The 121,896-nt window shown below is 44.0% G+C and overlaps 7 protein-coding genes across 15 annotated transcripts; 3 read left to right on the top strand and 4 right to left on the bottom strand.

Annotated features, from left to right (window-relative positions):
• Positions 1 to 2,078: 2,078 nt before the first annotated feature.
• glcci1a (glucocorticoid induced 1a) lies at positions 2,079 to 15,391 on the bottom strand. Of its 4 annotated transcripts, none has more exons than XM_037474361.2 (7): positions 14,908 to 15,391; positions 7,601 to 7,703; positions 4,355 to 4,439; positions 3,892 to 4,041; positions 3,570 to 3,780; positions 2,861 to 2,981; positions 2,079 to 2,789 (listed from the first exon to the last, which is right to left on the bottom strand). In XM_037474361.2, exons 4-7 carry the CDS (start codon positions 4,033 to 4,035, stop codon positions 2,528 to 2,530), a joined length of 738 nt encoding a protein of 245 aa, XP_037330258.1. In that variant the 5' UTR covers positions 4,036 to 4,041; positions 4,355 to 4,439; positions 7,601 to 7,703; positions 14,908 to 15,391; the 3' UTR covers positions 2,079 to 2,527. The 4 variants fall into 4 exon arrangements, with proteins under 4 accessions (XP_037330258.1, XP_037330260.1, XP_037330261.1 ...); XM_037474363.2 differs by lacking the exon at positions 14,908 to 15,391 and adding an exon at positions 14,347 to 14,430; XM_037474364.2 differs by lacking the exon at positions 14,908 to 15,391 and adding an exon at positions 10,470 to 10,489.
• A 1,238-nt stretch (positions 15,392 to 16,629) lies between these two features.
• Positions 16,630 to 20,650, bottom strand: umad1 (UBAP1-MVB12-associated (UMA) domain containing 1). Of its 3 annotated transcripts, none has more exons than XM_037474863.2 (4): positions 20,496 to 20,650; positions 20,216 to 20,303; positions 18,889 to 18,974; positions 16,630 to 18,186 (listed from the first exon to the last, which is right to left on the bottom strand). In XM_037474863.2, exons 2-4 carry the CDS (start codon positions 20,295 to 20,297, stop codon positions 17,941 to 17,943), a joined length of 414 nt encoding a protein of 137 aa, XP_037330760.2. In that variant the 5' UTR covers positions 20,298 to 20,303; positions 20,496 to 20,650; the 3' UTR covers positions 16,630 to 17,940. The 3 variants fall into 3 exon arrangements, with proteins under 3 accessions (XP_037330760.2, XP_037330759.2, XP_037330758.2); XM_037474862.2 differs by lacking the exons at positions 20,216 to 20,303; positions 20,496 to 20,650 and adding exons at positions 19,119 to 19,159; positions 19,278 to 19,764; XM_037474861.2 differs by lacking the exons at positions 20,216 to 20,303; positions 20,496 to 20,650 and adding an exon at positions 19,119 to 19,764.
• Positions 20,651 to 20,794: 144 nt separating this feature from the next.
• Positions 20,795 to 22,417, top strand: rpa3 (replication protein A3). Its single transcript, XM_037474865.2, has 4 exons — positions 20,795 to 20,950; positions 21,044 to 21,118; positions 22,020 to 22,131; positions 22,214 to 22,417. Exons 1-4 carry the CDS (start codon positions 20,852 to 20,854, stop codon positions 22,294 to 22,296), a joined length of 369 nt encoding a protein of 122 aa, XP_037330762.2. The 5' UTR covers positions 20,795 to 20,851; the 3' UTR covers positions 22,297 to 22,417.
• Positions 22,418 to 31,132: 8,715 nt separating this feature from the next.
• On the top strand, positions 31,133 to 63,252 carry col28a1a (collagen, type XXVIII, alpha 1a). The gene is made up of 33 exons (XM_037474846.2): positions 31,133 to 31,259; positions 31,695 to 32,335; positions 33,560 to 33,619; positions 35,949 to 36,002; positions 36,100 to 36,144; positions 36,385 to 36,411; positions 36,508 to 36,552; positions 36,645 to 36,689; positions 39,384 to 39,437; positions 39,562 to 39,630; positions 39,748 to 39,816; positions 40,358 to 40,426; positions 40,614 to 40,682; positions 40,791 to 40,859; positions 40,938 to 41,006; positions 41,978 to 42,046; positions 42,139 to 42,210; positions 43,376 to 43,444; positions 47,350 to 47,421; positions 49,383 to 49,451; positions 51,710 to 51,778; positions 51,891 to 51,959; positions 52,164 to 52,232; positions 52,415 to 52,483; positions 52,620 to 52,688; positions 52,922 to 52,990; positions 53,095 to 53,175; positions 59,137 to 59,172; positions 59,254 to 59,290; positions 59,742 to 60,296; positions 60,814 to 60,962; positions 61,967 to 62,225; positions 62,680 to 63,252. Exons 1-33 carry the CDS (start codon positions 31,133 to 31,135, stop codon positions 62,850 to 62,852), a joined length of 3,567 nt encoding a protein of 1,188 aa, XP_037330743.2. The 3' UTR covers positions 62,853 to 63,252.
• A 2,981-nt stretch (positions 63,253 to 66,233) lies between these two features.
• On the bottom strand, positions 66,234 to 72,402 carry c1galt1a (core 1 synthase, glycoprotein-N-acetylgalactosamine 3-beta-galactosyltransferase 1a). The gene is made up of 3 exons (XM_037474607.2): positions 72,081 to 72,402; positions 68,193 to 68,857; positions 66,234 to 67,018 (listed from the first exon to the last, which is right to left on the bottom strand). Exons 1-3 carry the CDS (start codon positions 72,256 to 72,258, stop codon positions 66,857 to 66,859), a joined length of 1,005 nt encoding a protein of 334 aa, XP_037330504.2. The 5' UTR covers positions 72,259 to 72,402; the 3' UTR covers positions 66,234 to 66,856.
• A 413-nt stretch (positions 72,403 to 72,815) lies between these two features.
• Positions 72,816 to 88,642, bottom strand: LOC134107180 (uncharacterized). 4 transcript variants are annotated; one of them, XR_009942668.1, is made up of 8 exons: positions 85,702 to 88,642; positions 84,107 to 84,218; positions 80,672 to 83,951; positions 79,077 to 79,188; positions 78,769 to 78,921; positions 75,642 to 77,721; positions 74,047 to 74,158; positions 72,816 to 73,891 (listed from the first exon to the last, which is right to left on the bottom strand). XR_009942668.1 is itself a non-coding variant. In XM_062558684.1 (3 exons), the coding sequence occupies exons 1-2, from the start codon at positions 76,275 to 76,277 to the stop codon at positions 74,129 to 74,131; spliced, it is 666 nt and encodes a 221-aa protein (XP_062414668.1). In that variant the 5' UTR covers positions 76,278 to 76,467; the 3' UTR covers positions 72,816 to 73,891; positions 74,047 to 74,128. The 4 variants fall into 4 exon arrangements, 1 of the variants encoding a protein (XP_062414668.1); XR_009942669.1 differs by having other exon boundaries at positions 75,642 to 78,921; positions 80,672 to 82,751; positions 83,799 to 83,951; XR_009942667.1 differs by having other exon boundaries at positions 75,642 to 78,921.
• A 2,949-nt stretch (positions 88,643 to 91,591) lies between these two features.
• On the top strand, positions 91,592 to 101,086 carry sdhaf3 (succinate dehydrogenase complex assembly factor 3). Its single transcript, XM_037474926.2, has 2 exons — positions 91,592 to 91,867; positions 96,054 to 101,086. Exons 1-2 carry the CDS (start codon positions 91,691 to 91,693, stop codon positions 96,246 to 96,248), a joined length of 372 nt encoding a protein of 123 aa, XP_037330823.1. The 5' UTR covers positions 91,592 to 91,690; the 3' UTR covers positions 96,249 to 101,086.
• The last annotated feature ends 20,810 nt before the right edge of the window (positions 101,087 to 121,896 follow it).

Genomic DNA, 121,896 nt, shown 5'->3' with positions numbered 1-121,896 from the left:
CGTGAAGTGTGAAGAAATATCTAGAGCAAAACGCGTTTCTGAGAGTAGTCCAGTGCCTGAGACAATAGATATTTTTTGCTATTGACAATCTGTACGGATTCTCCCCATCTCTCACCTTACACACACACACCAAACTGAGGACAAAACACATTTGTGATTGATTGATTTATTGCCATTGTGCATTAACTCTGCAGGGTACACAAGGACACTGAGTGGAGCGGATGGACACGCTGACCTGCATGGGAATGTGTCAGTGCTGGTTTTCTATCAGCGTGGGACTGCAAGATGAGATGCTTGTTTTTCTTTTCAGTACTAGTTAGTTGACGTGGGACACTAGAAAAGCAATAGCTCTCAGCAAGGTGCTGAAACGCCATGAGAAACCACAACACTGCATCAGGCCTTAAAAGTCCCGTACACAGGAATATGAAAGGGGGACCCGAGGAGCACCACACATCCAGAGATGCAGGTGAAAGCGGTGGAACGCGGCGCTAGGGCTTCACACACACGGGGGGGGGCTCCTTTTATCTGTGTCTCCAAACACTAGTTCGTCTCTGACTGCAGAAAAGAGATATTTTCGGAATGGATCAACATGAATCTATTTATGTCTTGCATTCCAATGGAATAAAAGGGATGTGGAGGGTTGAAACAGTTTGGCTCTGCAGATTGGAGTTGAGACTTGTGCAAACACTATCTTTTATGGCTTTATTGGTTTTAGTTTGTGCAAACCGTGCAGCTACATCCCGTTCTTCCTTCCTTTAACGGAGTAAAAAATGTCTGTTGAACCAATCATTTAAAACGCTTGCACTACTCTTAACACGTGATTATTTTATTAGCGGTTTCTGATTTAAAGACATATACACATATTGTTCACCTTTACCTCATCAAACAAAGGCTCATTGCTACAGGGCGAAGACATCTGGGGTCGGGATTGTTTCTACCTAAAGAAGTCCGCTATTGGCTCTCCCTTCAGGCTGGAGTTTGGTCACCACCTTGAACTCATCGGACCTTTTTAGCTTCTGGATGATCCACTGAGTCAATGTGTGGAGTTGGGCCGTGCCAAGAGAGTTCATGGCCCGTCCAACGGAAACCTAAGAGAGGCTCAAAGGGCTCCGTGGCTAAGAGAAGCGCTGCAGAGTACGCTGTATTCCTTGTGACTTCATCACTGAAAAGGTCTTCGAAAGTGCATCTTAAAATCATTATGTTGATACTTGCTACCAGTTAACAATTTCAGCCTCTATCAAATGAAAAGAAAAGAAGTTAATATCAAAAGTAAGGTGCGGAATGAAATAAGTTAATATATACAAATGTCTTTATTTACTCCAGTTGATGGACATACATGAATAAAGAAAGGAATGTTTCCAGACTTTTCAAAATGCAACGGCTACCATGACGACATACAAGAGTAAGACTTTAGCTTAATGGTGGGGAAGGGGGGGGGGGGTCTCACTTGATCTTGTCCGTTCCCAGTCCTCCTTTTAAAACCAGTTACACACCCTCAAGAAGAATGAGATAAAGGATTAAGGCTAAGAAAGTTTGCTGATGGAGCACTACATTTTTAAGATGGAAAACATCCTTTAGAATTCTTTAATAATTGCAAATTGCACCGATTCTCATCAAACAATGTAATGTTGCCGCTTGTTAATTACTCACACGCTGAAATGAATTTGATCTCAGAATAAACGTTCGTACAACTCCACCTCCAATCTGCGCCTCGACAGAACCAACTGCATCTCTGTGGGACTGCACGCTCCCTGCTGAGGTCGAGTCTCACACTACACTCTGCAACAGAAAGCAATGATTGGTTTGGAATCGAGAGAAAATCAATGACGGTGGACGTGATCTGCTTCGTCGGGCTGCAGATATTCGTATGGACCTATATTCCAAATGTACCTGAGTATAGACTCTGATTGGGAAATACCTGAAGCCAGGCCAGATGCAGACAATGTGCAACCAATTTGAGGCCTTTTTCTTCCTTTGCCCAAATGATTTTGCATTCTTTTAAACAGGGTTTGACAATGTGACCTGGATAGTGTAAACATAATCCTGAATAGTACAGCTACTTAAACACAGCAATACACAGTCGGGGATTTTTTTTTCTTTCTTACACAAGCATTTCTTTCTTTTCATAGAGATATATGTGTATATAGTATATGTTTAGAAGAGCTTATTCATACTGTGAACGTTGAAACAGAACACAACACATAATTTAATCAGAAATATACTACCAGTTTTAAAATGCATGCCCTCCCCCCCCCCCCCTCACCCCACCCTGTGTCTTCCCTCCCCGCCTGCAGATTGTCACCTTTAACCTCGGACAGAATGCAGGAACGCAGAGAGCCGTGGTGGCGGCGGCGGCGGTGCTTCATTTGGGACATTGTGGCTACGTCATGCAGAGATAGAAGAGGGGGGGGGATCAGCACAGAGAGATGGAGCCCCTCCCCCCCACCTGGCAGAGCATAGGGGGAGGGTTTTATGGGTGGTGGTGGTGGTGGGTGATCCGGAGGGCGGAGGCCAGCTCTGCTCCGGTCTAGCTGATGGCCAAGCTGTCTGTCGGGGGGTCTGCAGTCTCTGAGGGCGAGCCGGGCGGGGCGGTGTCTGTGCTGGTGGAGACCTGAGTGGGGGCTCCGTGGAGCGATGCGGCGCCCTGGGGAGCCTCGTCCTGCGGCATGAGGTGCAGAGAGCCGGGGAGCTTGACGGGGCAGAACGCCGAGCCCGTCGAGATGAAGTTCACCTTGTTCTTGTCGGGGCAGGAAAAGAGGGGGGCCGACGCCGACGTGGACTGCCTGGAACTGTGGAGGAACACATGCAGTCAATTCACATGTCCCTTAGAAAGCAAGCAGGGGTTTCAGTTTGTCTGTACCTCATCTCCTCAAAGGCTTTAATCTTCTCACAGCCCTCTGGCGGCTCCCGCTTGAACATGTAGCTGTTGTTGGGTTTGGGGGAGGAGGCAAACTTGGGCAGCGGGGAGCTGCTTCCACTGTCTGTCAACACAGAGCCGCGCGGCGCGGACACACAGCGAGTCACACCTCACAAGGGATCTTAATCTTGGATCTACGGTGTGTACGGTCTCACTATGAGCTGGTGTGCACACCGATGTGATAATTAGATCATGGGAAACGGTCACCTGGCTAGACGGAAGATCTGAACGGAGTGAATTTCTTTTATCAAATATTGTCCTCTGGGAAAAGTTTGTTCGCCTTTTATTCCTTTTAACTAAATCCAATGGGTATTGCGGTCGCTTGGTTCTCATTTAAAAATATACCTGCCATTTTTATGTGTTATTTCTTTATTTTGATTGTCCAGAAACCTAAAACTTAACTAAATATATTTCCCTCATAATTTAGTGAGGTTTTTTTTTCTTGACATGTTTCATACTTCTGTTGAATATAATCCAGTTGATCACATTTCCATATATGTATTTGGATTATATCATTAGAACTTGGTTCTACCAGAGCACAGACTTATTATTGAGTGGAGAAGAGATGGGAAACACACGAATGTTTAGCGTGCCCTTGATTTGTGTAGGCGTTTACCTTTCTAGGATCCTCCCTTCATTTCTTTCTCGTTACCTTTGTCCCGGTCGTACAGCAGGTCCTCTGTGGAGTAAGGACTGCCCTCGTGGGAGCCGGGCAGGCAGGCGGGCGAGGGGCAGGGCGACAGGCTGGAGCAGCTGCTGGAGCGCCCGGGGGCCAGCGGGGTCTGGGTGTCCACACTGTGGGTGCTGCTGCTGCGCTGCTGGGGAGGGAAGGGCGCCCGCCGCCCATCGGGAACCTCCAGGGACTACCGGGTCCGACAGGAGGGAGAAGCAACGGAAAAACACTAATCAGAGCCGAGCCCACTTGGCAGTCGGTGTCAATTAGAGCGTAGATTGAAAATGAGGCGGAGCCTCACTTTGAGCTCCTCCTTCTCTCCGTTATCTTTGATGAAGACCTTCTCCAGCTCGTGGTTGATGCCCTCCATGCTGCTGGGCACCCTGGAGATGGAAGGCTTTGGCACTGTGATGTTGGACAGCGGCATCTGGGCCGACTTCGACATGGAGAACTGTTGCAGAACACACATGGAGAGCCAGAATTCGATTAGGAAACGTGTGTCCTCTTCTTCCAGCTGTGGACAACTGTTCCCAAGGGGTTGTTTTTAGCGGTGATAGAGCAGCATTGGCAAACACCGGAGTTTGCGCTGACAAAATTGTAATCTTAGTTTTCTTTTTGTGACCCAAGTGGACCCTGGGAACACTTGAACAGATTTGGACTGTGATGGAGGGTGCAGTTACAGCTGATGGCTACACCATACTTACTGACGGTGCAGGAGACAATATAGCAGGCTTCACTTCTACTCTGAATTTGAATAAGACTACCTGGGTGTGGAGGTGTGGTTAGAAGTGCTAGTGGTGTTGTAGGTGGGGATGCTGCAATGCAGGGGGCCAGTCTGTCCTTCCAAAGCTGGGGAAGACAGAGAGGAACACATTTAGAAATGGAGGTGGTCCAGAAAGTCGTTATTATTATAACTCTAACTTTGATAAACGTACACCTGTGTGTCCGTACAGAGCTCTGATAATGTCTCAGCTACTGTGGTGGGGAGCTGCTGCTCCACGTATGAAGAAATTTAGCCATATCATTATGCTGAATATCAATAAGGCTTAGACTCCTCGAGACATAACACATTTATGTGGAAACTTCTGCTGTGATCTGGCACTATATAGAAAACCGTCAAAACGTTCATGAGGGGTGGACAGTATGGCCAAACATTCATATCATACGGTATTTTGTAAGTTTCCGGCGTTTTCACAGTATTTCTTTTTCAGAGTAAACACGTTCATTCACTGATGCAGAAAAGGACAGCGGTTTGTGTGGCGTGTCCTCCATTCTGGCTCTTTCAGCTGCTACAACTCAGTTGAGGAGAACAGTGGCTTGTAGGTTCCTCACTGCATTTGCACTAAGGAGTGATTGAGCAATTCACTCCATTTGTTTAATGGTAAGCTGAATAGAAATGTTAATAACATGCATGAATGCAGGCCAAAGTCCAGAGAGAAGGAGAGATGGGCATGATGACTGGGTAAGATTAACCGGACCCTTATCATACAAATATATAAACTGAATTACTTATCTACTTGGTTTGATTCTCCTCAGGTCCGGTGTAAAAAAAGCTGTCTCTGGTTTCACTGCTTCTGTACAAGGAAAGCACCCCCAGAGCAAGACTTCTGCTGTCCAGCATGTTGTCTTCATTTTTTATTTAAATTATTGGGTCATTTATTGTATGTTGCACACTGCGCATATGAAAATATATTAAAGAACGTTTTTTCGCTATAGTTCCATCTTTCTTTCTTATGAATAAACTTGTTGGCAACCACATGATAATCTTCAGAATCCTAAATGCATTTGGCCTCTTGCTAACAGCTTCCAACCATGTGTAGTGAAATGCTGATGTGGAAACTTGTATGAATGGCAAAGTATCTATTTGTGTTCCACTTACATAGAGTGCTGCTATGTAAGATATTGAGCCTACACTCGACACACTACTGTTGGATGTCACTTCTAACAGTGCGTGGCACACAATCACTTTCCACTGGCTCTTGTGGAAAACCTGTGAGGTGCAGGACCTGAGTGAAAGCTCTGAGGAAACGAGAACGTGTAGGACTGCACTGTGTAGCTGGTTGATTGGCCCACACAAAGGGATCACATGACAGCTATTTCACACAGAGCCTGCATTGATTGGGAGTACTGCATGGGTTGTGTTTCTGTAGTGAAGAGGGCCAGTGTTGGAGCTGTGTGAGATAACGTGTTTAGACATGTCCTGGAGTAGGCCCACTGGTGCAGAGTGGCAGGCTGGGAATTCCTTCATGTCTTTGATAAACTCACACAGCAGGCTTATACAAATAAGCAGATTTACCAGGACTAGTATTGGCTCATTTCTATCATTGTCTACACAATAGCAACATTGTGTTGTTTTAGTTTGAATTTCATAGGGACTAAAAACATGTACAGTCAATCAAACTTGCATAGGATGGCTGAATAGTTATCAAGCTAGCTTCAGTATCCCCAGAGCAGTCTAGTGAGCAGTCTAGTGAGCTGCCTAGTGAGCAGTCTAGTGAGCAGTCTAGTGAGCTGCCTAGTGAGCAGTCTAGTGAGCAGTCTAGTAAGCAGTCTAGTGAGCTGTCTAGTGAGCTGTCTAGTGAGCAGTCTAGTGAGCAGTCTAGTGAGCTGTCTAGTGAGCAGTCTAGTGAGCAGTCTAGTGAGCAGTCTAGTGAGCAGTCTAGTGAGCAGTCTAGTGAGCAGTCTAGTGAGCTGTCTAGTGAGCAGTCTAGTGAGCTTGGTGGAATTGTTACGGTAGCTAGCTAACCAGCGAGCCACTGAATTAGTAACTTTTAAGAACATAATACTTTATTGGCACATCGTAGGAAAGCACTTGTCTATTGTCAAGTATGTGACAACTTGGCTCATTTTCGGGAAACCAGTATCGCACGGTGCAATTAGCAAACTAGCTAAGTGGCTAACCATCCGCATGCCACACTGGCTGCAGAAAAGAAAGTCCAAATGTGGGCCTGCCAAAAACCGTAACATTTGCTTTGAATATAAACTCTCGAAGATATACTCAAACGCTGATGATTCAGAAATTCAGAGAAATGTCCATTGTCCTCAACATGGCAATTTTTGAATCAGAGGCTAGAAGCTAACAGCGAATAGTGAAAACAGTGCTGACAGAGATAGCCGGTGTGCGCTACACCGCATGTTGTTTGATGCTGTATAATAAGAATGACATGGCATGTGTATCCACTTCTTGGCTTAGAAAGGACTGGCATTATTGTTTAGAGAACTTTAGCATACATTACACCTGACATATAGTCATGATGAGACTCATAATGTACACTAAAATCAGTTCTTTGCAGCATTATCACTGCTCAGGTCCATGCAATCACCTCCTGCCTGTAGCGTGTCCATTGATATTGGTAGAATACATGTCCGCATAATATTCTTCACCTACATATATTTTGTAATATTCGCGGTGTTATCTTTTGCGGTTTCAGATTTTATATTTTCAGATTCACATCTCAAATTTCAAGTTTCAGATCATTCATTCAATATCAGATTGGTTTCAGATTCAGACTTTTGGCCATGATCTGGCGTAGGAGGCGGGGCATCAACTGAGAGGGGCGTTGCATCACGGGTGACAGCAGAACTTATTATTGTACAGTGTTTGTCATTAACAAGAAACAACCACGTTCTCTCCCCAAACAGACTCAACACAACTCCGCTCCCCCTACAGCTTCTTGAGCTTCTTCCTCCACTTTATCTGAATGTCATCTGCATGGAAGTCCATTTGGTGGATTCCTGTCTCTGAAAGGCTGTCTACTTTGCTGCAGAACCATAGTAAGACGGCTCCAATAAGGAATCCACAGAACCAACTCCCATAATAAGATCAGTGTCTGTACTGACAATTCTCAAAATGTTCCTGCATCTTTAGAATACACCTCCCGCCATTAACTCTTAATCATTAATAAGCTAGAATTTGAACAATCAATAACCCCCTGCATTATTATCTTTGTCTTTGCAGGGGACATGATCTAGAATATGTGGGGTAGACAGGTGTGATGTTGGTCACTCACCCGTGTGGATTTATCTTTCAGACAAGAAGGGTTGTGCACGTGATCGTTCCCAGGACCTTCGACCCAAATGGTCCTCAAGCTCCGCACCTGCTGGGATTTTGTCCTAAACACACAAAGAGACAAGATAAGAGACACTAGTAGAGCCACAGGGTTAGAACAGTACAGATAAGATATTTTGTATGTTTTTTTTGGTTTTGGGGTCCATTTAAAACTGGTAAAAAGCTTCCTGTACTAATAATAATAATCGCCTGTACAACAGCAGACTTTCTGTCAGGTGGAAAATCGGCAAAGTTTCCCTACAATGAATTAAATCTCAAATGAAAACAAATGTCAGGCCACTGACATCCCAAAAAAGTCACCCTTTGATCATCACACATTCAGACCCGATTTACTTATGTGAAATCAGAAAGGTTCACACATGCAAGGAACTTGTCTTAGTGGTGACTGACAATAAACAGGGCAAGATATAATTAAACAAAAAAAAGATAGAAATTTACAAACCATATAACAAACAATCTTGTTTTTTGATGTAAAAACACGTTTTCACATCATATGGCATATGATATAGTACAGTATCTTTCCACTGCACTTCCAGAATAAGCCTGTGAGGACGCTCGCAGCAGCAGGGCAGAGAACACAGTGACCCCCCCCCCCCAGAGGGAAACACTGACCACGAGTCTAACTGAACTTGATGTCTATATTTCTTCCATCCAATAAAGAGGAGTAAAGCTCCAATCACTGACGAGACGGCATGTTGGTCAGAAACACACTACATAAGAGCCTGACTACCTCGCATGCTCCCACACGGGGCCACATCGGGTCCCAGCTCCAGGTCACTGGCTATAACTCCACATGCTTAAGTACACTAAGAGAACTAAATTAGACATTACCATGATCTTCCAAACAAGTTAAGTAGCTCAACGAAAGGTTGCTCTTTTCTAGAGAGGTACTTACAGTTCATCTAATAAGCCTATAACGAGTCAGCACAGAGCTCATGGACTCCTGAGTAGGAGGCACACACGGATCTTCCAGGCCAATTATTGGCAGCAATATTCAACATTTTTAAAACCTGAATTGCTATTTGGATATTATAATATAAACAAATGGTCCATTTGAAGTAGCTATCTTAGTTATTCACTCAAAGTGAGCAGAGAGGACACAGCTGCTCCCATCGCTCTCTGATGCAAACTGAAACCGAGTCACACTGCTGAAGTTGATCTTGTGCGCCCTGTGGCTTTATCAGCACCATGTTGGTAAATCAATCACAGCAGCTCCATCGCTTTGGAAATCGTTGTTGGGACAGAGTCGCTGAAGGCAAGAACTACTTTTAAAATAAAAGATTTCTTTCTAGAAATACCAGCTTTCAAAATAATGCAGGTATTGGTCATGTGATATGGAGGCTGCAATGTGTGAACTATATTAGACTTATTTTAGGTTCAGCCAGCTACAGTTCTCCAAAATCTACACATCTAAACCAACAGCTGGTTAAATCAGCTCAACACACCAAATATGGACTCATCTGATGAATAATCCTGCTGCAAGTCACATTTATACTAAAAATAAACCATTGTGAATTATGTTTGTTCAGATAAGTAGCTAAAAACTACTTCCTGTCAGGTGAGGTGTGCTTACACAACCCCAGTGAGTGGCTATAAGAAAAACAGCCCAGAATCAGATTAAAAAAAAAATCTAAATCATTTTAGGTAACCATACATATACATTTGACACTTAAACTATTCAACAATGGTATCTTTCAATTTAACTTTTGTTGTTTTGCTCGATTTGGGCACGCTATCATGTTTTGTCATTGTCTATTATAAGCTCCTCAGAAACAACCTTCATTAATATGTGAGTGTTTAAATGCATGTTAATTAAATGTGTTGTGCTAAAGTATGACCATAGGTTTTTAGAAGATTCTAAAGCCTGGATATTAATGAATGTTGGTGTTTCAGGGACATACAAACTACATAGAATTATTCTGAGCCCTATTAATGGGACCCATAATATATTCATATTCATATAATGAATGACTTTTTTGGCTTCAGTCTTTGTTTGATGATTTTTATATGATCTAGCCCAAATCGTGGCAGTGGCAACTCGCTGAGGCACTTCCTGTTGCAGGTTGCGGTGCTGTGGCGAGTCATGGCAACTGCCTCGAGTTTACGGCAACTGCCTCGTGTGTTTACTCGGTCAAGAGAGGTACCTCAAGCGGTACCTCGGTAGAGGGAGCTACCTGGACCGGTGCCTCGAGTTAAAGGAGCGTTGCTACAACCTAAGGGAGCAGTGCCTCAGCTGTTAGAGGTACTAGGAGTTTAAGGCAGAGGTGCCACGGCTGTTAAGGGAGCCTTAGCCTCAGCTGTTAGAGGTACCAGGAGTTAAAGGGAGAGGTGCCACGGCTGTTAAGGGAGCCTTATTCTCAGCTGGTAGAGGTACCTGGAGTTGAATGGAGAGGGGCCACGGCTGCTAAGGGAGCCTTAGCCTCGGTCGAGGGAGGTAGCTTGAGTTGCCGCGTCGGGTCGTGCCAGCTGCCACGACTTTGTGACAGCTGCGTCGACTTTGCGGTAATGGTGCTTGGACTGTTCCCGTTTTCTTTTCATATTTTGACAATACTATACAGTCGTTGAGAGTATTAGTATTGTTAGTTGTAATTGGTTTAGTCATAAAACGCAGATAAGTGAAACAATGTCTTCCTGAGAGAAGATAATATGGGAAAACATTGTATCACTTATCGGCGTTTTATTAGTAAAACAATTACAACACTAGTACTGGTAAAGGGTGTTTTGTATTGTCACATGTTGGCCAATTATAAAACATAAATGTCACATATTTGGAAAACAAAAACGGCAAGTGTCGAGACACCACAACTCACCGCGGATAGCTGTGTCAGGGTCGAGGCAGTTGCCACGACTCACCGCAGCACCACAACCTGCAACAGGAAGTGCCTCAACGAGTTGCCAGTGCCACAATTTGCGCTAGCTCCTACTGTATATGGGGGTGCCACAAGTGATGATATATGTAAGCTCGTATTAGCTTGGCTAAATCATCCACAGAAACCAACCATAACTTACGTGTTGTCAGCGAAATATACAAGAGGAATTACATGGTGTTGGTGATGGTTGCGTTGAGCTACTTAAAGTAGTTCCCTTCAGTTCCCTAGCGCAGTGTACAACAAAGACGATCATAGCACATTTAGAAGTGGGCATATGTACGCAATGCTGACCGAAAAAATGAGAACCATGACCTGAAGTCCATTCGCCACACCAAGGCTGAGATGACAAGCTAAATGTCCCCTAAAACTAGCAACACCGTAATGTGGGGGTGTCTAGAGACTGCATTATTCCCATAACCAACCAATAAACGGCCATTTGGATTTTGGACAGTCTTGCTTGCAGTGTGAACTTAGGCTTAGGGGCGGCAGGTCCTGACTGTACACATGGGTCATTAACCAATTACTGGTTTCATAATCCGTACGGATCCCCCTGGCCGTTCGGCACCGATGTGATTATTGGATTACTACAAGCAGTTTAACACTAACCGCCATCATCGGGCAGTGCTTTTAGCGGTCTCTAACAACATTTCAATGTAAACAGCTACTCCGGGTTCAACAGCAGTCTCGCTAACGGCTAACCAACCAGCGTTCTGCTCTGTTAGATTGCGATGCGCTAAGGCTGTTTTGTGAAAAAAAGTACGGGGTAAAGGTAAAGTTATTATGTCTTTCCCAAAAATGTATTGTTGTTTGACAACAACAAAACTAATGGTTTGATTCTTACTTTCTATAAAAAGCCCACTACAAATACCTTTAACAAAGTAGTTTGAATTTCTTACAACGTGGAATGGATTATAGGATGATTTTATAGCAGCACTATCTGCGATCTCTAAAGTTATATTAGCTCCTTTTTTGTTGTGGTCCTGATCTGATCCACAACAATCCGTGACACAAACCAAGCCAATGGACAAAGGTTCCCAGCTATTAGATTAGATTCAACTTTATTGTCATTGCACAGTACAGATACTGAGACTGCAAAATGCAGTTTAGCATCTAACCAAAAGTGCAAGAAAGCAGATAATGGGCCGAGTACATCCATGTGGTATGTATAAATAAGAAGAAAATGTACAGTATGAAACATGGAGCAGTATATATATATATATATATATATATATATATATATATATATATATATATATATAAAGCAGCAAGGTAGTAAATATTAATTCCATGATAGTGCAACTGTGGTATAATTATGCAAATATGGCAGAATGTTCAGTGGTTGGAAGGTCATGTTTCTTTGGAGGGATCACATGTTCCTGGGTTCAGATCATACTTGGGGACTTTCAATGGCACTCCAGAAGACCTTTGAGGTTTGAGCAATACATTTGGACTTCCTGTAACTGTTGGACAGAGACTTGAGGCCGTCCGAGACATTAGAACGGAGTGTACCATTCTCTGCTGATTACAGGAACAACATTCCTGTCCTCCTGAAGCAAATGAGCCAAAGGCCTCGCATGATTTATGCGTTGCATCAGGAATTCCTTTTCATGTTTGGTTCATGCTGAATAGATTTAGGGATGACAAGGTCATCCAGTGTGACTCGGGAGTCAACCGACCATCTCAAACCGGAGAGACACAAAGCCCACTGGGGGGGGGGGGGGGTCATACGTTATTTAGAAGGCACTATTTAAAGGACTGTTTCACAGGTCTGGCATCTCGTTTCTGTACGCAGAATGTGTCACTTTATGTGATTCAATATTACACTGTGGGTCTCTGGCTTTTCTCACAGATACACCACCAATGGCAGTGGAAGGTTTATAGTAAGGTAGGTGGAGTAAAATGACATCAAACACACAACTTCAATTAGCATGAAGCTTCCACAACCAGTTCAATTTTATAAAACTCAAATTTGGGGGGATTTTAATTCTGCAGATTATCTTCTACATTTAGTGTTGCCCCTGCCATTTTAACAGGGGGACGCCCCCCTGGAAAAAGTCTTTGAACAAATAAAGCAGTCCCTAAGCACCAACACGTGCGTGAATATTTCTGTATGCGCGCACCAGGAGAAAGGGCACCAGCGGACTGACTACTACCCCCTACTATTATCTGCTAGAGTGCATCAAATGGTGACATTTATATCTGAACACAGTCATCAATCTTTTAAATAAGATAAATATAAATATATCTTGTGAGAAAAAGAATGACAATACATTCAAACTCCAGAATACAAAAACTGTTTTACACATCCAAGCAGCCATAAAAAAAGACATGAAATGAATGAGTTTTTTTGTATTTGGTAAATAAGTTAAAATCCCATATTGCGACTCTCATTGACCTGAGAAAAATATCAGGTTCAGTAGCGATGTTCACAAGCCTGTCATGATCCTGATCGGTGCGGTCCCACTAGTTTGCTAAAGGAACCGGAAATCTTTTGTCCACGCAGGGTTTCCTGGGTGATTGGACCCAGCAGGTCAGAGCCCTCTCCCTGCATCCGGCTGGTCCTCGTAGGGCACATCTGCTCTAGATGCGCATGGAAAGGTCCGGGGTGAAGGTCGGACAGAACACAACCCTGTGCACCCCTCTTAACTGAGGCATCAGATGTTAGCAACTGACCCAGCTCTTCTGACCGTGCTTTGTGGTCATCCCCATTCATACCTATACAAGCCATGTGTACAACAAATTGTTGCCTCTTCATTTTGCTCTCAAAGTGCACCATGTCAATATATTTAACCCTGGTCGTATACACCAGTCTGTATGAAAATATTGTTTTGACCTCCTGCATAAAAGAACGACATGACTGATGGCCACAAGTGTAAGAGCGATAACTGCAACCATGAAATGAGAAAAGGATGTCACCCCATCGACCTGTGCGACAGTGAGAGCTTAGCAGCCTTCCCTGCATTTACTAGTTGTTGACAGGTGTCCAAAACGCCATCCTCGGTGCCAGCCTGGCTTTAACTCATGCCCCACCTTGGCCACCATGCATCAAAGGGCCCTAAACGCGGCACTGCTACCAGCCATGACGCAAGGGTAGAAAACATGCAAAGTCAAGTGCATAGAACCACCCAGAACAAGCGTCACAGCTGGTCACATCTGTGCCTGGTGACGATGTCACAGCTAGGATCACACATCCTGTAGGTTGGCTAGATTGCAAGATCACCAGATAATTGTCTGCATATACAACAAGACAGGATTCTTTTTGTTGACAGCGGCGTCTTGCTTTTGCTTTGCCAAGTAGTCCTCCTCCATGCAGTTACACAGGCTGGCCTGCTGGCCCAGAGGGCTCTGTTTACGTCTCACAGGCTGCTAGGCCCCAATGTTGCCAAAGAGATACCTGCTGACGACATCTTTCTCCCGTTTCAATGATGGTAAACAACCGAAATCTAAGAGCTTAATGAGAAGCTTTCGGTGCCCACGTCAAATTGTAAAAAAATAAATAAAAAAAAACCTGGCCAATCATCCGCGTAATGTGGATCAGTGATCTTTGTTTATCTCCGACAGAGTCGCTGCATCATCCCCAGCACAGACATCCACAGCCTCCCCCTACCCACCGGGATAATGCAATAACTACAGCTGGGATAATATCGCGTACCAGAAACAGCAATGTGCTAAATATATGAACGAAATAGCGATCGGAGTTGCAACATGTTTGCAGGAGGTGCTGTGCAAATGTAGGTTAACGTTATGTTTTGAGAGCACCATCATCTCGATGTGTACAGCGTTAATGAAGCATTTCGATCCAACTAGAAAGCCAAACCTGAGATTCTCCATCACGGCGACATGTAGCAGACAGCCGCTCCTAATTCAACCATCCTAAGGAAAACCTGACATTTTTGATGGTCGGGCTTATTACCAAAGTTATACGAGTAAAACAATAGAATGTCAGCCTCGGTCCAATTAATGACTGTCAGAGTCAAAATTCGGTGCATATTTCATAAACAAAAGTGCTTGGATTAAAAATGTTATCATATTTAGCTGCTTTGCCTTTGACTTCTACTAACTTCTCTCACCAAAACACAACGTGGCGCTAATGGCGAAGGGTAGGAACAATTATTTAAAAATTACATTTTTATTCATATGTGATGTTAGATGGTGAACTGTGAACGGGCCGAACATAAGAATGGTGTGTAATCGTTTGAATACACTCTTGGTTCTCATTTTAAAATTCAAGAATCAGAATGATAAATCGCCCAAAACCTGCAAATCATCATGTTTTTAACGGTACTTTAGCGTGACGGATAAGTTAGCACCCGGCTACCACTACGATAACGGCTGTGCTACACGACCAACTCAAACGCACTTCCAAAGACGGGCTCACCTTTGGGGGAGCGCTCCGGGGGGGTGAAAGCCTCTGTCTGGGCACCAGCCTGCCGTCCGAGCCGCTTCCAGCCGGGTTGGCGGGACCGGAGCAACGGGACGACGGTCCTGTGTTGCTCCCAGCTGCTGACGAGGAGCAGGAAGCAGCGCGGGTTGGGCCGTGCGGCTGGTGGGGCACCGGGGGGGCGGAGAGGCGGCTGCAGCCGGGCCGCGGCGGGGACCCCGCTGACGTTACGGGCACAGCTGGAGGTCGTTGGGGAGCCGCTGCGTGTGACCAGTGACATGCACGAGTCGGCTGCTGTTGGGGATGCTGACATGTGAATGTGACGCCATGTGTTGCTAAACCACTCAGAAATAGAACTTCACGTTAGTTTTGTCCCGGGCGAGACCGGTAAACTGTCCCATCTGGATGAAGTCCCTCAGCTAAAGTAGTGGACATCCTGGAGGTTGGCCGAAACATTGTTTTTATTGCGTTTACGTGGTAAGGTTGACAGAGATGTTGACGGTGGGAGGGGTCAAGTCTTTACGAGCGCTCTGATAGGTGCTGGATTACTTCCTGGTTGTGATCGTCGGTTGCTCATTGGAGGGATGGAAGCTTTCACCCATGTCGATGAGGGTCGAAGACTTTATAAATGTCTATGGAAGAGATGACTTTATGTTCTATAAGTTGGTGAGCACTGCCATAAGGTCAGAAGGTCATATATTACTATATAGTCATATATTATATATTTTGCACAATAGTAACAGATATCTAAATAGTATACAATATTCAAATTGTGAAAAATCATGCTTTAAGGCAACGTTTGAAGTGCTTTTTTCATTATGTAGTACTTTAAAAACATGATTTATATGACCATGATCTTTTTAAGTATACTACTATAAGGTGTTGGAAACATTCCTAAGACCTTTGTCCATATTGACATCATAGCATCACGCCATTGCTGCAGATTTGTCAGCTGCACATCTATGACGCAAATCTCCCGTTGCACCACATCCCAAAAGTGCTCTATCTCCATCTCCATTGAGATGTGGTGACTCATTGTCATGTTCAACTAATCAGTTTGAGATGATATGAGCTTTGTGACATGGTCCATCATCCTGCTGGGAGTAGCCATCAGAAAATGGTACACTGTGGTCATGAAGGGATGGACATGGTCAGCAACAATACTAGTAATAGGCCACTGCATTTAAACAATGCTTAATTGGTACTAAGGGGCTCAAAGTGAGCCAAGGAAATATCTCCCACACCATTACAGCACCAAACTGTGTTTTACACCACTACAGCAGCAGCCTGGAGCGTTGATACAAGGCAGGATGGATCCATGCTTTCATTTTGTCTACACCACATTCTGACCCGCCCTGAAATGGAGACTCATCAGACCAGGCAACCTGTTTCTAATCTTCCATTGTCCCTTTGTTCTGAGCCGGTGTGATTTGTAGTCTCAGTTTCATGTTCATAGCTGACAGGAGTCAGCTGACACTTGGTGTGTCCTCCCGTCAGCTACGAACATGCCTCAGAGACCAAAATATCTGTGGAATGTTTCCAACACCTTGTTGAAAGTATGTCACCAAGAATTAAGGCAGTTGTGAAGGCAAAAGGGGGCCCAACCTTTTTCTGGCAAGGTGGACCCAATAAAGTGGCCAGTCCGTGTATATCTACACACACACACACACACACACACGTGTTTTTCATTAAGATATATAATAAAATATTTAATGCATGTGATATAATGGAATTTATTTTTAGAGACAGTTATTGGTAAAGCAGGTTACAACAGAATAGGTGAGCCACACACTGTAGCTCAAGGAGGTGATTAACACAGGGCTGAGTGCGTCCATTTAAACACTGTGCATTAAAAGGCACAGCAGGTTTGAAGATTGGACCGTGTACAAACAATTAAGAGGTACAAATACAGTATTTCCTGATGTCGTCAAAAGTTTGTTTCAAGAGCTCATATTTACAAAGTAAGTAATTAGAAAAGCAGCCCAGTAGAATCAATCAAGAACTTTCAATTTCAATAGAAAAGCAAACTTTTTCAAAATAAAAGCCTACCAGGAACGGGATGACTTTAAATGGAAACAAATGATTGTGAAATGATTGTGAAAGGATTTCTTTGTTCTTCTTTGCAAGGACGACCACAGCCCTCTTCAGCCTAATTGAAAACACTGACCAATGTTTCACTGTAAAAATGAACAATACAGCTTCATATCTTAGTCATAGACAGAGTACACCAGATGCTGCCATGTCCCTAAACCCTTTCAGCAGAAGTAAACCTTGTAAAAACTCTGACCACATTTGACTGCTTTCTACCATAAAATATGTTCCATGAACACAAGAAAGCAAAAACTGATGAAAGTACAGAAACAATGAATAATACAATAACAAGTCGAGCAGAAATTTATACAAAATTGCGGCTTTGACGGGTCAAGGAACATGAGCGGAGCGCAAACGTGAAACTGAGACGTGACCCCAGACCCGACCCCCCCACCAGGCACCGGAAACTCTACCCGTGCTTGCAAATGGACGCCTACAGACCCACCCGAAGACTGAGAGCTAAAACCTGAGACCCTCGCACCACATGATCAGAAGGTTACCAAAGGGACGGAATTTCAAGAGACAACAGAGGCCATCTGTGACATCACTTTGTCAAACATCCACCAGTTTATTGAGCAGCATCTCAGTTCAATTTTGACTTTACAGGCTCCACCCCTTTGACCTTTTAGTCACATGTTCCTAGATCTCAGCAACTTTTCTGAGTGTCAAGGTCGACAATGACCACTGCAATGGACCACAGTCGTCTTTATGAAGCCTCTGTGTAACACGACGGAACCAGTAAAGCACCTGTCCACCCGGGTCTTCCACAGCTCCACCCACCATCACTAGTACAGCCAGTCAAGAGCCGTGGCTTCTTTTCCAAAGTTCAGTCCGGTGATTTCACAGCCACCACATTAAGAATGCACAGGAGCCAACAACAGAGAGTATTCTATGTTTCAAAAGGTTTCATAATGCTGCAAGATCACATGGACCATCAGACTAGGCGCTGTGGAGCACCGAGTTCTCTAAGGTGAAGTCGTACTGGAAGTTTGCCAGGTTGTAGTTCACGTCCCGGGACAGCAGCACGTCGGGGGCGCGGGGGAGCCCCGCCTGCACGGACAGGACGTGGGGAGCCAAAGTGAAGGGGACGTCCCCGAGGAGGTCCGGGAGAGCCGAGGCCTCCACCGGCGTGGCGGGGCACGGCGCAGGGTGCCTGGAGGCGGGCGGCGGAGCGGGACAGGATGACTGTGGGGACACAGAGACACGGAAGAGTTAATGCCGGTATGCAGGGAACGGACACACTACTCCCACATGCACACGGTGGCTCTAAAATGAAACAGCTCTTGTATTTTAGGCCTTAGAGACACTGCAGTACCTCGGCCAGTGACCACAGCTGGACTCATTGGAAGTTCAGTTCAGACCGTACAGCCATCCTTGGGATGTGACTTGTCCTCAGTTGTGTTTTAGTTGTATTGTGCTTACAGTGCTGCACTGAGATGCACATACCAGCATGCTGATCCTACTTAGAGCAGCCTGCTGAAGAACAGACGCTCATTGGGGCTGGACAGGAGCACAGGGAAGCACTTTCCCTCGAGTAGGGTTCATAACCCTGCTGCCGGGGTCGAATCCGCCAACTTCTCCTCATTCAAATGAGGGGGGGCTGTGAGTCACCATGCTGCAGAGTAAAAGCCGCCTCCATTGTTATCAAACTCTAATGTCTTGGGTTCAACTGGTTTCACCTTAGCTTAGTATTCGGTCCAAAGACGGCTCTTTGATCAAGCCCTACCGAGGTCCATCCCATCATGCACAGCTCTACCAGAGTGAATGTAGCAGGGTGCTGGTGTGAATCACACTTCAGATTCAGAGAGCTTCACAAATCATAATCGGTTGAATTTGACTTTTGATGCATGAGAAACCCCCGCCAAGTGAAATCCGCAGCGCACTCACCCTAGACGGCTGCACAACCACGTTTGTCGACGGGTGCACAATGTTGGTGTTCTGCGTCTTCGTCCTCAGCTCCTCAGCCGTCTCTCCTGTAGGACGCACAGGCACAAAGCAGATTATTCAAAATAAGTATGGAGAGTATAAGGGCCTTCGAGACGCGGCAGAGCTGGACACAACAATCCTTGGGATGTGATATTGTGTCCTTGTTTTGCCTTTTAGAGACACATACCAACCTGCTGACTCAGATTGCTGTGCTGCAGTGAGTTGAACTGTACTGAGGGAGTAAATCAGGAAAGAAGTAGCATCATCATAAACAATGAAAATGAGCAAATGCAGATCTTTGAGCAACATTGAGCCGCTGTCCCTCAAAACCATTAATCGGTTTCCCCTACCATGTCAGGAGGGGGAGCCCCAACCCCCTGAAGGCAATGACTGAACTCATTCACACTGACGTCATTGTCTCCGCCTCCAGATGGAAGAAAGGTGCTTTCCTCTGGGACTCAAAACTCCAAAGGCCTCTCTGTGTGCACATAGACGGTATCTCCAACCCTCTGATCCCCATCAGCTGAGATCATGTTCCTCTTGTTATTGCTGCATGCTTGGGGTTTGTATTGCCACATGAAATCAATGAATACGGTTAAAATGCTCACTTTTTGCTTTAAAAAGGTCTTCGGGGATGTTGCCCTTCATTTGTGGTTAATTAATTTGCTTTTACCCATAGGTGTAAAAATAAAAAAGACAACAGTTTGTATATGACGCATGTCATGGGGACGTACACTGGAACAAATTTAACCTAAAAAATAGAAAATGAATAACTTCCGATCTAATCATATTGTAAATGTTTTTCCCCCATTTATAAATAGGTGTCGACACCTGTACCTCGCAGTTATAGCTCGGTTGTCATGTGACCGAAGCATCGACTGTCTGTCATGTGATGACAGGTGGACTTGATGTAACATCCATCTGTACCTTCATGAGGAGAAACATGAGATGATCCAATTAGGTTTTTTAACTGTATAGAATATTTGAGCAGACGAAAATAGTGTTCCTTGAACAAAGAGCACTCTTTAGGCCCTACCTTGACCAAAAGATTAACAAACTGTAGCAATAACAAATTGTAGCACTTAAATTGCACTTATAATGACATCTTTCTATAACAGGTTTTGAAACTGCTTATTTGACGAATATTTCACTTTCTTGTTACTTGATCTTCTGAGTTTGTATCTCTATGTTGAAATGCACTTATTGTAAGTCGCTTTGGATAAAAGCGTCAGCTAAATGATGTGTAATTTAATGGAAATAGCAAATTACACAAGATTGTGTTTCTCACCGATGACAACGAAGCCCCCCTCTGCTTCCTTCTCGGGGGGGAACTTCTTTGCGTCTTTGCGGAGTCCGAGGAAGCTGAACATGACGTCCTGTGTGAAGAAGAAGACATTAGCGGGTTTAACTTTGAGAGGTCTTAGTGTCGTTGTGTCTTCTCGTCTTTAGGTCAATCAGTTCATGTGTTTTAATGTACGTTAGTTCCGCTTCTTTCGCTCCGCGTTAGCTTAGAGGAGCCGCTAACTATCGTAAAACACACGGTACAACCCAAAAATCTCGGTACTAACCGTGCAATATCACCCGTGTTGTTATGACGCTGACGTCACCGGCCATAATATGGACCGTGTAGAAACTACAACACTGCTTACAGTTCCTACACACGTGACGTTGTCGGCAACAATTAGCACAACTCCGGCGGGTTTTGTGCGGGGAAAGAAATGCCAGAACACAGCGGATATGTCGTCATAAAATAGAGGGGCGCTGGATTTGATCTCCTGCGTTTGCCGTTATTACAAACCCATGTGGTTTTCAACGTGAATTTAGAAACCCCGCCCGCGAGAGCGTTATGTGACACAATGTATAACAAAATATTTCCCGCGCTGTATTACTTTGAGTGACTCCACAAACAGCAAAAAGCGCAAAGATGGCAGGCATACTGGATGTCCCCAAACCAAGAGTGACCTGCTCCATGTTGACGCAGTACATAAGCAGACCGGTCTGTTTCGTTGGGCGCGTGGAAAAGGTCCGTATCGCTTCGTCGATGATAATATCTTAGTTGCTTGCATGGTCATCGAGACACGGCTAAACACGAAGCGCTTCTCTCCCGCTCCGCCAGGTCCACCCCACCGGGAAAACGTTCACTGTCGCGGATGGAGAAGGAAAGGTCGCAACAGTTGAACTTAACGATCCTGTGAGTAAATCCACTTTCAGATCTCTGCTAGCTTAATTTATTTGTATTGGGCTACTTTTTCTGCACACACTTCATACAGAGGGAGCATGTGTGACGTCATAGATCCTTCATGTCTGCAGTGTGTTCACAAAGCGCTGGTTTCATTCCGTCCACACTGTTCATTCAGAAATATGAACCATTTATTACTAAAGAGGAAAGGTCTGCCATGTGTTATTGTCATTACTGTTATCTTCTTCTTGGGGATTTGTATAATTGTAAAGTAGGTTATAAAAAGAGGAATAGATATTTCAGTATGTGCACACCCGCTGAGTGTGGAGCTGTCTGCTGGCGTCCTTCACACGACTGAGGCCGGATGAATCAAGTTCTGTCTGCACGTTAAATATCAGCCACACTCACAGTGGACTTCCATACCTTCTGCCACCTTGTTGTTACCGGTTTTTACCTGTAAAATGTGGAGAAAAGGATGAAGCCGAGTCCAGTTCCATGTATGTGAAATCTCTCTTTCAGCCCCCTCTGCCTGCAGTGGGATGTGTGTTATGTGTGTTTGGTAAAGATGAGGAAAATTAGAATATTATTAACAAACCAAACATGTGTCACAATGGATTGTTGCAGATTTAAAACAGGAGACCAAATGATTCAAATTAGTTCAGCATCAACCACATGTGTTTGTTAATATATATAATGCAATATTAATGCATACATAATGAGTATTTTTTACTGAATTTGCAGTTCAGTATATGCTTTTCTTCCTTTTTTAGTCTGTCTTTTTATTCAAAAGTAAAAATGTAATTCGTTCCAATTCCAATGTAAACCCTTATTACAATAACTATCACAAAGAGTAGCGCTTTCTTTTCTTCAATCAATAAAGTTTCCAGATGACATGAAAACCTTTTTTTCCCAGCTTGAGGAAGAGCTGAGCGGCATCGTGGAGGTGATTGGCATGGTCTCAAACAAAGGCGCCATAATGGCCACCACATACAACGTGCTGCGGGAGGACAAGGGCATTCTCTTTGGTAGGTCTGCTTTATTTGTGGAGTAACGGCCGTGGTCCTCCGTGGAGGTTTGTAACCCGTGTTCTGTCCTCTCATCCCGCAGACTTGGAACTCTACACCGAAGCCCTGAAGGTCATCCATGACTTCCCACAGCACTACCCCTTTGTGGTGGCTGCAAGCGGATGAACAGGTTGTGTGGTGGAGGATTGGTTCCCGTGCCTAGTGTTTCTTGGGTAGAAATGGATTTGTACAAAGGTGTGTTTGTAATGTTAAGTAAATAAAAAAAATAAAGACCAAATAGAATGAACATTTTTTTTCTTTTCAATATAAACTTGAAGTTTACATTCTTGACCTTGGAATCAGGAAAAGAGTCGCGATTTTAAAAAGAGACGTGTCTTAGTCCGGCTTTATAAGAGAAGGACAGCGGCAAATAAAGTCTGTCAAACTTCATTTAGTGGAAGTGTTCGTTGCTGTTTTCAGTGTACAAAGTTTACCTGAAGCATGCGTGACCTTTCACAAGTTGATCAAGCAGTATAAGTATTCACCACCTTTCTACATTTTGCCATGTTGTTACCACACATTCAAATTTACTTCATTGGGATTTTATGTGATCGACCAACATAAAAGTCTGGGAGAAAGTGATTTATACAAAAAATGTTAAAGTGTGCACATGTATTCACCGCCTTAACTGTAAAACCCCCACAACATCTGGTGAGGAGAGACAGTGAGATCCTCCTGCTGGTAGTAACGGTGTATCTGGCCACAAAAGTCACCCGTTCTCTTAGAGCAGAGGTGTCTCCCCCAGGAGTGAAATTGGTGCAGTCACAGTGTGACCCCTGGTGGACTGATTAGGGAAAGCAGCTATACAATATACCAATATGCCAGCTGTAATAGGAATGTAATATTAACCTGCAGGCCAAGTTTGATTTTGCTGGTTTTGCAATAAAAGGGAACATATATCCCTATAATTACTTGTATAGACATTTACAATCAACATTTTTCCAATCTGATAAAAGAATGAAAAATGAATTCTCCATTATCTTTAAAAACACTTCACTGCGGATCACCTTCCGTCAGTCGCACAACCATGAGGGGGAACTACGGGGCCTCTGGGCAATGTTTAAATGCAAAAGTCTCCTTCTGCAGTCTGTTGGGTTTTTCCCTTCCGGGCCACTGTTGGTCACGAGGGACACTGTGTCCCCAAATTCTGCTCACTGTCCCTTTAGATTTAGTCAGACATGGCAACCGTGCCGATATTTCCGGGAGACTCCCGAATTTCAAAGCCCCTCCCGAAAATCTCCCGGACCGACCTTTCTCCCGAATTTCTGCCGATTTCCACCCGGACAACAATATTGCTGCACCACCCGTCACTGGGCGCGCCGTTTCAGACCGAACAATAATAAAGGTTACACCTTGAAGTCGAGCGCGGTAATTAGAACGGGAAAAAAAAGCAGAAGAAGAAGGGGAAAAGAAAAAGAAGAGACCATGGCGAATAAAAAGAAAATATGCCTGCAAATTCCTAACTGAATGGAAAAATGAATTCACGTTCATCCAGGACAGCTCGAAGTTGTTATTGTACAAATTAGAGTCTAACCTCCTGAGGAGAACCCTTAAGGAATTACATTTCTGAAATAAATTAATTACATTTTTCTTTGCGCTTGTGTGTGTGATATACTGTATATGACGATACCCCCCCCCCCCCCCACTGGTTCTTTCGATATCTCCCTAATTTAGTGTGTTTGCATTATTCAAATCAATATATTTCTACTTTATTATAGCAATACTGCACCTAAAAAAAACAAAGTTCTCTATTCCAGAGATAAAATAAAAGCTATATTTTTACATGTTCCATAAACTACAGATTTGATGATCTGAATCTGCAATTTAAGTAAAAGCAGCTTTCTGATAAGCATACTGTAAAATGTCGAATATTCGTCTCAATGAAAGAAGCGTTACAATTGAAACACATTTTTGCTGTACTGAGGCAGGTTGGGTTTTCTAGCTTTGCAACCATTCAACAGATGTACACTTGGCTGCACAAGTTGTCATTTTTGTGAGTCATTAGAGCTTGTCGTGAATTAGTGTTCCTTTTGGTCCACAGTCGTGTGTCTAAATGTCCGTTGACAGGAGTTTAAAGTGTAATCGTCATCTTTTAGCGGGATGATGAATACAACCACCCTGAACTTTAAAATATATCTCTGAGAGATTTTATCTTTATGGCAAACTGATGTATGGCTGTTTATACCCTCATAAGAGGCCCGGTCAGGGCAACATGGAGTCTGCTGATGGGTGGGAGAGGCGTAGCCTGGAGGGGGCCAGCTGCCACGTTCAAGCAAGTCCAGACACCGCTGGTGACGGAGCAGCATCTGCTCCACCTGCCTCCGTCCACGAGCACTATCGCTTCTATCTCACACACTTTGTCATGGAAACGTCTCCACTATCTGCCTTATCCCTGTCAGACGCTGCACCCACACACACACACACACACACACACACACGCACACAAGCACATTCATTTGTCAATTCCTTGGTTTAATTTTGGTTGTTGAAATCAAAAGCTTGAGATTTTGACATAATTCGTTCTTTAGTGTTCGATTTGCATCACTTGAGGAAACGGATGGGAAACATTTGTGTTGCAACGATTTGCTGTTATTTGGCATTTCAAATCCATGTGAAAACTTATTAGTGCATTGCCAAGTTTAAATTCGGTTTGAGTTTGTCATAAAGTTTAGATTTCTACATAATGAGTTCCAGTGTGCTTTTGTTCAGTGAAGCAGCGTAACGCCACCTCCTGGAACGCTGAGGCCATTAAATGTCTGTGGTTTGAAATCACACGAGTTGATGGATTTGCTTTCTACTGCATTCTGGTTGTAAAATGGCAAATAAATGTAATAAAATAAATACGTAAAAAATAAAAATAAAAAGATTTACTTTTATTTTTAATCTTAGAGATTCTAGCTCTGACTCACACATATGAGCCAATTAATCAATGATTAAATGTAAACAAATTAAATCAATCATTGATTACTGCAGCTCAAAGTTTAACCCTTTTTAGAATGACTGTTTTTTAATGCTTAGGATTTTTCTAATTTGATATTTCAGATTTGTCCTTGGTGGGAAAATAAAGCTAAAATGATTTGACAGAATGAGGTACGTTGGACTGACGGACATCCCTGAAACTGTCAAACGAAACTCTCCTCTCCATCCTGTTTGCACGCAGTGATGATTATCTCTTATCGACCCACTACATCATCACACTAACACATTATCGTAGCCCCGAGTCGGTTTGCTTTTATCCCCCCAGTGTAAATCACTAATGATAATGTGAATGACCCTGATGGTTAGGCTCTCCATGGGGGGGCCGGGTGTTTATGGGGCCGTTGTGCTGAGCTGTGGATCTTGTGAAACTATTCTGCATACCAAGGAGGACACTTTGATTCTTTTCGTTCAGTCGCTGCACCGTGATCCAATGTGAGCCGACATGTCTGAGACACGTGCACATCGATCACACGCCTCCCAGGACCCCAGAGCGGGGGCTCCTGGGCCGACCGCACCAAGCTGTCAGAGCTGCCAAAGTGCCACAGGGAGCTTTAACAAATGATCCAAGCATGGCGAGTTCAGGAACACGCCATTCCTGAACACGCCTCGTGTAGCGTTCATGGGCCCTGTGCGGCAGGTAATATGCAGCACTCTGTGCCACTTTGAAGTCCCATTTAAACAATGAGTCACGTCTCTTTGCGTTTTCTGCCTCTAGAACAGTAGCTTAAGTGAGCCTGATAACTACTTACTAACCGTACCCCTCATAAGACACAGCCAAGGTGGAGATGGTGGAGGAGGACACCAGCCAATCGAGAGTGGGGGCGGCGGGCGGGGGGGTGAAGACAATACTGTCAATATATACTCTGTAAAAAACTTGTATTGTTTAGACCTCCGAACCATCTTTGGGGAAAGAGAGCTCTATCAATTCAGCTGAATTTCAACCCTTACGTCTGTTTAACAAAATGCTTTAAGACATTTACGACTTTTGCATCATGTTTATTTCCAAAGGAGAGGTTACATAAAACAATTTACATTGCAGTATTCACTTCAAAAAGTATCACTATATACAATACTTCTATATGCTTTACTTCAGTATTCAGCGTGCTTCACTTGTTATATTACTGTCAGGTGTGGGTGCTGGAGCAGGTCGCAGGCGGAAGGAGGCAGGACTTAAACGCAGGCTGCTCAAAAACTGTGCTCTTTAGTCAAACCAAAAAGGACAGGACGTGCTCCAACGACGGGTAACATCGACAATGACGCGACGAGGGACTGCGACGAGGGACAACAGGCACAGGGGGCTTAAATACACAAGGGAGGTGCAGGTGATTGGACACAGGTGGGAACACTCAGGCAATCACAGGACAGGACAGGAAGTGAAGCTCACCCAGAGACACGAGAGACAGGAAAACTACAAAATAAGACAGGAAGAGGACCCAAACCGTGACAATTACAGCCTTATTCCAAAATGGAAGAATCGACCTGTCTAAGACATTCAGAGTTGTCCTTTGTTGGCTTGGCTGTTGGTTGTTGGAGGTCCAGAGCGCTCGGCAGCAGGTTTTCATCCATGATGTCTCTGCTGCATTCATCTTTCTCTAAATGTGGACTGGTCTCCCAGTTCCTCCGGCTGAAGAACCGCCACATTGAATTGGAACTGCCCCTCCGAGCCCCCCCACAGAGCGGCACAGCACAGCCATGTCAGCGAGACCCAACAAAGGCAAGACTATTATTCAAAGAAAGCCGGAGTCTGAACTAAGTTGTGCCTATTCCGGCAGGCTTGAATCCCATTCAACAGGATTTGCCCAAACTCCCAGCAGAGAGAAAGAAACCTTGTTGGTTTTATTTGAATTTTGAAGAAGAAAAAAAGCTCCTCTCGTCAGCCTGTGAAAGGCAGTTGGAAACATACTGGTCAGTTTCAGGCAATTCTGGCAAATACCAAGCAGAAGAAATGATTGGAACATCAATATTAATACAGGGTTTCCCTAAATTGTCAAATTTCCAGGACAGAATTTGGTTCCCACTGGGCCCCTGGCAGCATTACACGGGGCCATGCTTGTGTACAGTATGCGTCTGGCCGTGCAGCCGTGTTCTGTAAAAAAGCCCGTTGGTCTTATGAAAATATGTTGAACGGCGCCAGGAAGCTTCCGTCCAAACTCGCGGCCCAGTGGGGCTGCTGTGTTGTCTTAGTGCAGAGCTGTCTGCAGACAGAGGGGGACCAGGCAGCCTTACCAGCAGTCTCTTCCCACACAGCCGCCAGCACCAGGCACGCGGCCCGACTCCTCTCACACGTCCACATCCAATGGTATGTTCGTCAAGGTGGTGGATTCAGGGCCATCAGAATGGAAAGTTACATCTGATGGAGGTTGTATCTGATGTAGGTTGTATCTGATGGAGGTTGTATCTGATGGAGGTTATATCCAGCATCTGATGGTGCCACAGCTTTTGGGATGTATGATGTCACATGTGTACAAACTCTAAAGCCCTCTAAGGTAAATTGGGCTTGAGCATTTTTTAAATGTCATTATTTGTCACTCATACCATCTCCCCTCCATACAGCCCCTGCTCTGGGCTGCACCCTTCACATGAACCCCCCGAGTCCTTCTTCTTCTTGTCGTGGTCATGGACCACAATTAAGCATACATGGACATCAATGTACCAACACACATTTGTAACTAATACGACCAGTCACATTAACAGCAGCTCGTCTGCCCGCATAGTTATTAGTGAAAAGTCCTTAACTTTCACACTTTATAGGCTGACTAATATCTTACTACTTACTAACTGTGACGGTTTTATATATAGTTTATACTTAATATTACGAATAGAAATGGATTAAATTGAGTTATGAACCCAAAATATCGCTTTCTAAGTCAGTAACAAAAACAAATAAACTGAACGAACTTTGAGTTTTTTGTGTTGTGGTGTGATTATAAACTCACTATGATTGTGTTTTGTTTCATGGAACCAGGCGAAAGCAGCATCGAGCTGAAGAAGAACGATGTGTGTGGTGACATTCAGCTACTGTAAACTTGACATTTTGTGTAATATCTTGTTGAATAGTCTGTGCATTTAAATTAATTAATTGTTTTGGTCATATTTGTTTTCTTCTGCTATTTTCAATCCTCTGCCATAAGATTGCAATTTATACTTTTACGATTTTAATTTATTAAAAATGATGGACAATATTCTTCTCCCTGCTTGACTTCTGTTGGTTGTTGATTCCATAGGTGAAGCATTTCATCCAGAAGTAAATAAAATTAGAAGAAGATCACTTTCTTTATCTTCATCCTCAAGTTTTTAGAGTTATAACACTTTCACTGTCAAGTGCAGCAGGTTGCTAGGCAACGGGATGTGGAAGCAAATGTTGATGACGCAATCCCGCGTAGGCCAGACGTCTCATTTGAGAGGCGGCTTGGTTCAGCCTGTGCGGCCATTGAAGGACGCACGCCACATTGACTGTGAAGGCCGTGTCCTGTGGAGGATGCAGCAGCCCGAAATGAGACACAGCCCCTGAGTCAGTGCAGCCAGGGACCCGCTGTGTAATTAACACATGTGGTGTACGCCTGCTAACACGCTTCAACATGACACCCGTAGCGTGTCTCTACTCCCTTCCTTTGCCATCACGGTTAATTTAGGTGCCTAAGATCAGCACTGGATCCAATGTAGACCCACTAGACCTGCAGTGCTTTCATATTCACCAGGGATCCAATGATTATGGCTAATGTCATGGCGATCCCACGGATTGTTATGATCAAACTCTGCAACCCCCCCTTTGAGGACTTGCATCAGAAAGCAGCTTGGGATTTTGACCAGAATATCATCTCAGCTTATTTGCAAAAACAAAAGAGGACTTTATTCTGAAGGTTTTGCCCAGATATCCTGAATGTCACCTCATGTTAGCCTACAAGCCTTTGATCACTTTTAACGTAATTGTGCACCAATCCACTTCAGAGCACTGTTTATTGGTAGCAGTAGCAAAGTGATGTGTTATAAACGTAGAGGATCTATGGAAGGAATGTTTTCTCCGAGGTTGCAGGCAACATTCAGTCAATCTGTGATTTATGTGAGGAATGGGGCATGATGCCTCATCCCGGCCTGTCTGTATGAGTTATTGCAGCAGCTAATTGAGGTTTCTCACATCCTCCAGGTCTCTTGCCGTCACTCAACCTTCTCAGGTTTCCACTCAGCATTCAGCTCCATAAAGATTAGGTAGAAAACATCCCTTTTTCTCTCCCCCACCCTGGTAGAGCCATATTTCAGTACAACCTCAGACTACATGTCCTGTCTTCTTTACCCTATAACACACCCTTTTATTGGGTTGGACTATTTAGACTTTCCTTGCAGTGAGAGATGGCTGATAGATGCAATAACTTTTTTTCTCATAGTTTTACAGGTGATTTGAAAAACATGTATCATTTTGATAGAAATAGACTTCAATGTCAAGTACTTTAAGCTGCTTTTGTCCATCATTTTACAACAGTGAAGTGAAATAGTTATGTTTTATGTAAAAAGTGATGACCATTAACTCATTTACCTGGTGTCCAACAGCAGCAGGAAGATCCTGTCCAAAAAGACAAGCTCTGACAAACCTACAACAATCTTTAGCGCATTTACCTGCTAAAGAGAAGAAGATGATGTTTTTTTCTCATGAGGAGTTGGCGGAGTAAACCTAACATCACAACATGTTTCATTTCACAATGTCCATCACGGTCTGGATGCAGAGCCATCTCCAGCAACATATCAGACAGGCTGCAACCCCCCTACCCTCCTCACAAGCTACAGCTTCAAGATACTCCTTCACAGTTAGATAACCATGTTCCTGTGACTGCAGAAGTTTTACTTCTAAAGCATTCATTTCTTATTTAAACTGAGTGCTTGATTAGTGAAAAAAGACTTCAAGCTGTCAGTTTGTCAGAACAAGAAGACTTCAAAATAAAAGCAGCTGGCTGTTTGAAGAACTAAGAACAGCATTTTGAAATATACTCCTTAATTCATGTTGAAATCATAAAATGATTATCATATGTAAAGCTCTAGGTTCAAAACCATTTTAGAAAATGACAAAAGATGCTTCGTATTCGTGTGGAGCTTTACTTTGAAGGGGGCCAACAGGAAGTCTTAGTCTTTTTAATGTGGAAGACTCCCCTGTGAGTTGGGACCATCAGAAAGAGGCATTGCAGCGTGTGCTGGTCCCACTGATGGATTAACCTGCAGCTCTTATTCTCCCAACACACAGGTACGGCTCCTTTAAGCTTGGGGAACTTTTATGAATTATACCATTATACTCTTTTTATGTATTATTTTACTTTTAGGGTAATTATGGTACCAGATTTTGTTGAAATGGAAGTTTAGTTTTGTGGCACTAGTAACAGCAGCAAAGGAAGTTTACTCACATTTCATGAACAGGTTTGAATCAAACTAAACCACCAAAAGGTAGAAGTATTATCTGAATAAACAGCAATATGTAGGCATGGTAATTGACTGCAGTGGAAGTATTTCTGAGGCAGCACTCCAGCAGTATTCATAAAACAATATAATTATGAATAAAACAATAGCAAGAAGGGTAAATAAAAGTAGAAGAGTTTAACATAATGATATTATTAGTAGTAATTGCATTAGTGGTGTTGATACGGGTGGGTGATATTAATAAAATCCCATTCACGAAATCCTTTTAGATATTTCAAATGGCTAAAGTAACCACATAGGTACCAAAAACCTTCAGAATAAGATAGTGACACAAATCAGCCGTTTTCCATATATTGACCTTATACCCCAGTGTGATCGCCCTATTGCCCAACCATACTAGATGCCATAGCAGCAGTATTAGTATCATTACAAAAAGCACCAAAATGTAGTCCTGGCAGTCGGTGTCTAAGAAGCATTCAAAATACAAACACTAGTATTATTTTTATTTCTGCAATAAGTCTCTCTGCACCAGTGCTGCTTTAACCGTCTCTATTTTTCTCCAGGCTATCGGCTGGACTGAACAATGACCATGCAGTGGCTCCAAAAGGTTCTGATCCTTGCCTTGGCCCTATCAAGTCCAACTACATGCCAAAAAAGAAAGGGGAAAGGACAAAGAGATGATTACCAGGTCATCATTAATGAGGCCAAAAGTAAGTGTTTTGAATAGAAATGAACCATATCACTTTTTCCAAAGACATAGTGCATCCCTTGGTCATCCTAGAGTCACAGATGAATGCACAAGTCAAATTACAATAGGTCTTACAGTATGTGAAAGCAACGAGCTGTGATTCTTTACACAGGGGACTGAAATACGACACATCATACTTTTTTTAGGTTATATACAACTTATATACTTATATACAACATACAATCAGATTTCATTCGGTAGGTTCTATTGAAAATCCACTTATTAGTGTCAGAAATGTTTTAGAAATGGCAGAGTTATGGTTAGGTTATAATAGTTTTGAATGGGTGAAATTATCTTCATGGAAGAATTGAGCCCACTGCTCTCTGAAACATCCATGTGAATCTGTAAGAGTTTTAACATGTTGCTGCTTGGCACTTCTCTAACCTGTTGCACTTAGAGTCTAAGCCTACTGTGTTGTTGCTCTACCCTCATCCCTCAGCCCTCATCTGCCCAGTGGAGATCATGTTCATCGTGGACAGCTCAGAGAGGGCCAAATCGCTGCTCTTTGAGCGGCAGAAAGACTTTGTCCTGCGCTTCAGCACGAAGCTCCTGCAGCTGCAGTCTGCCGGCTGGCGGCTGCGTCTGCGCCTGGCCGCCCTGCAGTACAGCAGCACCGTGTCCGTGGAGCACAACTTCAGGGACTGGCAGGACCTGGACGTCTTCCAGAGCCGCGTGGCCTCCATGGCCTTCATCGGCCACGGCACTTTCACCGCCTACGCCATCACCAACTCCACCCGGGTGTTTGGCCGCGAGACGTCCTCCAGCAGCCTGAGGGTGGCGCTGTTGATGACGGATGGAGCGGACCATCCACGCAGCCCCAGCGCTGTGACAGCTGCCTCCGAGGCCAAGCGGCTCAACATCAGGGTGTTTGCCATCGGGCTGTCGGACCCCCAGAGCGACAGCTCCCTGAGTACGAGGCTAAGATCCATAGCCAGCGGCCCCCCCCAGCAGCACGTCCTCAGCCTCGCTGACAGCCAGCTGGATGACACACTCTTCAATGAACTGGTCAGTTGTGTCTGTGTCAGGGCTGACACAGTAGTCTTCAGCGTCATCTGGAGTTTAACAGATGATGTCACGTGCCTGCAAATCTACTTCTATAATTTAGGAGAAAACTAGATAGTGCTTTAGATAGAACACATAGATGAACTTTGAAAGCTGCGATGCTGAAAATAAGATCATACAGTATATGCATATAGCGCAGTGCCTGTTGGGAACGGGACGAATGCTCAGCTTCACACTCAACACCACACTTCCTGTTGAACCTCAGCCAAACACTAGCCATCTGCGCCACCAGGTGACTGTGGGTGAGTGAGGAGCGCGGTCATTCTCCAATCAGAGGGTTGGCGGTTTGATCCCAGGCCCGGCTGACCCGCATGTCCATGTGTCCTTGGGCAAAACACTTAACCACAGCATAGCAGTAACTAATATTCACAGTGTGTGATTGTTAGTTACTGATGGGCAGGTGCCACTGTGTATGGTCATCAGTGTGGGAATGAGTGAAGGATGACATGAATTGTTAATGCGCTTTGAGTGGCCAGAAGACTAGAAAAGCACTGTACAATCCATTTACCATTACAGGTTGTATCACACGCCAAGATTGCAAGAAGAAGAAAAATATAGAATCATTCTGCTGAGTTATAAGTGGCCTTTTACTGCACATTTCCAATAGTTGATTTAAAACTTTTTTCTGCCTATACCAACATTCCCAGTTAGAGAAAGGGGGTACCAGGTAAAGCCTGAGGTTATTTCCTGAGGTTACATTGCCGTAGTGGTTTGTTTTGGCATAACTACATTTATTTAGGGTTTAAGGTAGGTTCAAAACATTAAGTAGGACTGTTATATGAGGAGATTGTAAGACATGACGTGAACAAATGAAAAAAAAATGTTTACAATCAAATATGAGACTTCCTTTGAATATAGAATAATGTGACACATCCGTACCTCTAATGTTAAATGTCAATTTCTGCAGAATTGTTCTCTGAGTGACTGATGCTGCTTGTATTTTTCAGAACTCAATTGTCAAAATGGGGGTAAGTAATCTATGGTGTTTAACTCATAAAACTGTATTACTGTTGTTACAAGTGCATGAAACTAATCTCTAAATGAGATGAACGGCTAAAAAACTTTTGAAACCGTTAACATTAGCCTTGAAAAAAATTGGAAAAAAATAACAGGTCAGCTTTTCATTTTTGTTCTTTGTATCTAAAGCACATGATAGATTTGGTTTATATTTTTGCTTTCTACCCTGTTACTTTATTTCAGTGCCCTCCGCCAAAGAACTGTCTGTGTGAGCGGGGGGACAGGGGTCACCCTGGAAGCACGGTAAGTGTGTTATAGTTTTCTCTTTGCTTTAAATGATCATTATGATGGGCTTACATGTGTAAAACAGAATAAAATCTATGTTTGTTTTTTCCTACATTTTAAATGTGTATATCAAAATTTATGATCAGTTATTGTTGTTTTAATCCACATGGCGTAGATGGCGAGATGGAAGGATGACCTAAGTTTACATGTACCGAAATTCTTCATGCATGTTTTTAAAACAACCAATGAGCTATAACTGTATACTTTTACCCAACGAATTAGGTGACTAACTGATCGTATTGTAATTTAACAGGATAAACAACAAAGAGATGTGAGCCACTATAAAAATTGCACATAACTTCTCTATATCAAAACATTATAAACCTGATCTGATTCATTTGATCGTACAAATGTATTTTGAACCTTTGAAAAAGCCCTTTCACATTCGTGAAGTTCGCCCTGCATTCTAAACAAATACAGCTCTGTCATTTACACGGTATGTTACCGTAAATTGGATACATTTTGCTTAACAAATATGCTTTTTCTGCTTGTTTCAATAATACCATTAACTCAACTGGTTGTGCTGTCAACTAGCAGTTGGTCACGGCTTCTCGCTCAAAAATGACTAAAATGAACAGTTTGAATACTAAAAATATGACATGGTCATTACAAACACATTAACCTGCAATTTACAGTAGATGTAGTTGGATTGTGATTCATTGAACTTGTACAAAGATGTGTATTTTCACCAACAGAAAAAATGTTTCATGATGGTAAATTACGGTAGTCTGCTGTTAATTAGCGTCATTATTTGTTTATTTAATGCATTGCCTTTTCATTTACATGGAAGGAATAATCATTAACTCTATTTTTAAGTTATTATGAAATACTGTGAGATACTGTTAAGAATCAGTGAAATTTACAGGAATTTGTTAACGTGTAAGCTTTCAAAAAAAAAATCACAAAACACAAATAGGGCCAATTAAGACAGTGTAAAATGTTTTTTATCATAGTTATACAACCAATCCCTACTTTTCTGGATCTTAACCTCCTGTGGCATGATCTTCGTGACTCAACTGAGATGGGTCTGTTGATAGGTGAGCTTATTAGCCCTTATGAATATATATATATATATATATATATATATATATATATATATATATATATATATATATATATAAACATCTTTGTGCCTTAATACAACTATGTGTATATAGATTTAGATCCTAGTGCCGCACCCGAGTACAGCCCCCGCCCCACCACCACATAGCTGTTTTGTATCAGAGTGTTGGACAGACCAAGAGAGTCCCCCACATATCTGGGGTGTACTTCAAGGTGATCTATTCCCCTGGAGTGGGAAGGAGCTTCTGACATCCTGCAGACTTTTAGGCATTGTGACAATATTTCCATGCCGCTGGAAAAATGTTGGCATTGAATATGTACTACGAACCTCAAACAATTTGAAGGACTACTTTCAACATGCAGTCAAAGCAAGTGAAGGGAACTGAGCAATCACAATTTAGTGAATGTTTAAATAATGAGTAGGCTACAACGAGCAGGACGTCCATTGTTTGTGAAGGTCTAACAAACACAGGACATGTGTCCCATGTTGAACCAAAGTTAAAGATGTTTGTTATCTATTCACTCTACACTGTTACATTTTTACTTTAACACAAGCCACAATCTTTTATCCAACCTTAACAGAGTAGTTTGGTGGCCCAAATGTAATCCTTTCACAACATTTTGCGTCTCTTCTAGCGGGATACAAGATGGACATCAAACATATTTTTGGTTCCCAAGATTTTGGATCTCAACACATCCCATAGTTTTTCAGAAATAACCAATTGCCATCTTGGCACCAGGATACTGCCCCGCTGTGGTAGTGTCTGCTGGCTTCAGGTTGAAAATCACTTCCTCAGCCACACAGAGACCATTAAGCCTCTCACAGAGGCTTCTTGATCCTGCATAGAGAGGGTTGGCTGGCGGGCATCTGGCCCCCATTCAAAGATTTACATGGAAAAGATGTGACAGAGCAGCAAATACTTCCCACAACGTAAGTGTAGCAGGTGGTGGCGGGGCCCGGGTGGCTGAAGGGGCTGTTTTTTCACCGGTAGAGAAGCACGGGAAAAAAAGTAAACGATGGAAGATTAAACATGAGCAAACACCCGGCTGAGAAGGTCTGAGAACCTGCTGCACCGAGGTGGACGTTTGTATTGGGCGGGGGTTACAGACAGGTCGCACTGAGCATGCTTCGTTTCACCTTTGCCTATACATACACAGAGTGATACCTAAAAAGGGGGCCATCCATTCTCATTGGGAAAAAACTGCTCCCTTTTCTTTGATCTAGGGGAAACCAGGCGAGCCGGGGTTTGATCGAGCTTCGGGTCCAAAGGGATCTCGTGTAAGTCCCTATTGTCTACCATGATCCAGCCTGGATACTGAGAGAGTACATGACATGTTGTTTGATGTGATGCTTTGTCTGCGCTCGGTCACTGCAGGGGGAACCTGGCATTAACGGACGTCCAGGAATAAAGGGCCTTGAGGTAATCATCCAGTCTCTTTCTCTACTTTCTCTGCACACATATTCATATTGAAACACAATACAAAGGACAAAAAACAGGCAGAACCGGTAAAGGTATCCTTTACGTAAATGTTTCTGCTGTGACTCCGGCAACCTCTTTGTGATGACAAGACTGGGAAATGTTACTGAGAAGAAATTCTCTTTTTCCAGTCAGGAACTATGCTAAGCTAGGCTAACAAAATGAAAACCTTTTTTTCCATAGGGTCGCCCGGGCAGCAAAGGGGAAAAGGTACGTATTATTCTTAATTTTGAGAACCTTTTTACCATACTATGATTACGGCTGTGATTTAGAGATCCCATTCATACAGACATTGTCTTTGTTCAGGGAGAACAGGGGGAATGTGGTGCCACTGGTAAACAGGGAGAACAGGTAGGTTTCAATATTTAGTTAGTTTGAATCAACGCTGACTTTTCCTAGTGGGTATGGACATATAGTGATGCTGCATTGATGTCTTTCTTCAGGGTAAAGATGGACCCCCTGGCCCTAGAGGCCCTAGAGGAGAGCAGGTGAAGATTTCTTTTGTCGTACTTTCTATCTTGTTGACCACGACTATTTGCATTTATGAATGGCTAGGCAGTACATTGGTGTTCCATTGTTCACAGAGTCTCAGCACTACGACAGATTTTCACATTGGACAATAATATGATGCTTTAGACAAAAGTCTAAAAATCTATTTTGGTACACAGTGCGACGAACACATAATGTTTCTAAAATATGGATCCTAAGTCCCAAAAATATTATGGAATGCGACAAAATGTATTTGTCTTTAGGAAAGACATTGATATTCAACATTGAAAATATATATATATATATCAGGGGGTATATTGAGAGGAAATATATATACATGTGTTTATACATTTATATATGTGTCCTTTCAATACACCCCCTGAAATAATTACAAATGAAAATCAATTACGTTTTTTTTATTAGGTTTATGCAAACAGGTCTACTGATTCATATATATTTTTTATTCATTTTTTCATTTATTTATTTCATGTATTTACTTTTACTAAATATAATAATGACTTAAGTTACATTCAACATTGTATGGGTTTGATTAAGTAAATCGAATATAAGGGATTGCACTCATACAAATGTACAATATTTGCATGGAAGGCATTCAACTGTAGAAAAGAAACCTGTTCTTCAGTGAACCTTGAAGATATGACAGCAGATGTTTCATTTAAAGCATGATATTACCATATGTAATACAAGCAACTGAGATTTGTTATAATTCTAAAAACCTGAAGTGAACTTGATGCATATGACTCTCCATCCTCACACCTCAATGTCTGTGTGGCAAAATTGAACGATTCCACACGGAAACAGTGTGCACTGCAGTGAAAGCCACACACTGCAGGTCCATCTCCTGCTCTGCACTTGTGGAATGTGAGCTGTGGATTAGGTCTTATCCCCCTCCTAATGTAGCCTTTCCAAAGCGGGGATTCTAAGCTTGCAATGTTTGGTTGTAGTCTGTGAGCAGTCGTTGTCCCAGAGGATTAGGATTTGGGCACGTTATCCATTCCTTGTTTCCTTAAAGGCTCACGCCCCCTTGAGCGTGGATGGATCAACAGCAGCCAATTGTCAGATTACCTTTAGGATTCACGTCCTCCTGGTTCCCATGGAACCTACCTCCACATACTGTCAGAGGTGAATTCCGAAAACCTCGGGCACCAGAGCAAGCACCATCCCAGTATCACTACCCACCAGTGCTTCATGGAAAGGTTACTTCGCAATGACATTATCTCAACTTAAGGGACTTCAAAGGATTACTTCTGTATGAAGCTGTGTTTTTCCCCTCCAGTACAGATTAGGTCATACAGAAATCAGTTTGAAGAGTCCTGTGGCTTCATGGAGTCTAGACTTTCTGAGAAGATCGTGAAGGCAGGATCTCCATGGCAAAAGAAATGTGCCCTCCAGCTACTACACATGACGTGATGGGAGGGGCATCTTAGTCCACCCTAATGTTTAGAGACTGACCGACCAACATTTTAACTCGAGCCATGATACTTCCTTAAACCATCCGTTTTAGTACCTAAATGTGAAACTTTAACCATAGTCAATCATCGGTCAGCGGGGATTTGGATCAGGCCAGAAAGACTCACACTTGTGGACCCCTCAAACAGAATCGGCCTCCATCTACGCATAGCTACAAAAACACAGTATAACAAGGAATATACAAAAGAAATAGGGATTACACCTGGCTTGCTACTTGCAATATTTGATCCATTTCTGTCATAGGAATTGAAAGTACTGTACATATTTTACATTGTTCATTCTGTACATCCTGTGCATGTTGAAGCATTTTATTCAAGCTTTGGACTTTTGAGAGAACAACTTACAGTATTACGAGTTTACGATCAGGTAAATCTACCTCAGTCAACATGCAGGTCTGTTGCTAAACCTGAAGGAGAAGTTTCTTCTCAAGATGGAAGTTGACCTGCGTTGATGTCTTACGTTACAAAGTACACAGAAAATGACATTTCATAAGAAATCGTACCAACTCTTGTATATCATACGTTCTTTTCTGAGAACATCAATAAAAAAACATCAACAATATTTAAATTGGGAGAAAAATCTAATCACAAATCATCAAAATTCTGAATTAACAAAGCGTCCACGATGAAGGATAAATACTTGGCTCTAAAGATCAGTGACCATCTGTTAAAAGAGTTGATATTTTAGATATATGATTCACAGCCATGCCTTGCTGACTTCATGATGCAGTGTTGTAATGTTATGGGATTGCTTTGCTTGGAGGACAGCCAGTGTGACAGAGACCTTCTTCTAGACCACATGTCCATCTAGTCCAGTCCAACTGCTCTTAGACACCAGTAGATGGCGCTCACAGCTAGCAGGCCACTTTACTTGTTGAATATATTTAAAATGTTTGAATAAAAGTTGCATACAAACATTTTCTGCCCTTGTTTCAACTGGTCATATAAGGTTGGAGACTCCAGGTTTCAATCAATCTAACCACTTGGGTGGTGCAATCAAACACAGTCAGAAAGCATCACACGGACCCGAGGTCCATGGACCTCCCAGAGACCACACTGTGGAACTGAAAAATACAAAAACATTGTTGTACCTTTACCTTTTAACTCTGAACTAAATGGAAGGGTTTTGTTCTTTTTGTAAAATTTAAATACTTTAAATTCATTTATGTTTTTGGTATCCTTCCTGTTTTGTTCCTGTCTCAGGGAGCCAGGGGAGGACCTGGAGATCAAGGTCCTGAAGGGACATCTGGACCTAAAGTAGGAACACTGGCAGTCAAATCGATCCAATACTTTTTGACAATTTGAAAAAATCAATTTGGTCATAGGTGGAAGCTTCGCTTCGTTCAAGCCCCACTTTGTAAATTCTTCCCCGTCCTAACAGGGTGAACGAGGACTGAGAGGTGCATCTGGACCTCCAGGAGATAGCGGCATTGGGTTCCCTGGTCCCAAGGTACACTTGGGTTTGGTTTAGATTTCAATAAAAACATTATCCCACCTGTCTATCTGGAGGAAGGTGCATGTTTGTCCTGTTTACTTTTATCTCTGATATGTCAACTATATCTTTCAGGGTGACAGGGGGAACCAAGGAAGACCAGGTCCTCCTGGACCAATGGGTATTGGGGAACCAGGAGCAGCAGTGAGTTCACAAAACTAAGTGGAACAACAGAAATATTCATTTATATTCATGTGGGCTATGATATCTTAAATAGTGTCACTGAATGTCCTGTCAATTTGATTTGTGCATTGGAGAGTAGTTTTTCTATTGGGGGACCTGAATTCAGTTTTTAGATTTGAATTTGACAAATCCTTTTGAACAACTTTCCATTTTGTATTTATGAAGCAAAGGAAATCTGAAAGGAAGATTTTGACATCTGAATTCTTAAATCAAACATGTTCAAACTGTGTAAATCCAGTTTCACCCTTTTCCAAGGGAAATATTTCACTGCTATACATTCATGGGGAACATTTAGCATTTGTTAGTAGTTAAAATGTAATGTCTTTTAAAATTCAAATTATTATGGTCTTTCTCTGTTTGAATAAAAAATATATTTAAAGGGCAGGCCCACTCAAATCTCATGAAATCATTTTGTCGCTAACTGAAACCCTACGGACCTCGTATAGTTGTGTGATGATTATTATCCTGCTTCCAGTAGTATTCAGTTACTATATGTGTTTAGGGTCCAGCAGGGCCACCAGGGATGCAAGGATCACCAGGGTTTCCAGGTGAGGGTGTTCCAGGATCCAAGGTAGGTTCCAGGATATGTTGGTTTAGTAAAACTAATATGTGTTATTTCATCAATGCTTTATTTAAGAGAGTGCACAATGGGCAGCGAGAAACCTTTCAAAAACATTGAGTTTTAAAATTTGAGAGGTGACATATTGGTGTTTTAAAACCAGTTGAAAGGTTCTATTAACCCTTATATTCTTTTGCAGGGTGACCGGGGGTATGAGGGTCCAAAGGGCGGCCGTGGACCTCCAGGACTTGGGAACAAAGGTGATAAGGTATGGGTAAACTGTACAAAATGGTTGGAATTGCTGACATTTATTGACTGAAAAGCTGTGATCCTGTAAAGGACGACCTGTCTGACCTCTCACCTGTCTGACCCATAGGGAAACACAGGAGCCCCCGGGCTGCCTGGCTTGGTGGGATTCCCTGGGGCAGGAGTGCAAGGAGAAAAGGCAAAGCCAATGTACATGCTTCCTCCACCTGTTTATCCTTTATTTGTGTTCTGATTCTGATGTTTTCTGTTGGCGTAGGGGGAGCTAGGTCCAGCTGGGCCTTCTGGTCCCAGAGGACCTCCTGGATTGGGAATAGTTGGATCAAAGGTCAGTAGCAGTCCCAGCTAGCATTGACACTGTGACCTAAGTCAATAGATGTATCTGATATTCAGGACAATAATTCAATCCATCCCCTAGTTCACTCATTTACTATTGAAGCATCGGCGGTTCGATCCACGGCTCTGATAATCCACGTCCATGTGTCCCAGGGCAACATACTTGACATTAAACTTCTCCCGATAGCTCTTTATGCAATGTATGCATGGGTATGAATGGCAATCCAAACCTTTTATTCCCAAGTATATTTGCACATACAAGGATTTTGTCTTGTTGGGATGGTGCAAACATTAAACATAAATACACAAACAAGTGCAATCGACATAAAGTGTCCCATGTGTTAGATAATTCATATTGAATAGAACACAGGATTCAGAAGACTGTCAGTGGGCGTCCTGGGCTTCATTTAGGAGCCCAATGGTTAGTTAGTCTCCCGAGGTGGCATCTTGCATTGTAGCCCCTGTCAGTAGTGCATGAATGTGAGTGAAGTGTGCCATATCAGCGCATTCAGTAGATGTATACTAAAAAAATCAATACAAACATGTGGCCACTTTTTTTTACCTAATTTTGAGCTGAAAGCTGTATCTGTCTCTCGTTGAACCCTAAAACTGTCTGTTTGCTCAACTGATTTTATGGAAGTTTCAAACCAGGCAGTCTACAAACTGTGATGGAATGTTCAGTTCAGAATTTACAATTTGAAACTTCTTGCAGTCTGTCCATTCTGGGAGAGGGATCCCTCCTCTGACGTACTCCCTAAGGTTTCTTCCCTTTTTTCCCCATTGAAGGATTTTTTCATGTTTTGGGAAGTTTTTCCTGTGCCGATGTGAGGGTTTCGGGACAGAGGATGTTGCATGTGTACAGACTGTATAGCCCTCTGAGGCCAATTTGTAATTTGGGATTTTGGGCTATACAATATAAAGTGAATTGAATTGAATTGTTTGTGATTTGTGTTTTTTTCTTAGGGTGACCAGGGTTTTCCCGGAGAGCCCGGACCTCAGGGAGAGAGGGGTGTAGGTGAAAAAGGGCCGAAGGTAAGACAACTATCGATCACATCAGATTAGAAACATTCAGTATTTCAGCACAGTCCGTCCCAGATGTTTTGAGTTTATTTGTGGTTTTCCAGGGGGATCCAGGGCCTGATGGTGCTGCTGGGATACCAGGCATTCCTGGTGAGGACGGAGCTGCTGGACCAAAGGTGAATAAGACTCACTCTTTCTAAAATGATATGGTCCAATTTGGATGTTAAACCGATTACCAAACAGTAAACAGTTAACATTGAAAGTGTTGTATTTTAAGTCAATCAAAACATGCACTAAAGACTCATTACTTGAAGACAGAAAGGTATGACATGGACGGTCCTTGTGTTACAAGATGAGTATTTTTAATAATATTAAGAAATGTTATTTTTTTTACATAATTGTGTAAGAGCTGAATGAATCAGCTTCCAGACCAAGGAAGCAAAAATCCCCTTAGTTGAACAACCTGCATCATTGTACCTAGATGTTTTCTAGGACCAAGAACAAGTCCCTTTAATACAAGCTAAAGACAGTTATTTTCTAGCACTTATAAAAGATCAGTAAATAACTTGTGTCATAAAAAATATCATCCATTCAAGACCTTATAGCAGCTTGAAAATAGGAGAGAACTGGAATTACTCAATAATGAAAAAAGTGGAGGAACCACATAAATTGCTGATGCCATTATGCACTAATAAGAAGAAAAGCTACGACGCCAATACAAATACCCCATGGACCCTTCAAGTTATACAAATATTAACAGAGTATATTCAGTACTACATTCGGTACCTATCACGTTGCTTGGAAACTGTCCCACTGGCTAACAAACCCACCCTGGTCTGCGCAGCGCTCATACATCAGTTAATGTTGATAACTAAGTCCGCACACCATGGTGGCAGGTCTGTGTTGTCACAGAAACATAGTGGCCATCCTCTGGTCATCCCCTCCCAGGTTAGCCTGTTCCCTCTGTCATCACGGTTGCTGTTGCTAGCACTGTTAGCGCCATAAAAGGCTAAGACCATCATCCATTAGATGTGTTGCATTGAATGTGAAAGAACTCTTGAAGTCCACTCAAGATCACCTTGACTGGACAAGTACTACTTGGCACTGGGTTATGTCGTACCGTGGATCGCAAACTGGTACCCAGCAGTGAAAATAGAATGGTCCTTCTTTGCTTTACTTTGCTCAACCTCAGCACCTTGTTTCAACAGGTTCTACACTGTACCCAAGTAGTAAAGAAGGAAAGGATTGGTGTGTAAAGAGTAACCACAGACCTGCTCTGCCTTGAATCACATGCGCCACAAGCTAACCGGTGATTCAATTAGAAATGTTGGTTTGATCTAGGGAGAGATGGGGTTGCCAGGTCTGCGGGGCCTAGAGGGAGCACAAGGAAAAGGCATCCATGGAGAAAAGGTAATCAGACACCGTGCAGCTATGGACAAATTTTACTTGTTTTTGTCCTGTATGTTCTTTTAAAGGTGACAGTGAGAGGACGCTGGTGCGTTTTGGCTGCAGCTTCTCACTCCGGTCGAAAAAGTTTGTTGAAACTAAACGGTTTTTACGTACCGATTTCGCCTGGTACCGGTGGCATCTGACCCTGCCTCAAGATCTGGACTGTATCTCTGCCTGGTCGCCCGGTTTTGCCGCCTGTCACGGTGGAACTCTGCTGTGACCACCATCAAGCTAGCTCCCGGGGCTGCCTATGGCCTAACCGCGCTGTGTTCTGCTCGGGCAGCGGACTACAACCCGGACTACAACCCGGCTACCGGCCGACCTGCACTCCAGAGCAGCCTGCCAGCAATGCGGCTACTGTTCGTGGCTTTCTTGTTGGCCTCTCCGCGGCTGTTGCCATCCCTGGCTCCGTCCATGGCGCTTCGATACACGTCCTTGCAGCTCTTCAGATTCAACCACCGCGCACCTCCTTCACTGGATATCACAACAACTCTGCAACAACACTGCCTTCTCCGTCGTCGCCCCTACATCCACCGAGGCTCAAGACGCAGCCTTCTCTACAACCTCAGTGGCGAAAACAGTATTCCATCTCTCTGGTCCGCCCGCAGCTCACTCCCGCTCGTACACAGGCACAACAACATCCGCATACGTCATCTGCGTACTCATCACGTGACTTCATCTAACCTCCTGCCCGTCTCAACTTCCGCCACATGGACTTCACAACAAAAGCCTCTTAAAACAGCACTCTTCAATACAAGATCACTCAACAATAAAAGCCTGCTCCTCTGTGAATTCATCAATGACAATAAACTGGATATACTTTGTCTCACAGAAACCTGGCACAAACCCATGGAATATATTGCACTAAATCAGACCACCCCACCTGGATACTCCTACATTGACAAACCCCGTTTGGATCGGCGAGGAGGCGGCATCGCAGTTATCCATCGCAGCGACATCTCCCTCCGTTCCATCTCCATCCCGGCTGTATCTTCCTTTGAACACCTCGCTTTCAGACTTCCCGGCTCCCAATCACTTACCGCTGCAGTCATCTACCGCCCCCCCAAAAACTGCCCAGCATTTCTTTCAGATTTCACAGATTTTGTAACTCAGCTGTCCTCCATTTCCCCATCTGTTCTCCTTCTCGGTGACTTCAACATCCATATTGACTCCCCTACAGCTAAATTCACATCTGACTTTTTGGACATTTTAAACTGCCTCAGCCTCACCCAGCATGTTACTTCCCCCACACACAATCGTGGACACATTCTGGACCTGGTTTGCTCCACATCCTCCCTCACCATACATAACCTGTCATTGACCGACCTCACAATTTCTGATCATCTGGTCATCACCCTGGACATTATTACCCCCTCTCCCACTGCCAAACACTCAAGAACAATTACATTCCGTAACCTGAAATCAATCAGTCCCATCGCTCTCTCTGCATCCATATCCCATGCCTTCCGCAGTTCTTCGCTTCCCTCAGATCCAACTGCCTCTGATCTTGTCAACTTCTACAACCACACACTCTCCTCCTGCCTCAACCAAACAGCCCCCCTCAAAACTGCCTCAGTCTCCTTCTCCACCTCCGCCCCTTGGTTCACCCCAGATCTCCACAATCTCAAAAAACAAAAAAGACAACTTGAAAGGCTCCATAAAAAATCCGGTCTCATTGTCCATGCCCAAGCCTACAAACAAGCTGTAACCACATATAACTCCGCCCTCAAAACTGCCCGGTCCAACTTCTACTCACAACTCATCCACTCAAATTCTTCCAACCCCCGCACACTATTTTCCACTTTTGCAAAACTGACTAAACCCAAGGACAATATAACCTCCACATTCACTACTGACAAATGCAATAACTTCCTGTCATCCTATCATACTAAAATCCATTCTATACACTGTTCACTTGCATCCACTTCCTCCGCTTCTTTTCCCTCTGAACATGAGCACGCTCCACTCGCACTCCATTGCCTTCCTTCCTTCTCTCCTCTGTCTCCCTCCGAAACCACCAAACTTCTCACAAACATGAAATTCTCCAACTCTCAGCTTGACCCGATTCCATCTTCCCTCCTTAAAACCTGCATACCAACTCTAATCCCTCTCATCACCAGCATCATCAACACTTCCCTTACCTCTGGATCTGTCCCATCCCCACTCAAACTTGCCTCCATCACTCCACTCCTGAAAAAACCCGGCCTTAACCCTGACAACCTGGACAACTTCAGACTCATCTCCAATCTCCCGTTACTTTCAAAAATTTTGGAACGCGCCGTCATAACTCAAGTCCACCAACATCTCCACACCTCCCATCTCTTCGAAAAATTTCAATCCGGATTCCGTTCACACCACAGCACAGAAACAGCACTTCTTAAAGTTACAAATGATCTCCTCCTCGCCGCTGACTCTGGTTCCATATCCATCCTCCTCCTCCTCGACCTCTCCGCAGCTTTTGACACAATAAACCATACCATCCTCCTCCACCGTCTACAATCAATTGGCATCTCCGGCACAGCACTCCTCTGGTTTACTTCATACCTCTCTGACCGTCACCACTTTGTCTCTGTCAACAACTGCAACTCCCACACTTCCCCTGTCACCCACGGCGTCCCCCAAGGTTCCGTGCTCGGCCCCCTCCTATTTACCATCTACATGCTTCCCCTCGGTCGGATCATCCGCCACCATGGACTCAACTTTCACTGCTATGCTGACGATACCCAACTCTACATCGCCACCAAATCCATCACCCCGGTTATCTTCTCCACCATCACTGACTGTATCTCCGACATCAAAACCTGGATGGACAATAACTTTCTCAAACTCAACAGCAATAAAACTGAACTTCTCATCACCGGTCCCAAATCTCTCCTCTCCTCTGTCCAGAACTTTACCCTCCACATCGACGGTCACAATGTCACCCCCTCCCCCTCTGTACGCAACCTCGGCATCATAATGGATTCCACTCTCTCATACCAAACGCACATTAACCACATCACTAAAACATCCTTCTTCCACCTCCGCAACATTGCCCGCCTCCGCCCCTCCCTTACCCAGTCAACAGCAGAAATCCTCATCCACGCATTCATCTCTTCCAGACTCGACTACTGCAATAGCCTCCTCTATGGACTTCCCACCACTCATCTCCAAAAACTGCAATACATCCAGAACTCTGCTGCCCGCCTCCTCACCCATACCCGGTCCAGAGAACACATCACCCCGGTCCTCAAACAGCTCCACTGGCTCCCCGTTCAATATCGGATTCAATACAAGCTCCTCCTCCTCACTTATAAGTCCCTCCATAACCTGGCTCCGCCCTACCTCTCTGAGCTTCTGCAACAACACCAGCCCACCCGCCACCTCCGCTCAGCAGGCACCAACCGCCTCACCCCTATCATTCGCACTAACCGCCGAACCCTGGGGGACCGAGCCTTTGCCATCGCCGCCCCCACCCTTTGGAACTCACTCCCACAGCCTATTAGAAACTCTGACTCATTGCCTTCCTTCAAATCGGTGCTCAAAACCCACCTGTTCAAACTAGCTTTTCCGTAAACCCCATTTTTTGTTTTTTCCCTCATGTAAAGCGTCTTTGAGTGTCCAAAAAAGCGCTATACAAGTTCGATTTATTATTATTATTATTAAAAAACCAGGGCATGTGTGTCAATAGTTACTATCAATTAAGATATCAAAGTAGTGATTGCACATATTTCCATGCCTCTTCATTCACTCAGCCCTAAACGTTCAAAGTTTACTATCTGGATTGTTGTATTAGGTTGTATTTATCTTTCAGTTTAGTGATGCTTCCTGCTACGGTACCAGAGGGGCTAAGAGGTAACACGCCATGTGTTTGTGTTTCTCCTCAGGGAGATAGAGGGGACCGAGGGCCAAGGGGACTTTCAGGGTCTCCGGGACCCGTTGGACCTGCTGGAGCTAAGGTTTGTTGAATAAGTTAGCCCTAGGTATTAGCAGAACAAGGTTTACTTTGGTAATCCCCAAAGGGACAATCAATTCTTCCACTCATAGTTCCTATTTCACAAATAGACGAGAGCAGGCACGTGATAGACCCCTAATGGTGAGAAAAGTGCCCCTTCTACTGGAGCTAAAAAAAATGTCATTCATCAATATTTAATTCAATTCTATTCATTGTATTTTGTATAGCCCTGTACGGTGTGGGTGCGTGGGGTGAAGACACGGCACAGGACCGCAGGGTGGTGGGTTTCCAAATGCTTTTATTCATGCACTCAATTAAGTCACTCGCTCGCTCGGTCGGTCCTTCTCCTTCCTCCTCGCTCGCCTCACTGTTTATAGGGGCGAGAGGAAACCCGTTAATTCCCCCCAGCTGGTTGCCAAGTGTTTCCACCTGGCACTGTTCTTCGAGCCACTCCCCCTCTCTCCCCCTGCAGCCGAGCCGAAACCACGCCCGCCACCACAAGCCCAAAATAGCAAATTACAAATTTGCCTCAGAGTGCTTTACAGTCTGTACACATGCAACATCCTCTGTCCCGAAACCATCACATCAGCACAGGAAAAACTCCCCAAAATATGAAAAAACGCTTCAATGGGGGAAAAAGGGAAGAAACCTCAAGGAGAACGTCAGAGGAGGGATCCCTCTCCCGGGATGGACAGACTGCAATGGATGTCATGTGTACAGAATCAACAATGTAAAACATGTACAATACATTCACTTTCTCTTACAGAAAAAACAAATTAAGAATAAAAATGATTCTGTCTGTCATCAATCCCCTGCAAATGTGTTTTGATATCTGACGGGGCATTTATCTGAGTAATTATGAGAATTTCAACCCGACATGCTCCTCGGTGCTCCTAATCCCCGCCCCTTCCTCCTCCTCCTCCTCCCCTTAGTGCGGGTGCAGCATCGGACCAACAGGTAATGACGGAGTTCATGCAATCCCCCAACGTTGTTTAGTGATAAATTAACCACATTAGCGCTGCCGAAAACAATTAAAATTAGACAAGTTCACAAGTTTTGTTTATTATACAATTAGTATTGAAACAAAAGGTAGGTCTTAAGTTGAGCCTGAACAGCAGTGGGTTTCCCACCGAGCAGTTAGAGGTTTGGCATGTTGCTCACGGAGATGGACTGGCTACCAGTCTGCATTTTGATCTTGGTCCGTGTGGGACAGTACTGATCACCCTCCAGTCCGCTAGCCAAGTCCCAACAGACTAGGGTACGACCCCCGAGCTCCATTTGATCAAACAACTGACATAGGTATGTGAGAAATCCAAAACTGGATCCAACACTTTTCTCTCACAGCTTCCACGGAAACAGAGCGGGTAAGATAAGGTTGTGGTTAAGAGGTTTGAAGCTCCAGTGAGTGACAGATGGAAACCTCCACAATCAAGTTGAAGCGCAAAGACTGGGACTGGCCCGAATTGGAAAATGTAAAGGGGTCATGGGCCAAATAGTAGTACATGCATAGTCTTCAACTAGAAACCCCCATGTGCCATACATAATGTGTTCAATGTCAAAACAAGAATGCAGGACATTACAGTTGTTCATTGGTGTGGTCAATTACAAAAATAACTTTTGTTCTATGATAAAATTCTGTTTAATAAATTCAATAGTTTAAAGGTATGTTACCCTAGCCCATAATGACCGCATACAAGGAATTTGACTGCAGTTTTTCTGTTGCTCTACACCTACTTACAGTTTATTTTTACAAAAAACAAGAAAAAGATTAAGATAAAAACAAGGACAAAGTTAAAAGTAAAACATGTACAAAGTTAACTTGTACTGATAGAAGCCTTCTACTTTAAGCTCTAGAGAGGAAATGGACGTGTACTACAAATGTTTTCTTTTCTTTTCAAGGTTTTTCTTGACCAAAGCTTTTATGTGCTTATAGCTTGCCCTTTTCTCACTGACGCATTTGTTTAGGGAGAGCCGGGGAGTCCGGGAACGATGGGCCTACCTGGAATGGCTGGGCGTGGCTTATCGGGAGCAAAGGTAATGACACAGAGGAAATCAGTTGACAACGCAAACACACGTACATGGACAGACTCTGACTGATGTCTTTACACCTGCGACAAAGTGACAATTGACATTAGTAAACGTTCAACAAAGAATGACAGGCCATCAGTTAAAAGCAACAAAAAAAAACGGATTTAATTTAACCAAACTCAATTGGAAGAGAAAGTGATAATAAAAAAATCTGATCATTGAGCTCAGTCGTAAATGTCTATGCAAACTGCACCCACTTCCAGTTTCACCCTGTGCACTCACTGTCATTGTGTGCATAGACCTTTTGTGTACGATGAGGGAGTAGACACTAATGTTCTGTGTGCGCTCTGAATGAATGGATAGCAATGTTCCATTCCTTTGTCCAGCAATGTCAAGATTTATTTTAAGTAAAAAGTAATCATTACATCTACTACAATAAGACCGATGAGGTAAGAAAACAAACAACCAAAGAATATGGTATTTACTGAATTAAACGTGCATGGTGTAATGTTGCTCCAACCGCAAACTGGTGTTCATGTGTGTGTGATATCAAGGTCATCTTTGTTGTGGAAGTTTTTGGAGAAAAATTTACCTGACACGGTGCCCAGTTTTCTTCAACAACAACAAATAAAACAGAACATATATTTGATGTTGCGTTGTTGCATATCAAAGCACATTATTTGTATGCTTGTGGTCTACACTCACCGGCCACTTTATTAGGTACACCTGTCCAACTGCTCGTTAACACTTAATTTCTAAGCAGCCAATCACATGGCGGCAACTCAGTGCATTTAGGCATGTAGACATTGTCAAGACAATCTCCTGCAGTTCAAACCGAGCATCAGTATGGGGAAGAAAGGTGATTTGAGTGACTTTGAACGTGGCATGATTGTTGGTGCCAGAAGGGCTGGTCTGAGTATTTCAGAAACTGCTAATCTACTGGGATTTTCACGCACAACCATCTCTAGGGTTTACAGAGAATGGTCCGAAAAAGAAAAAACATCCAGTGAGCGGCAGTTCTGTGGGCGGAAATGCCTTGTTGATGCCAGAGGTCAGAGGAGAATGGCCAGACTGGTTCGAGCTGATAGAAGGGCAACAGTGACTCAAATAACCACCCGTTACAACCAAGGTGGGCATAAGAGCATCTCTGAACGCACAGTACGTGGAACTTTGAGGCAGATGGGCTACAGCAGCAGAAAACCACACCGGGTGCCACTCCTTTCAGCTAAGAACAGGAAACTGAGGCTACAATTTGCACAAGCTCATCAAAATTGGACAATAGAAGATTGGAAAAACGTTGCCTGGTCTGATGAGTCTCGATTTCTGCTGCGACATTCGGATGGTAGGGTCAGAATTTGGCGTCTACAACATGAAAGCATGGATCCATCCTGCCTTGTATCAACGGTTCAGGCTGGTGGTGGTGGTGTCATGGTGTGGGCAATATTTTCTTGGCACTCTTTGGGCCCCTTGGTACCAATTGAGCATCGTTGCAACGCCACAGCCTACCTGAGTATTGTTGCTGACCATGTCCATCCCTTTATGACCACAATGTACCCAACTTCTGATGGCTACTTTCAGCAGGATAAAGCGCCATGTCATAAAGCTGGAATCATCTCAGACTGGTTTCTTGAACATGACAATGAGTTCGCTGTACTCAAATGGCCTCCACAATCACCAGATCTCAATCCAATAGAGCATCTTTGGGATGTGGTGGAACGGGAGATTCGCATCATGGATGTGCAGCAGACAAATCTGCGGCAACTGTGTGATGCCATCATGTCAATATGGACCAAACTCCCTGAGGAATGCTTCCAGCACCTTGTTGAATCTATGCCACGAAGAATTGAGGCAGTTCTGAAGGCAAAAGGGGGTCCAACCCGTTACTAGCATGGGGTACCTAATAAAGTGGCCGGTGAGTGTAAATTGTCATTTAACATAATAAAAACCTTGGAAATTGGCTTGGTTCATAGATGAGGGAAAGCTGGTCCACTGTAGAGCTGAGGCCTGACATGGAGTTAACTGACAGGTTAACAATACCCATTTTCTCTCCTATATTAAATTTAGTTTGATTTGAAACATCAAAGTGTAGAGTAGAGTAAGAGTAACCTTTTGTAAAGCAAACTTATCTGTTTACCACAACTTTGATAGTTTCTCTTGACACACAACACGCTACGCAATTTGTAGGGGGTCTATGCAGTAAATGTATAAAATGTATTATGTGTGTATTATGAGTTTCAATAGTGGGTTACCTGTCCAAATGACAGGGAGATCCTGGTCCCATTGGACCAGCTGGACCTGTTGGAGAACCCGGTGTAGGAATCATTGGGCCGAAGGTAACACAAGCTCCCAATATTTTAACCCTAGAAATACAGAATGCCGGCAGCAAAACCCCCTCCCTCCTGGTAGTCACTCACTATTTGAGCTGCTCTGCTGTTTCTCTGTCAGGGTAGCAAAGGAAATACTGGCCTTGTGGGCCCACCAGGAATGAAGGGGGATGGCTTCCCAGGACCACAGGTGAGAGGAAAAAGTCATCCAAAGTGAGAAATACAATCAAAGGATGCTCATATTAAATGCAAAACATTGGAATGTTCTCATTCATTCATTCACTGCTTGTATAAAAAGCAGTGAACTGTAGCGTGAGCTAGTTGGATGGTTTGTTTTGGGGTAAATAGAATAAAGGCAGGCTTGGAAATGAACAATACTTCCTGTGACCATCAGGGGCTGCCTGGATTACCAGGACTGCAAGGAGAAATGGGACCGGAAGGGAAAGGTCTGCCTGGACCCAAGGTGAGGTTGTAAAACTCATAGCAGTCTTGTTGATTCCTGATTGGAACAGACTGTTGACTTATATTGTTAGTGCCATTGAAAGGAGAATAGTATACAAGGAACAAACGAAATGTTATAAAATGCGTTGGATAGATAAGATGGATATGCAGTTTTAGTGCAAGTTTGTTTTGTCTGTGTGCAAGGGTGACAGAGGCTTGTCGGGTGTGCCGGGGCCCTCTGGTCCTCCAGGAATTGGACTTTATGGACCAAAGGTTAGTGTGTATGTGTATCTGCAGTATGAAGGGGGAGTTACACAAGCCTGTTTCTATTGTTCTTATAAACCATTTCCTCTCCATCATGATGTTGGCCTAATAACTTGACTAATGCTGTGATGCATTGTTTACCCAGGGCTCTACAGGGCAGCCTGGTCCACCAGGCCTGCTAGGGCCTCATGGAGAGGGCATCCAGGGACCAAAGGTAGACAATAATAACACTTGATAAGACTGGTATGATGTACTTTCAGGCAATGGGAACTCATGAACGGTACTTTCTTGATTTGGAGCTGAGCCTGTTGACCCATTAGCTTGTCTTGCAAGGAGAACCATTGTCTCAACTTAATCAAATTACTCAATGGACGAGGCTTGAAGATATGCAGATATTACAGATGATGGTCTTGTTGTGCTGACCGATTCATGCGTCTTTCATTTTAGGGAGAACCTGGGTTTCAGGGGCCAATGGGTCCTCGGGGACCACCAGGGGACAGTTTTCCAGGAGAGAAGGTACTTCCAATGGAGCTACTGTATTGCCATAGGTTGCATGGCCTTTATGTATTGCCACCAGTGCTGCTAATGTTTTGTAATAAAGAGTGCTTCTACGCACACAGGGTAACAGAGGAAAACCTGGAGTTCGGGGAAAGAAAGGAGACAGTGGAAATTATGGGAAACCAGGATCTACTGGACCTATGGTAACTTCCCAATCGCATAATTTGTCCACTATTTAACGGTTCAATGGGATGGGTTGGTTTTCCTGTTATAATTTGTTACTGGGTCACGTTTATTTTCCTTCTTGTAATGGAGCTAAGAATAAGGGTCCTGGTAGCACTTTTTTGTTATTAGGGCCTGAAAGTTAGCGACTGAAAGTTAGCAACTGAAAATTTGCTCTCCAGCGCCCCCTGAAAGTGCTCCCTGTGGAGAAAATGTTTGCCCAGTTTCACCAATTGACTTGAAATTTTGCACACAGGTACTCTTGGATATGTTCTACAAAAAAGTAAATCATGGTATGCAAATGCGCCTAGCTAGATTTTTCACCATCAGGAAATCATTGTTAGGTTGATGCCATATTAATATCTCATTGGGTTTTAAAGTTATGGACCAATAAAGTTGTAGGGGGTGTTGCCTAAAAGTGAAAGACATATAACTTCAAAAGTAATTGGCCTGTTCTCACCAAATCTCTAGGATATGTTTTGAGTCCCTGAGCATCCCCAGATGTTTTCAGAATATTTGAACATTAGGGGGCGCTGCAGTCATTCTCTGAATTTTTTCTTGTTTGTTGCAATATCTATCGTATTTTGGATTTACAAACGGACAAAGTTTTAATCCGATCAATTTCAAATTCTGGCAAATTGATCCGAACACCTATCTGGTCAAAATGTATTCAAAGCTACTGTTTTTGTTAAACTACCTGGGCGTGGCCTGGCGTCCATTTTGGTAGATTTTGGACGATTTTCTTGAAAATGTCTAAGGAACATTCATATTTCTGGCCAAAATGTCTAATTTGTGATGGTAGTGTAGGCCTTAAAATATTCCCATGCAGTGATTTTCAAAAAACTATAGCGCCACCTATTGGCTCAGATGAACACAAAGTTTTTACACTTTTATCTGCGATTCCTAGCTCTTAAACTGATCGACCTCAAATCTGTAAGCCTTTGATAATAATTCACATTGAATATTGAGAGTTTTTGAAAAACTTTGTTGCCATCACGACACAGTCTTCGCACGAAAGTTCAAGCCCATCTTTTGGTGCCTTGGCAAATTCAAAACCTTTTGAAAACTTCTGTCAGTGTCCTAGATGATAATGTGGAGTTTTGGTTTAAAAGTGGTAAATTGCCTCAATAGCGCCCCCCCGGAAGATTTCAATGAAGCCGCCCATGCGCCCTGATTGACCTACAAAAATGATTTTTAAACAAATATATTACAGGGAGACCTAAAAAGAAGTCTCTTGGGACCAAGCTCTAAAACAAACAGGAAGTCAGTTATCATTTTTTTGGTGTGAATATTCCCTCTACTTTTTGCACTTTCTAGACGCTATACTTTGACGAACCACTCTTGATTAAACTTGGAAAACACATTTACAGTTAAAGATGTAGTTACCTCATGATTTCAATGGTTCCTAATGGCATTTTGGCTCAATAACGCCCCCTACACGTATTCATAAAGCTGCCCAGAAACTGCTTTGATCCAGGTGCACTCATTGGAAGGCCACAGCTTTGATATAGCTGTGCATATTGCTCCTGCATATCAGCAGAATAGGAATGAAAATAATAAATCAATTTGGTCAAATGTCCCACTGTGACCGACATGACTGGACCTCTGTCCACATCCTCACTGAAGATAAATGATCCACTTGATAAAAGCACAGCTCTGCTCTCGTCAGGGAGCCACCCACGTTGTCATACAGCAGATGTAGTTCACAGGTTATTTCTTGATGGAACAGAAGTGGTGTGATTACATTACATTACATGTCATTTGGCTGACGCTTTTATCCAAAGCGACTTACAATAAGACGGATTAGCTGTCGTCCTTTGCCTTGACTGAATTCAATTCAATTCAATTCATTTTATTTTGTATAGCCCAAAATCGCAAATTACAAATTTGCCTCAGAGGGCTTTACAGTCTGTACACATGCAACATCCTCTGTCCCGAAACCCTCACATCGGCACAGGAAAAACTCCCCAAAATATGAAAAAAACCCTTCAATGGGGAAAAAAGGGAAGAAACCTTAGGGAGAACGTCAGAGGAGGGATCCCTCTCCCGGGATGGACAGACTGCAATGGATGTCATGTGTACAGAATCAACAATGTAAAAGATGTACAATACATTCAATTTCTCTAACTGAAATGATACAAGTAATTGCAAGTAGCAGAAGAGGTGTACGGCAGGACCACTGCAGGGACAACCTCCATCAGATCGAACCACCATCCACAGAGGCTTCTGTGGGGAGGGAGAGCAGAAAGATGTTGGTTTTTGATGACAGTAATATGAATCATATTTAAAGTAATGATGATGGCAGCAGCAGGTGTCAGCAGAGCCATGAGCCAGGAGTTAGAACCGGGGTCCGCACGAAACTATGATCCACGGAGACCTGCTAGGCGAGAAAGCACAAAAAACTCCCGGAAAGAAGCTTAATTAGTGATGTACATTAATAAAGCATGGATGATTGTGGGAGGAGAGAGTGAGAGTGAGAGAGGGGCTCGGTGTGTCCTAAGAAGTCCCCCGGCAGTCTAAGCCTAGAGCAGCTTAACTAAGGGCTGGTCCAGGCTAACCTGAGCCAGCCCTAACTATAAGCAATATCAAAGAGGAACGTTTTAAGCTTTATCTTAAATGAACTGACCGAGTCTGCCCCCCGGACTGAAAGTGGAAGCTGGTTCCACAAAAGAGGAGCTTGATAACTGAAGGCTCTGGCCCCCATCCTACTTTTTAAAACTCTAGGAACCACAAGTAGCCCAGCATCTATGGAGCGTAGATGCCTTGTAGGACAATACGGTGTAACAAGCTCTTTAAGATAAGACGGTGCCTCACCAGCAAGTGCCTTGTAGGTGAGGAGAAGTACCTTAAATTCTATTCTTGATTTAACAGGAAGCCAGTGCAGAGAAGTTAATACAGGAGTTATATGATCCCATTTCTTAGTTCTTGTTAATACACGTGCTGCAGCATTCTGAATCAGTTGGAGAGGTTTAAGCGATTTACAAGAGCAGCCTGATAACAAAGAATTACAGTAATCCAGTCTAGAAGTAACAAATGCATGAACTAGTTTTTCTGCATCACTTTGAGACAGGAAGTTCCTGATTTTTGATATATTCCGTAGATGAAAAAAGGCAGTCCTTGAAGTCTTCTTTATATGAGAGTTAAAGGACATATCCTGGTCGAAGAGAACTCCAAGATTTCTGACGGTGCTGTTGGATACCAGAGCAATTCCATCCATAGAGACTGTATCACGTGACAGCTGACTTCGAAGGCGCTCTGGGCCTATCATGATAACTTCCGTTTTTTCCGAGTTTAACATCAGGAAGTTGCAGGTCATCCAGGTTTTGATGTCTCCAAGACAGTCCTGAAGTCTAACAAGTTGGTTGGTGTCTTCTGGCTTGATCGATAGATACAGTTGAGTATCGTCTGCATAACAATGGAAGTTTATGCGGTGTTTTCTGATAACGTCGCCCAAAGGAAGCATGTACAGGGTAAATAGAATCGGTCCAAGCACAGAACCTTGTGGGACTCCGTGACCAACATTCGTGGTCCTCGATGATTCACCGTTCACAAACACAAACTGGGATCGATCCGATAAATAAGATTTAAACCAGCTGAGTGCAGTTCCTTTGATGCCAATCAAGTGTTCCAGTCTCTGCAGCAGGATACGGTGATCGATGGTGTCAAATGCAGCACTGAGGTCCAGCAATACAAGAAAAGATACAAGTCCTTGGTCCGATGCAAGTAGAAGATCATTTGTAATTTTCACCAGTGCCGTTTCTGTGCTGTGATGCATTCGAAATCCTGACTGGAAATCCTCGAACAAAGCATTGTTTTGTAGAAAGTCACATAATTGATTCGCGACAGATTTCTCCAGGATCTTAGCGAGGAAGGGAAGATTAGAGATGGGTCTGTAGTTAGCCAACACCTCTGGAGCTAGGGTAGGTTTCTTCAGAAGAGGTTTAATTACAGCTACCTTGAAGGACTGTGGTACATGTCCTGTCAACAAAGACAGATTCATAATATCCAGTAGGGATGTTCTAATTAACGGAAAAACTTCCTTAAGCAGCTTAGTTGGAATCGGATCCAGGAGACAAGTGGAAGAGTTGGATTTCAAAATTGTAGAAGTCAGTTGATCAAGGTTGATGGAAGAGAAACCATCCAAGTAGGTATCAGGGCCCACGGCTGCGTCCAAGGATCCTACATCCGCGGACGGGTTGGCTCCGGTTGGGGGTAGTAGACCATCAATTTTCTCTTTGATAGTCAGAATCTTATTATTGAAGAAGTTCATAAAGTCGTTACTACTGAGGTCCACAGGAATACACGGCTCGACAGCGCTGTGACTCTCTGTCAGTCTGGCTACAGTGCTGAAGAGAAACCTGGAGTTGTTTTTATTTTTCTCGATTAATGATGAGTAATAAGATGCTCTTGCGTTACGGAGAGCCTTCTTATATGTTTTAACGCTGTCTTGCCAAGTTAGCCTAGATCCTTCTGATTTGGTGGAACGCCATAACCGCTCAAGTTTCCGCACAGTTTGCTTTAGGTTCCGGGTTTGAGAGTTATACCAAGGCGCGAACTTCCTTCTTGTTGCCATTCTTCTTTTGAGGGGAGCAATACCGTCCAGCGCCATTCTCAAAGAGCCTGTGGCAGTATCGACAAGATGGTCGATTTGTGACGGACTGAAGTTTTCACAGGAGTCTTCTGATATCTTGAGACAGGACACTGAACTTAGAGCAGAGGGAATGGTTTCTTTAAATGAGGCTACAGCGGTGTCCGATAAACATCGACTGTAGAAACCCTTGATGGGTGAACCCTGAATGGAGGTGATCCGACATATTTTATGTACTTTTTGCAGATATTTTAACAGCAATACAAGTAGCCTAGTGGTGACTTATCCCACCCCCAAAATGTATTTATTTTCTCTCTTTTTTGTCTTTTTGAACGTGTGTTCCGGCTGACCGCTGCCCCCCCGACATGCAGGGGAGGCGAAGGCCCTTTCAATGCTGTTTCAGCTTTAATTATTTTGACATTCATAGCGAGCGTTGTCAGGCTTATGCCATCATCAGTTTATAACAATAGAGATCGACTGGTTTTAAAACGTAGGTCCTTTTTATCATATATAAAACATTTTTATATCTCAAAATGGCTCGCCAGTGTTTGCAAACACAAGCCTATTGCAAATGGTTTAGTTGTTAATAACACAATTAGTGCTGTTTTTTTAATAGCCTAATGGTATTAAACTAAATTATGACCATTCAACACCCTTTTTGGAACTTGTACTAAATAAGTTTCTATATTTTTGGTGGAAACCACTAGCATCACAAAGTGCAATGCTAACAGACCTGGCAAATATGATGATGTTTTTGACGAGTCTTTGACGAGGTGAAAGATTGCATGTTTGCTGTGGCTCATAAAGTAAAGTATGACACACTTTCTGTGAGTTTTGAAGTAATTCTTTCTTCAGTAATTATAATTTTATTCTTTGTGAAATTGTGAATATTGAGAAACTTTTGAAATAATTCTTTTAAATCAGAAATAAAGTGCAACAGAATAAATCAACAGCAGTTTAAAAGCACAGTATATTTAGGAAAGTCCAAATGAACGCTTGCATGCTATCAGTGTTTCAATCAAATTTGACAAATTTGTCATTTTACATCGGAGATTATACCTCCAAGTTGCAGATTTGTTTTCTTGTTAAAAAAACAACACTGCGGGACGCGGGTGTACCCCTGTGTACAGGTCCTAAAGTCAGAGTGAAGGATTGGTCAACCAAACATAGCCAGGACTTCAGGTCCTGTTTGAGACCCAAAGTAATCTTTAAATTATTTGAATGGTTAATTCTTTACTGGTAAATGATGTAACAAACATACGGATTTTTCTGCCCACATAAAAATAGTCTAGTTGTTTTTCTGAAATATGCACTTGAGAATATACTTGTATTACTTGTAACTCTGGTTTCACAGGGGAGACCTGGAGAAAAGGGAGAACGAGGACTGACAGTAAGTACTGCCACAAATAACAGTGTTATATACACTGAAAGGTAAAGCCTAATTTTTTCCCTGTTTGTTCTCTTTACACAGAGAGAAGAAGTGGTCAGGATTATAAGAGAAATATGTGGTAAATTATACGTTTAATAGTGTTTCTCATCTGTTCATGTTAGTTGAATATTCTGCTCGGTTCTTCTTTGGGTGCTAATGTGTCCTGTACTGTAAATGTGTGTAGGATTTTTTCATGCCATCTAGTGGGGAAAACTTTGCCCCCTTTTGCTCTCTTTGGAGCTAGTGTTTGGTTTGTTGCGCCCCCTCCATGTTTAAATGGAGGGCTCATTCTCAGTAAACAAAGAGTCATATATGCACTGATGGAAGTGTATATTTGATTATTGAATATAAAAGAAGACACAGTTAACTTAGGAAAGCAAGTGAAAATCTGAACTGATGTTTGTGTGTATTTTGTAACAATTATAAGCTTCACTTAGACATTAAACTTTTTGTTTAGCAACGATTCATGCTTTTGCATCCACAATGCAGTTCCATTTACAAAAAATGAATCTCTGACATTTGTTGCCCAGGTTGTGGTCTCAAATGCAGAGAAAGCCCTCTGGAGCTGGTGTTCGTCATAGACAGCTCTGAGAATGTGGGACCAGAAAACTTTGAGTTGGTGAAGGACTTTGTGAACGCGCTTATCGACGAAGTGCGAATCAGCCGAGAAGCCTGTCGGGTCGGCGTGGTGCTGTACAGCCACATGGACATGGTGGTAGTCAGTCTGCAGCAGCAGTCCACCCAGGACGACGTCAAGGCTGCCGTCCGGGACATGCCATACCTTGGCGGGGGCTCCTTAACGGGCAGCGGCATCCATCGAGCCAACCAGCTGTTCCGGGCCTCGCGTCCCGGCGTGAGGAAGGTGGCTGTGGTTTTAATGGACGGGCAGGCTGACCCCCGGGACGTCATGCTGTTTGAAGAGACGGCAACGAACGCTCACGCAGAGGGGGTTGAGATGTTTGTAATAGGAGTCGTCAACAGGACCGACCGTCTCTATGAAGGGTTCCGGGCTCAGGTGGACGTCATTGCCTCCGATCCTGACGAACAGCATGTCTACATCATAGATGACTTCAGGGCACTTCCTAGTAAGCGATGCATGTCGTCTCAAACAATAGCACCACCTGGCACAATGAGTGTTTTTTTCAGTGTTTTTGGCACACATGGAGCAGAGCGGTTGTGCAGCCTGACAGACCTGGGCTACCTCTCCTTCACACACTGAGGGGGAATCAGTCGGTGGCTGAAGGAGCAGCCTGCATGAGGTGGGACGTGTTGTCCATGAAGGACGATAGCTTAGCCAGCATCCTACTGTCTCCTACCACCTCCATCGTATCCAGAGGACCCCCCCCCCCTTAGATTTATGACAAAAGACATCACCCACATGCAATGTAGAACCAGAATTGGTGTGCCTGGTGGTGGTTAGATGGTCTTGATGGGCAGACAGCACGGTGTGGTGAAAAGCACTTCCCAGTCCATTTGTCTATTGCGTCTACTGCATGTATACTGTTTTATATGTATACTGGTTTACATACGCATTAACCCTTCTTATTCTGGGTTGAGTATAACCTGTACCACTTGACCCAAAACTTGTTTGTTTTGGTACAGCTCTGGAAGGCAAAATACTGAGTAGCATTTGTGAGCAGGATGACAGAATGACATCTCTACAGAACTCCCCTTCTCCACCTGTGGAAATACACCCAGAGCTTCTAGGAGAAGGCCGCTCCGGAGAGTTCCCAATTGAGGGAAAGATCCAAGTAAGGCTTCTTTTATCTTTGTTTTTTCAACACTGTCGACCGTAGTCTTCAGTAGCATTTTCAATTCAAGTCAGAAGCTTGCTTCTGGGACTACTAAAACAGGGGCGGCCAGCTGTTTCAGGTGTGACTTATTTGCAAAGGTTGTGGTCCAGTGACATCATGTTCGTTGTATGAGGCAGCAGTATCAGGAGCCAACACATTCCACTAAGGTCAACTTCCCCTTTGAGCTTGTGGACATTTTAGAATATGAAATTAGTATCGAGAATGGCTTTAGTTATCTTTTCAGCTTGACTCTAGGGACTGTTGATCAGTCTGCCACTTTTGGTCCACAATAAAATATCTCAACATGTTTTATTTTAACTTCTAACACTAGTATATCCATATTTTTTTGTTTTGTGCTAATTAGCAAATGTTAAATGACAAGCATGTTAAATTACAAAACAAACTTAATCACCATAGAATAAACAATTATGAGAACATTTCAATCAGGTATGTTGGCATGCTGATCTCATTTTGCTTTAAACCATAAACATGAACCATCCAATGTACAATATGTCAGATTGGTCAGGTGTGGTTTGTCAAGTTGACATTCAAAGCTGGCGCCCCTTTCAGGGTCAATGACCATTAAAAGGCTACACCCATGACCACAAGTATAGTGCCATTAGGGGGAAGGCAATCCGTGATCCACTCTTATTTTGGAACATGCTTTTTGTGCATTTTTTAAAGGTGCATTTGTTTGCATTGTGCTTGAACACACAGACTGTATATTAAAAGTGGACATAATCATGGTGATTGCTTTGTCGACTGCCTTTTTGAAGACTAGACTTTGGAATCGATAATTTAGTAAATAAACATAATATTCGATTTAAAAGGTCATTAGACAAGAGATTTGGAGCATGAACTCATGTTCACAATGTTTACTGAGTGAATAAATTAAGACTTTCCACTGCACAAAAGACTCATTGAATAAAAGTGTGTCTGTTCTGAACTGTTCTGCTTCCCAGCTTGAACTCCCAGTGGAGACACCAACCAACCTGAGTCCACAGTCCCATGTGTCAGGTAGGGCCGACGAGAGCCTGGTTGATACTAACCTGTTGGTGGAGGCCTGGGAGGAGCTGCCCGACGTCCTGTTTGCCTCCCCAGGGGGCCCCAGGCTGACCTCAATAGAGGGGCCTCACATGTCGACTGGCCAGCTGCACCAGACTGAGATCAAACTGGATCCGGTCAGCTCTCATCCAATCACGACTGACTCAACGCTGACAGGTAAACCTTCCGCGTTGCAAAGAGCCTTTCACATGAGTCCATTTGACTATTTGGATTTTGGTGATAAGTATATTTCCCACTAAGACACATTACAAAAAAGATGGTTTTGCCACACATAAAAAGGTTACTTATCACATGGACCTTCCTTTCACTGAGTTCCTTTTGTCTTAACAAACAAACACACCAGGTCATCCTGGAGGAAGTCTTTCTTTTCTTTTTCTCCAAGAATTTGAGATACGATGTCCACAGTCTTCATAATTATTTGTAAATGTAAATAACCAGAACAGATTCAGTGAGGGGACGTGAGTGCAAGTTTATTATTTAGATCCGATCATAAGGGATATCTGGACACGCATTCTAATGCCCGGCCCATAAAGCCGGGTCTAAACAGGGCCTCAGTCAGCACGCGGCTGGTCATCTCCTCACCTGCTACACCTATGTCTCGTCCTCTCAGGTGAGGGGTGCAGTCAGACTCTGGACCCGGGTCCCTGTCGGGAGTACGTGGTTAAGTGGTACTACGACCCAGAGGCCAACGCCTGCGCTCAGTTCTGGTACGGTGGTTGTCAGGGCAACGCCAACAACTTTGAGACCGAAGCCAGCTGCAGGAGCTCCTGTGTCTACACGTAAAGACGCTGTGCTCGGGGAAAGTGGTGCGTGTCTGACCAACATGCTCCATCACCGTCTCCCAGGGACGGAACCACCCCCCCTTTTGAGGACTGCTGCAGGTCATGACGTCATAGAGAGCAGGCGTGGACCTCCTAATAGACTTCCAGGCTACGTTCACACTGCCGGTGCTCCTCCTTCATTTTGAACTGCTGCACATGTATCTGCTCTGAGACGTAAACGCACTGGTTCAACATGCCCCCCTGATGCCCTTTCATTTGGTTGTCATCTACAAACTTAGTAAGCCATCCTGTCGACCCGTGTTTCAGCTCTGAGCATGTTCACCTGAAAGCCACCACAGCCTCTGTACCATGAGACAGAAACGGAACATGAACCTCAAGGCAAGGTACACTAAATACTTGGAGCACGCAACTGAAAATGAATCAGGAATATCAAATTGTACCAAAAAAAAGTACTTGCCTGTTGGAGAAGCAGATTTTTTATGCGAGTTTGACCACAAAATATTTTATGTTAATCTGTGTGAGACACAACATATGAGAGTGCATGGATATTTAACCATTTGTCAGAAAGAAATTAAGAGTATTTCTTAAAATGTTGCAATGTTTCTTTGTATCTAAACATTATAAAGGGCAACAGTTTATAGATGTGAGGCAAACATGTGTATATACACTCACCGGCCACTTTATTAGGTACACCTGTCCAACTGCTCGTTAACACTTAATTTCTAAGCAGCCAATCACATGGCGGCAACTCTGTGCATTTAGGCATGTAGACATTGTCAAGACAATCTCCTGCAGTTCAAACCGAGCATCAGTATGGGGAAGAAAGGTGATTTGAGTGACTTTGAACGTGGCATGATTGTTGGTGCCAGAAGGGCTGGTCTGAGTATTTCAGAAACTGCTAATCTACTGGGATTTTCACGCACAACCATCTCTAGGGTTTACAGAGAATGGTCCGAAAAAGAAAAAACATCCAGTGAGCGGCAGTTCTGTGGGCGGAAATGCCTTGTTGATGCCAGAGGTCAGAGGAGAATGGCCAGACTGGTTCGAGCTGATAGAAGGGCAACAGTGACTCAAATAACCACCCGTTACAACCAAGGTGGGCATAAGAGCATCTCTGAACGCACAGTACGTCGAACTTTGAGGCAGATGGGCTACAGCAGCAGAAGACCACACCGGGTGCCACTCCTTTCAGCTAAGAACAGGAAACTGAGGCTACAATTTGCACAAGCTCATCGAAATTGGACAATAGAAGATTGGAAAAACGTTGCCTGGTCTGATGAGTCTCGATTTCTGCTGCGACATTCGGATGGTAGGGTCAGAATTTGGCGTCTACAACATGAAAGCATGGATCCATCCTGCCTTGTATCAACGGTTCAGGCTGGTGGTGGTGGTGTCATGGTGTGGGGAATATTTTCTTGGCACTCTTTGGGCCCCTTGGTACCAATTGAGCATCATTGCAACGCCACAGCCTACCTGAGTATTGTTGCTGACCATGTCCATCCCTTTATGACCACAATGTACCCAACTTCTGATGGCTACTTTCAGCAGGATAAAGCGCCATGTCATAAAGCTGGAATCATCTCAGACTGGTTTCTTGAACATGACAATGAGTTCGCTGTACTCAAATGGCCTCCACAATCACCAGATCTCAATCCAATAGAGCATCTTTGGGATGTGGTGGAACGGGAGATTCGCATCATGGATGTGCAGCCGACAAATCTGCGGCAACTGTGTGATGCCATCATGTCAATATGGACCAAACTCCCTGAGGAATGCTTCCAGCACCTTGTTGAATCTATGCCACGAAGAATTGAGGCAGTTCTGAAAGCAAAAGGGGTCCAACCCGTTACTAGCATGGGGTACCTAATAAAGTGGCCGGTGAGTGTATATATGTGTGTGTATATATACACTCACCGGCCACTTTATTAGGTACACCAGTCCAACTGCTCGTTAACACTTAATTTCTAAGCAGCCAATCACATGGCGGCAACTCAGTGCATTCAGGCATGTAGACATTGTCAAGACAATCTCCTGCAGTTCAAACCGAGCATCAGTATGGGGAAGAAAGGTGATTTGAGTGACTTTGAACGTGGCATGATTGTTGGTGCCAGAAGGGCTGGTCTGAGTATTTCAGAAACTGCTAATCTACTGGGATTTTCAAGCACAACCATCTCTAGGGTTTACAGAGAATGGTCCGAAAAAGAAAAAACATCCAGTGAGCGGCAGGTCTGTGGGCGGAAATGCCTTGTTGATGCCAGAGGTCAGAGGAGAATGGCCAGACTGGTTCGAGCTGATAGAAGGGCAACAGTGACTCAAATAACCACCCGTTACAACCAAGGTGGGCATAAGAGCATCTCTGAACGCACAGTACGTCGAACTTTGAGGCAGATGGGCTACAGCAGCAGAAGACCACACCGGGTGCCACTCCTTTCAGCTAAGAACAGGAAACTGAGGCTACAATTTGCACAAGCTCATCCAAATTGGACAATAGAAGATTGGAAAAACGTTGCCTGGTCTGATGAGTCTCGATTTCTGCTGCGACATTCGGATGGTAGGGTCAGAATTTGGCGTCTACAACATGTAAGCATGGATCCATCCTGCCTTGTATCAACGGTTCAGGCTGGTGGTGGTGGTGTCATGGTGTGGGGAATATTTTCTTGGCACTCTTTGGGCCCCTTGGTACCAATTGAGCCTCGTTGCAACGCCACAGCCTGCCTGAGTATTGTTGCTGACCATGTCCATCCCTTTATGACCACAATGTACCCAACTTCTGATGGCTACTTTCAGCAGGATAATGCGCCATGTCATAAAGCTGGAATCATCTCAGACTGGTTTCTTGAACATGACAATGAGTTCGCTGTACTCAAATGGCCTCCACAATCACCAGATCTCAATCCAATAGAGCATCTTTGGGATGTGGTGGAACGGGAGATTCCCATCATGGATGTGCAGCCGACAAATCTGCGGCAACTGTGTGATGCCATCATGTCAATATGGACCAAACTCCCTGAGGAATGCTTCCAGCACCTTGTTGAATCTATGCCACGAAGAATTGAGGCAGTTCTGAAGGCAAAAGGGGGTCCAACCCGTTACTAGCATGGGGTACCTAATAAAGTGGCCGGTGAGTGTATATATGTGGATATTGATTCTTTCAAGGGGACCTTTTAGGTGTAGAAACTACATTCTGAACAGAACCTTGCCCCGGTGCCAATATTATCTCTGAGCATGGTGACTCTGTTTTATCCCAATTAAGGTATATTCACAGGTTGTAGCTACTCTCTTATGATGAATGTTGTATGGAAAGACATTTTTTTCCGTCATTTTTTGTTAACAGTCGAAATGCCAAAAGGAATAGTAGCTTAGAAACATGTTAGTTCAACAAAATAAACATTTTTATTTCAATAAATAAGATATAATTTCTTTTCACATTTATACATTTTTGCAAGTCAAAGTCGTGACAAAATTACTCTTTGGAAAATCAGCTTTAAAATCTTTGGACTAGAGTCAGACTCAGGACTTCAAGAGTCCAAGTCAAGTCTCACAGCTAATAGATTTTTATATACAATACAAACTTGTTTAACCAATATCCCAGCAATGAAAGTTTGAATCAAAACTGTCCTGTTATTCGTGCTTCATGATTCAAGAGGTAACAACTTGGTTGTAAAAAAAAAGCATTGAAAAGAATATTTAGAGTAATTTTCCATTAAAAACACTGCAACAATGATGCAGTATGCATGAAACACAAAAATACTAATTATAAAAAGACTGATAGCAGGATGTTAATTTTAGATTCTTCCTAACATTCATTAAATAAAGAGTAATGGCGTAGTAACATGATGATGAAAGTTTAAATTAAATTTGTATTAACAACTTGGAGGTGGAGGGAATCAACACCTCCACTCAACTGAAAGGTCTTGAATTATGAAACATTATGGAGAGTAAATTAAGCTTGTCTCTGGAACCTTCTTGAATTAGTTCAGAAGTTTTGGTGCACACACAAACATTTCATGTGGACTCGGTTGTCTTCAATACAGTTTTTTCATCTGGATTAAATCTGTATTTGTATCCATACGGTCTCAGATGATACGTCAGATACTCCAAAACATACAGCTGGACGCCGTATATGTAGTGAAAGGACACCACAAAATCCGAGCAGCAGCCTGGACCCTGAAGAGACAAAAAACAAGGGAACCACAACAGAGCTTAGTTGACAGTTCAGACTGTGCTTAAACAACAAGAAGCCAAACTTCCACATTTACAACAGCATTCCCTTGGACACAGTAGTCTTTCCCTGCACACCATAGTGTCGTCTCCTCACACGTTCAAACAGCAACTTGACATTTAACTTCAACATGCATTACCCAGCAGAATTATATTGGGATGGGGGAAAAAACGTGTACTACAGCACAGTTTTTTAAAATATGAGCTTTTTCCTTGATTGCAGTCTGGATGGCAATAAGAGCTCATTCTTCACTCAAGTGGGGTTTCCCCAACTATTATATTATGGGGACTCACATCAACCAAGTTGAGTTAGCTGACGTGTACTTTGAACAAATGTGGTTTTGACTTGTGCTTTATTTTCTATGTTAATTTAATTTAGATTTAATAAGACACAACATCAAAGGTTATACAATGCGGTCATTCATTGAGGTGTCAAATGGATCAAATCTAAAGGCACTACTTAAACCATTTATATGGGGCTAGGGTTATGTCAGGTCAAATGGTTTGTAGGATGTGCTTTTCCTCCTTTAAAACTTGCTTATTTGGTTTTGGTTGTTTGTTTTTTATGTCTACTCTCAGTATACATACAATTGTATTTGTAATTTTGGTACCAATGTCCATGTTATACAGACGTCTACCACTGCATTCAACGTGGAGAGCAACGTGGAGAGCAACGTGGAGAGCAACGTTTCCAGCGATTCCATTGCCCAACCCAATGCCCTCCTCTTTCCCTCCTATAACTTTAACCATGCCCCCATGTCCTTGACTCTGCCCACACTCACACAGTATGTCACATGTAACCCCAGACAAAAAAACACTGGACCTTTTCTAGGCCAACAGCAAGGGGAACAGACATCACATTGATCTAAGCACAACCAGGACCGTTTAGAGTCAAATGTGTGGATAGTATTCAGTAATGCCCATCTGACGGTCTGCCATCTGTTATGTCAACTTCTGTGTCTAGAAACCAGTACCCAGTACGAGTGTACGGTTTTTCTCAAAGGTGAGGTGCAAGATCTTGCAATTTGAATGAACTTCCTTTAAGGATGAGTAGTGTTCAACTGGTAATTTTTGTGTAAGTCCAGATTCTCAACAGTAGGATGTGTGTTGTGTTGCATACCTCTACAGGAGGATAGTGATCGTAAAGCAGATACCATGGCCTTGGTCGTGGGGGCTGCCTGACCAGGTAGTAGTGTGGAGGATAGGGATGAAATGTTTGTCTCCCCTTAACGTCCCTGGAGTCTGTTGGCTCCACCTTCATCGTCTCCATACATTTTCCCAGAGCCATGTCCTCTATTGTGGAGAAGTGGGTACAATTCCCACCATCAAACCCTTTGACAAATCTCCTTAGCGCTTCCTTACTGAGGACATAACCTGCTCCTCCACTCATGTAGCCTTGCCTGACGAAGGGCGTAAACCTCCTGCCCAGATACAACGGCTTTTCTGGATCCAAACTGGACAAGGTGTAGCGTAGATTCTCTATGACCATGAATGTGTCATCGTCTGCTTTTAAGAACCAGTCCGCTTCGTCCAGGTGGTGCTGGTGGATGTACTGAAAGGCTCGGATGGTCTTCCAGTACAGGTTCTCCCTCCCCTCACTCACGTTCAGCTTCACAGTGGGGAAGTCGGTTTCGACAGAACTTATGTACAGCACTTTGTTGCAGCGCTTGCCCCACGTTTCCCTGATGTGCTTGGTACGGGACTCCAAGTTTTTAGGCTGAGTCATGATCCAGCACAAGATCCGTGTTGTTCTCGAAGAATTACCCACTTGGCTCTTGTGTTCAACTGGAGGAAATGGAGAACAAGTTATCAAAAATGCTTTGCACGGTCATCTTAACAACCTACGGTTGATCTGAACAGCACTGGACTGTTATCAAGAGTGTACCTGAATTCAGGATTAGCGATAAGTTAATATATCGGTTTCACTAAGGTGATTACACAATCAAAAGATACTGTCTTAGGATCTGCTTACCTTTACAAAAATATAGAAATTAATAGGAAAATAGAATCATAACTAAGAAGTATTAGTAATCATTTTAGATCAATCTTTAGAGTATGATGTCACCACTGAAAATAATAAATAGGTGATGCAAGTTTAAGCAATAAAATCTGTGTGATTGAATTGTTTCTCATTAGAATACCCTCACAAGCTGCCTCAATCTTTGCATACTTTTTACAGATGGCATATCGCCGTCCATTCCTGATGCTAACAGCAATAGTTGAAGAGCTGCCGATTAGTTGAAATGATTCATTTCATTTTCCGGCGGGCGTGGCCTTATCAAGGTCAATTACTTGGATATGGCTATATGTTCCATTTATTGTGAAGCTAGTTGTCTATGTTGTTAGAAGTTACTGTTACACTAACACATAGCTCGGCCCCACTTGTGTCAAACAGCTCAATGTACACTAGACCTAGTTGATACCCGTATAGAAGGGAGGGAGGGTTATGACAACCTGGTAACTGCTCTATGAAACCTGTTCACTCTCAGCTGTATCCTCGTCCCCATAGCTGCTTTAGGTGGGGGGACTGACTGTCTCTTTCATGTTTTGTCTCATTGCCGTACTGAGCTGAGCCCTCACACCAACAATAAAGACCTTTCCCTATACATGAATACCCAAGGCACAAATGGTTGACAGTCTTTTTGTTTGAGAATAACAAGTTTTTTGACCTGTCTCTTCCACGTTTTGGACCCAACCTAACGTGACACACAGCGTGCAGGAAACCAGTCACCCACACTCCCTTTGTCTGCTACATTTACACTTAAAACAGATTGAGATTATATTACAGATCAGATGCTTTCTTCAAATGAAAATGACCCACGGCCGTGTTTGTGAAACTAAGTCAACATTGACTTATTTTACATTAAGAAAATGTAGCGAACTGATGTTTTAGTAAAGCTGACCAAGTTTGCACCACTTCAAGATTAATGCTCCAAGTACATTTGACTGAAAAAAAAGGTATATGTTTACACTGTTGAATGCAGGACTTTCGACAGTATTTTACATGGTTGCACGAGAGGATATGATCATCATGTTCTAGACAAGCTATACAATAAAGGAAATGTTATTTGGGATCAAATGTTTGAGATACAAAACAGTTCATTCTGAATCCCATTTATCGCTATAGCGACTAAACTGGTTGTTAGGCGTCCAAGTTAACTTCTGGATTCGTGTTTTGTTTTTTAAACCTAGGACCTATGGCAGAAGCGGCTCAATTCTCTAAATGGTTCAGGGCTTTAACCGTTATCCAATCAACACGTTTGACATGAAGTGTGCAGTTATTTTGCATAGGGTGTAAAACAAATAGACAAAGCACATAAGGAAATGAGTCTGTCTCCTTCTAACATGAACGCCATAAACAGGGTTCGAAATGAGGGGAGTCTGGGGGGGTCCCGGACCCCCTACACTGAAAAAAATGTTGAGTGATATTTACTTGAGAAAACTTAGGAAAGTTTTTGCACTTACAATTGTAAGTAAATTCTACAAGGGCGATCATCAAGTAAACTTTACTTGCAGATCTCAAGTTTCTTTTACTAGCAAAACTCAAGTAATTTACTGTTGTTTATTAATATGGTTATTGAGTTTTACTCTCCCATTCTTTGTAAGTTTTACTTAAACTCTGAGTGCTTCAAACTGAAAAATCTCACCTAAAACCAATGGCTTTTCAAGGTAATTTCTAAATACTTTTTCTAACTTTTATTTATGGACTATATTTAAGTAACATTTACACAACATTATACATAAGTCTTCTGCAGTGTACATTTGCTAAATTTGTTCTTAATGTTTTTGTTTATTGAAACAATGGCTTCAAAAAAAAATGAGGCAACTGTTGAATTTAAAAACCCATTTATTTTTAGATTTTGGGGGGTCCCTGACAAATATTTTTAACATTAAAAATGATTGTGAAAAGGTCTTTAGTGACGTTTTATATTTATAACAATAATTTTTTTTATATTCCTTGCGCGATTGGGCAGCAATCAGGGAAGCTAATAGCATCACAGATTGTTGTTGTGGTCTATGACGCAGACACGTAGGTTACTGTTGAACGAAGCCTCACAAAGAGTAAAATCCCTCATGAAAATCCTGTAAGTGTTTCAATTATGTTTATATCTCCATAATAATTGCGTATTATAGTAAATATTTGGAGTTGGTGTTCCTATATCAAAAGTTGCATTAACTAACTTAGATACCCAGTGTAACGTAATGATTAGAAGAGTTTCTTGCTGTTTGTGTATGAAGCCAAACAACCTGCCAGCTGACAGCAGCACATTAACAAACATATTGCTGAAAATCTACAAAACGCATCACAAATTCATTGCAGCGTTCACGATTGTATAAGTGAGCACTACATCACAACCACGTATGAAAACACCTATTCAAGAAAATATATTTAAAAAAAGATCGGAACGATCGGGATTCGAACCCCGTGGGTCAAAACATCCTAAAAAGACGAGCCCACTGCTCTACGCAGTGAGCTATGGAGAGTCACAGGGGTTCCTGTGCGGATTTAGTTGATTATTTTAAACCATGAAAAACATCCCAAGACCATTATCCCACCTTCAAAATATGTCGATATAATTTTGCCTGCAGTTAATAGTGTAGCAAGGTAGTCTTCAGTATTTTTTATAGATACAATTTAGAGGACCCCCCAAGAGTCCTAAGTCATTTCGAACCCTGGCCATAAATACACATGACACGAAGTCAAGTAAAGATTGGAATGACAAGATGAATAAAGCGAAAAAGCATAAATAGATTCTACCCCACTCGGTTGGTTACGCAGCTATTTCTCCATTTGTGTCCCGTGTGTCACCATCAGCGTCCGAAAAGCGGTCATTACGCACGCACTATTACGCATGGCTGGAGTCTAACGTACATGTGGCGTTCACAATTCATGATGAATTAATTATCAACAGCTAAAATGTAAATACAAATGATTCTATCACCTATAAATAATGTAACATTAAAACGTTCATGACACAACTGTTTTGGATTATGAATCCGTGCCTACCTGTGTGCGCTTCCGTCTGGGCTTCCTGCTGGACATTTCTCCCTACGTGAATGTCCTGTTCTGTTAGAAGGTTGCAGTCCAACATAAACCGAGCGGAGAGAAATCCCATCATGAGCCCAGTGGTGAATATTAAACGAGACGTAATTGGCCCCATCCTCCCGTTTGACCTTCTGGACATGATGAGTGGTCACTCCGCACGTGCAGGAGGTGGACTACTTGCTCTGAAAATGATGACAATGAAGCTTAGAATGTTAAGCTATTCTATTGGAAATGAGCCTGAGCCACGAGCTCCAGTTCCGTTTTTCCACACGCAGCGCGCACGTGGCTGTATCCAACATGATGCCAGTAATGTGCAGCTCGTTAAACACATCATGACGTCACCAAACCCTGTGTGTACACAGTTCAATTCGTTTTAATTTGGTATAGCCCAAAATCTAAAGTTTCAAAACATTCTGTACACATGTAACATCTTCTGTCTCGAAACCCTCACATCGACACAGGAAAAAATAAACCAAAAACAGGGAAGAAAGCTCAAAGGGAGAACGTCAGAGGAGGGATCCTATGGAATGCCGTTTTATTCAAAATCAAATAAATGAATAAATACATAAATATGCATTTGAAATACATCGGGAAATAAATAAATGAGGCAATAAATACAAAAATATTAAATACATTTAATCATTTCATGGTACTTTTATTTCATGAGTACACATTTTTTTAATTTCATAATGGCACTTTATTTCATAATGGCACTTTATTTCATAATGCCACTGTATTTCATAATGGCACTGTATTTCATTTCACATTCTTATATGCAAATCAGGGGGCGTGGCTATCTCTCACATACACAGAACAGACAACAGATCCATGTGCAAAACGAGGCCCAAAACAAGGCCCTCGGCCTGTGCCTCGGGGGATATGAGTATTAAAATGACTTGGAGGAGTCGCTTCATTTAAGCTAAAGTACTCCCCATCCGATAGCCATGTTTCAGTAAGACAGAAAATATCAACATGGTTGTCAGATATTAGTTCATTTACTAAAACAGCTTTAGAGCACAGAGATCTAATATTCAAAAGTCCCCCTTTAATTCTCCTAGTTTGTTGCACTGTTGTATTGTTACATTTAACTTTGATTAAGTTATTAAATATAACTCCTCGGTTGTTTACCTTTAACTTAAATAACGGTGTCTGTGGGGCAGAAACAGTTTCTATAGAGTTAATTACGCTGAGTGACTGCTCGGAAGGAAGCGCAGAGAAGTGTGTAAGACTGCAACTCTGCTTCCTGGTCTGAATTCTGGGTCATGGATTAAGTCCATTAAGAAACTGGGTCAGGTTCTTAGAAATGAGTTGAGCTCCATCCAAAGTTGGATGGATGCCGTCCCTCCTAGTCAGACCAGGCACTCCCCAAAACGTATTCCAGTGATCAACGAAGCCCACATTATTTACTGGGCACCACCTCGACAACCAGCGGCGGAATGACGACATGCGGCTATACATGTCGTCACTAATCAAGTTTGGGAGGAGGCCAGAGAAAACTACGGTGTCTGACATTGTTTTAGCGTATGTACACACCGATTCAACGTTAACTTTTGTGACTTCTGAGTGGCGTAACCGGGAGTCATTACCGCCGACATGAATTACAATCTTACTGTATTTACCTTTTATCCTTAGCCAGCAGTTTAAGATAAGACTCGATGTCGCCCACTCTGGCCCCGGGTGTAAAAGTGACTATGGCCCCTGGTTTCGCTAACTTCACGTTCCTCAGAATGGAGCTACCTATCACCAGAGTTGGCTTCTCAGCGGGTGTGTCGCTGAGTGGGGAGAAGCGGTTTGAAACTTTATGATGACAGTATTAGTGATATGATCAATATTTAAAATAATGATGTGAGGTGAGGTTCAGGTTTACATTGTCCCATGTAGGAAAGGAAGGTCATAGTAAAAATAAAATGACTGAATGAATTCACACCTGTATTGTGTCCTGCTGTGCCTTGTGTTCATGGAGACTCTCTGTGTGTGCTGTGGGACTGGTTTCTCTGTCAAGCACGCCGTTAGAAATGTCTCTCCAGAGCATTTCTATCCTGATGGGGAAAGAAATCGTTTAGTCTGCCTACAATGACAGTTTATGTGTCTGTGTTAACCTCTTAAAAAATGATGAGATGACTGCCTTAAAATCTACTTTAGCAAAGCTCCCCTTCAGACTTCAACTTTTATTTACATAGATAAATTCATTCATTTATTTCCATATTTACTTCAGAATCTATTTCTTCATAAATGCATTTATTTATTTACACGTTTGTTTATATATTCCTGTATTTATACATTTATTCATACTTAAGTCATTTTTGTCCTCCGTATTCTTAAAGTATTGTGTTCTTAAAATGTTTGTATTTTTGGAGCCTAATAAACTTCTGGATGATCCACGTTTGACTGTTTGATCGAATAATATACTTATTCGCACACACACACACGCACACACACACAGACACACACACACACTAAACTGGTAGTTCTATATGGTCATCTACTCATACATATGATACATAAGCTGATACAGTACATATATCCTCATAACTATTCATTTGTATCAATTAGACTCTTTGGGTTTGTTTTTATCTTCTGTTGAGATAATTGTTTTTGCCAGCAACATCTTATTGGATGATGATGCATTCTATTTAGCCTACTGCCAGCAGGAACATTTAAAGAAATATAATATGATTGATTAGAGTGACGAGGTGCTTAAAATTATGAATTGTGGACACGTGTCTTCAGTCCCCATTTTGTGGAGACATCGTAACAAGATGGCGGTTAACGTTGCCGATGCTGAGCCTGATCTTTGTCAATCGAGCGGTTGGTGTTTTGGCACAAAGCCTGATGTCACTTCCGTGTTTCTTTGGTTTCTATGAAATGTCATCAGGCAACTTTCCAAAAACACACCTGCAGTCAAACCCGAAATACAAGAGACCACACAAACACTAATGTGTGGTTACAAAAGCTCAAAGGCCTCAAACTACTAACCAGTAGAACAAATTCACAATCACCACCTAATAATTGTCCTGTAATACACGTTTTCCTGCTTTTCTTTGCACGGTGTGACTCAGTGTGACTCATGCCGAGTCAGTTGGGCCTGAATAAAACCTGCAAACTCTGCTAAACTCCAACTTAATATATTGTGCTTTCACTTTGTCCTCTGTTGAATTTATTAGCTTTATTTATTTAGCACTTTACATGCACAGAATTCTGCACAAAGGGATTTACACATGTTTAATTACCAGGTTAACCTGAACTAGGACCAGCCAGCTTGGATCTGGTTTAACCCTTTTAGTCCTATAGGCGTTTTGTAGGCCTCATGCTGGAAATTGCATTTACACACTAAAACTGTCATATTTATGAAAGCAAAAGGTTTATATTGAAATGTCTTGTTGTCATGATACAAGGGAACATAGGTGAGTGTGTTTAGATGTGAAAATCAGTATATATATTTTCATATTTGTATGGCACACACAAAAAAAGAAGAAAAACTGTCAGGGATCGCAGCCAGAGCAGGATGCAGGGAGGACTCACACGCAGGGCTGACGGGCGTCTCAGCGCAGGAACGGGCGCAGACGGGCGTCTGGGGGCCGGAACGGGCGCTGACGGGCGTCTGGGGGCCGGAACGGGCGGAGACTGGAGTCTGGGGGCCGGAACGGGCAGAGACTGGAGTCTGGGGGCCGGAACGGGCGGAGACTGGAGTCTGGGGGCCGGAACGGGCGGAGACGAGACTCTGGGGGCCGGAACGGGCGAAGACGGGCGTCGGGGGGCCCACCTGGGCTGGGACGGACGTCTTGGGGGCCGCTCAGGCTGGAACGGGCGTCTTGGGGCCCGCTCAGGCTGGAACGGGCGTCTGGGGGCCGAGTCGGGAGCCGGGACTGGGGGGGTTCGTCGGCTCCTTCTCCTCGGATTGAGGAGGTCCCGGAGCCTGAAGAATTTCTCCTGGTAGCTCCTGGGGCCAACAACAACATTCGTTTTCCATTGAAAAAATGGGCTTCTCAAGTCGAGGTAGTCAGGCCCCAGGTCGCTCCAGGAGTCCGCTGGCATGCCGGTGTTGGTGTTTCGCCGGGCAGCCTGCTGCATGCTTCGTGGTCCCCCAAACGCAAGGCGAGTTCCCAAATATTTTTCATTTGGGTAAAACCCTGCTGAGTCCTTTCTTGGTCGCATCATTCTGTCAGGGATCGCAGCCGGAGCAGGATGCAGGGAGGACTCACACGCAGGGTTTCCGATGACAAAGTGCTCTTTATTCCAAAAACAAAACCTGGACGTGCTCCAACAACGAGTGACGTTAGACAATGACGCGACAAGGGACAACAGGCACACAGGGCTTAAATACACTAGGGAGGTGCAGGTGATTGGACACAGGTGGAATCAATCAGGCTATCACAGGACAAGGCAGGAAGTGAAGTTACCCAGGAACACAAGGAACATGAAACTTCAAACTAAAACAGGAAGAGAGACCAAGCCGTGACAGAACCCCCCCCCCCTCAAGGACCGAATTCCAGACGGTCCTAAAGGGGAGCAGAACCGGAGAAAATCAGACAAGGGGAGGGAGGGTGGGGACCCGACGATCCTGGACCGCGCGGGGAACTCCGAGTGATGGCGGCCATGTGTCGGGTCCTTCGGGGGCCGGCCGGAACGGCTGCCGGGACCTCAGGGTCTCGGGGGGTCTAGCGGGGCGGCGGCCGGGCCTCAGGGTCTCGGGGAGCGCCGGGCGGTGCGGCTCCGGCGTCGTTGTGGCGGGGGGCGCCGGGTTCTGCAGCGGCGTCGTTGTGGCGGGGGGCGCCGGGTTCTGCAGCGGCGGCGGCCCAACCCTTGACCCCACCCCCCCCTCAAGGGCCGGCTCCCAGACGGCCCCCAGGGGTGGGGGGGAGGGGATCAAGGGACGGGAGGGAGGGGGCACGATCAGGGGTCGTGGGGACAGGGCTGGAGACGGGACGGGTGGAGACAGGCGTCGGGGGGCTGGAGACGGGACGGGCGGAGACAGGCGTCGGGGGGGTGGAGACGGGGCCGGGGCCGGGACGGGCGGAGACAAGACTCTGGGGGCCGGGACGGGCGGAGACAAGACTCTGGGGGCCGGGACAAGACTCTGGGGGCCGGGTCGGGCTGGGACGGGCGTCTGGGAGCCCACTCGGGCTGGGACGGGCGTCTGGGAGCCCACTCGGGCTGGGACGGGCGTCTGGGGGTTGAGTCAGGTGCCGGGACTGGGGGGGCTCGTCGTCTCCTCCCCCCCGGGCTCCTTCTCTTCGGATTGAGGAGATCCCGGAGCTCGAAGCATTCCTCCTGGTAGCTCCTGGGGCCAACAACGACATAAGTCTTCCACTGGAAGAAAGGGCTCCTTAAATCGATGTAGTCGGGCCCCAAGTCGCTCCAGGAGTCCGCTGGCAAGCCGGTGCCGGTGTTGCACGCTGCGTGGACCCCCACGAGCCAGGCGAGTTCCCCAAAAAGGGCTGTCAGAATCGAAACCTGCTGAGTCCTTCTGTGGTCGCGTCATTCTGTCAGGTGTGGGATGCTGGTGCAGGCGGAAGGGAGGACTCAAACGCAGGAGTTCCAGACGTGCTCTTTATTCCAAAACATAAGACTCACCAAACAGACGAACGTGCACCAACGGCAACTGACGTAGACAATGACGCAACAAGGGACAACAGGCACACAGGGCTTAAATACACAAGGGAGGTGCAGGTGATTGGACACAGGTGGAAACACTCAGGCAATCACAGGACAAGGCAGGAAGTGAAGTTAACCCAAGACCACAAGGAACATGAAACTTCAAACTAAAACAGGAAGAGAGACCAAACCGTGACACGGCTGGATTATTTTCCAGGTTGGTTGTGAAAGACTGAAAGTCAGACTTTCAAATGAGTTATAATCCAGTTTAGGTTTAAGGTTTATTAAAAGGCAGGAGTCATAAATAGCTGCCACTCCACCCCCTCGGCCTGTGCCTCGGGGGATATGAGTATTAACATGACTTGGAGGAGTCGCTTCGTTTAAGCTAAAGTACTCCCCATCCGATAGCCATTGTCATATATTAGTTAATTTACTTAAACAGCTTTAGAGCACAGAGATCTAATATTCAAAAGTCCCCCTTTAATTATCCTAGTTTGTTGCACTGTTGTATTATTACATTTAACTTTGATTAAGTTATTAAATATAACTCCTCGGTTGTTTACCTTTAACTTAAATAACGGTGCCCGTGGGACAGAAACAGTTTCTATACAGTTAATTACGCTGAGTGACTGCTCGGAAGGAAGCGCAGAGAAGTGTGTAAGACTGCAACTCTGCTTCCTGGTCTGAATTCTGGGTCATGGATTAAGTCCATTAAGAAACTGGGTCAGGTTCTTAGAAATGAGTTGAGCTCCATCCAAAGTTGGATGGATGCCGTCCCTCCTAGTCAGACCAGGCACTCCCCAAAACGTATTCCAGTGATCAACGAAGCCCACATTATTTACTGGGCACCACCTCGACAACCAGCGGCGGAATGACGACATGCGGCTATACATGTCGTCACAAATCAAGTTTGGGAGGAGGCCAGAGAAAACTACGGTGTCTGACATTGTTTTAGCGTATGTACACACCGATTCAACGTTAACTTTTGTGACTTCTGAGTGGCGTAACCGGGAGTCATTACCGCCGACATGAATTACAATCTTACTGTATTTACCTTTTATCCTTAGCCAGCAGTTTAAGATAAGACTCGATGTCGCCCACTCTGGCCCCGGGTGTAAAAGTGACTATGGCCCCTGGTTTCGCTAACTTCACGTTCCTCAGAATGGAGCTACCTATCACCAGAGTTGGCTTCTCAGCGGGTGTGTCGCTGAGTGGGGAGAAGCGGTTTGAAACTTTATGATGACAGTATTAGTGATATGATCAATATTTAAAATAATGATGTGAGGTGAGGTTCAGGTTTACATTGTCCCATGTAGGAAAGGAAGGTCATAGTAAAAATAAAATGACTGAATGAATTCACACCTGTATTGTGTCCTGCTGTGCCTTGTGTTCATGGAGACTCTCTGTGTGTGCTGTGGGACTGGTTTCTCTGTCAAGCACGCCGTTAGAAATGTCTCTCCAGAGCATTTCTATCCTGATGGGGAAAGAAATCGTTTAGTCTGCCTACAATGACAGTTTATGTGTCTGTGTTAACCTCTTAAAAAATGATGAGATGACTGCCTTAAAATCTACTTTAGCAAAGCTCCCCTTCAGACTTCAACTTTTATTTACATAGATAAATTCATTCATTTATTTCCATATTTACTTCAGAATCTATTTCTTCATAAATGCATTTATTTATTTACACGTTTGTTTATATATTCCTGTATTTATACATTTATTCATACTTAAGTCATTTTTGTCCTCCGTATTCTTAAAGTATTGTGTTCTTAAAATGTTTGTATTTTTGGAGCCTAATAAACTTCTGGATGATCCACGTTTGACTGTTTGATCGAATAATATACTTATTCGCACACACACACACGCACACACACACAGACACACACACACACTAAACTGGTAGTTCTATATGGTCATCTACTCATACATATGATACATAAGCTGATACAGTACATATATCCTCATAACTATTCATTTGTATCAATTAGACTCTTTGGGTTTGTTTTTATCTTCTGTTGAGATAATTGTTTTTGCCAGCAACATCTTATTGGATGATGATGCATTCTATTTAGCCTACTGCCAGCAGGAACATTTAAAGAAATATAATATGATTGATTAGAGTGACGAGGTGCTTAAAATTATGAATTGTGGACACGTGTCTTCAGTCCCCATTTTGTGGAGACATCGTAACAAGATGGCGGTTAACGTTGCCGATGCTGAGCCTGATCTTTGTCAATCGAGCGGTTGGTGTTTTGGCACAAAGCCTGATGTCACTTCCGTGTTTCTTTGGTTTCTATGAAATGTCATCAGGCAACTTTCCAAAAACACACCTGCAGTCAAACCCGAAATACAAGAGACCACACAAACACTAATGTGTGGTTACAAAAGCTCAAAGGCCTCAAACTACTAACCAGTAGAACAAATTCACAATCACCACCTAATAATTGTCCTGTAATACACGTTTTCCTGCTTTTCTTTGCACGGTGTGACTCAGTGTGACTCATGCCGAGTCAGTTGGGCCTGAATAAAACCTGCAAACTCTGCTAAACTCCAACTTAATATATTGTGCTTTCACTTTGTCCTCTGTTGAATTTATTAGCTTTATTTATTTAGCACTTTACATGCACAGAATTCTGCACAAAGGGATTTACACATGTTTAATTACCAGGTTAACCTGAACTAGGACCAGCCAGCTTGGATCTGGTTTAACCCTTTTAGTCCTATAGGCGTTTTGTAGGCCTCATGCTGGAAATTGCATTTACACACTAAAACTGTCATATTTATGAAAGCAAAAGGTTTATATTGAAATGTCTTGTTGTCATGATACAAGGGAACATAGGTGAGTGTGTTTAGATGTGAAAATCAGTATATATATTTTCATATTTGTATGGCACACACAAAAAAAGAAGAAAAACTGTCAGGGATCGCAGCCAGAGCAGGATGCAGGGAGGACTCACACGCAGGGCTGACGGGCGTCTCAGCGCAGGAACGGGCGCAGACGGGCGTCTGGGGGCCGGAACGGGCGCTGACGGGCGTCTGGGGGCCGGAACGGGCGGAGACTGGAGTCTGGGGGCCGGAACGGGCAGAGACTGGAGTCTGGGGGCCGGAACGGGCGGAGACTGGAGTCTGGGGGCCGGAACGGGCGGAGACGAGACTCTGGGGGCCGGAACGGGCGAAGACGGGCGTCGGGGGGCCCACCTGGGCTGGGACGGACGTCTTGGGGGCCGCTCAGGCTGGAACGGGCGTCTTGGGGCCCGCTCAGGCTGGAACGGGCGTCTGGGGGCCGAGTCGGGAGCCGGGACTGGGGGGGTTCGTCGGCTCCTTCTCCTCGGATTGAGGAGGTCCCGGAGCCTGAAGAATTTCTCCTGGTAGCTCCTGGGGCCAACAACAACATTCGTTTTCCATTGAAAAAATGGGCTTCTCAAGTCGAGGTAGTCAGGCCCCAGGTCGCTCCAGGAGTCCGCTGGCATGCCGGTGTTGGTGTTTCGCCGGGCAGCCTGCTGCATGCTTCGTGGTCCCCCAAACGCAAGGCGAGTTCCCAAATATTTTTCATTTGGGTAAAACCCTGCTGAGTCCTTTCTTGGTCGCATCATTCTGTCAGGGATCGCAGCCGGAGCAGGATGCAGGGAGGACTCACACGCAGGGTTTCCGATGACAAAGTGCTCTTTATTCCAAAAACAAAACCTGGACGTGCTCCAACAACGAGTGACGTTAGACAATGACGCGACAAGGGACAACAGGCACACAGGGCTTAAATACACTAGGGAGGTGCAGGTGATTGGACACAGGTGGAATCAATCAGGCTATCACAGGACAAGGCAGGAAGTGAAGTTACCCAGGAACACAAGGAACATGAAACTTCAAACTAAAACAGGAAGAGAGACCAAGCCGTGACAGAACCCCCCCCCCCTCAAGGACCGAATTCCAGACGGTCCTAAAGGGGAGCAGAACCGGAGAAAATCAGACAAGGGGAGGGAGGGTGGGGACCCGACGATCCTGGACCGCGCGGGGAACTCCGAGTGATGGCGGCCATGTGTCGGGTCCTTCGGGGGCCGGCCGGAACGGCTGCCGGGACCTCAGGGTCTCGGGGGGTCTAGCGGGGCGGCGGCCGGGCCTCAGGGTCTCGGGGAGCGCCGGGCGGTGCGGCTCCGGCGTCGTTGTGGCGGGGGGCGCCGGGTTCTGCAGCGGCGTCGTTGTGGCGGGGGGCGCCGGGTTCTGCAGCGGCGGCGGCCCAACCCTTGACCCCACCCCCCCCTCAAGGGCCGGCTCCCAGACGGCCCCCAGGGGTGGGGGGGAGGGGATCAAGGGACGGGAGGGAGGGGGCACGATCAGGGGTCGTGGGGACAGGGCTGGAGACGGGACGGGTGGAGACAGGCGTCGGGGGGCTGGAGACGGGACGGGCGGAGACAGGCGTCGGGGGGGTGGAGACGGGGCCGGGGCCGGGACGGGCGGAGACAAGACTCTGGGGGCCGGGACGGGCGGAGACAAGACTCTGGGGGCCGGGACAAGACTCTGGGGGCCGGGTCGGGCTGGGACGGGCGTCTGGGAGCCCACTCGGGCTGGGACGGGCGTCTGGGAGCCCACTCGGGCTGGGACGGGCGTCTGGGGGTTGAGTCAGGTGCCGGGACTGGGGGGGCTCGTCGTCTCCTCCCCCCCGGGCTCCTTCTCTTCGGATTGAGGAGATCCCGGAGCTCGAAGCATTCCTCCTGGTAGCTCCTGGGGCCAACAACGACATAAGTCTTCCACTGGAAGAAAGGGCTCCTTAAATCGATGTAGTCGGGCCCCAAGTCGCTCCAGGAGTCCGCTGGCAAGCCGGTGCCGGTGTTGCACGCTGCGTGGACCCCCACGAGCCAGGCGAGTTCCCCAAAAAGGGCTGTCAGAATCGAAACCTGCTGAGTCCTTCTGTGGTCGCGTCATTCTGTCAGGTGTGGGATGCTGGTGCAGGCGGAAGGGAGGACTCAAACGCAGGAGTTCCAGACGTGCTCTTTATTCCAAAACATAAGACTCACCAAACAGACGAACGTGCACCAACGGCAACTGACGTAGACAATGACGCAACAAGGGACAACAGGCACACAGGGCTTAAATACACAAGGGAGGTGCAGGTGATTGGACACAGGTGGAAACACTCAGGCAATCACAGGACAAGGCAGGAAGTGAAGTTAACCCAAGACCACAAGGAACATGAAACTTCAAACTAAAACAGGAAGAGAGACCAAACCGTGACACGGCTGGATTATTTTCCAGGTTGGTTGTGAAAGACTGAAAGTCAGACTTTCAAATGAGTTATAATCCAGTTTAGGTTTAAGGTTTATTAAAAGGCAGGAGTCATAAATAGCTGCCACTCCACCCCCTCGGCCTGTGCCTCGGGGGATATGAGTATTAACATGACTTGGAGGAGTCGCTTCGTTTAAGCTAAAGTACTCCCCATCCGATAGCCATTGTCATATATTAGTTAATTTACTTAAACAGCTTTAGAGCACAGAGATCTAATATTCAAAAGTCCCCCTTTAATTATCCTAGTTTGTTGCACTGTTGTATTATTACATTTAACTTTGATTAAGTTATTAAATATAACTCCTCGGTTGTTTACCTTTAACTTAAATAACGGTGCCCGTGGGACAGAAACAGTTTCTATACAGTTAATTACGCTGAGTGACTGCTCGGAAGGAAGCGCAGAGAAGTGTGTAAGACTGCAACTCTGCTTCCTGGTCTGAATTCTGGGTCATGGATTAAGTCCATTAAGAAACTGGGTCAGGTTCTTAGAAATGAGTTGAGCTCCATCCAAAGTTGGATGGATGCCGTCCCTCCTAGTCAGACCAGGCACTCCCCAAAACGTATTCCAGTGATCAACGAAGCCCACATTATTTACTGGGCACCACCTCGACAACCAGCGGCGGAATGACGACATGCGGCTATACATGTCGTCACAAATCAAGTTTGGGAGGAGGCCAGAGAAAACTACGGTGTCTGACATTGTTTTAGCGTATGTACACACCGATTCAACGTTAACTTTTGTGACTTCTGAGTGGCGTAACCGGGAGTCATTACCGCCGACATGAATTACAATCTTACTGTATTTACCTTTTATCCTTAGCCAGCAGTTTAAGATAAGACTCGATGTCGCCCACTCTGGCCCCGGGTGTAAAAGTGACTATGGCCCCTGGTTTCGCTAACTTCACGTTCCTCAGAATGGAGCTACCTATCACCAGAGTTGGCTTCTCAGCGGGTGTGTCGCTGAGTGGGGAGAAGCGGTTTGAAACTTTATGATGACAGTATTAGTGATATGATCAATATTTAAAATAATGATGTGAGGTGAGGTTCAGGTTTACATTGTCCCATGTAGGAAAGGAAGGTCATAGTAAAAATAAAATGACTGAATGAATTCACACCTGTATTGTGTCCTGCTGTGCCTTGTGTTCATGGAGACTCTCTGTGTGTGCTGTGGGACTGGTTTCTCTGTCAAGCACGCCGTTAGAAATGTCTCTCCAGAGCATTTCTATCCTGATGGGGAAAGAAATCGTTTAGTCTTCCTACAATGACAGTTTATGTGTCTGTGTTAACCTCTTAAAAAATGATGAGATGACTGCCTTAAAATCTACTTTAGCAAAGCTCCCCTTCAGACTTCAACTTTTATTTACATAGATAAATTCATTCATTTATTTCCATATTTACTTCAGAATCTATTTCTTCATAAATGCATTTATTTATTTACACGTTTGTTTATATATTCCTGTATTTATACATTTATTCATACTTAAGTCATTTTTGTCCTCCGTATTCTTAAAGTATTGTGTTCTTAAAATGTTTGTATTTTTGGAGCCTAATAAACTTCTGGATGATCCACGTTTGACTGTTTGATCGAATAATATACTTATTCGCACACACACACACGCACACACACACAGACACACACACACACTAAACTGGTAGTTCTATATGGTCATCTACTCATACATATGATACATAAGCTGATACAGTACATATATCCTCATAACTATTCATTTGTATCAATTAGACTCTTTGGGTTTGTTTTTATCTTCTGTTGAGATAATTGTTTTTGCCAGCAACATCTTATTGGATGATGATGCATTCTATTTAGCCTACTGCCAGCAGGAACATTTAAAGAAATATAATATGATTGATTAGAGTGACGAGGTGCTTAAAATTATGAATTGTGGACACGTGTCTTCAGTCCCCATTTTGTGGAGACATCGTAACAAGATGGCGGTTAACGTTGCCGATGCTGAGCCTGATCTTTGTCAATCGAGCGGTTGGTGTTTTGGCACAAAGCCTGATGTCACTTCCGTGTTTCTTTGGTTTCTATGAAATGTCATCAGGCAACTTTCCAAAAACACACCTGCAGTCAAACCCGAAATACAAGAGACCACACAAACACTAATGTGTGGTTACAAAAGCTCAAAGGCCTCAAACTACTAACCAGTAGAACAAATTCACAATCACCACCTAATAATTGTCCTGTAATACACGTTTTCCTGCTTTTCTTTGCACGGTGTGACTCAGTGTGACTCATGCCGAGTCAGTTGGGCCTGAATAAAACCTGCAAACTCTGCTAAACTCCAACTTAATATATTGTGCTTTCACTTTGTCCTCTGTTGAATTTATTAGCTTTATTTATTTAGCACTTTACATGCACAGAATTCTGCACAAAGGGATTTACACATGTTTAATTACCAGGTTAACCTGAACTAGGACCAGCCAGCTTGGATCTGGTTTAACCCTTTTAGTCCTATAGGCGTTTTGTAGGCCTCATGCTGGAAATTGCATTTACACACTAAAACTGTCATATTTATGAAAGCAAAAGGTTTATCTTGAAATGTCTTGTTGTCATGATACAAGGGAACATAGGTGAGTGTGTTTAGATGTGAAAATCAGTATATATATTTTCATATTTGTATGGCACACACAAAAAAAGAAGAAAAACTGTCAGGGATCGCAGCCGGAGCAGGATGCAGGGAGGACTCACACGCAGGGCTGACGGGCGTCTCAGCGCAGGAACGGGCGCAGACGGGCGTCTGGGGGCCGGAACGGGCGCTGACGGGCGTCTGGGGGCCGGAACGGGCGGAGACTGGAGTCTGGGGGCCGGAACGGGCAGAGACTGGAGTCTGGGGGCCGGAACGGGCGGAGACTGGAGTCTGGGGGCCGGAACGGGCGGAGACGAGACTCTGGGGGCCGGAACGGGCGAAGACGGGCGTCGGGGGGCCCACCTGGGCTGGGACGGACGTCTTGGGGGCCGCTCAGGCTGGAACGGGCGTCTTGGGGCCCGCTCAGGCTGGAACGGGCGTCTGGGGGCCGAGTCGGGAGCCGGGACTGGGGGGGTTCGTCGGCTCCTTCTCCTCGGATTGAGGAGGTCCCGGAGCCTGAAGAATTTCTCCTGGTAGCTCCTGGGGCCAACAACAACATTCGTTTTCCATTGAAAAAATGGGCTTCTCAAGTCGAGGTAGTCAGGCCCCAGGTCGCTCCAGGAGTCCGCTGGCATGCCGGTGTTGGTGTTTCGCCGGGCAGCCTGCTGCATGCTTCGTGGTCCCCCAAACGCAAGGCGAGTTCCCAAATATTTTTCATTTGGGTAAAACCCTGCTGAGTCCTTTCTTGGTCGCATCATTCTGTCAGGGATCGCAGCCGGAGCAGGATGCAGGGAGGACTCACACGCAGGGTTTCCGATGACAAAGTGCTCTTTATTCCAAAAACAAAACCTGGACGTGCTCCAACAACGAGTGACGTTAGACAATGACGCGACAAGGGACAACAGGCACACAGGGCTTAAATACACTAGGGAGGTGCAGGTGATTGGACACAGGTGGAATCAATCAGGCTATCACAGGACAAGGCAGGAAGTGAAGTTACCCAGGAACACAAGGAACATGAAACTTCAAACTAAAACAGGAAGAGAGACCAAGCCGTGACAGAACCCCCCCCCCCTCAAGGACCGAATTCCAGACGGTCCTAAAGGGGAGCAGAACCGGAGAAAATCAGACAAGGGGAGGGAGGGTGGGGACCCGACGATCCTGGACCGCGCGGGGAACTCCGAGTGATGGCGGCCATGTGTCGGGTCCTTCGGGGGCCGGCCGGAACGGCTGCCGGGACCTCAGGGTCTCGGGGGGTCTAGCGGGGCGGCGGCCGGGCCTCAGGGTCTCGGGGAGCGCCGGGCGGTGCGGCTCCGGCGTCGTTGTGGCGGGGGGCGCCGGGTTCTGCAGCGGCGTCGTTGTGGCGGGGGGCGCCGGGTTCTGCAGCGGCGGCGGCCCAACCCTTGACCCCACCCCCCCCTCAAGGGCCGGCTCCCAGACGGCCCCCAGGGGTGGGGGGGAGGGGATCAAGGGACGGGAGGGAGGGGGCACGATCAGGGGTCGTGGGGACAGGGCTGGAGACGGGACGGGTGGAGACAGGCGTCGGGGGGCTGGAGACGGGACGGGCGGAGACAGGCGTCGGGGGGGTGGAGACGGGGCCGGGGCCGGGACGGGCGGAGACAAGACTCTGGGGGCCGGGACGGGCGGAGACAAGACTCTGGGGGCCGGGACAAGACTCTGGGGGCCGGGTCGGGCTGGGACGGGCGTCTGGGAGCCCACTCGGGCTGGGACGGGCGTCTGGGAGCCCACTCGGGCTGGGACGGGCGTCTGGGGGTTGAGTCAGGTGCCGGGACTGGGGGGGCTCGTCGTCTCCTCCCCCCCGGGCTCCTTCTCTTCGGATTGAGGAGATCCCGGAGCTCGAAGCATTCCTCCTGGTAGCTCCTGGGGCCAACAACGACATAAGTCTTCCACTGGAAGAAAGGGCTCCTTAAATCGATGTAGTCGGGCCCCAAGTCGCTCCAGGAGTCCGCTGGCAAGCCGGTGCCGGTGTTGCACGCTGCGTGGACCCCCACGAGCCAGGCGAGTTCCCCAAAAAGGGCTGTCAGAATCGAAACCTGCTGAGTCCTTCTGTGGTCGCGTCATTCTGTCAGGTGTGGGATGCTGGTGCAGGCGGAAGGGAGGACTCAAACGCAGGAGTTCCAGACGTGCTCTTTATTCCAAAACATAAGACTCACCAAACAGACGAACGTGCACCAACGGCAACTGACGTAGACAATGACGCAACAAGGGACAACAGGCACACAGGGCTTAAATACACAAGGGAGGTGCAGGTGATTGGACACAGGTGGAAACACTCAGGCAATCACAGGACAAGGCAGGAAGTGAAGTTAACCCAAGACCACAAGGAACATGAAACTTCAAACTAAAACAGGAAGAGAGACCAAACCGTGACACGGCTGGATTATTTTCCAGGTTGGTTGTGAAAGACTGAAAGTCAGACTTTCAAATGAGTTATAATCCAGTTTAGGTTTAAGGTTTATTAAAAGGCAGGAGTCATAAATAGCTGCCACTCCACCCCCTCGGCCTGTGCCTCGGGGGATATGAGTATTAACATGACTTGGAGGAGTCGCTTCGTTTAAGCTAAAGTACTCCCCATCCGATAGCCATTGTCATATATTAGTTAATTTACTTAAACAGCTTTAGAGCACAGAGATCTAATATTCAAAAGTCCCCCTTTAATTATCCTAGTTTGTTGCACTGTTGTATTATTACATTTAACTTTGATTAAGTTATTAAATATAACTCCTCGGTTGTTTACCTTTAACTTAAATAACGGTGCCCGTGGGACAGAAACAGTTTCTATACAGTTAATTACGCTGAGTGACTGCTCGGAAGGAAGCGCAGAGAAGTGTGTAAGACTGCAACTCTGCTTCCTGGTCTGAATTCTGGGTCATGGATTAAGTCCATTAAGAAACTGGGTCAGGTTCTTAGAAATGAGTTGAGCTCCATCCAAAGTTTGATGGATGCAGTCCCTCCTAGTCAGACCAGGCACTCCCCAAAACGTATTCCAGTGATCAACGAAGCCCACATTATTTACATGTCGTCACTGATCAAGTTTGGGAGGGGGCCAGAGAAAACTACGCTGTCTGATTTTGTGGAGACATCGTAACAAGATGGCGGTTAACGTTGCCGATGCTGAGCCTGATCTTTGTCAATAGAGGGGTTGGTGTTTTGGCACAAGCCTGATGTCACTTCTGTGTTTCTTTGGTTTCTATGAAATGTCATCAGGCAACTTTCCAAAAACACACCTGCAGTCAAACCAGAAATACAAGAGGCCACATAACACTAATATGTGGTTACAAAAGCTCAAAGGCCTCAAACTACTAACCAGCAGAGGTGGGATCAAGTCACTGTTATGCAAGTCACAAGCAAGTCTCAAGTCATTGCCCTCGAGTCCCGAGTCAAGTCGAGTCAAAGACGAAGCAAGTCCCAAGTCGAGTCACAAGTCACAGCCAACAAGTCTCAAGTCGAGTCACAAGTCGTACCATTTTAGTCTCGAGTCATTTCGAGTCCTTTTATTATAGTGGGGACGGGGAACCCTGGGTGATGGTGCGCTGCCTCACAGACCTAGACTACGAAGGGAAGGGTAACGGTGGATCGACTGTGACTGTGTTATAGTACTGTAACGCTCACCCCAATGCTGCAGCGTAAATAAGGAGGCGATGACTGGCTTGCAACTCCGCTGCATTTATTTATATAAAACAACTCAACTTCGGTCACTGTTGGCCGTCACCACGCCGAACGAACACTTCCGCATACACGGCCCCCCAAAACTCTGGTTGTCTCGCGTAACTACAGCTGGTAACGGAACATAACATGAACACATGCAACATCTGCATAACTGATTAACTAATAACTTTAACTCAGCTCATTACACTACTTTAAAACGGACGTTGACATAATGTTGGCGAGGATTTCCATCGGAGTCTGAATCCGGGTTCAAAAATCCCGATTTATGTAACCATGAACGAGCTGTCTCGTTGATACGGTCAAATGGACTGCAGTGATTGGATGTCGTGCAGACAGCGCTCTCTGCATACAGGTGGCGCACATGTTTTGACAGATGCAGATAAACAGAGCGGCGCGGTGGTGTGAAAATGTTTTCCCCCAGTTTTCATGGGAAGTAGCAAGTCTTCTCGAGTCAAAAGGCTCGAGTCCAAGTCAAGTCACGAGTCATCGGTGTTCAAGTCCAAGTCGAGTTGCAAGGTTTTGTACGTTTTGTCGAGTCGAGTCTCAAGTCATCAAATTCATGACTCGAGTCTGACTCGAGTCCAAGTCACATGACTCGAGTCCACACCTCTGCTAACCAGTACAACAAATTCACAATCACCACCTAATAATTGTCCTGTACTACACGTTTTCCTGCTCTTCTTTGCACGGTGTGACTCAGTGTGACTCATGCCGAGTCAGTTGGGCCTGAATAAAACCTGCAAACTCTGCTAAACCCCAACTTAATATATTTTGCTTTCACTTTGTCCTCTGCAAAAGGTTTATCTTGAAATGTATTGTTGTCATGATACAAGGGAACATAGGTGAGTGTGTTTAGATGTGAAAATCAGTATAAATATTTTCATATTTGTATGGCACACACAAAAAGAGAAGAAAAACTCAAGTTTCGCTTGGGAAAAAAACTACTTACCCCCATAAAACAAAGGACGAAGCCTGGAAGTCTCCGTTATGTTAGCCTATTGTGTGGACAGTATATATGTAAAGGTTTTACTTTGATTGAGTAAAGCAGAACATATACAGAGAGACTGTAGTGGAGGCCTCCCGGCCACTTCACGCACAGGGTGGATATGCATTTCATATCTCACCGTTTGCTGGCAAAATTCTAAGTCCCGCCTCTCTACGAAATCGTCAGAGCCAATGGAATCGAGCCAGACTCACGTGGGATAGAGCGCCCGCTTTCCTGGCCAGTAAAAGGAGGAGACGTGTGGAGCGAGAAATGATGCTCCGCTCTGAGGGTTAAGCCCAAAAGTGCCCCCCCTTCCCATTCAATTCTTCGTAGAAACGAAGAATAAACGGAAGGTCTTCTACAGTCTATCAGTATATCTCTTCAAAATGTGTGTAATTTACATTACAAGAGATTTAGCTGACACATTGCATTATAACCCATGCATTACATTGTTGTAATGGGGAGCAATAAGGGGTAAGGTGTCCTGCTCAGGGACACTTTGACATGGTGCACAGAGGGCCGGATTCGAACCACCAACCTTGTGCACCCGGCGCACTGCACTACTCTGTGCGCCACCATCGCCCAAACAATGTTCATTGAGCTTTTTTTCAACCTTTGACTTTTAATATCTTGAAAATTAAGAAATTTGAACTTGGTTTTTCCCGTCTCTGTTCTGCCAATTAATTAAAGGCACATAATTTAATTTGATAATACCTTGTGTGCTTATTAAATACATTTACAGAAAGCATGGGGCGTCCCCCCTGAAATCCTATGTCTAAAGTCCCTTGTGACCCCCTTGGCCCTGCTCTCCTCTAACAACACAGAGAAACCCTGACAGAGGAATGTGTGTGTGTCATTGACCCTGCACAGGTTCACCAGGGTTTGGCCAGTTGTCCTAACCAGACCCTGCTGGTGATCGCCCCCAAGCTGAGGACCATCCAGAGGGCCCATCACATTGTTGTGATGGATGACGGCAGAGTTCAGGAGCGAGATGGAGTTGAAGGGGAGCTACTACCGACTGAGGGAGGAGCTCTTTGAGGACGAAAATCCAGCCCAGTGACGCAGCGCTGCCCCCCTGGACCCATCTGTGAGATGGTTGTTCTGTGGGACAACGTTGGACCAGGCAGCCGCAAAGAACATATCATCAGGATTTTTTCATCAGGAAAACGTAACAAGACCACGTTTTTTTCTTGTGGACCAACGTAGCTTTTACACGTTTTTTTTGGAGACTGGGTTGAAAAAACTGCCCAAAAAATGAAAACGAATGGCTGCACTACTGCCCCAGTACGGTAGGTGGCGGTCTCGCGCATGGTGGCGCGTCTTCTAACCAGTGGGAGTTAATTTCCGGGATAAACAAGGACATGCGTGTGTTAAATAAGTCTCCTTGTGACTTTGGTGTCCTGTCTCTCCTCCCCGTTGGGTAGCGTCCCCCCACCATGGCGGCCTCGGCCCACGTCTCCAGCGTCCGGTCCCTGTACAAGCGCATTCTGGTCCTGCACCGGTTCCTGCCGATAGACCTGAGAGCCCTCGGGGACCAGTATGTGAAAGACGAGTTCAGGAGACACAAAAGCGCTGCAGCCGAGGAGGCGAAGGGCTTCATGGCAGAGTGGAAGGTAAATGAACAGTACTCGGCCTATAGTGTGAGTTCCGCTCCCTTTCCCCTGTACAATGAGCCCGGACACGTCGTTGCGGGGGAAGCGGTCTGCTGGCGGCTCTAACGGGGCTCTTTGGCTGGCCTCTGATGGCTTGAGCCTCGCGGTGTGATGGCTCTCCGTCGCCACGTGATGGCAGCGCAGGGCCAGTGAGCAGGAGGCGCACACTGCGGGAGGTAAAAGTCGAGTTGGGTCATATTTTAACTCCTACCGTGAACCGGAAAGTTTTAGTGTTTCGTATCTTTTTGTATCACTTTCAGATTTGGCATAGGGGGGCGTGACATCACGAGTGACAGTTTAACGGAGAGGGCTGCGTTGCCTTCAGGAAACGTGTGACAGTCAGGCCCTGTGACAATCATGAATCAGCACTGTTCATGCAACATATTCACTTATTTTAGTTGTATCAACCTCCAGCTGCTTTCATAATGTCAACCTTGATAAACACAACCTTTCAAACCATTTTGCCCAAAGTGATGTAACACCAAATGTAAAATCTTGCAACAGAGGGGCTATTGATGTTGACATAGGAGAAAAACGTAAATGTTCCCAGTGCTGGTCAGAGTAGAGTCATTTATAATATACTGAATACTACTGACTGCTCGGTTGGGTAACAGAGTAAAACACACTGAGAATTCAGCGGAAGAGACACATTTTAATTCTTATTTCGATGCACTTGCCATTCTTCCTTTAATCATTTTTTACTGCATATGACTATTTTACTACATGAATTAACGCAGGCCTACTCTGATGAAAAAGTTCACCAGCCCGGCACCACCCTCGGACCTACCAGGATTCATGTGCTGATGAGGGATCCGTACGCCTCCAATTCCCAAAATAATCAGAGTGAGCCAGGTCCCTTTTTTTATATCCCTACAGGGGAGAGCTAATGTTTTACTGCACAATTACGTACTGCTGGGGGATCGCAAATCTGCCATCTGCAGCCAATTTCTCTAATGAAGTAGATGAGATTGCAGATGGGTTCCTGAGAGCTCCGTTTGTCATCGCCATAAGTGAGAAGCCACCAGGGAGGAGGAGTCCTTTCATTAGGCCTCGCTGTATCAGTATGCATTGTTTACGACCCAGAGACCATTTGCATCCGTTCCAATCGGGGGACCAGCGGCTTTCCTCATATTCACACACTCCTTTTGGCTGGATGACAATAGCAAATAGTCCCAGGCAAAACTTTCTATTGAAAAATAAAACAATTGAATATAATAAATTGCTGAGCTGACTTGGCATTGGAGGATGAATCTAGGAGCATACGTTAAGAATATCAAAATGTTTTTTTTTTTTCTTAAAACCATGACGCAGTTCATCACATGTAAATCTACAAATAATATGAATGGAATGTAACAGTAGTTTAACTGGAAAACGACAATATGGATGAAATTCAAATATAATATTTTTTATAAATATAACTTTTTTCCTCCTATTGAACTTTATATGTTTACATTCCATTCATATTTCCTTGTGATGTACGACTGTCTATTGCTGGGCTTCCAAGGTCGCCTGAGATTGCGCTGCTCTCACGGCACAACTTGCTGTCTTGTAAGTCGTAAATGGACTGACTAGAATACGTACATATCATTAATTTTATATTTACAGCCCAAAATCACACATTTACCCCTGAGGGCTTTACAGTCTGCACGCCATACATCCATATAGTGTCCTGCCTGCCCATTGTTTTTCCACATTTGGTAATTCATTCACTGTTCCTTGGATGTGTGTTATGTTCATTCATACTACCTGTGTAGGCCACAGCCGAGGGGGCCCTAACCCTCAACCCGGCCCCTTTGGCTGTCACCAACCTTGTACAGAAACAAAGTTCAGCACAAAGCTGGACAGCGTCTGCAAAGATGTCCTGTAGTGTGACCACGACATCAGAGCAGGGCATTCAGACTTCTGCCAGGAAGGACGCTACTTTGGTATAATTTGGGTGCAAATAAAATCATTTCCGTCTGCAGCATCCCTATTAGCTTCCACAAATCCAACATTGTTTCTTAGTGAGATCCAATCACAGCAGCACATTAGTAGACAACACACACAGCTAATTCCCACATCCCAAATTGCATTATGTGATTACTACAGCAGAGGCCTAATAACACAAACTGTGCCCAGAGTCCTCTTCTCCTCAGCGTCAGTTCCGTCAGCAGGAGGTGGGTTTCCACTGTATCTCTGCTTGAACGGACACGGAGCGACGCGCACAATCCGATTACAGCCACTGAGTGTTCACTGTGTAATCCATTTATTTCAGAGGCACCCATGGGAGTTCTCGGCTACTAATAAATCTGCTCCATTGAGCCGAACAAGCTTTCCCCAAAGAGGAAGAGACGAGGGAGTAGTGTGCATAGGAAATGATCAGGACGTAGCAACAGTTTGACCTACTGTGGTCTACATTTGTGTTGTTCAATTCCTGGTATTCACCAACAGGTTCCTACAATTCACAAGACCTAAAATCCTAAATCCTCCTGAAAATCTCATAAACTTGTGGTTTTGTTTTGCTTTTTTGTCCAAAAAGATGGGAAAGAAAGTAATAGAAAACCAGAGTTTAGCTGATGAATAAACGGTGTCTGCCACATTATCTGGTAATCCATCAATGGGTAGCTCGTCGTATGAAGAGAACCAGATCGGAAGGCTCCGCCCCTTTCAGGGCTGTTATTCACTCCGCCACTTTATTCCCATGCACAGCTGCTTTCATGTTGCACGTGGGATTGAAAACGTGGGATCCTAAAAACGTTTATTTCCCAGATTAACAGAGAATTGTGATGGAAAACAAAATGGTCCGTCTCTCACACACACACACACACACGCGTTAATGACCTGCTGTTGGATTATGAATACCAGGCTTCACATTGATTTCCGCTAGTGGGTAAACATAATTGGTGGCGCTGGCACGTGACCGCATTGATCAGACCGCTGATTAAACAATTCTGAGCTTTTACGAGGTAACAATAATGTGACCCGGTAACAGTTTGAGGTTCCAAACAAAGAAAAGAATTATCCCTCGGTCCGCCATCTTTTATTTTTGAGCTTCGCGCTGCTTAGCCGTGAGCATGAACGCGATCTGATTGGCCAGTGCCCGTGCTGTGGTATTTGCATGAAAGGTGCTGCGAGTGAACCGATGCCCAGCTTGAGGGAGCTCCTGTGGGGAGCTGAATGTGTGTGTATTGCTGACAGATAACGTCTTGTCACTACAATATGTTGGATTCATGTTAATGTGTATTTAACGACAGTAAATACAATTCTGATGCTGAAGGCAATTAAATTTGTGGGGAAAAAATTGGTTGAAAAAAAAAAAAATTGGCTTATCAACCAAAAATGTTGCGACCTCAAACAATGGCCTGTCGTGCCGAAAGACTGCGTGATTTCCCCGAAGAAGACTTTCACCCCATCGCCTCCCCTTCTAGGATTTATCAGATTTGCTTTTAATAAAAACCAAAGTGGCGATGACACCGGTGGCCTTTACATGTCAGACCCCTGCTAATCCCATGGATCCAAGAAAGAACATTCATTTACTGAAAAGACTTTCCTGGAATTCTGAGTGAGCGTGTCAAATCGTTGGCGTGTTCGTTTAAGCGGCCTTGGGGAGGATATTTCCCCGTTGGCAAATATTGCCCGTAATGAGATTACGTGCAGGAAGAAGGCTCTGAGGAACAGCTCCTTTATTGCTCAGCAGGGAACACGTTCCCAACGCCCAAGACGCCGCGTGTACCTTCACACACAACTATGTAGTGCTACACATTCATCTTTGGGCCCATCGCAGGGGACTCATTGACCAATAGAAAACCACATAATTGAGGTTTAGTGTTTAGCCAGACGGGATTGGGTCCTTTTTGAAATTATAACTGGTCACATTTATCAATTCACCAATAAGGAATGTAGAAAAAAACCTCCTGCAGTCATCTTGAATAATTTGAGCTGTAAGTAGAATCCAATTATTATCCGAGCATTCTTACTCGTGTTGCTCAAAGGTAAACTACAGATGCAACTAAATTGGACGTCTCAAGAAAATAATAGATACTGCAACATAAAAAACAAGTGGTCATATACACGCTACGTACGCTAAGCATTAAATAAATGTTAAAGATGGGTTGGAAGACCTAGTACTAATCACTGTGCCCCCCCCGCCCCCCCGTCCCCTCTGCAGAACTACAAGGACACCCTGCAGACCCAGGTGCTGGAGTCAGCGGGGGGACAGAAGCGCTCGGTGAAGTTCGGGGCCAACCTTCCCGATGGGACACTCGGCAGCTTCCAGGACGACCAGATAGGCCAACTGTACGAACTCATGCTGGAGTCCACCAAATCCAGCAGACAGTTTGACATCCAGGAGGACGGCAAGTGAGCAGCGGACTGTGGACAAAATACAGATGGTGCCATGATGCATTCAGGGCATTAACACATCACCTATGAATGCTTCAGACGAGAAGTGGCGCTTAAAAGGCCCTGTAGAGGCATTTAAAGATATTTGATTATATTAAAGTGCTGTGTAATAGCTCCTTCTTCCTGTGCTTGTCTGTAAAAGCTGCATTTAGGTGGCACTAATTAGTCTCATTTGTCATGTTCCTTTTTCATGAATACCAAAGTGCGTTTTGTTTCTAGTAAAGGAGATGCCCTCAGATCTCACAGCGATGCTTCTGTCAGCCTTGGTGCTGATGCTGCCGTTGCTGGGGTCCAACTATGAGCACATGAATCCATGAGGTGTGTGCTGGGTGGGGGGGGGGGGGGCTGTGCTTTGCTGTTTCCAGCACGAGCAGGAGATCTTCTGTCCAATATTTAGAAGGCCTTAAATTGACATTTTTGACCTCCCCCCACCCTCCCCCCTGTCTCCGTGCAGCATGGTCTTCGTTTTGGAAAGTATGGTCCAATTTTAAAAAATGTAAAAGCTTTAGGGCGGACCTGATTGACAGGTCTCTATCACAGCTGTGTACTGTGGCGGGGTCTCATTTGGTGAGCTGCATCCTCATGAGGACCTGGGTTGGGTCCTCCGACAACTGAAACGGGACGGTCTGGCCTCTGGGGGGACTTGGGAGCTTTGCCGTTGCCTAGCAACCGGCAGCACTTGACAGTAAAAGCCCCAAAAACGTCTAAAATGCAGATAGAGAGGATAATCTTCTTATTTAATTTAATAAGATATGCTTTGAATCCCGAGCAACATATATTTCAGGCTTAGGGAAGAACATTTCCGGTCATTTCAAATTCAATTCGGTTAAGCCATGTACTTTTAGCTAAAAGGAATATTAAAATCTTCAGGGAGTGGGAAATCAATACAGTCAAGACAACAGTTGCCAACCTTATTAAATATGCAGACTTTTTATTTTCCTCTTGCATAGTATACAAGTTCAGTCTAACATTAAGATATTGCAGAATATATCGCATCCAGAAAGAATTCACAGCGCTAGACTATTTCCACATTTTATGTTAGTGTGTGGGTCTTAATTTAGGAAAGAAAAATTTAAAAAGCTTCAGGGCGGGCCCACTGTGATTGACTCTAGTTGAGTACCAGTCTGTCCAGCACTCACATGGGATGTGAGGGCATCTGGTCGGTAGTCATGGAGACCAGATGGAGTTGTCTTCTTGCAGGGACCACAGCACCGGGACTTTCTCCTGCTTCAGGCTCAAGTTGAACATATGTTGTAGCACAATAGACAGCTGGATGACGCATGTCTTCAGTATCCTGGGGCTTCAGCTTTGCCTTGGTTGAGTCTCTCCAGCAGACGTCTGGGGGGGGGGCGTTTGGAAGGTTTGATGTGTGGGGGGGGACAGCGAGTCAGTTTACCTCATTGGCCATCCCAAGGGAGCCCCCCTGTTGTCTCCCTCCAACCTTGAAGCCAGTTATTTGCTTCATCTTGGTCCACACCTCCTTCCAGCTTCCTCCTGTAGGAGTCCCTGCTCTCCCTGAGCTTCACCCTCAGGTCTCGCTGGACCCTCCTCAGCGCCTCCCTGTCTGCAGACCCGAGAGCTGCCTCCTTCTCATCAAGTCGCTGGTGATCTATGGTTTGTTATTTGGCCAGCAGCGTACAGTCCTGGATGGTGTGGCGATTTGTTCAGAGTATCAAGTCCTAGTTAGATCTATGATAAATGCCAGTGTGAAAGATCCCGGCTAACATGACTTCCATCACTCTCACCTCACACAATTTTTAATCCGTCGGTGTACAAAATGTAGTTGTTGGGAAGCCAAGTGATTTTATACATATCAATGAATACCTTTTGAGCAGGGCCCAAAGGGAACAAGGCCAGAGCATCAAGTGCCTTTTAAATGCTAATTAGGATTAATTAGGAGTGAGAGGCCTTTGTTTGTTTGTTCATGTTTTCTCCTGTTTTCGGGTAGGGAGATAGGTAAGACACTTGTATTTGGTTTGTTTCTTTGTGTGTTCTAGGAAAGGTAGGGGACCTGCACAGATTGTTTTGTTTGTTTTGGGCCACGCTCACCCTGAAGTTCATGACCTCGAACTGAAATAAATACCATTTGTGAACGAGAATGCTGCGGCATTGGTCTTAATTTGGGAGGTGGGGAGACTCTTGTGTACGCTACTTCCGGCCTCCCTAGGGCGTAACATAAGGACGAAAAATGAGAGATTGAGCGCATAAACTCATCCCCTGGTGGTCACCAGAGAGAATGTACATTTTAAGACACTTCCATCTGCCGAACCGGAGTTATCTGAGTTGCATCCTGATTTTCAGAATTGAATTCTGTCAATCGATAGTCGTGGATTCACAAACCACACAAGATTCCACCAGGCTTCAAACGATGTGCTTGTGTCCAGCAGCTACCAGCGTCCTCGGCCTGCTGCTCCTGGCTTGGGGCGTAGAGGAGGAGTTTTGGGATCTCGAAGGAGCATGTTTTGTCATAAGCTGGTAAGAAAACTAAACTATTGACGTTCATTTTTTAATTGTCAATAATAGAAACAGGCACCACAACAATAATGCTGAAGGTTTCACATCTAAAATGAAGAGCTAAAAGAGGCTTCAGCACTAAAGAAACTGCAGATTCATGGACATTTTTGGACAGTTTTATATTAAAACATATTCATTACTGACACATTGTTTCTTATTCATGTAAACTCCCACAGGGAACTCATTCAATCATGAGAATTGTAACCCCCCCCCCCCCCTACCATGTGTAAAATAGTCGATTGCATTAAATAAGACGTATAAATATTGTAATTAAAAATGAAAAAGGCGTATCATATGGCCTGCAGGGTTATCTAAAGAGGACCAGATCCACAGCTGGCAGCTACTGATGAATCAATTATTATTGGCCAGCAGTCTGTTGTTCGTGTGAAATTAGTGTTGAAGAACAAACACTCCTGACGACAGACAATGAGGACAAAGAGAATTATTGAATTCTGTGAAATAGCAATCCAAGCAAAGAGCCTCTGTCCTGTTGTGCAGTTGGTTTAAGATTTGTCTCCCAATAACTCGCTTATGGCTTGTATTTATACATTGATACATGACGCCGTGCACAGAAAGCTTGGAATAATCAGACTTTTCTTCGGAAAATCCTTACTTTAGTTATTATTCTTTGATGCCTTTTTCAGAAATATGTCAATTCATTTCTATAAAAATACATCTGCATTTGATACTGCACTATTGGACCCACTTTTATTTATTATTTTCACATCTCCTTCTACAATTGTCATGTTCTTATCTAATTTTAAACATATAACCAATTGACCTACATTTAGCCATAAAAGTTAAATAAATCTCACTGTCCTGATAGTAATTGAAGGTGCTGCTGATGGATCTCCATGGTAACATATACGTTGTCGTACTATGATCTAACCTATAATCCTTTTCCAGGTGAGTGCACAGTGCTGTCCTTAGCCAATCACCTCAAATCATCCATTCATCAGGTTAGGTGTTTAACTCAAGTTTGGAATTGGCACATGGGAATATTGTCTCAAGCGTGTTTCTGTGTGTGTGCGTGTGCATCTACTCGCTTTCAACACAAACAGTAAACCATTCAACTGTTCATAAAAATACAAATTAAAGATAATCGTAATGCTCTTCTGCATCTCTTCAATTCATTTTATTTTGTATTGCACACAAAAACCAATTACAAATTTGCCTCAGCGAGTTTAACTTCATTCTTTGTCCCGAAACCACCTTTCTGTACACATGCTATCTCCTTGTATTATTTCCATTTCTGTGTATAAATATTTAATTCAAGTTACTGTTTTTTGGACTGCTATTTATAGCTTTTTGGATCTTGTTTTTTACTATGTAGACACTTTTCCCCTTATCTTGTCTGACTACCATTCACACCACGTAGTCACAGCTACGGGAGCCGGGGATCAAGCCTCTTTTTATGTAACGTCTTGTTTAAGTGACTCAGACATCTTAAATATGTCACTATTTATTGTTCACAATACTGGTGTAAAATACAAAATATTGGTCCAAACTAACATTGGCTTACTTATAAAGTGTATTGATCTATCAATATTGTTTTAGCCACCTGGCATTACATTGTATGCAATGGGCCATTCCCTATACTGAATACGTTTGGTACTTATAGTATGTTCTAAATACATTCCAATACTTACTTAAATACCACTTTAACTGTAAAGCTTTTACTTGCAACAGAGCAGTTCTACACCAAAGTATTCAACCTATTTTTAATTAAGTCAAAAATGTTCTTCATTTCTTACTTTCTCTCCTTCTTTCTGAATCTCTATCAATTTGACGGCAGATTTATGACAGGCTGCCATTTTTTACCCTGATATTTAGTTTTATCAGTTGGATTTATTTGTTTGGTGCTTACATACATCCTGGTGTCTTCTCAGTGACATGAAACAGCATATTGCTTCCAGAGAGGGGAGGGAGACCTGTGATTGACACATGGATTAGCGTGTTTAGTGTCAGTGAGGATCAGAGGTCGGTGTGACAGCTCCGTCCTTCAGAGTCAATGCGAAGCTGCCCAAATAGAAAAAAAGGCTTCATCAGAGAAATGTCATCATGATATGAGGATAATGATTATGGACAAACCCCCGTATACACATCAGATACAATAACAACACGTGATTTCAAGGATTAACGTGTTAATGATGATCCAGATCGATGTAGCTGGATGATGCAACTACTTTGATCACAATGGGCCCAAAACAGTGTCCATCATTCCCCCAAAGGACGTGCCGTGTTTTGCAAAATCACCACCAATATTTTCTGGCTATTCAATTAAGATTTGGCATCAATTTTTACATGTTGGCATTAAACAAAAACCTTGGAAGCTGCTGTCATTCTGCTCTCTGCACACAGCCGTGGAGGCTTTAAAAAAAAGGAATGAAAAGAATGTCATCACCCTTTTCAAACGGTTTTAGAATTTCACTGCATTTCTAAAAGGACACGACTTTGGTTTTTAATAATAAATTTCTGCTGTGTTATATACGCCCTCCATTACAAAAAAAATGATTTCAAATGTACAGCAAACCGGGTGTTTGGAGTGGGAGAAAGTTATTGAAAATTCCACGAAACAATGTGAAAGCTTTAATAGTAACAATTCATTAGTTTAACAATAATTTGACAGCCTCGTGCTCTAAGGCCTGTGTTGCATCAAGGTTCTTCACACTCTGAAAAGCCAACGCTGAACAACTCGAGTGGCAGACGGTCCTTTACACTGCAGCACACACCAATACTATTTGTGATGCACTCCATGGTGCCTTACAGGATCACAGGTGCACAAGGTCAGCAGTGACTCACTCTGCCTTCCTGTTCACTGGGTGTGTGTGTGTGTGTGTGTGTGTGTGTGTGTGTGTGTGTGTGTGTGTGTGTGTGTGTGTGTGTGTGTGTGTGTGTGTGTGTGTGTGTGTGTGTGTGTGTGTGTGTGTGTGTGTGTGTATTTTGTGTCTTCTTGCTGGTGCGTTTACTGGATGGAATTTTCTCCTCCTGCATCAACAAATCAAAAATGAATGTTATAATCTGTTGGACCTTTTTAAAACACAAAATCTACATACATTGCAGGTGGAAGGCAATACTTATTTGACATCATACACTATTATGAGTATGATGCTACATGTATGGAACACAGCATATGTAACATGAGCACATCATGGTATAGTGCACCAGCAAACTGTGTGTAAAGTATTGTTCACAGCATTAACATATAGTGTATGTTAATGTATAAGTCTTAGTGTATAAGCACAACTTCTCACAAGTTTGGAATATAAAGCATCGACATTCAAAGCAGATGCTGAAACAATGTTTTGGTTTCAATGTCTTTGCCAAGTCAGAGGCGGTCGGGGACCCCCTTCGAACAGAAGGAGAACATGGGCAGATTTCCAGATGTTGGAAACACTCTGAGCATTAACTGAGTGGGGAACATGCCCCGTACTCCTCCCCACTGCTCAGCTCCCAGCCTCCACTGAGCACGGCTCCCACATGGCGCTTACAGCTCGCAATGCAGGCGGGAGACAAACAGCCTCGGCAAACAAAGCTAGCGGAGTAGTTTGTACCGTTGTCCTGCCTTTTAGCGCGGCCAATTCATCCAGTATGGCCCCCTGTGTCAGGACGGCTGGTGCGGGTCGAGGCAGGGAGGACTCAGATGCAGAGTTTTCCAAAAATAAGGCGTTCTTTAATGAATCCAACGAAAAGGCGAGGACGGACATGCACCACGACGGTTAGGGACAAGGGACAACAGGCACACAGGGATTAAGTACACTAGGTAGGTGCAGGTGATTGGACACAGGTGGAAACAATCAGGAAATCACAAGACAAGGCAGGAAGTGAAGTTACCCAGGAACACAAGAGACATGAAAACTACAAAATAAGACATGAAGCAGACCCAAACCGTGACACCCTGTGTGCTTCATAATGTGTACAGATACTTCCTTGGGCCATGCATTCATTTTCTGTTGGAACAGAGAAAGCCAGGCTGGATTCCAATAGTCAAAACATTACCTCCTTACCTCCTCACCACCTTTCCTTGACCACTGTGGAAAACGTCAGGGAGTCAAGGAAAGATGGTTAGGAGAATTCAGTTAGGAAAAGACAACCGCAGTATTTAACCCATTTAAACATTTTACCCAATGTTCCATAGATAGACCTTGAGGCCCGTTTTATTTCCGGGTAAAAGGTGAAGGGAGAAATGAACGGCATCTTCCTGCTCTTCATCCGTTCCAAACAATTGTTTATTCGCTTCCCTTTAAATTCAACCGCACCTTCATTTTGTTCATTGTCTCATCGGTAGCTCTAATTATTGCTTCTCTCACATTTCCATTTAATATTTGTATATCCTGTTTTATCTTCAAAACTTTTTTATCTTTAACACTTGATTCACTGATTTCTCTTAATTTATCCCACTGAGCTTTTCCAAATACGCACCTTTCTGCTGAATGTCCCTAACTCCCACTACTGAGGTAGTGATCACTTCCACAATCACCGCCCACACACAAACACCTACACCCCCCTGTCGCTCTGCACCACTCAGCTAATCAGCTCAGTCAGTGCACCTGTTAAACAAACCCACCCCATCAGCTCACCCCCCCCCCCCCCACTGTGCTGCACCTTCTCCCTTCAGGCCCACGCACGCTCACTCAGATCGCTGTCCGACTCACGCCTCGGGCTGACCCTGCCTCTTTGGACTTTGACTCCAAATCCGTGCTAATGGTGCTACGTTTCTGCATGTATGAATTCGCTGTGCTTGTACATCTCTTCAAACCACCCCAGTTGGAAGTCATTCAATTTTGAGATAAAAATGGGATGAAATTTGGTCATTGCATTAACATGTTGTTTTGCTTTCTGCAAGTAGTCAAAAAGATTAATGACTGCGCTTTTAATTATTTTACAGAACTTTTACAATAGATGTATCTTTTTTTAATGAAGTATTGCTTCTAATTACAATTGTGTCCTTTGTTTAGTACAATTAACACTTTTTGTAATAAAAAAATGAGATGTATCATATATTGTACCCTTCTTCCACCAGAGGCTAGAATTGAGAGCAGTTACATCATCATATTCCCCGTTTTGCATCTTCTGTACAATGAACAGTGAAAAAAGCGTCCATTCCCCCTCATGTCTTACCTAGAACATTCCCCTCAGCCATCATAAAAATAAATAGGGGAGAGCATCAATTATTCAAAGTCAATTACTCAACGGGGCTTTTTGTCTTATATAGGACGCAGTAGATGTTTCTGCAGCCTGCTCCAAGGTATTTTTAGGATTTCATTATCCTGGATATCTGCGGCTCATGGAGGTCACAACAATAAGACCCATTTAAACATTCAGCTTTGTAGTATGAAACACCTTCTGAATTTCAATCGAGTCAGCAGGTCACATTTGAAATGTCTTATCCTTTAACAATCCTTGTGGATTAATAATACTTTGTCTTTAGTTTTTATTTAAAGTAAAATATAATCTTTACAGTAGAACCTTCAGTAGCATTTGGCAAGAGTACCAAAGACAGATTAGATATTTTTCACCTCAGGGAGGAGAATCATCTTATATCCCCTGCATATCCCTCCTTGCATACATTCTAACAGCCAAGTAATAACCTAGGTTTAAAGAAGTAAAGCCCTAGAGACCCTCGTACTATTAGGGTGTCAAACCTCAAGTGTTTCTTTCCCAATGTAAACTCAGAAAGTGCTTCAGCCGTTGACCAGTATTTGCTTTGTAAAGATTGCGTGTAGTAATACGTATATCAGCATAGAAGGAAGTCGCTCTGCAGCCCATCATTCTATGCTCCCAGCGCCACGCCACACTGGCTGGTTAAGAATCTCTGCACGGACAAAAGATATCTTGAAAAGTTCAAATCAAACTCATTTAATAAAAGAAAAAGGTGTTGTGCTAAAAACAACATCTCATGTGAGGATCTGCCAGTTTCTGCAATCCATGACTACCAAGTAGTTGAATGACTAGCGCGTAGTGACTGTCTCTTGCTTCCTCCAACGAATCCTGACCAATGGGCCAATAGGTCCTCATACAGGTCACAAACAGGTCCCCTTCGGCATGTGATGTCTCCCTGTGCGTTTAAGTTGACATGTTAATTCATCTTTCACAGAATATGGGGTTGCAATGAGGTATTACACTGGATGGTGCGTTCATTGTAACTTGGATTTTGAGTGTCTCTTGGTCAAAGTAAATGGTGGTATCAACTATTCCATGCATGCATTTTGTTTGATCACATGACATTGATTACAACCATAGCTTTGCATCGCTATTATTCTTGTGCAGTTTTCAAGAGGACAGCGGCCCACTGGCCTTACAGTCTTCTCATTTCTTTATTGATTACATTGTTTCAGAATCATAGCTGAACACTAAATGCATTTTATTAATTGGTCTAATTTATGACCTGGGTAGTCATGGACCAGATAGCCAGCACTGGTTGGCTCACCTGAAGGTTGAAGCACCCTTCCTCCAGGCTGAAGATGATCATTAAACTGTTGTGGTGAAGGAGGACAGGGGTCAAAGGGCTCGAGGAGTTTGTTTTTTTTTGTCCATGTGTACATCTTAAATGACTTACAAGATATATTGATATGTGTTTAATTGAAATTACAGAAAGGGTTATACTTCACTGATAAAATATCTAATATCACACAAACTATACCGTAATCCTACCACTCTAGTCATAATCACACATTTGTACCATTTGTACCACTTTCTGCTTCATTTCCTAACAAATTCAAACCCCAATCTTTTCTTAACTCAACCAATAACCAAAAGTTTGCAAACAAACTTTGCACAAAAATAAATGCACAAAAATAATAAACTTTTTTTTTTGTAAGATGTCATAAGATAACATACCACTCCAGGTATCTTTTATAGCAAATATTTCCATGTGACCAACTTCTGCAGACATCTTATCCCCAGAGGATAAACCTTCATGTTTGGGGACCCCCTGATTACACAGAAACCTGTTCTCTGGGTCTAACTGCCTCACCGCGTGTTATAATAAAGCAACAGAGGGGTGAGAGAGCAACAGCGGTGACCTGGGGGCCACATGGTGTAGGAGGGAGTAGTTTCTCCCATGTGGTGATGTAGAGCCAGTAGTCTGAGTTGCCGCTCAGCTTTATCAGCTTTAAGCCGGTACAGGCCCACCGGTACCGGTGGGCCTGTATGATACAAAAGTTGGTCAGAAAAAGTTGATACAGAAGTTGGTCACATGGAAATATTTCTGTATGATACAACATCAGGTGTCAAAAATTGCCTGTCTTAATATTATATGGAATTATTTTTGAAACTGCAAAAGAGGATCTTTTACAGACATATTCCTGTGGCGTTTATAAATTGGTTAAATTGATGCTGTCCAAATAATAAAAGAACTGAACCTACAGGTTACTCATGTAAAGTTCACCTCACATGATGTTCTATTTTATGCATACAAGAATCATTTTATTTTATTTTTAATCCCACATTTCTCTTCAATAACTTGGACAACTCTTACACTTCAGTGTTATTTAATCAACCCCATCTTTTTGTCCAGTACCAACAGCCTGAGTGTTATTATCATTATTATTTTCTGTGCTGCCGTCGAACCCGAGGCCTCGTTAAGACATTCACCCGCTGATAAAAATCGCTCCAATTAGAATTTTGCTAAGACTAGACTAGACTAGACTACCACTGCTCTGCTGTTGATTCGCGGTGGAGTTACATCTTCGTTCTCCCTGTTGCAGAGAGATGGTGTGGGAGTGTGTGTGTGGGGGGGGGGGGTGTGGGGGGGAATCATTAATCAGGAGCCTAATGTGAAGAGGCAGCGGAGAGAACACAGTCACTTCTCTGAGTGGCACCTTCTTGAAAAGGCTTGACAGTTCATGTGGGCTTACTGCGATGGCAGCAGAGCGCCACACTCCATGCCAGTTCACTCCCATACACACACACACACACGCACGCACACACACGCACACGCACCGCCGGCACACCACGCTCGAAAGCTGTGGAGCCGCACAATGATGTGACATAACGTGTTGGTTTGGGCTTTTTCTTGCTCTCCTTCCAGTTAGGACCATGGCTCTGGTTCGGTGTTTTCACACGTCTTACTCAGACCTCGGAGGCACCAAGAGGTTCATGACAAATTATCGCCAATTCAGTCTTTGTAAAAGTACAGCATAATGTTTTTGTTGTACCATTGTAGTGATATAGATTTTTGGGAGTTTTTGGATCTTTTGGAGTTTTAGATGTTATAGACAGAAAACCCCAAATAGATGGAGGATGGAAGTGTACGAGAATGATTATTGTTACTGGGGGGGTATGATAACCTACATACTCTTTGGAAACTCACCTTCGTCGAAGATCGAAATTCTTAACATGTCTACATGTAATATATTCTTTGCACATTTTCCTTTCTTACTTTTTCACAATATATTGCAAAATAATCCATTTGGAATGACAGAAAGAAAACATTGACGGCCCTCCCTGCAGTAAAAATAATACAAAATAGAACTTCCTCCACCATCACCTTATCATTGTTTCACAGAAATAATATAGTTCATTCATAGCAGGTGAGGTACATCGTACTGAGCTTCTCGTCTGTAACACTGGAACAATCCCCCCAGGACAAGGATTTTATTCTGTTATTCAGTACCATGCAGTACATCACGGAGGAGCACAGTAACGTTTTAAAAAGGAAAAAAATATATGTTTAAATTACTCTTTCTTCCCATTTCTTTCAGTTCAGAAATATTGCCACACCCATATTTTTACAATATACATTCCTATAGGCAAACAAGTTGTGTAATGACAGGTGTGGGTCACGCACAATACATGTTACATGTACATTCATTCTACACATTGTGTCATGTTCTTTATCACAAGGACTTGCCCTTTAAGCCAGAATCACGATTCCAAAGGAACAATTATGTATTTCTGTGACTGCTTTGTTGATCTCAGCATTGTTTATCTGCTTCCCCTGCACATGCATATTTAACGTTGCTAGTCTATAACAGCTACCCAGAGACAGCTGAGCATCTCTTAATCACAGGCAGTCAGATGCATTTTATTCCCTCCCGAATGCTGTTTTTTTGGTCAGGAGCTCCAACTACTTGCCAGACGTGGCTCTACAGGCATGTCAGCCGGTTCATTTAGACTGAAAGCCCTCACAGGGGCGTTGTTAGGCCTTTAGGGGGGAATTGGTATATCACCAACTCATTGAACAGGTGGATAAAAGAAGATTTTTTAGGAGAGTCAGATGAGAGAGAGAAGCAGGATGGTGTGATGGAGGTCTGTGGTCTACAGGTATTGTGATTTATTCTACCATGTGGGCATTTGTGGTAAGGCCTAGGCTTCTCCAAGGCAGAGACGATTATTTCATGATATTTTCGTGTCAAGTCAAAGTTCATGTTTGTGTTTTGAAATTTCTTTGAATCTTCAAAACGCCCCTGACACATCAAGAACAAAAGAAAAAAGACTGCTAAAGACATTCCGGTTCCCTAAAGGATTGTTATGAGAGGATTTTCTTAACTCCTTTCCTGCCCATCGGGTCCATCTAATGACTTTAGTACATGACCAAAAAGAGTATAAGGAAACTAGTGTTGGGCATTTTGCAGTTGTGACAATGAATGGATGGTTGTATGTCTCTGTGTTGGCTGGGCGACCAATCAGCCCGAGCAGTGGCATTTTGTTCTGGTGATTTGTTGTGGGAGGCAAGAAGTTCAAATGACTTGGCTCAAGGTGTGTGTCCCCCAGAAAATAAACGTTTTATAGTATATACCTAGCACTATTTTCTGGCCACAATATCAACTACTTTAATTGGTAGATTGTCTTGACATTTGAAATGTAAATGCTGCTCCCAGCAGGATGAACCATTTGAATGAACCCACTGACTATCCTCTAAAACAGAAAGGGCAAACGTTTCATGTTAAATTGAAAATTACAGATAGTTGAATTGAATTTATTTGATTTTGTATAGCCCGAAATTACAAGTTTGCCTCAGAGGGCTTCAGTACACATGCAACATCCTCTGAGAGATAACAGCATGCTTTGAAGAATAATTATCCCAAAGTCAAAAGTCAGGACTCAGCAGGACCAAAGCCTGTCAAAGGGTCTCGTCCGGTGTCAGCCACTGAAAACCCATGGAGACTAATTAACCCGTAGACACCAGGGCGCTTTCTGATCCCTCTATGGTTTGACAAATGCCACGGGAGTAACCCACTCACCTGCCACAGATATGTCACAGTGCCATGTGATCATAGATCCTGAGGAGCGATCTTATGTAAGCAATCACAATAACACAAATAGATGCACCACAAGCCCATCACTGTATGGTAGTCGTTCGAAAAGCCAGAATAAAGCAGAAATTACATCATCTTATCTGCACAGTGGGACTCAGTTTGTCGTTTTCCGTACTCGAGGGAGCCGATTATCATCAGCAAAGTGATGGCTTTGTATTCAATCTATTTGATTAATGAGAAACTCGGGGGGGGGGGGGGGGGGGCAGACTCCAGACACGAGCGGCTCCCACTCATCGCCGCAAAAGAATTGAGTGGCAAACGCGTTGGTGATGGCGTTCAGTCGAGTTGACAGGCGCCATGTCAGACGGCAGCATGTTGCTCTTAAAGAGATCCAAAGAGCAGTTGCGATTTGAGGATTTGATTGAAAATTTCAACCTGAGTGAATGAAATTGAGAGAAGAGAATGAAATTGGACCGTCTGCGCTTTGAGGAGCACGGTGCCTGCTGTCAGCTAAAGGGGGGGGTGGGGGGGGGGTCAGAACTCCTCCACCAAATGCTGTCATGACTGTTCTTAGTTGTTTCCAAAGTAAAAGCATTTTGAAAGAACATTTTGTATTCGCACCTCTTCTGTTGACACTTTAAAATATGTTTTTTCATTCCACTTAGACATACTGTACCATAGCGTCTCTTTTCACGAAAACACCTGCGAGCCAGGGCTACTTTTAGAAATGATTAACTTGTCACTTCCTCTTAATGTTTAGTTTGATGTGTATTGATTGGATGTGACATTAGGAGTATTTGCAGAAGTGTCATCATTGGAATACAAACGTCTCCGAGCTGTGGTACCCACCTTGCACCCCTTAGAAAGTTCTGGGGACATGTTCTCTCAGAAATCCTTCTTTACATGATGCAAGGGAAAGAAAAAAGTTCTATGAAGTTCTATGAAGCTCTTTTCGGGCCGTATCAGTGGGGTCATACAACTCAGTACATTAAGCTACTGAACTACTAAAATAAAATGTTGAGGTACCTGTACTGAACATCAGGCACATTTCAATGTTGTGTCATCATAAACATTGATTAAGTATTCCTTTTATTAAAAGAAATAGTTGAAAACTGTACCTTTACCCGCTGTAACATTAAATACATGATCACATGAATGCACCAATACTAATAATACAATAATATGATGCAATACTACTGGGTTCTCTTTAGTATTATGTTTAGAAAGTACATAATGCATAAATAAATCCTTGATTTTAACCACAATGTTTGCACTGTAAAGGAAACAAGGGACACATTGAATGGAAACTGGCAGATGAAAAGAGTGTAACGGGTAAGGTGCAGACCCAGAAGCAGCAGCAGTATTCCTGAACAGAGACTCACAGCAGGTAGCAGAGGCCCAGGGATCAGGCAATGAACTGATGAGCTGGGTGAGAGGTGGAAGACACAGAGGCAGAACTGTAACAATGACGTTGTTCCACCATTTGAAACTGCTTTTGAGAATCAGGTAATAAATGAACCTTCTTTAACCGACACATTAGAACTAGCTTCTTCTACAAAAGAAACCCGACAGACTAAAATAGCACCACAAACCTGACAGGACAACAACATTCAATCACAAAAACAACCATGGAAAAATCACAAATACCTTTTAATCGTAAAGTGCATTACCGTGGTGGCCTTTTGATTCCGTGTTTCATATATATATATATATATATATATACAATTTGAGGCAATGGCAGCTTACTGAAATGACTTTAAACTGAAGCCATTTGTGCTGATTTGAGAATTGAACTGCTTTGGGAAAATGAAATGGTTTGCAGAAGTGAATGTTCTTTGCCTGAGATGATCTTAATGGTCAAACTGAAGCGGTGTGGTGACATTAGTGACAGTGTGAAAATGTTGGTTAGTTGGTTGTGGACCGCCTCAGTTGCTGCTCACACATTTGGAGCATTATACTTTGTGCACATTTCTACTTTTTATACTGAATACCTTTCATACCTTTTCTTTAGAGACTGTCTGGAGAGAAAAATCTACGGATTTCTTGAAGTGAATTGGGTGACATGTCCCCATCTCGTAAAGAATAGATGCAATAATGTTCTACTTTAGTGCGACAGAGAGCCTGTGCTCTTTCAGAGGCACATGGTGTTCTGGCTCCTCTGATAATCAACATGTTTGTGCGTCGATGTTTATAATCTTGTGGTGCCAAAGACGATCGTTTACATCCGAGGTGCACTACCAGCACCTGGGTTTTGTGCAGAGCCCCCCCCCCCCCCCCCCCTGTTTTATCGTGTTTATCTTCCAACCACGTATTCCTGCTCCGTCGGCTTGGTGCATGACTTGTATGTGTGTCGACTCTGTCTCTGTCTGCAAACATTAAACGTCCCGAGAGAAGAGAATTTTAAAACGTGACCATTATTGTGTGTGAATAGTGGAACACGTCACAGTACTGAGCGGATCATGCATTCTAGCATGCAAAGCGCTGTCATCAAACAAGGACTCAAATTATTTGTTGCACTCTGTTGCCCTGATTTTACCATATAAATCAGATTAAGTTTGTCCTGTATTTTGTTTGCTCTACCAGAAACTCTTTCTATTGCAATGATAATTGCTCAATTCCCAGAGGCGCTATGGTTTAGCACAAGATGCTGGAAGTGATAAATAAAAAAAAGGTCAGATTTGACAAGGCACCAAGAAAGATTGTGTAGATGCGCAAAGAAAAGCCTCCTAGAAAATGGCCCAAGAAGATAATCTAAATGTTGTGGCAGTGAGAAGTGTGTAGTTGTCTGGGAAAAGATTAGAGAGAAAGAAGTGGCGTCTTTCACTGCTCTACACGGGACAACAACTGACTAATTCCAAGTGTGTCAATTAAAGATAACAATTATGCTTCACTTCAATCGAGTCATTGACCTGTACTTTTAAATTGGGGCGATGGTGGCGCATGGAGTAGTGCAGTGGGCTGGGGACTGCAAGGATGGTGGTTCAATTCCCGGAAGTGTCCCTGAGCAAGACACCTAACCCCTAATTGCTCCCCAGGCAGAAATGTAATGCATGGGTTATAACGCAATGTAAGTCACTTTGGATAAAAGCGTCAGCTAAATAACATGTAATGTAAAGTGGGGGACATGAGGATTAAAACAGATAAAGGTTACAGTTATTTCCCCTGTGGTGTTTAATGACGACACTCTTCCTGCAAGGTTTTTAACGTCATTATTCATTTTCAATAACAATTCCCTGCATAAAAAAGTAGACTTGTTACATTGTCATGTAGAAGAAGAAAATGCTAGTTTTGATTGTGATGATTAGCTTTAGCTGTCCATTGTTAGCCATGAAATCACCACCTGGCTCACGTAGTCCCTCCTCCCTGTTATTCAATCACTATACTATTTTCATCTCAAAGCACTTGGACCCGAGGGTACCACACTGGGCTGGTTCTTCCCATTAAAGTGATTAAGGGGCTCTTGAGGAAGTGAGTTTGTGGGATCTCATGTGATACGTTCTGAGAAGATTAGGACACAGACATCCTGTATTCTTTAACATAAGGAGCCCAACGGAACAAGATTCTTTTGACAAGTTTTTAATTCCAGGTTACGATCTCACAATACTACTGCGGGGAGGGCTGAAGGGGGGTGCGTGCGAAAGGGTGGGCAGGTGAGAGTGATTGAGCCAATGAGGAAGGCGTGACCAACTAGTGCAGTAAATACAGTGATTAGCTGAGTGCCACACATGGCTGAACTGCAACATGTTCTGCCTCAGAGAAACAAGAGATGAGATGGCTTGGAGGTCCTGCTGGTATGAGATGCCATCATGCCTTCCCACTGGCTGTAAACCATTTCTGTTTGTGATTATTAAACCAGCCCAAACCGGCGTTTTAGGAAATGTCTCGGAGTATCTTAAACTGGTTTGCTTAAACCTTTCCATACCTCGGTTCTTTGAGCAGAGAGCAGGCAGAATCCCTCTGACGCCAAATAGCAAAGCGCTGTATGCATTTGCCCACACAGTGCTATTATGCTGCAATTACACTGTCACCTTCTCAGTGGAATACAATGCACATATCAGACCAATGCTGTATTTAAGGACCCTAACGACGTCCTCAGACCAGTGCTGCAATGCAAACAACAACATGTTTTTGAATGAGAAGGACAAAGAAGAACCTCCAGGATCTCAACTCGGTCTCAATTTCGATGACAGGAGTGGCAGCTGGTGTGGTCTTCTGCTGCTGTAGCCCGTCTTCAAGGGTCCACGTGTTGTGTGTTCAGAGATGGTATTCTGCATTCCTTGGTTGCATCAACCATACCGCAGGTATCGCTTTAATTCCCTTTCCTCCCCACTCTGATGCTCACCAAGTTGTCTTCACACGTCTACATGCCTGAATGCATTTTAGTTCCAAGTTGCGGCCATGTTATGTGTTTATATACATTAATGTAATATGATAATAATAATATATAATTTCTATTTAAGTTGTTTGCAATGCAGCCCAAACATGCCATGTATTCTGAATTGTCGTGTTTAAAGGCATCTGAATAAAGCAGAGCACTGAGAGGTGGAAGAGGGGCTGACGTTACCACTTTGATGCACCATGAAAATGACTTCACTCTGACCCTCGCATTGGAGGCATGGAAAATGGTCTGTATTGGAATTTAATAAGAGCTAGTAGCTTTTCTTCTGGCAGGTGAGACCCTTGCACCGTCCCCATTCAGCATTGTGTGCATGTCCAAGGCCGTGCTTCTCCCAGAGTAGTGACCTTGTAGCATGTTCCACTTCCACGCCTCTATTGTCCAACCCTCTCACTTGTTGAATAGCGTAACTTAAAATCACGCTTTACAGCCTCCAACCTTGCTTTGGCAAATGGCAGAGTTGGTGGAAAATGAATACATTCATCCAGGGGAATAGTTATTAGGGCTTGTTTCATGTTTTCATATAGACATGAATGAAAAGCGGTGGTACGTGCAGAAATAAACTTTGGTAATGTGACGGACGTTTGGTCGAAGGTTTACCTCGTCCACACAAACCTTGTGCCATGGATTTGGCTCGTCATTTATTTAAAAAAGGCCACCTGGACACATCTTTGGGTTAATTGAATATACACACCTGAAGACCATCATTCACGTCTACTTTTCACCACAGTGCCAACATCAAACCACCCGCAACAACAAGTGATCATTTCAGCCCCTTTACTGCTGTTGATGGCAACTTGTAACAATTGAAGGAATACATTCGTCGTTGCTTGCTTTATTTACAGCTACATAGAAGCCCTGCAGGCTGCTTTTCAGCTTGCATTTCTAGTATTCCTCTCGGAAGCCAGATCTTTCTGGTTCTCTTGTAATGCAAAACTAGCAACATCTCTCCTTAGCGGGTGGGCTTTGCAGCATGAACGATCATGCAAGCTATTCAGATTAAATCTTGAAGCTATACAACTATAAGGTATGAACCAATAAGGCTTCATAATTATCAATAGTCCAATTATGACTGTGGTGGTGGGCGTGGCCTGGGGGGGGATCTGTTGTAGTGGGTAAGGGGAATAGCACTAGAGGTATCTGGCACACCTGTAACTTGTTGTTAAGGAGGAAGAGGAAGCTCACTGCAGGAAGAGGAAGCTCACTGCAGTGTGACTGTTTTTTGTGTTTGATATAACATTTGGTTTATAGCCTGTTGTTATTGTGTTATTTTGTTATACTTCCGTTGCTCAATATGCATTCTTGTCTGGACTTGCGTTGTCATGGGCTTGTCAAACGTCAGTCGCAGCTCAAGTACTGCTCCAATTCAAAAGTCCGTACCCCACCCATTTTAACTGAGAATGCATCGGAGCAGACTCTTCTTTATGAGAGATCCAAATATCCCAGAATGCATTTCACCCCAGAAATGTGCAACAATGGAAGAGGAGAAAAAGAAAAACTTTAAGTCAGGTTTTTTTTTTTACTTGAATATCATTTAAACACTTTTTCAGGCGAGAAGTTGGTTCATTTAGCAACAAATCGGTTTGGTCGGTTTATCAACATTCAGCCTAATGAAAGAATTGCCTCCAAAGCAGGAACGCTAAAGCTCTCAGCGCTCACAGCGCCTTGCATAGAAGAGTCTGCTCGGGAAAGCATTTGTAAAATATGTTGCTGGTATCGACGTGACGGTTAAAGACGGGAAATGATTTGGTTTGTGTTTAAAAACGTGTGATCTTTTCTGAAAGGAAAGGGCCAGGCCTGCGGTCCGTCCACAAAATTAATTAAATCAACTCCATGTGTATTCTAGAACAAAAACCAGTGCAGTCACCGTGTGAATCACAAACAAAAATAATATAGTATAGGACGAATTTCTCAGTCAAAGGCCTGATTTCGCCACACAGACTCCCGATATTTTACAAGTCCTCTGTTTATATTTCGCTACTGGATTTCCTGATTCCTGGCCGTCACTACTTCCTGTACACAGGTAATGCCCCGCCCCCTGGGCCCCAGCGCATACTGTGACAGGCGATTCCGTCTCTTCCCAGTTCTCAGAATGTACTGTTTGTTCACCGGTAACATTAAGCTTAGATTCACAACTTATGTTTGAATTCAACTTTAAGGTCTCCATCTTAAAAGCATTCCAAAGATATTCCGAAACAGGAAATCGGTTAGGGGGTGTGGCTTGCGGAGGTTCCGGTTGCAGCCTCAGCCAATCTCTGAGTTGCATGTCTATACATAGCCAAACGTTTTCAGGACATTACTCTGAAATACACTGTACACACGGTTGGTGACACAGAGACAAACAACCATTCACACCCACGAGCAATTTCCAGTCACCAATGAACCTGACGCCCAGTCTTTGTCTCTGGACTGTAGGGGGGGAACCACGCAGTGACAATATGCACACTGCACACAGAAAGGCCGCTGTGTGGATTAGGACCCAAGACCTCTCTGCTGTGAGGTGACAGTGCTAACCACCACAGCACTGTGCCAACCTCGTACACAACACGTTTTGGTGATAATTGAACCATGTATTCAGATATATTTGGATGTCGGACCTCCAGCGAGGCGCGAGTCACACGTCTCCATTATGTAGGCTTGTTATACTGCCCATCAGCATTATTATAACATCATAACATTCCGGCAGTGGCGGCTGCTGGGAAATATTCTAGGTATTCGATCAATATCTGCAATTTTCAGTATGATTAATGCAAAACAATTAAAAGCACACTTTGCAGTATTTAACATTTCCTAAACAATACACACTTTATACACTGAATTGCCTATATAACCCCTAGAGGCAATTCAGAATAATATAGTAGATATATATCAGGCAAAGACCATCAAGACCATTGTACGTCCGAACCTAATCGTTCATCATTCACGCTTCATTTCGTTTTAGACTTTATGTGGATCTCTTTTAGTCTTTTTGCTCGAGGCCAATCCTTAAAGAGTCATTAAAACACCTGATAATTTATGTAAAATTCAACACATCGTTGTTCAGATTACCATTCGAAGAATTTGGTGTTCACTTCCATTCTTTGTGTTAAGTGCAAAAAGTTAAAACAAGATCAACGTTAACATTTAAAAAAATCACAACATATATCATTTTAGTTTTAATCCACATTAGTGGCAAATAGCCTTTCAGAAACTTCATGCTGAAACTTTCATAAGCCTGTGCAATAAAAAGCCATTTTCATAAATCATCTAAAGTGACATTTACCATTGTAGCAATTCCTCTTTGTTACTGATTTTTAATATCTAAACAGGTTTCATCCACTTAATCCTGGAGACGTGTAGATGTCTAAGGAGCCATTAACAACAGAAATCCATCAAGGAGAGACTCCCCATCAAGGTCATGATGACCAGCACTTATTTGACATGATGCTGCCCTGCTGATTAGGGTATTCATGCAATGTGACTATGTTTGACCCCCCCAAAGAACACAAGGACAATGAGCTTTCCACTGGTTGCAGTTCTCTGAATGACTCTGACTTTTTATTTTTTATTTCATGCATATAATTAGTCACTGCACAGAATATTTCCTGTTCCAAATCCAAGCTTAAATGGGAGCATGAGCACTTAACGCCTCTAGTTTAAGTGTCAGTTGCTGTTAGATTTACCTCATGGAAACAAGAAGATGCTGATTGTAATGTGAACCGTCCACATGAACCAAACTTGTTTGTCTTGTTTCTATTTCTTTTATCATTTATGGATGCTAACCCTAAAAGAACCAATGTCCTTTTAATGACCCACCAAATGGTACATAATTAAAGCAGGACAGTGATTTCCGTGGGGATACAAAGCTTTATGGGGGACCAAATTCTTTATTATAATTCTAAGTGTACATCACCCTTCCTTCCCTTATCTCCCACACCAAACTATAAACTCAGGCAGCTGTATTTGGCTACTAGACGTGTGCTGCTCCAAGTCCTCATCCCACCAGGAAATTGTCTCCCTATGTGTGTCCTTCCATGTCTTTTTACAGTATGTCAACATACAGGTGCAAGTACCTGTAAAGCCGCTAGCAGACCGGACTGTGTCTCTGCACCAAAACTGCTGACGCTCAACAACCAATAAACGTCCGGAAAGCCCATTTCCCATTGAAACTACACAACTCATCCTGTCAAACAAATGTTTATGAATGACTATGAACTGTACTTGCTCTACGCAAACAAGCAACACGTACAGCTTTAATTTATCTTGATTTAAGATAAGATTGGAAAAGTGTCTGACACCCCCACCCCCCAACGCACCTGAAAGAAGAGCGCTGCCGCTTCAGATAACATTTGGTCTAATCTTGGCGTGGTTTAACCAGCCAACCTCAATAATAATGAGGATTATTTTCCTCTGCCGCAGGTGCAGAATGGAGCCAAAATATAAAAATACTTCTATCTTCTATCTCACAATCATGTTGGCCAGGATACGCAAAAATCAATACCGACCGCTGCCTATTCAGCACCTTGGTGCAAACCCTCTCTGATGCTGGGTGGGAGCAGGAGACCAGTGAGTGGACATAAATCCAAAAGATCCTTTCAAAGCTGCTGGCACCAAATCTCGATGAAAGACAGCGCTGGAGTAATATCCTCACTGGGGAGGGCACTTTCTTTAGGTTTCTGAAATGCAATACACAACGTTTGTTGGCTACAACTAGTTTGTGCTGAAAGGCAGCTCACTATTTACTTACTATTTATAATTGTAAGAAGTCGTGGCTGGCTGTTGAAGGGTTGAACAGAACACTACTGACGATACAGTACTGCCTCCTAGCTTTTTATATCAAATGCAGTGCAACCTTCAGTCTGGTGGGCCTTTAACCACTGCTATTTTGCTTTGAATTTGAAAATGAGGGGCTTGACGAAAAAACTGAACATTTAAGTTATTTAAAAGAAATCTCCTCCCCATTCAGAGAAGGACAATTCAGAGTTGCACCATTCAATGTGCAAAAATAAAAAAAAGGGCTCGTTTGAAGTGGGAACATATCCTGCCAAAAGGAAAAATAGAAAACCAAATCGTACTTGTAGCGATGGGTGGGTGGATGTTATTAAAGAGCAAGGGCAGCGTGCTATAAATGAGTTTCTGCTGCATGCGGTGTGCATAATTCTGATTCGGTACAGCCTAATCATTGTTAATTTGTTCGGAATTTATAAAAGGTTCTGTTTATGGATCTCTTTAGCGCCAAGGAAAAATAGATCGTCAGTGTTAGTATTAAAAATGGTTCACAATGTGATGTGATAGAGCTGCATGCATCATTTCCTTCAGAATAATAACTAAAGATGTTTTCACTTGCTTTGTGAAATCGGCACAACATTTTGCACAAAGTCAAAGTTGCCATGAAATGTGTCCACTGACTTCTCCTTAAAATGCCAGTATGAATTTGACATTTATGATTCCCTACATCCGTGGAATGGATTGCTATGAAATTCGGTATAATACTTAAGATTAACACATCAGCTCAGCTGTACTTTGTGTTTAGTAGAAACTAACACATTAACATAAACACTGTGCAGAGTAACAGCCTCAGTGTCGGGCTTCGTCTCTTATATCTACTACCAAAAAAAAAAGACAGATCTATGTTAGTCACATGATCCTCTAAAGGTAGAAGAGCAAGTAATCGCAGGTGCTAAAATATTTATATTATCTGGGGATTCTTTTTGGGATCCCTTTGTATGTATCAGATGTTTCTGTAATTGTTTAACCCCCTGTATGTTTAAAGCTTATTCTTTCAATTCAAAAACAAAAGGCAGCAGTAGGTTGAGCAGCATTGCGGAGAGGATGAGTCACTGATCTTAGTTAACTGTTACGGCCACAAACCAGGATGACTTACTGAGTGGATAAATGAATGAAGTGGGACTAAGTGGTGATTCCATGTCTAAAAGCCCATTCAAGTCGTGACAGTTTTAAGAATTCCATTGGCATCGTCGAGAAAAAACATTCATCCTCAACGGGCCGCCAGCCAACAGCAGCCGTATTGAATTCATTACCCAGATTGGAAGGAGTCTTCTTATGCAGCCTGTATTTCATTTTCAACGCACTGGGTTCAAAACCGCAAAAAGAGTCGTGAGCTGAAAACCCGTCCTTTGGCTTTCTTTACAAGGAACAAAAAAGTGTTTGTCAAATACTATTACTGGAAAACACTTAGACATTCTGACTCATGAGGGTTCATGTTAATTGAGTTAAAGAGTGCGTCAGCGGGGCCACACCCCCTTTGCTGTGGTCTCTACACCGTAGTGGTGCTGCTAGAGCCGGGTGGGGGGGGGGTCTCCTGCGTAGTTCCCTGTCGGAGTGAGATTGAAAACGTCTGGGCTCCGTCCTCTATGTCATTGCTAGAGGGAGGACTTCACTCAGATGAAGTGTTCAGATGTTGTGTACTGATGGTCTGTACATCAACCATGGCCTTTACACACCAGGGACTATTTCATTTGATGTATCTTCAAACACAGCGCCTTGCACTACATTTTGTCATGGTATAGGAAGCTTGGGTTTCAGAATGCTTTAACCATAAAAAAGAGTTGAGTGTATAATGTATTGACCCCCTTCTCCGTGAAAAATATGGCCCTCGTGGACGAGTCGCAAGAAAAAAGCCGTCGTTGAAAGTAGACCATGAGAAATCCCGTTTGGAGTTTGCCACGTGGGAGATACAGCAAACATGTGGACGAAGGTGCTCTGGTCAGAACCTTTTGGCCCCAATGCAAAACGCTGTGTGGAGGAAACCCAACACTGGCCATCACCATGACCACAGCATCCCACCAGTGAAACCACGGTGGTGGTAGCATCATGCTGTGGGGATGCTGCTCTTCAGCAGCTACACGGAAACTAGTCAGAATTGGAGCCAAAGCCAGGCCAAGGGTTGAAGGAAATTTGACGCAGTGTGGAAAAGACTGTGGTGGAGGTTCATCTTACAGACCGACAATAACCATAAACATACAGCTACAAGGGAATAGTTTCAAAGCATGTTAAAATGATTTAAATAGTCAAAACGCAGACCTCAATCCAATTTAGAATCTAAAGCAATTTTTGAAATATTGGCGGCTGGTCCAACCCCCCCAGTGGACTTTTTAGGAATAGCTGCTATTTCTATAGAAATGCAATTAATGTCTCCAATTCTCACAATGGAAAAGTCATGTGACGTTCTTTAGTATAAGGGAGGCTACTTAGGCAGCTAACCAACGCCTCCCAGTGATAAGTTGGGGCTGTGATGTCCTACATAACACGATACTGGCAAATTAAAGCTGTGGTAAGCATGCATATAACTTAAATCATGGCAATGTTGGAAGATCTTGTCAGTGTCCCCTTGCATGGGGGAGAAAAGGGATGCCTGAATCACAGAATTGGTTGTCACACAATACTGAATGATGGACACAACCTAGTAAGCGAGGGCAGCTAGTGGATAGCGGTGAGGTGTTAAAAGGCAGGCTGACCTCGGTAGTGGTGTGTCGCTGGATGTTTTCCAGAGGGTGGGAGGACCTGAGAGAACTCCATGGCACCGAGCTCCATCCCCTCATCTGGATTCTCATCAGAACTGTTTACAACCAGGTTTACAACTGACACCAGCTGACCGACAGTTGACTCAGCAGACCCATCTGCCCAGGGCCTGGTCGCTTATTAAAAGCTTTTGATCCGAATCAATCGTTACAGTTTTAATGCGACAATATGAGATGATAGACATAAAAAGACAATATCAGGCAATCTATATTTACACACTTAAATATTGGCAGACGCAGTTCATTACAAGCTGTTTGTTCAGGCCAGCAGGGAACGCTGAATTCACAACAATAGAACAGTGAACTGTAGACCCAGTAAAACCCATGTGATCAAGTCGTTAATACTTACTAGGCATTGTTTTTCACAACGCCCATTTAATCTGGAGAAATTGAAAGATGGCATCAAAGAGGAACCGGCTCAGAGACGTCGGCCATGGCTGCAGAGGTCCGTGTGGACAAACACTATGAAGAGGAGCAGGAGCAGGGAGGTGAGAACTGGCTCATGTAAGAAATGAGTGGCCATGAGAGTGTGTTGTGCAGAGCTGACGTGTCCCATCTGGACCATCTTGATTGAAATTCCTCTGAAAAAAAAACCTCCGGTGCTGCTGGAACATTCAGCACCAATTCCCTTTTAAAAGGTGGTTCATTATTTTTTTCCCATCGGAGTTTGAAGTGTGTGCGTGTGTGTGTTGTCAGGAATGAGTGAGGCAACCATTGTGGCAAACAGGATTCCAGCAGCTGTCAAAGCTCATGACTCATTTGTGTCGCATTTGAAAGGCTCCTCAAAACCTTCAAACATGAAATTGTATTTTGTCATCTTTTGTGTGATTTTATGTGTGTGTCCACTTGTGAGAGAGGTACACAAAACTGTTATGGTTTTTTTTTTCCCCCACTCCAGCGAGACCCACATGATTTTATTCCCCGAATGCCTCGTGCACCCTACTGTCCCATCCACGTACTTGACATTTCGCAGCTAAC

This window comes from Pungitius pungitius, chromosome 17 (genome assembly GCF_949316345.1).
Source record: "Pungitius pungitius chromosome 17, fPunPun2.1, whole genome shotgun sequence".
NCBI lineage: Eukaryota > Metazoa > Chordata > Actinopteri > Perciformes > Gasterosteidae > Pungitius > Pungitius pungitius.
This window is presented reverse-complemented; position numbering and strand designations above follow the sequence as displayed.

Coding starts and splice junctions, on each gene's coding strand:
- LOC134107180 (XM_062558684.1), bottom strand. CDS start 76,277: ATGATGCGACCAAGAAAGGACTCAGCAGGGTTTTACCCAAATGAAAAA. Junction 74,159..75,641: donor GACGCCCGTCAGCCCTGCGT/GTGAGTCCTCCC, acceptor TTTCCCCATCAG/GATAGAAATGCTCTGGAGAG.
- umad1 (XM_037474861.2), bottom strand. CDS start 19,260: ATGGTTTTGAGGGACAGCGGCTCAATGTTGCTCAAAGATCTGCATTTG. Junction 18,975..19,118: donor ACAGCAATCTGAGTCAGCAG/GTTGGTATGTGT, acceptor TGCGTCCTACAG/GAGAGACGGCTGAGGAGCTG. Junction 18,187..18,888: donor TGGTTGTGCAGCCGTCTAGG/GTGAGTGCGCTG, acceptor GTGTCCCCACAG/TCATCCTGTCCCGCTCCGCC.
- sdhaf3 (XM_037474926.2), top strand. CDS start 91,691: ATGGCGGCCTCGGCCCACGTCTCCAGCGTCCGGTCCCTGTACAAGCGC. Junction 91,868..96,053: donor GCTTCATGGCAGAGTGGAAG/GTAAATGAACAG, acceptor TCCCCTCTGCAG/AACTACAAGGACACCCTGCA.
- c1galt1a (XM_037474607.2), bottom strand. CDS start 72,258: ATGTCCAGAAGGTCAAACGGGAGGATGGGGCCAATTACGTCTCGTTTA. Junction 68,858..72,080: donor CCAGACGGAAGCGCACACAG/GTAGGCACGGAT, acceptor CATTTCCTCCAG/TTGAACACAAGAGCCAAGTG. Junction 67,019..68,192: donor ATCACTATCCTCCTGTAGAG/GTATGCAACACA, acceptor TTGTCTCTTCAG/GGTCCAGGCTGCTGCTCGGA.
- rpa3 (XM_037474865.2), top strand. CDS start 20,852: ATGGCAGGCATACTGGATGTCCCCAAACCAAGAGTGACCTGCTCCATG. Junction 21,119..22,019: donor CAGTTGAACTTAACGATCCT/GTGAGTAAATCC, acceptor TTTTTTTCCCAG/CTTGAGGAAGAGCTGAGCGG. Junction 22,132..22,213: donor GGACAAGGGCATTCTCTTTG/GTAGGTCTGCTT, acceptor CTCATCCCGCAG/ACTTGGAACTCTACACCGAA.
- col28a1a (XM_037474846.2), top strand. CDS start 31,133: ATGACCATGCAGTGGCTCCAAAAGGTTCTGATCCTTGCCTTGGCCCTA. Junction 36,003..36,099: donor CGGGTCCAAAGGGATCTCGT/GTAAGTCCCTAT, acceptor CGGTCACTGCAG/GGGGAACCTGGCATTAACGG. Junction 36,412..36,507: donor CGGGCAGCAAAGGGGAAAAG/GTACGTATTATT, acceptor GTCTTTGTTCAG/GGAGAACAGGGGGAATGTGG.
- glcci1a (XM_037474361.2), bottom strand. CDS start 4,035: ATGTCGAAGTCGGCCCAGATGCCGCTGTCCAACATCACAGTGCCAAAG. Junction 3,781..3,891: donor GAGAGAAGGAGGAGCTCAAA/GTGAGGCTCCGC, acceptor CGGACCCGGTAG/TCCCTGGAGGTTCCCGATGG. Junction 2,982..3,569: donor GCTGTACGACCGGGACAAAG/GTAACGAGAAAG, acceptor CTGTGTTGACAG/ACAGTGGAAGCAGCTCCCCG.